Below are 144,179 nucleotides of genomic sequence, written 5' to 3' on the forward strand. Positions count from 1 at the left end.
CTGTTTGTGTTCTAGGTACCGATGTAGCAAACTCAATAATGGAACTGAATGTTAACTACAATGTACATAAAAAGAAACAGTGTTTTTATATCACTGTTTGTGTTCTAGGTACCGATGTGGCAAACTCAATAATGGAACTGAATGTTAACTATAATGTACATAAAGACACAGTGTTTTTATATCACTGTTTGTGTTCTAGGTACCGATGTAGCAAACTCAATAATGGAACTGAATGTTAACTACAATGTACATAAAGAAACAGTGTTTTTATATCACTGTTTGTGTTCTAGGTACCGATGTGGCAAACTCAATAATGGAACTGAATGTTAACTACAATGTACATAAAGAAACAGTGTTTTTATATCACTGTTTGTGTTCTACGTACCGATGTAGCAAACTCAATAACGGAACTGAACGTTAACTACAATGTACATAAATAAACAGTGTTTTTATATCACTGTTTGTGTTCTAGGTACCGATGTGGCAAACTCAATAATGGAATTGAGTGTTAACTACAATGTACATAAAGAAACAGTGTTTTTATATCACTGTTTATGTTCTAGGTACCGATGTGACAAACTCAATAATGGAACTGAATGTTAACTACAATGTACATAAAGAAACAGTGTTTTTATATCACTGTTTGTGTTCTAGGTACCGATGTAGCAAACTCAATAATGGAACTGAATGCTAACTACAATGTACATAAAGAAACAGTGTTTTTATATCACTGTTTATGTTCTAGGTACCGATGTGGCAAACTCAATAATGGAATTGAGTGTTAACTACAATGTACATAAAGAAACAGTGTTTTTATATCACTGTTTGTGTTCTAGGTACCGATGTAGCAAACTCAATAATGGAATTGAGTGTTAACTACAATGTACATAAAGACACAGTGTTTTTATATCACTGTTTATGTTCTAGGTACCGATGTAGCAAACTCAACAATGGAATTGAGTGTTAACTAGAATGTACGTAAAGAAACAGTGTTTTTATATCACTGTTTGTGTTCTACGTACCGATGTAGCAAACTCAATAACGGAACTGAACGTTAACTACAATGTACATAAATAAACAGTGTTTTTATATCACTGTTTGTGTTCTAGGTACCGATGTGGCAAACTCAATAATGGAATTGAGTGTTAACTACAATGTACATAAAGAAACAGTGTTTTTATATCACTGTTTATGTTCTAGGTACCGATGTGACAAACTCAATAATGGAACTGAATGTTAACTACAATGTACATAAAGAAACAGTGTTTTTATATCACTGTTTGTGTTCTAGGTACCGATGTAGCAAACTCAATAATGGAACTGAATGCTAACTACAATGTACATAAAGAAACAGTGTTTTTATATCACTGTTTATGTTCTAGGTACCGATGTGGCAAACTCAATAATGGAATTGAGTGTTAACTACAATGTACATAAAGAAACAGTGTTTTTATATCACTGTTTGTGTTCTAGGTACCGATGTAGCAAACTCAATAATGGAATTGAGTGTTAACTACAATGTACATAAAGACACAGTGTTTTTATATCACTGTTTATGTTCTAGGTACCGATGTAGCAAACTCAACAATGGAATTGAGTGTTAACTAGAATGTACATAAAGAAACAGTGTTTTTATATCACTGTTTGTGTTCTAGGTACCGATGTGGCAAACTCAATAATGGAACTGAATGTTAACTATAATGTACATAAAGAAACAGTGTTTTTATATCACTGTTTGTGTTCTAGAGTACCGATGTGGCAAACTCAATAATGGAACTGAATGTTAACTACAATGTACATAAAGACACAGTGTTTTTTATATCACTGTTTGTGTTCTAGGTACCGATGTGGCAAACTCAATAATGGAACTGAATGTTAACTATAATGTACATAAAGACACAGTGTTTTTATATCACTGTTTGTGTTCTAGGTACCGATGTAGCAAACTCAATAATGGAACTGAATGTTAACTACAATGTACATAAAAGAAACAGTGTTTTTATATCACTGTTTGTGTTCTAGGTACCGATGTGGCAAACTCAATAATGGAACTGAATGTTAACTATAATGTACATAAAGACACAGTGTTTTTATATCACTGTTTGTGTTCTAGGTACCGATGTAGCAAACTCAATAATGGAACTGAATGTTAACTACAATGTACATAAAGAAACAGTGTTTTTATATCAGTGTTTGTGTTCTAGGTACCGATGTAGCAAACTCAATAATGGAATTGAGTGTTAAATACAATGTACATAAAGAAACAGTGTTTTTATATCACTGTTTGTGTTCTAGGTACCGATGTGGCAAACTCAATAATGGAACTGAATGTTAACTATAATGTACATAAAGAAACAGTGTTTTTATATCACTGTTTGTGTTCTAGGTACCGATGTGGCAAACTCAATAATGGAACTGAATGTTAACTACAATGTACATAAAGACACAGTGTTTTTATATCACTGTTTGTGTTCTAGGTACCGATGTGGCAAACTCAATAATGGAACTGAATGTTAACTATAATGTACATAAAGACACAGTGTTTTTATATCACTGTTTGTGTTCTAGGTACCGATGTAGCAAACTCAATAATGGAACTGAATGTTAACTACAATGTACATAAAGAAACAGTGTTTTTATATCACTGTTTGTGTTCTAGGTACCGATGTAGCAAACTCAATAATGGAACTGAATGTTAACTACAATGTACATAAAGAAACAGTGTTTTTATATCACTGTTTGTGTTCTAGGTACCGATGTGGCAAACTCAATAATGGAACTGAATGTTAACTACAATGTACATAAAGAAACAGTGTTTTTATATCACTGTTTGGCACTGAAAAAAACTGAGTCATTTTTTTTCTAAAATAAATGTGAACAATGTAAAAGTTTTTCGTAAAAACTAAATTTGAAACTAAAGCTCATCTATAATAATTATTATTACATAAAATAGAACAAAAACCAATGCTCGTAATCATAGATACCACAAGATAATTACAGATTTTTGTTGTAGCTGACTGAGATAAAAATCTGTTTATCTTACTATTTGCTCACAATCAAACAAAGATGGGAAAACTCGAATTCTTACCAAGTCTTGGTAATGTATCCAATAACCTGAGTCAATCTGTTTATCACATACGTTTATCCCTTCACCCACGGCATCTTGCAAGCTATTACGTGAAAGCGGGTGTCTAGATAAGCTGAAATTATTATTTTATGACTGAATATGATAGTTCAGGGTTACGATTTCAGTCTGTTAGTAAATGTTAAAATTCAAGCCTGTAAGTTACGGCAAATTAAAAGCATTCAAGGAGCTGCTGAGTCCATTTCAACCTTTTAAAGTAGAAATAACATTAAGAAATAAAAGGAAGTACAACAACAAAGAAAAACGAAGTACAATGATATGAGGCAAACGTGGATTTAAAATAAAAACATACTTTAACTCAACCAAGAAGAAAAACGAAAGGCCAGAAGCTTGATAAAACTTAGCAACATGCAGATGGAAACTACGGTTGGAAAATCAATTTGAAAATACGATCACGAACCGCCCAGGAAGTGAATGAGACGTGCACATGGACTAACAGGAAACATTCTTCTGGGAATAATCTTCGAGAAATAAAACCTCCTGGTAGTGATGAAGAATAAAGCTTAGAGAGAAAGCTGGTCTTTAGAACAACATTAACTTGGTTTTAAAGGTCGAGTGGAACTTAGGACTAGAGTCAAGGGAATATAAAACTCACATAGTTGATAACGTACAGAAGGAAAATAATTTGAGATGTTTGAGAAAGCTCATTTTTTTTTTCTGAGTGTTTACTCACGTCTTCTTAAAACTAGTTGTCGCTTTGCACGTTGGCCCTAGTTAGTCTAACTATGCAGCAAATGAGTGTTTGTGAAGCATAGTTCTGATATGTTAATAGGCTGAGTTGTCTGTGAAAAACCAAAGTTCAAATTTCACGTGTTCCTGGCTCTAGATTTTTAATAAGCAAAGCTCTCTATTATCCTGAATTCGATTATCATTATTACAGATGAGTTCGTAATAATTTCAGATAAATGTTTTTTCTCCTAACCGACAACGCTAAAATCAGAGGTTCAATTCCCCTCGGTGAACTCCGCAGACAGCCTGGAGTGGCTTTGCTACAAGAAAACATACATACAAATACATACATTCTTTAAACCGTCGTTTTGTTTACGCTTTTATTTTCAAGGAACTATAAAAGTCACATGTTATAAAATAATATAAAACTACATGTATAACAATATAATGGAACTAGCCGAATGAATTAAAATCAGTTACCTCTTTCTTCCTTTGTGAACCAGGCCTGGCATGGCCAAGCGCGTAAGGCGTGCGACTCGTAATTCGAGGGTCGCGGGTTCGCGCCCGCGTCGCGCTAAACATGCTCGCCCTCCCAGCCGTGGGGGCGTATAATGTGCGGTCAATCCCACTATTCGTTGGTAAAAGAGTAGCCCAAGAGTTGGCGGTGGTTGGTGATGACTAGCTGCCTTCCCTCTAGTCTTACACTGATAAATTAGGGACGGCTAGCACAGATAGCCCTCGAGTAGTTTTGTGCGAAATTCCAAAAAACAAACAAACCTTTGTGAACCTGACGATGACCGATGAAGGTCAAAACGTTGTTCGCTCCTCTATATAAAAAATTTTCTCAACCCAAACGAGCCGTTTTTACATATATATATAAACAATTAAGAAACCCAAAAGAAATATGAAAAAAAAAGATATTTTGAATTCTCACGTTTCGATATGTATCACAAACAACATATACTAATTTTTGGGTTTTCAAGCCTGGGTATAACTTCCAAACAATATAAAATGATTTTTGGTTTCTAATGACTGGTTATCCCTTCAAAACAACATATAATGCTTTTTGATTTCTCATGTCTGGACATACCTTCGAAACAACATATCATAATTTTTGGTTTCTAATGTCTGGATATGCTTCCCAAACAATATATTAAAAATCCTCTCTTGTTTATGTGTGCTAAGCAGCCTTTTTGGCTACATGATGTCATGTAATCCTACACCATAACGTGTTCAGTGGTTAGGGTCAGTTCATTTAATACAGAAAAAAAGTATTTATCTATACGTCATCACAAGGCTAATGCAATGATATTTTAAATGATGTAAGAAATTTTAAAAAATAAATAAAAGGACGGGCCCCACAGGCCAAACAACCAAAATGGTGAATGTGTATAAGAACTGACTGAGACTTTAAAGGTATATGTAATTTTTAAGTGTAAAATTAAAATTTAAATCATGTGTGTTTGAATTTGTAAACTATATTTCACATATAAATATTTAAAATATATGAATTACTGAACATATGGTGCTTTATTCAATACGTCTTTTCCACTGAGCACACAATTTTTAACCTGATTTTTGCAATGATAAGCAATGCCTACTATAATTATTGAAGTATATTTTATACCTTCACAGAACGTTAACATGTTAAATAAAGACAACAAAGTTTGCAGGTGCAAGTAAAAAAAATGATATGATAACTGGAGATTAGCTGTAAAATATGTGACCACCCAGTTTATCCTGTAGATTAGTAGCATGGACAGAAAAAGGTGGCAGTGGCATATGTGTGTGACAGAAGGAATACCACATTGAGGCTTCAATATATGAATATGATTCCCAAACTAAGGAAGTTCATAAAGGCAAAGATAACTGGTAATTGGAGACTCCATCTGCAGACTATTCTAGATGTGTTATCTTTTCAGCAGCTAGCCATAATTTACTTACAAAGTCAGCAGATGCATACTTCATGAACCTGCAAACTCTTGAGCTAACTAACCCTATAATTTATAGAATTTTTGAAGGAAGGTTATCATGTTATTAAAAGGAGTCATTACTTTTGAGGTGGCTTTTCACAGATCTGGTTATAAACTAAAATTGATGAAAAGTCTGAAAACTGTTGATGGATTAACGAGAGATCGTAGGAACTCAAGGAACATTTAGGCTATTGTCTAGACTTACCTGTTTAGAAACGAATAATGCAATGAAGTAGATAAATAGAACTGTGTACGTCACAAGTGAATATAACGAAAATGCCAAGATGGAAGGAGAAAATTCTGTTTCGCAATGAAGTTATTTTCACTTAAACAATAATTATAACCCGAAAGAAACAAAAACTGCTAAGAGTTCTAGCTTTCTAGATCTTAATGTACTACCATAAACATCTAATATTGGAGTAACACAGTTTTAGAGTCCACTTGTATATACAAGGTGAAAGGATAATAATGGAAATGGAAGTTAGAGTTAACTTTTAGATGCAAGAGTGAAAGGATAATAATGGAAATAGAAGTTAGAGTTTACTTGTAGATGCAAGAGTGAAAGGATAATAATGGAAATGGATGTTAGAGTTTACTTGTAGATACAAGAGTGAAAGGATAATAATGGAAATGGAAGAGTAAAGTTGACACACTGAAGTTCTAGAAAACGTATAAACATTATCTGGTGTATAGGATGTAAAACATCAGGTTAAAGTTTCAAGTAAGGAGGTTTATAACATAGTACAACATGCAATACATGACACACTGAAGTTCCAGAAAACTTATAAACATTATCTGGTGTATAAGATGTAGAACATCAGGTTACAGTTTCAAGTAAGGAGATTTATAATATAGTACAACATGCAATATATGACACACTAAAGTTCCAGAAAACTTATAAACATTATCTGGTGTATAGGATGTAAAACATGAGGTTACAGTTTCAAGTAAGGAGATTTATAATATAGTACAACATGCAATATATGACACACTGAAGTTCCAGAAAACTTATAAACATTATCTGGTGTATAGGATGTTCATCCATCCATACATACATACGTGTATGTCAGGTCATTATTACATACATCATACGTCTATGTCAGGTCATTATTACATACATACGTGTATGTCAGGTCATTATTACATACATACATACGTGTATGTCAGGTCATTATTACATACATACATACGTGTATGTCAGGTCATTATTACATACATACCATACGTGTATGCCAGGTCATTATTACATACATACATGCATGTGCATCAGCTAATTGTTGCATATGCTCTTTTAAGAACGAACATTGAAAGTAACTAATGTGTTTACATAACATTACAAGAACTCTATTAAAACTACACATGAAAATTACAGTCCACATAAAGCATTACGTCTGGTAACAATCAATTAGATGTTGACGTGTTTTTGTAATGTTTCATTCGTCATCTATTTCTGGGTACAAAGAATTTTCCCCTTGGCATGTATTGCATGTTGTACTATATTATAAATCTCCTTACTTGAAACTGTAACCTGATGTGTTACATCCTATACACCAGATAATGTTTATAAGTTTTCTGGAACTTCAGTGTGTCATGTATTGCATGTTGTACTATATTATAATCCTCCTTACTTGAAACTGTAACCTGATGTGTTACATCCTATACACCAGATAATGTTTATAAGTTTTGTGGAGCTTCAGTGTGTCATGTATAGCATGTTGTACTATATTATAAACCTTCTTACTTGAAACTGTAACCTCATGTTGTACATCCTATACACCAGATAATGTTTATAAGTCTTGTGGAGCTTCAGTGTGTCATGTATAGCATGTTGTACTATATTATATACCTCCTTACTTGAAACTGCAACCTCATGATCTACATCCTATACACCAGATAATGTTTATAAGTTTTTTGGAACTTCACGTCACGAAAAAGAGGGCAGTACGTGACCTAATATGGACAAAAATCCTATTTGGCAGGCATAGCAAGGGAGGAGCTCTAATATGTTGTTTGAGAGGCGCGTCCAGACAAAAGAAAGAAAAAAATCATTTCTGTTCAAATTTATTTTAAATATTGCGACAAGACGAATCTACTAAACATGAAGTATGCTAAAAGTATTGTCAGTGTCGCCAGGAAGAGAGACTTTCTTGCTTAAAATAGTTTCCTTTTACAAAATCTCTTTGGTATTCCTGCGAGTTTCCAAATAGTATACACATCCACCAACGAGTAGATCTGACATTTAAATGCATGATTTTGTAAACTAATTGTGATTTTTAGAACGAAAAATAAAAATACTACAATAACTGAGTCACAACAGAAGACATTAAATTGGTCGTATTTTTACATATGTCACTTCTGATCTTCTTGAGATTGATTCTACATCAAAGTACCAACTAATCTTTAGTTTGTAAGTTGCGTCCAAGTGAATATAAGCTTTTCTCATAGCTTTTTCTCTACTAAGATGGTATCGATCTATAGATAAAGATCTCGTGTCCAGTCTCCAACGAAGCTTATAGAAACATTCTTACGTCCTTTATACCTATATTAATAAATATAATCAAACATCTACATGCCCTCTACATTCCTACATTCCGACACAATCTCTTTCAAACATGTGGTCAGCTATCGGTCAGTTACCTCTTTCTTTTTTTGTGAACCTGACGATGATCGAAGAAGGTCGAAACGTTGTTCGCTCCTCTACACAGTGCTTTCTCTATCCATACCAGCCGTTTTTACATATGTATTTTTCTCTACAAGTGGATTTTCTTGTCATCACTGATTATTCTAATGTCCTTTTTCTTTGCTGTGATAGTGTCGGTTTGAAGATAGTATAGACATATATTTTTCAACCAATGGATCATCAATGCATTCTCTCATTAAGTATACTGTAACAAATTATTTTTGTGTAAAACTTTGGGTAATTAATCAGTTAATTACCATTAACTTTAGAACATATTCAAGTACACAATTTGCAGAATGTCACACTTTGAATCAGTTTTGCCATTTGCATGTTCGTGGAATCTTCTTTTAATTTATTATTTTATAGAAATTTCAAAAAACGTTTACAATAGGCTATGTATCCCGAGAAAACTCGAGTCTCCATTTGGGAGAGTGAAATAAACAAGATACATTTATAAGTTGAAACTGAACTATGGTCTGAGGAAATATATGTAGAAATGCACACTCGATGACAAGATAAAAGAACAAAAATGCTTAGAATATTATAATTGACCCAACAGAGCTGATTAGGTTATCTTTTACTATTATAATCAGCTCCTAGATAGTTAGGGTCAACTGAACGATACGAAAATCGGTCCAGAGTACATTCTCATCATTTAAAGCCCTTAATCCTCAAGGTGTCATCAGCTATGTCATCAGTGTTTCTGGTATATACGTGGTCTGTAGGATGATAAATGTTAGGTTATTTAACAAATAAGTATGGATAGGTATTGTTCTGACAATCACGCTCCAGGCATTAGTAGAAACGTCTGTCAGTTTAAAGTTACATTTTCAAGAGAAGTTGTATCTGCCGCGAATCTGATGGTTAATATTATGCTTCAGAATAACAGTTATAAAACTGTTGGTGGATATCATAGCAACAATTATAAAACTGTTGGTTGATACTATAATAACAATTATAAAACTGTTGGTGGATATTATAATAACAACTATAAAACTGTTGGTTGATATCATAATAACAATTATAAAACTTTTCGTGGATATCATAATAACAATTGTAAAACTGTTGGTGGATATTATAAAAACAATTATAAAACTGTTGGTGGATATTATAAAAACAATTATAAAACTGTTGGTTGATATCATAATAACAATTATAAAACTGTTGGTGGATATCATAGCAACAATTATAAAACTGTTGGTTGATACTATAATAACAATTATAAAACTGTTGGTGGATATTATAAAAACAATTATAAAACTTTTCGTGGATATCATAATAACAATTATAAAACTGTTGGTGGATATCATAATAACAATTATAAAACTGTTGGTGGATATTATAAAAACAATTATAAAACTGTTGGTGGATATTATAAAAACAATTATAAAACTTTTCGTCGATATCATAATAACAATTGTAAAACTGTTGGTGGATATCATAAAAACAATTATAAAACTGTTGGTGGATATTATAAAAACAATTATAAAACTGTTGGTGGATATTATAAAAACAATTATAAAACTGTTGGTTAATATCATAATACCAACTATAAAACTGTTGGTTGATATCATAATAACAATTATAAAACTTTTCGTGGATATCATAATAACAATCATAAAACTGTTGGTGGATATTATAAAAACAATTATAAAACTGTTGGTGGATATTATAAAAACAATTATAAAACTTTTCGTAGATATCATAATAACAATTATAAAACTGTTGGTGGATATCATAATAACAATTATAAAACTGTTCGTGGATATCATAATAACAATTATAAAACTGTTCGTGGATATCATAATAACAATTATAAAACTGTTGGTTGATATCATAATAACAATTATAAAACTGTTGGTTAATATCATAATAACAATTATAAAACTGTTGGTGGATATCATAATAACAATTATAAAACTGTTGGTTTATATCATAATAACAATTATAAAACTGTTGGTGGATATCATAATAACAATTATAAAACTGTTGGTTGATATCATAATGAAAATTATAAAACTGTTGGTTGATATCATAATAACAACTATAAAACTGTTGGTTGATATCATAATAACTGTTATAAAACTCCTTCGATTTTGTAAGTGTTTTACATCTTCAATTCGACATACTAGAGTGAATATTTTCTCTGCTGATAGGTGTGTTACATTTTAAAGAAGTGGTGTGATACTCGGTTCTATGTAATGAAGACAAAGGTTTTACTGAGGTTGAGTTCGTGGTAATAAAACGATTCCAGAGCCTCAGCTTGTCGTAAGGCTCAGTCATGATGTATCTATAAACTTTGAATCTTGACAATAGTCTTGCAGTGTAATTAATGCTATTTAAGATACCGTCGTTAGGCGATCCTGTCTAAGTCGTACCCCTCTCCCTGTTTGCTTTCCATTAACCATTTAGAATATGAAAATGACAGTTTTCTAGGGTTCATGTCAACCGTCCGATCACACAGAAATCATTGTACAGATGTTTCTTTGTGTACTTCGAAAAGTCCATAAGAAATCCTTGGATGATTTCCCGGTGATCTAATTTGTGAATATTGTATCTGAGTTACCAAATGATTTTTTCCCTAATTTCAATAAATATATTTGTACTATGATACCTGTAATGGAATCCTAACGTGTAACTGATGCTACATTTTTAGCTAATTATTTTACTTAAAGTTTATGAGAATTAGAAATTCTGAAATATTTTAAGATTAGCCGAGATGAGAAAAACACGCAATCTTTTTAGAAGAAAGACTTCACATTTAATTAGAAATAGTAAACATACAAGGGGATATTTTAAAAACAAATAATTAGATGGGAAATTTATGATTATGTAAAGTAAAAACCTAATAGTTTTTGTAGAAGATGACTTACACGGTAACATGGGAACATAACAGAAAATGTAACTTACAGCAGACATTTTGCTAAACGTTCTCATAACCCTTCTTATTTGATGGATGTTATACAGATAATTTTACCATTGTTTTCGCATATAAAACAATAGACTTGATCTATAGCAAGGTTAAACACAGAATTTTAAAATCCGCTCCAACAATATTATGTTTACAGTTTCAGAAACTTTCTACACAACTCACAAGTTATCGAGACCAATGTTTTTTTAATAGAACATATATTTTAACTTATCGGTTAAGCCTAACGATCAGGGAGCTCGGATCGTCATGTCAAATTACATCAGTGACATGGTCGACCTTTCAGCTGTGGAGACGTTAATAATGTGACAGTTAAGTTCCGCTAGTCGTTTTTAAAGAGTAGTCTGAGAGTTGGTGGTGAATGGTGCTAACTGGTTGTCTGAGAGTTGTTGGTGAATGGTGCTGACTGGTTGCCTTTTCCCCAGTCTCACCGAAAGCCCTCGAATAGCTTTGTGAGAATTTCGTTAACCAAACAAACAATTTATCGAGCAACTTCACGACAAAATTGATGTGGTTGGTACAGCATTTTATCATATTCCATCATTGCCAGTAAGTGTTCTGTTTGACCAATAAATTCTTAAAAGATGTAAAGATATTTGGTGTTGCCACATTTATTATACTTCTTGTAAACTTACCTCTGTTGGACGTCAGCAGCAGTTGTTTAAACCAACGCTATCTCTAACATAGTTTCTCATATTTTAGTGTGAAACTAAGTTAAATATTTTAAATAATTGTTCAAACTAAGGCTGTTACTTAAATTACAAATTATGTAAAGACAACACCAGCCTGGCATGGCCAGGTGGGTTAAGGCGTTCGACTCGTAATTCGAGGGTCGCGGGTTCGAATCCTCGTCATACCAAACATGTTCGTCCTTTTAGCTGTGGAGCGTTATAATGTTATGGCCAATCCCACTATTCGTTGGTAAAAGAGTAGCCTAAGAGTTGGCAATGAGTGGTGATGACTAGTTGCCTTTCCTCCAGTCTTGCACTGCTAAATTAGGGACGGCTAGCGCAGATAGGCCTTGAGTAGCTTTGCGCGAAATGAAAAAAAAAACCAAAACAAACCAAGCACTCTAGGTTATTGTTGAAAGTGATTTCTAGTTTCTCACAATTTCATGTAATAGATTGTAACGATGTTTTAATAGCTTTGAAGCACGCTAATGTAAGTGTTATTTCATCATATTATACAAGTAGCCAAAGTATTGGAAATAATTGTGGAAACTGTAAATGGAAATATGAGTCTTCTTTTGTTATATTTTGATAATTTCCACTGCACAAAGTAATGATATATTTTGATAATTTCCACTGTCCAAAGTAATGCTATATTTTGATAATTTCCACTGCACAAAGTAATGTTATATTTTGATAATTTCCACTGTCCAAAGTAATGTTATATTTTGATAATTTCCACTGCACAAAGTAATGTTATATTTTGATAATTTCCACTGTCCAAAGTAATGTTATATTTTGATAATTTCCACTGTCCAAAGTAATGTTATATTTTGATAATTTCCACTGCACAAAGTAATGTTATATTTTGATAATTTCCACTGTCCAAAGTAATGTTATATTTTGATAATTTCCACTGCACAAAGTAATGTTATATTTTGATAATTTCCACTGCACAAAGTAATGTTATATTTTGATAATTTCCACTGTCCAAAGTAATGTTATATTTTGATAATTTCCACTGCAGAAAGTAATGTTATATTTTGATAATTTCCACTGCACAAAGTAATGTTATATTTTGATAATTTCCACTGTCCAAAGTAATGTTATATTTTGATAATTTCTTCTGTCATCAATCAATCATAAAGTACCAGACGAGCATATTATCTGCAATAATTTAGATATTTATCTCTCCTAATATAGAAACGTGTAGAAATCAAAGTTTTGGTTTGGTGGAAGCCGTTCTATGAAACGAATTGTGTTTCAGAAGAAGTCTTGTGGAAACTGGTATCTTTGGTGGTGGAAATGGTTGAGGAGAGAACCAAGACTTTTCAAAAGTGACTTCAGTTATGTCAAGGCATTTTGTGACATAACAATCCAGAAGAGATCTTATCCAGGTATGAATGTTACATTCAGATCACCAAGATACACATTAAAACAAAGTTGATTCAATTGTAGATGTAGTTCTTTTATCCGGATTCAAGTACTTGGAAGTTCTGAAAACTCTGCTCATAAATATGACTTAACAGTGTAGCACAGTTATGTAGAAACAATAACCTAATTTAAAAACAACACCAAAAAGAACAACACGTTAATAAAGGTTTCAACCAGAAGAAGAAATTAAATATTGGTGTTCTTATGAGGGTACCCTGTACAAAATGCTCTGGAAACGTAACAAAATCTAATTTTAAAATACCGAGTAACTAAACAACTATAAGAGTTTGGAATGACATTGAAATTGTCCTGGAGTTTAGTGGGATCAAAGTCTGTCGCTAAAAGTATTGTCTTTTCAGCTGTGAGGGCTTAATGATGTGACGGTAAATCTCATTATTAGTTGGCATAAAAATGTTTGTAGTAGGTATTAGACGGTAAATTGTCTTCCTGTGGTAAAAAGTTTTAATACAGGGACGGCGGCAAATAACCTTAGTAGCTCTAACATGAATCAACACACACACACACAAGCATTCGAGTGTTTAATGTTTTTGAATTTTAAATTTCTCGCAAAGCTACAAGAGAGATATCTACGATAGACGTCTCTATTTTACCAGTGTAAGACTAGAGGAAAGGCATCTAGTCATCACCACCCACCGCCAACTGTTGGACTACACTTTAAAACATTGGTCTGTGTTTATACTGTGATATTCTAGTTGTACGTACAGTAAAATATTGAAATGTGTTCATATTGTGATATTCTAGTTGTATGTACAGTAAAACATTGAAATGTGTTTATATTGTGATATTGTCGTTGTACGTACAGTGAAACATTGAAATGTGTTTATATTGTGATATTGTAGTTGTACGTACAGTAAAACATTGAAATGTGTTTATATTGTGATATTGTAGTTGTACTTACAGTAAAACATTGAAATGTGTTTATATTGTGATATTGTAGTTGTACTTACAGTAAAACATTGAAATGTGTTTATATTGTGATATTGTAGTTGTACGTACAGTAAAACATTGAAATGTGTTTATATTGTGATATTCTAGTTGTATGTACAGTAAAACATTGAAATATGTTCATATTGTGATATTCTAGTTGTATGTACAGTAAAACATTGGTCTGTGTTTATACTGTGATATTCTAGTTGTACGTACAGTAAAATATTGAAATGTGTTTATATTGTGATATTGTAGTTGTACTTACAGTAAAACATTGAAATGTGTTTATATTGTGATATTGTCGTTGTACGTACAATGAAACATTGAAATGTGTTTATATTGTGATATTCTAGTTGTATGTACAGTAAAACATTGAAATGTATTTATATTGTGATATTGTAGTTGTACGTACAGTAAAACAATGAAATGTGTTTATATTGTGATATTGTAGTTGTATGTACAGTAAAACATTGAAATGTGTTTATATTGTGATATTGTAGTTGTACGTACAGTAAAACATTGAAATGTGTTTATATTGTGATATTATAGTTGTACATACAGAAAAAAAAATTGAAATATGTACTAATGTAAACTGTATAGTAAAATGTTTTTATGTAAACTGTATTCTAAGATATTCTTATGTAAACTGTATTGTAAGATGTTTTTATGTAAACTGTATTGTAAGATGTTCCTATGTAAACTGTAATATAAGATGTTCTTGTGTAAACTGTATTGTAAAACGTTCTTATGTAAATTGTATAGTAAGATATTCTTAAGTAAACTGTATTGTAATATATTCTTATGTAAACTGTATTGTAACATATTCTTATGTAAACTGTATTGTAACATATTCTTATGTGAACTGTATTGTAAGATATTCTTGTGTAAACTGTATTGTAACATATTCTTATGTAAACTGTATTGTAAGATGTTCTTGTGTAAACTGTATTGTAACATATTCTTATGTAAACTGTATTGTAAGATATTCTTATGTAAACTGTATTGTAACATATTCTTATGTAAACTGTATTGTAAGATGTTCTTATGTAAACTGTATTGTAAGATGTTCTTATGTAAACTGTATAGTAAGATGTTCTTATGTAAACTGTATTGTAAGATGTTCTTATGTAAACTGTATTGTAACATATTCTTATGTAAACTGTATTGTAAGATATTCTTATGTAAACTGTATTGTAACATATTCTTATGTAAACTGTATTGTAAGATGTTCTTATGTAAACTGTATTGTAAGATGTTCTTATGTAAACTGTATAGTAAGATGTTCTTATGTAAACTGTATAGTAAGATGTTCTTATGTAAACTGTAATGTAAGATGTTCTTATGTAAACTGTATAGTAAGATGTTCTTATGTAAACTGTATAGTAAGATGTTCTTATGTAAACTGTATTGTAAGATGTTCTTATGTAAACTGTATAATAAGATGTTCTTATGTAAACTGTATTGTAAGATGTTCTTATGTAAACTGTATAGTAAGATGTTCTTATGTAAACTGTATTGTAAGATGTTCTTATGTAAACTGTATAGTAAGATGTTCTTATGTAAACTGTATTGTAAGATGTTCTTATGTAAACTGTATTGTAAGGTGTTCTTATGTAAACTGTATTGTAAGATGTTCTTATGTAAACTGTATGGTAAGATGTTCTTATGTAAACTGTATTGTAAGATGTTCTTATGTAAACTGTATAGTAAGATGTTCTTATGTAAACTGTATAGTAAGATGTTCTTATGTAAACTGTATTGTAACATATTCTTATGTAAACTGTATTGTAAGATGTTCTTATGTAAACTGTATAGTAAGATGTTCTTATGTAAACTGTATAGTAAGATGTTCTTATGTAAACTGTATTGTAACATATTCTTATGTAAACTGTATTGTAAGATGTTCTTATGTAAACTGTATAGTAAGATGTTCTTATGTAAACTGTATTGTAAGATGTTCTTATGTAAACTGTATAGTAAGATGTTCTTATGTAAACTGTATAGTAAGATGTTCTTATGTAAACTGTATTGTAAGATGTTCTTATGTAAACTGTATAGTAAGATGTTCTTATGTAAACTGTATTGTAACATATTCTTATGTAAACTGTATAGTAAGATGTTCTTATGTAAACTGTATAGTAAGATGTTCTTATGTAAACTGTATAGTAAGATGTTCTTATGTGAATGTTTCCTGAAGAGATTGTTTCGTTCTACAAGAAACCTAGAGACATGTTTATAAACATGTTTGTTGTTACAAATTATACAATAAAACAGATAATTAGGCATCATTAGAACTAAAATATTTTCTACAATTAAACAATCCCGTATCTTTACTTTGAATATCTGAGAAGTCAGTTGGTAGTCGATTGTTGTCTCCTATTGTTTCGCTACAAGAAAGGAATTTTAAATTCTGAAAGTGGTTCTCGTCTGTTTTTCTGATCATTCAGCACCTGTTGCGGCCTTTGTCCGTTATATTTTGGTATTTTTTATAGTACGTACTGTAGCACTCAGGGCAGTTTTCTGGCTGACCGGAATCTTATCATGGCTATGAGAAGAATAAACCAACACATATCTTATCATGGCTATAAGAAGGATAAACCAACACATATCTTATCATGGCTATGAGAAGAATAAACCAACACATATCTTATCATGGCTATAAGAAGAATAAACCAACACATATCTTATCATGGCTATAAGAAGGATAAACCAACACATATCTTATCATGGCTATAAGAAGGATAAACCAACACATATCTTATCATGGTTATAAGAAGGATAAACCAACACATATCTTATCATGGCTATAAGAAGGATAAACCAACACATATCTTATCATGGCTATAAGAAGGATAAACCAACACATATCTTATCATGGCTATAAGAAGGATAAACCAACACATATCTTATCATGGCTATGAGAAGAATAAATCAACACATATCTTATCATGGCTATAAGAAGGATAAACCAACACATATCTTATCATGGTTATAAGAAGGATAAACCAACACATATCTTATCATGGCTATAAGAAGGATAAACCAACACATATCTTATCATGGCTATAAAAAGGATAAACCAACACATATCTTATCATGGCTATAAGAAGGATAAACCAACACATATCTTATCATGGCTATGAGAAGAATAAACCAACACATATCTTATCATGGCTATAAGAAGAATAAACCAACACATATCTTATCATGGCTATAAGAAGGATAAACCAACACATATCTTATCATGGCTATAAGAAGGATAAACCAACACATATCTTATCATGGTTATAAGAAGGATAAACCAACACATATCTTATCATGGCTATAAGAAGGATAAACCAACACATATCTTATCATGGCTATAAGAAGGATAAACCAACACATATCTTATCATGGCTATAAGAAGGATAAACCAACACATATCTTATTATGGTTATAAGAAGGATAAACCAACACATATCTTATCATGGTTATAAGAAGGATAAACCAACACATATCTTATTATGGTTATAAGAAGGATAAACCAACACATATCTTATTATGGTTATAAGAAGGATAAACCAACTCTTATCTTATCATGGTTATAAGAAGGATAAACCAACACATATCTTATCATGGTTATTAGAAGGATTAACCAACACATATCTTATCATGGTTATAAGAAGGATAAACCAACACATATCTTATCATGGTTATAAGAAGGATAAATCAATACATATCTTATCATGGCTATAAGTAGGATAAACCAACACATATCTTATCATGATTATAAGAAGGATAAACCAACACATATCTTATCATGGCTATCAGAGTTATATCAAGGTTAAACAAACCAACCTAAACCGTATCCGAGTTATATCAAGGTTAAACAAACCTTTTCCCAATTATAGCAATATTAAACCAACATAGACATTATTATGGTTACAGCAAAAGAGACAAAGCAGATTGGTCTAAAACAAATAAGCAACGAAACCTTCTTCAAGTGATTTGGGTAGAAACAATCTCACGAGCCTGTTGGGATCTGTGGTCATTTTTTCAATTCTCGCATTTTGTAACGAGTTTGATTTAAATTGTCCAGAATTTCGACGTCTTTGTCGAAGTTCTATCAGTGGTTTTCTTTAATTTTTCAAAGCAATTTCTGGTTATCAAACATATGGATGTACGTGTAGCTTATATATAAAATATTTTATACAAGCACTTCACATTTGATTTCTGGCTGTTAAATTCACAGTTCTAATAATTAACCATTTTCGTCTTTCGTATATAGTTTCCTATAACAGCTTTGCAAACAAGAAATGAAACACTACACCATCAGTTTATAAGGACTCAGTTGGAGTTACAGTAAAATGGCATTGTTTTGCAGCTACATAAACGCCCCCTTTCTGTGTATAATTCTACTTAATGTCAGCTTTAAAAAAATTGTGTTATTTGAGCCTTTAAACCAGGATGCTATCACTGACCAAAGTAATCTAATTTTATAAGAGTTTTGTAATGGTTTTATTAAGGACACGGAGTTTTACACATATACAGATAATTTCAGTCTTTATATATACACGCTAAAGACAAATAATCTAAAATATTTATTTTTCAAAAATTCGTATAATGTTTGATTTTGTATTTGTAGATAAACTGACCTAACCTTTTAAGAGTTTGGATGAAATAGGTCCTTTAATTCGGTAAGACTTTTGACACCTCTGATTGTCCAATATTTTCAAAAATCATATGTTAATCGCATGCCACGTATTGCATTTGATTTGACTTTATTTTTAAATTGTCACAACCTAAATGTTCATAACACGGACTTTGTGTTTCAAACTGATCCAATTTATTTTGAAATACACCAGCGTCCTAAAAGCTGTGGTACCTTCGTCGGGCCATATAAATGTCGATGACACCTAAACTAATCTGATTTTGGCCAGTAGGTGGTGTTACAATGGAACATAATTAAAGAACCAGTTACCGTAGCTAGAACTTAATTTCACTAATTTGAGGATGGTTAACGTATTTACCTTTCTATTAAGCATCGAAAAGATTGATGAAACTGGTCTTAGGTCTAGACGATAAAACAAACAGATCATGAGGTCCTTATTTTAATGAAACTTTCTAAAACTGCAGATAGCTAAGCCTAGTTTAATACATTATATATTTTTTACTTTTATAAAATTCAGTAAAACATAATAAAACAATCATAAACAGTGGATTGTGATACAAGTAATCCAGTTGAAAAAGTTTTACATCCACATGAGATTGAAGTGACCAATATTCATAAACGTGGACTTCGATGACCAATTAGAATAAATGTTATTTATTAACCAACAGCACCTTGTTTATTCACCTGTCTAATGATAGAAGTGTAAAATATAATCACATTATTAAAGGAACAAAAATCTTTGTTCTCGATATTCAACATAAAAATAACTTGCATCTAGCTTGTGACATGACAGAAGGAAGTAGATACTTTGTTATGTAACACCAACAATGCATGACATGACAGAAGGAAGTAGATACTTTGTTATGTAACACCAACAATGCATGACATGACAGAAGGAAGTAGATACTTTGTTATGTAACACCAACAATGCATGACATGACAGAAAGAAGTAGATACTTTGTTATGTAACACCAACAATGCATGACATGACAGAAGGAAGTAGATACTTTGTTATGTAACACCAACAATGCACTATCGAAAAAAATCTTTGTCTCACCCTATCATATATTTCGTAAAATAGCCGTTTGGAATACTTTTTTTTTAAAATTAACAATGTGTGTGTTTGTGTTTTTTTCTTATAGCAAAGCCACATCTGGCTATCTGCTGAGTTCACCGATGGGAATCGAACCGCTGATTTTAGCGTTGTAAATCTGTGGACTGTACCAGCGAGGGCTGTAGTTAAATGTCATAGATAATAGAGTTTTGTTACATGAATACAACACAAGCCATTTGAACTGAGAAATGCTAGTTTAGTTCATATGACTGCTTCTTTTTTATTTCGTTCCAGATACAAGTGATATAAAACTTTTCGAGACTAATGGTTAAGGAAAAATGTTCATACGATAACTAGTTTGATTAAGCTTATGTATATTTATACAAGAGGAAAAGAGACAGCCTTTGTACAATATATTAGAATAAAGAAGTTTGTATGTCACGTTCAGTTTATTCCAATAGATTCAATTAGATCTCTGTCCTGACTTGTGTATCCACTTTAGTCAATTAGATTAAAACAGAGAGGAAAACGAGTTATGTTACTTACAGCAATGACAGAGGAAAAAAGTTCATATCATCATTTTCTGGTAAAATTAGCGACCAACTTTTACTCCAGTTTCTGTTTTTGCAATCCTTGAGGGCCATCTGTTGTTGTTATAATTCAATAAAAATAATACTATTAATCATGCTGTTGTTTCTGTTTGATAAAAACAGAAACACAACCATGGTATCCATTAGCACTCGTAATATTTCACAATCTAGACACGTCGGAAACTGCGATGCTTAGGATATTAGATTGATAAGTATGTCCAGAATTAAGCAGTGTAACAGTTAAGTAAAATTAACTGTGACTGGCCTTTAGTTACATCAATTCGTTCTAGGGGTCACTGGTGTGTTAGTTCAAAAGTAACGGTGGCTGGGCCTCTAGTGATGTTATTTCGTCCTAGTATCACTGGTGTAGTGGTTTGAAAGTACAACTGGCCATCCATCTAGTTCTGTTGCTTGAGCACTGTCTTGGTCTGTGAGAGATTTCAGGTTCAAATATCTAAGACAAGAAATACGTGACACAAAATACCGAATAGTAAGGATTAAACAGTTTCATATTTAAAACTATTGACAGATATCTTGGTAATAAGAAAGACATTAAAGTATATAGTTTTCGTTTGGTTTTACATGATTGGAGGCGCAGATAGTTACAAAACCATTTGGTTTTACATGAATGGCGGAGTAGATAGTTACCAAACTGTTTGTCTTTTGCATATGTTTGTTTGTAAAGTGTAGATGTCACAAAAACTACAAACGAAAAGACGAGAAGGAACCCTAAATTATAAGTAACTTAACAAGTTTCCTTGAAATTCGACATGTGAATGCTACATGTTGAAATGAGATATCTCATGTAATGTAAACAGTTGTTGGTAATCCATGGCTAACGCCAAAATTAAAAAAAATGAACGATTTGTAATTTATACTACATACTAAACATTTCTTTAAATACATTGTGTAATATTCTGAAGTTAATGTAAGTAACTGATTAATGAGCTATAAAATGATGACGTGTAATATGACTTCTGCAGCTGTCTTAAAAGTAAAAATTATAAAGCGTCTCATTGACGATTGGATCAGAAACTTAATGAAAAAAGATATATGTATAATAAAAGTGACAATCAGTTTTGTTATATATGGATTATTTTTTTAAAATACAAGTAAAGTACGTTAATATATTCAAAATTGTTTACGATGAAAACAATGTGTTGCCATATAGGTGGGGGCCTAGTATACCCCGGTTGTTTAAGGCACTTTACTCGTAATCTGAAGGTCGCGGGTTCAAATCCCCGTCACACCAAACATACTGGTCCTTTCAGCCGTGGAGCGTTACAATTTGATGATCAATCCTACTATTCGTTGGTAGAAGAGTAGCCCAAGAGTTGGCGATGGGTGGTGATGACTAGTTGCCTTCCCTTTAGTCTTACACTGCTAAATTAGGAACGGCTAGCGCAGATAGTCTTCATGTAGCTTTGCGCGAAATTCAAAACAAACAAATCTATAGATGAGCTGTGCAACACAATAAAACATGGTATGAAATATTTCTTAAGACTAATAAGGCTTAGCAGCAGTTTGTTAGCTGTTCAAAGCTGGACTATTATTCCGAATTACGTCATCTCGTTATATGCACTTCTAAGGATGGTAAATACACTTTTATAATACTCGATATTCTAGTATTACTGTCGTCTTTTATCCTCTCGTCTCATTTTTCTGTTCTGGAGCCAAAGTAAGCGCCCACACAACAAACAATAAAACTTCTCTGTTTAGGAATAACCCTATCTTTAAATCTAAATCTGCTGAGGAATAAACATATCTTTAACTCCGAAGTCTCTCGTAAACATTGTTACTCGCTTTGTAGAATGATGTTTGCTTTTATTCATCCAAATAGAATCAACACCACAACCAACGAGAGCTATAAACATCTGTATTTTACGAACGTCGACATTCAGAGCTGTAGGACTTGAAAAGTTGCTTCAGCGATTTCTCGACAGTAAACTTACAATTCATTTTCAACACTGGTTTCAACGTAATCGGTTCTTGTAGAAGAAACTTAGAAGTGTTGTTGTTCCTACGAACTGCAGGACATTTTGTTACATTTTCTTTGAAATGGTGTGATTGAAAAGCGCGAGCGTAGCTTGGTGTACCTATGTTTGTGATAAACTACCACGTCAAACTTTCTTTGCTTGCTATAGGACAAGGTGTCTGGGAAGGGTAACAAAAGTGCTGTGTAGGTGCTCATTGGTATAATTTATGTTAGCATGCTCAAAGTTCACACAGCTCATAAAATACACTAATTATTGTTCAATCATGAAATATTTACTTTTTCTTAGTGAAAAGTTCGTAAAAAAATAGAAAAAAATAATAGAATTCTGTATTCAGGATATCTGGAAGAACATCATAATCAAACCTACAATTTTATAAAAATTTAAAACTGTCTTTCAGGGGTTAGTTCTTAAAATGAATTAATAAACGACTAACAAAATTAATCAATTTATGGTTAAAACACCTTTTATTGGAAATGATAGATATGTGACTGTTTGGTAACCTGTAGATAATGTCACAATGTCGTTACAAGATACTCGAATTAATTCATGTTTAATTTTCATATTCTTTTAAAAACATGTTTGGTATGTTTATTACTAAGCATAAAGCTACTCAATAGGTTGCCCTTAACGAGTATCGAAACCAGTCATAACCTGCAGACGTACCAGTGGCTCTACCTGTGTTTTACTTTATAGTTATCAATACGTTTTTAAACAGAAAAGAAATGCATCAGTTATACTAACCTATTGAGGGAATTTTTTATTTTTTGAATTTCGAGCAAAGCTACTCGAGGTCTATCTGTGCTAGCCGTTCCTAATTTAACAGTGTAAGACTAGAGGGAAGGCAGCTATTCATCACCACCCACCGCCAACTCTTGGGCTACTCTTTTACCAACGAATAGTAGAATTGACCGTCGCGTTATAACGCTCCCACGGCTGAAAGGGCGAGCATGTTTGGTGCGACGGGGATTCGAAACCGCGACCCTTGGTTTACGAGTCCTTAACCCACCTGGTCATGTCGGGCCAACCTATCTAGGGAATTCGAACTTCTGACTATAATTGCTATTTATTGCAATATTATAGTTATTTTTTGTTTCTTAAGATATTATTAAGATTGTAACTAGATGGCGCAGCAGTACGTATTTTACAAAATTGCTCTTGTAGCATTGATTCGGACATTCAACGAAACTTTTGCATAGAGGGCGTGAGGAAGTTTCCCGCCGATAAATGTTGCTCGTGGACGTCACGATGTTTCAGTCTCACCACACAGATGGGTTAGGACGGAACGTTGTTGAACCTTGTACTAGTGCTAAGTCAGTTAAGCCACGAAATTAATTAACAATTGTTTTTTTGACGCTGTTTAACATGGATAAGCTGCACGGCTTGAAAAAAACGTAAACGGATATTTAAAGAGGTAGGCTGAAGATATCTGTTTTTACTAAGCAACCTCTATATTAAGTTGCACTGAGAAGTGAAACTTGAGTTATATTGTGAGTTTGTTTGTTTGTTTGTTTTGGAATTTCGCACAAAGTTACTCGAGGGCTATCTGTGCTAGCCCTCACTAATTTAGCAGTGTAAGACTAGAGGGAAGGCAACTAGTCATCACCACCCACCGCCAACTCTTGAGCTACTCTTTTACCAACGAATAGTGGGATTGACCGTCACATTATACACCCCCACGGCTGGGAGGGCGAGCTTGTTTAGCATGACGCGGGCGCGAACTCGCGACCCTCGCATTACGAGTCGCACACCTTACGCGCTTGGCCATGCAGGGCCTATCTTATTATTTTGTAATCGTGTGTGTGTTTTTCTTGTAGCAAAGCCACATCGGGTTATCTGCTCAGCCCACCGAGGGTAATCGAACCCCTGATTTTAGCGTTGCAAATCGGGAGACATACCGCTGTACTAGCGGGGGCGATATATTGTGAGAAAGAGGAACTTATTTGTCTTTTAGTGGTATTAGTTAATGAATGTTTAAAAGTATGCAACAAATTTTATAAGTTACAACTACATGAAAAACACGCCTCAACGTTTTTCTATCTTATTTTGACATAAATTGTTATAAATAAGTCAAACAATTCTGGTTCATTTGACAGTTTAATTGAAAATTACTCCGGAACTTTATTGAAGTCTTTATTATAAGGAGCATAACGTAACAGCTACATTGAATCAGTTTCAAAATGTTTTACTATTATTTATACAGTGGCAGAGCGGTTTGTATGCGGACTTACAACACAAGAGACCGGGTTTCGATACCTGTGGTGAGCAGAACACAGATAGTCTGATGTGTAACTTTGTACTTGTCTACAAACAAACAAACAACCATTCTGTCCCATGTTTTAATGCCTTACATTAGACTGTTCGCATTGAAACTGAGTGAAGTGTCGCATTTAATAATGAAGAAATACACTGGTCTCTAGAGGAAGTTCTCAAACGATTGAAATTTAAGGCCCTATAGACTTTAGACTCAGTAAGGACCTTGTCTTTTAATTATGTTTTTACTTGATTTTAGTTGTTTGAAGAAACAATTATTTGTTTGTTCATTTTTTAAATTTCGCCCAAAGCTACACGAGGGCTATCTATGCTAGCCATCCGTAATTTAGCAGTGTAAGACTAGAGAGAAGACAACTCGTCATCACCACCCACCGCCAACGCTTGGGCTACTTTTTTTACCAACGAATAATGGGATTGACCGTCACATTATAAAGCCCCCACGGCTGAAATGGCGAGCATGTTTGATGCGACCGGGATTCGAATCCGCGACTCTCTAATTTCGAGTCGAGTACCTTAACCACTTGATCATGCCGGGCAGTAACAATATAATTTTTTAGATAGCTTTAGTTGTTGTAAGTAACAATTACATTGAAGTACTTTACTTTCGTAGTAAGTTGCGCTTTGAGAAAACAAATATCTGAAGTTTTGTGTAGAGATACAATAAAAGTAATTATTGTTTTGGTCACTATCAGAAAAGTTTTAAGGATAGTACTTTTAAACATGTTGAGTCTGCTATCTTTGCGAAAATACTAAAAGTCGTCGAAAATAAGTCGTCACCTGAACAGGAAATATACAGATGTAAAATACATAGACATAAAATATATAGAGATATAAAATATACAAATATAAAATATATAGAGATAAAATATAGAAATACAAAATATAGAGATATAACAGATATAGAGAGATATAAAATATACATATATAAAATATATGCAGATATAAAATGTATAAAGATATAAAATATATGCAGATATAAAATGTATAGAGATATAAAATATATAGGAGATATTAAATATATGCAGATATAAAATATATACAGATATAATAGGCCCGGCATGGCCAAGCGCATTAAGGCGTTCGACTCGAAATGAGAGAGTCGCGGGTTCAAATTCCGGTCGCACCAAACATGCTCGCCCTTTCAGCCGTGGGGGCGATGTAATGTGACGGTCAATCCCACAATTCTTTGGTAAAAGAGTAGCCCAAGAGTTGGCAGTGGGTGGTGATGACTAGCTGCCTTCCCTCTAGTCTTGCACTGCTAAATTAGGGACGGCTAGCGCAGATAGCCCTCGAGTAGCTTTGCGGGAAATTCAAAATAATCAAATAAACAGGTATAATATATATGTAGATATAAAATATACATATAAAAAGTATATAGAGATATAAAATATACAGAGATATTAAATACATAGTTATAAAAATATAGAGATATAAGATATGAAACTATTTTTACTGTGCATACTTTCATTCTGAGCTTAGGTAAGCCTTTCGGTTGGTTGGTGTCGCTTTACTTAGCTGCGTCACGTTCTCTTTACATTTTAAGCAACTAAAAGTCAAAAGAGACTTCAGAAACGCATAATTTATATGTTCGTAAAGGTTTATCTGACCCTTATATATCATTAATTAAAATTTTATTAGTTTATATAACCAAACATTATATATTTTAGAGAAAATTATAGTGTGTCTTAGATAGCTACAATATTCTGTTGTGCGTCGGCTGAAAATCATTTATTATGTACGGCACCGCGTAATTTCCTTATTGCATCTTTATAAACAGTCGAAACACCAGCGAATAAAGACACTTGAGTGGTTTGCGTTAATCATTTATTTTGATTTAACCTAACAATTACGGAATAGTGAGACAAAAACAATCAACTAAAGAAATCACAATTTAGAAACAAAACAACGTCTGCCTTCTGTGGTACAGACCGAAATGTTATATACCAACGTCTGCCTTCTGTGGTACAGACCGAAATGTTATATACCAACGTCTGCCTTCTGTGGTACAGACCGAAATGTTATATACCAACGTCTGCCTTCTGTGGTACAGACCGAAATGTTATATACCACTAAAATCTTTCTTACATTACCATTCAAGGATGATTTCCTACGTCTTGTTTGAATTATTTTAAAGCCCTCTGTTGATTAAAATATTATTCAGTTTCATGTTCAACCTGAAGAATCATATTTTTACTGTAGTATTTAATAAAAAGTCCAGTTAACGATTTGTTTGTTTGTTTGTTTTGAAATTTCGCACAAAGCTACTCGAGGGCTATCTGTGCTAGCCGTCCCTAATTTAGCAGTGTAAGACTAGAGGGAAGGCAGCTAGTCATCACCACCCACCGCCAACTCTTGGGCTACTTTTTTACCAACGAATAGTGGAACTAACCGTAACATTATAACGCCCCCACGGGTGGGAGGGCGAGCATGTTTGGCGCGACGCGGATGCGAACCCGCGACCCTCAGATTACGAGCCGTACGCATCAACGCGCTTGGCCATTCCAGTTAACGAAATAGATAGTATGTACTACTATTACGTAGATTGTTAAACGTGAATTTTACAGAAAAAAGAAAACTTTGCAGTCAAAAGAACTACTCATACTGATTAATTTTGCAGGTTCACATTGTTTATAAAACATATGTGTAATAAATGAAACATAGAACTTAGTGCAGAAAGAGCCCTTCCCGAGCGGCAATCCGAACGTTTTAGTTTTTACGTTTGCCGCTGGGAAAAGTACTGTGACGTAATAGTTGCCAAACAAACCACCAACTCCAGCGTGTTGAATGTAAATAAACATGGCCACTGCATACGGAGAAACAGAGGCGGAGTCTGTTTTGACTTTGTGTTCTGAACAGTGTTGAGTAGCACCATATCAATTCGAACCTACTCTGAACGAACCTAGAACAGTTACTTTTGATACAGATCCGACAAGTTCTAGTGATGAGGACAGTTCCACGGGCGAGAGTAGCGGAACTGTGAGTGATACTGATAACGCCCAGGCCGGTTACGAGTCGGTCATATCTCCAGTGGAAGAATGGTAAGCCTAAGTCATGACAACAAATATGGTCTGTATTATTTCACGTGCAATTTCAAGCATCTCGAAACCTGTCGGGTGTTAATAAATTATTGGTACCACAGACTGGGTTTTATTTGTTTATACTGTGCTGACTATGGTAACTAATACTCGGCCTTTCCACAATCATTGTACAGGGTATTTATGACTCGTAACAAAATGAATTTCAGTTATACGTCATAATTCTGTTTATAAAATCAAACTAGATGTAGCAGTCTGAAGAGTTAATTTATCTTGAAATGTTAAATTTGAAAAATAGAATTCTTCGAACTTTTCCATATTTAAGAATGATACAAAAACATCTACAGAATGATCTACCAGCTTTTAAACTTGGAATATACTCTATTTGGGATAGATTTGTCCACTGTCTTGACTAGGAAATCAAGGTTTCATTGACTTTCAGGTGCCACAAATGCAAAACACGCTCATGAATGTGAAATGTGTATGTCTAGTTACATTCTTCAAAAACTTGTACTTTTTAAATTATTATATTATACTAGTTATTGTTTATCGCTTTATACTGTACACATACCTTTAAGTTTGTTCTTTTCGTGATGACAAGGGATGGCTTCAGAGGGATGAAACCTGTATGCTGCAGGCTGAGATCAGTCCTCAGCTGTACACGAGGAAAGATGGTGGGGACGATCCTGTCTACTGCCGATTGTTTCTCCAGTTTCAACCTGCCTGGCTTAAAACCCACGGATCCAAAACAGTGGGATCCGACACAAAACATGAGCGTTCAAAGTGATCTTGACAAAGCTTTGCATGGTGTGAAGGAGTCCAGCTCTTCCTATTGACCATCCGCACCTACTGTCGCCACCTTGCCGGTTCTTTCTCCTTGCACGGTAACGAAAAGAAGCTTTTCCCCGATGCCAAACCCATTTTACAACCATAAGCAACCCAGTAAACCATGCTATCATAAAGCAAACATAAAGTAGCAATATCAAGACAAAAAATAGTCTCACAAAGTATGTAATCCGAAAAAAGCACCGATAGATTTACATAAAACACCAGCATTGAAAGGAACAAAATGGTGGGCTCGCAACAAAACGTGTTTGGCAACTATTACGTCATATTTGTAAAACGTTACGGAAACAACCGAACGACCGAGAGGAACTTGAGTTCGAGGACCCGTATATTTTGTTTTATTTTTTACTCAAAAACTAAAGTGTTTATAAATATGACAACCACACAGGAATTATACCTAACAAAAGTACAGTTTCTAAGGCAATTATTAAATTTATTGAAAATTCACCTTTAATAGTGCGAAATGAAAGTTTTCATTAAAGTTGGTTAGAATCGTATTTCTGCAAGACACATTACTTTAAAACGTAGAACACGGAAAAATAGAGATAAATCAGTAAAGCTAATACGTTTAACTCCAGAATTAACGATAGAGTCCAGATCCTACCGGATTTAGAAATACATTTGTTTATAGCATTTAATCAGTAAAAAATGACTTTGTCGAGTGTCTCTAATACCACACGAGTCACACAAATACTATCAATATTGTGGTTAATCCTACAAAATATTGCAGGATTTGCTCATAAGTTTTATAAAGAAAATGATCAAAAATATTTTAGGCATTTCCTTATATTGAATGCTGTGGTAGAAACATAGAATGACTCAATGCAATATGTGGGCCCTACTTCACAAGCAGTACTGGAATGACTCAATGCAATATGTGGGCCCCACTTCACAAGCAGTACTGAGAATTAAAACAGTTTCATAATTTGAGGGTCCAATGCTATCCTGTTAAGAATACGAAATTTTTAGTCCTAACTGAAACGATTTGAGATAACAATGAACAAAGTTTGATCTTTACCGTTTAAGTGGTAACTTAGTAAATTAACAAACATAACATTGTTGAAATTCTCATGTGAACCGGTTTCTCTTGACAAGGTAATCTGAGTGTCTGTGTTTTGAATCTCGCGCAAAGCTACACGAGAGCTATCTGTGCTAGCCATTCCTGATTTAGCAGTGTAAGACTAGAGGGAAGGCAGCTAGTCATCACCACCCACCGCCAACTCTTGGGCTACTCTTTTACCATCGAATAGTGAGATTGACCGTCACATAATAACGCCCCCACGGCTGAAAGGGCGAGCATGTTTGATGCGACCGGAATTCGAATCCGCGACCCTCAGATAACGAGTCGAACGCCTTAACCCACCTGGTCATACCGGGCATAAGTCATCTGAAAGACGTTAGAAGAAGTATTGTTGTGTTGATTACAGAAAGTTTACACTTAGTTTTTGAGACTGAGTGAGAAATGAAATGTTGGATGTGTTAATAATGGTACAGCTCGACACATTTCATTAATCGTTTACAATGTATTCGTTGGAAAACATCTAAATTAAGGGCACGAATCGTCAGTGTTTCATATATTAGTTTGTCACTTAGATTTTATATATATATTCATATATTAGTTTGTTATAACCTAAAATCAAACCAAAACAAATATATTTTAATTTAAAAAATAATTAACAAAAAACTCTACACAAGTTAAAAAGATTCCAGCTCTTCTAATTTCTATTTCTATATCTATTGCTTCTCCTTTATGTGAGACTGACGAATGGAGGTTAAGACTGATAGACGGTGTATCTCCACCGCAATGTTGGTCCTTCTTCTTCAGTCACCTCCAAAACCTAAGTTACATTTCATATCCTACATTATAGCTTATAATTTGGGATCTTTTCAACTAATGTAGCGTATTTTGTTTAATCTATATTCTTAGGTTTTTAGGTTATAACAAACTAATATATTTAGTCAAAGGTTTGAATTTGATGTTTTTAAAGCAGTCCTTCTTTTTTATTTTGTTTACTTAACTTTATCAGTAGTAATTTTCCCTAACATATTTTTATTAAAGTTTAGGTCGTATCAGACATAAAAATATGATAGAAGTAAGTTTTTATTTCCATGCAGAGGCAGCTATCCGCTGTTATGTTGATACAACTTTCACGATACAAAAAATGAAAGGCAAATATTAATGTCCCCTCGACTTTTGAAGGTGTAAAAGAAAGATCTTTTGTAAATTACCGGTTTCTCCTCTTTCGCTTGCTCTAAGTTACTCGTCGCTAGCCACCTATCTTTATTAAACAATCACGTAGGCCTAACTCTTTAGAATACCACGGTAATGATAAAAAGAAACGGTATATCGTTAAGTCTTGTATCATAGTGGATTTAGACCAGTATTATGACACAAATGAATGATGCAAAGCTGTCGAGTGTGGATATTTTCATCATCAATAGACGCAGAGTGCTATGACAAAGAAAATATCTTTTAAGTTGGAACAAATAATCCAAATATAGAGTTAAAGCTGTACTGGTACCTAACGCTCTTCTGTCTACACTTCTTAACCACGAAGAAACTCGAGGTGCATTTAATTATGTTTTATTGTGATTTTCGTTTTCAAAATTGAGCCACAACTCGAAAGATAACTTTATCAAAGTTTCTAATCCTCTGAATCGAAAGGCTTGAATTATGTTGTACATAATTGTACATACATGAATTATGCCGTCAAGTATAAACGTAAAATTCTTTCCACTTTATTGAAAAATTAGAAATAAACCTTTAAGTAATACAATCAATCCTTTTTTTACCGCACCTTTTTATTACACCCAACGTGTGTTTCATTATATATTGTGCCTTTTTGTCAATAGACATTAACAAACCACAGCAAGTAGGAAACTGACATTTGATAATAACCAACATTAGTTTTAAGATAACAACCATATTATCTGTAACATACCTGTGCTTCACAGAACCAACCAGATTTAAAAAATATATATGGTGGTAGTTTTCTTCATTAAAAGAGTGTTAATAGCTTTCTTTACAGTAACGCCACGGAATTTAGATTAACAGTTTCTTGTCATCACCAGCTTGCAGTTGGTACAGCCGTATCAAGCATCATTATTTATGCGAATTGCTTAAGCTAATATCACATGACACTAAACACTCTGTAGTTAGGAGGATTTCATAAAATTTACAGATCTGTACTTAAAAGTCGGCAATGAATAATAACTGTCAACCCTTATGATTCATTTGATTACTTCAGCTAGAAACTGATAATCTAGTCTGCTTGGCCTAACCAATACTTGAGTATCTCTACGTCCTTTTGCCTTATAGTTTTATTGCTCTAAATTAGCTGTCCTTAATTTGAATGACAAAAACTAAAAACGGCACAGTTTTACTCATAGGTGAAGCTGTGGTAAAAATGTTAGACCTATATCTCACGTGACTTTTGCGTAGGCATACGCAAACATTTTGGTGAAATTTTAGCAGTTTTTGTCGAATAATTTTGCACATATTGGACCTATTTATAAAAAATGAGATTTCTATTTGTGAGCTGAAATGATGTGTCAGTGTACCAAACTTGAAAATAACACATATATGTTAGTATGTTTTTTTGTTATAAATCAAACATTTCCGTAATTTTGGTGCGAAGAAAAAAGGAAAAACTCAGTCAAGATTGGAGATGTTGTATTTCAGGTATTCATTAATAGATTGCCTTGATATTTGGTATGTGAAGTATGTGTCCAGTGCAGCACATCCTTTGGTGTGAGTGGCCCCAGTTTGAGTTAGAGAAGGTGAAAAATCAATAAACTACCACTTCTGTTAAAACGCACACATAGTGTGTTTTCCACGTTGGTTTTGGCCACAAAACGCACTGCTGTTTGAAACTGAAAATTTATCTGACCAGTACACTGCCAAATCTTGAAAACTGCTGGTTTCCTGTTTTATTCCATGATTTTTTGGTGGATCTTTAAGGTTCTTTATTTCAAGTGAAGCATAAAATAGCTTGTTTGTAAAAATAAAGATTTTGCCTTTGCGACTCTGATTTTTAGCTTAGAATCAAATATAGAAACATCAGTCTTCTTGTGACGTAATACTAACAGTCGACAGATGGCGCTTCTCCAATCAAGGAGATATGCTTATTATGTGAAAAGAGGATGTTTTTGACGAAGATAGCGACTAACACGACACCAAAGGAGCTGACGTAAGTATATCATTGTAAAAAGTGTAAGCGTAGAAGGTAGTACGTTTGAAACAAATACGTTTCTGTTTTCTGTGTTTTGTGATGACTGACTGTTTAGACACAGGTCTTAGTTATAACGACCGAATAATATTAGTTATTGATGACGAGAAACTGACCTGAAATCAAAATGTATCTCAGAACGACTGGTATGGGTATTAACACTTTTACTGATAAGCAGAGAACAACGTTTTGACCTTCCTAGGTCATCTTCAAGTTAAGAAAGATGACTTGGGAAGGTCGAAACGTTGTTCTCTCCTTATCAGTGAAAGTGTTAATACCCATATCAGTCGTTCTGAGATTCGAAGAATATGTGGATTGAAACCTAATAAATCTCTAACACATGAACATAAAAAATTACGTTGATACGTGCAAAGGGGAACCCTCATGTCTATCAATATTTATATACCAATTTGTCGAAATAATGTTACTCCCCAGATATTTTGTCGTCTGTTATTGTTCTGTATTAATATAATCATATAACAATAAACATATATATATATCTGTTTTTAGAGACTGTATAAACATTATCTTTTTGTTTGAATTTTTTTCATAATATACTATTAAAAAGTTATATATATATATATATCACTTGACTGTCCTCAATCCACACGCACATTTAAACTGTTATATACAAATATATATCACTTGACTGTCCTCAATCCACACGCACATATAAACTGTTATATACAAATATATATCACTTGACTGTCCTCAATCCACACGCACATTTAAACTGTTATATACATCTCCAGTTCCTGCCGAGTGTGGAAGTTCCCGTGTTCAAGACACATGGAAGCTAGAAAGACATTTTTCAGTTCCTTGGACTGTTCTTGTTTGGTAGGAACGCCTATGAATAACTAATCGACTAGAATTATTTCTTCATAAGTTAACGTTTATGCTTTATGTTCGCTATCGATTGGTACATTCCAGTGGAACTGAAGAAAAGATTTTTAACCATTAATTTCCACAGATTCGTTACGACCTGGATTATTTTAAAAACCACTTATCATTAATTATAAAAATTAATATAAACTAGACTATCTGGTTCTGAAATTATATTTCCTTAGACCATATAAATATGAGAAAACACTTGTATGGGGGCACTTTATTCTTTACGCCACAGGAATGCTGTCTCATAATCCACATTAATATTGTATGAAAATCTTACGTTTTATGTGATTTAGCAACATAGACACCATTTAGAAGGTGGCCAATCGATATAAGGACTGTATTGTTTAGTTAATGATGAGAGGAATGTTTACTTAGTTATCATCATTCAAGTACAAAGAAAATGAGGAATGTTTACTTAGTTATTGTCATTCAAATACAAAGAAAATGTGGAATGTTTACTTAGTTATTATCATTCAAATACAAAGAAAATGCCGAATGTTTACTTAGTTATTATCATTAAAGTACAAAGAAAATGTGGAATGTTTACTTAGTTATTATCATTCAAATACAAAGAAAATGTGGAATGTTTACTTAGTTATTATCATTCAAGTACAATGAAAATGCCGAATGTTTACTTAGTTATTATCATTAAAGTACAAAGAAAATGTGGAATGTTTACTTAGTTATCATCATTCAAGTACAATGAAAATGTCGAATGTTTACTTAGTTTAAAATCGATACACCGATTGTAATTAATAAAGAACGTAGTCGATGCTAATTGAAATTATTGGTATTAGGTAACTGGAATAAAACGTTTGAAATATAAACCTAGATGAGATCATTCTTGCTAATTAAACCTCAAGTACTCTTGTTATAATGATTAACTAGTCTCACGCTATAAAGGAAAGTGTAGGTTTAATACTGTTATATATTTTATATTGGTTTGTTAAGGAGTTGGTTGGTTGGTGTTTATTGGCGCAGAGCAACTACACCAGCTGGCAGGAGAGACTTTTAATGTGTTTTGTTCGTTGAACAGAGATTACCGCGTGCTGTGGGCGAAACGGAAGGCACGTTCTGTGACGTTAGGGAAAACGATTCTCTTACATTCAACTGCTCCGTCGCGCCAAACATGATGCCCTTTCAACCGTGGGGGCGTTGTAATGTCACGGTCAATTCCACAATTCGTTGGTAAAAGAGTAGTCCAAGAGTTGGCAGTGGGTGGTGACGACTAGCTGCCTTCTCTCTAGTCTTACACTGTTAAATTAGGGACGGCTAGCGCAGATAGCCCTCGTGTAGCTTTGCGCGAAATTCAAAAACAAACCAAATAATACATTCAAGTGTAATTATTCTAGTCCTTCAATGGAGTAGGAAGGATTTGTAAAGTGAGGGTGCTTATACAGACATGCATGCTTTACAATGAAAATGCAAGCTATTGCTAAAAGCAGTTCAGTCTAATGGGTCTGAGTGCACGAACCTCAGAAAATTAACATAATATAATTTACAGATTCTATATAAGTCGTATATGTGAAAATGAACGTGACGACCTAACATCATTGCCTCAAACAAGCCAAATTAAAATACAGTTAACTCCCATGTTAAGATAACATGAGGGGAGACGAAGGGGAACCACAGCGTTCCTGTTGGGGAGATAATTCCTCTGACTTCTCTCTCTATAAACTAAACCCCTGCCAAGGTTTCGTTCGTGAAGGTGATAAAACACCAACGGTTTCGACGCTTCTGATTATGATTACATCCATATTTATGTAAAATTATTTTTCAACTAACTTATTAACTAACTATTTTATTAAACGTAATAAACATATTGGAAACATAATTTTTTATGATGAATACAGTATTCTTTTGTCTTTTAGTTTAAACGGGAGATGGATAACATATTTATAACATTGGTAAACCCATGTACACTAAGTCGAAACTATTACTCAGTGAGACTGTACCAAAGAATGTAAGTCATTTGTATATAAATTAGAGAGTCGTCCCCTCGTGTGCTCATATGCATGTTTACGGACTTACAAGTCCGGGTTCGATTCCTCATGAGGGACAGAGGGTAATGATCCTATTGTTTAGCGATAAGAAAGGAACGCCATACACTATAGCTATTCGTTCTGTTATTAAATCTAAGATTTCAATGGTATTTGATACGTTGTGATAATTTTATTTATATTACTTGTTAGATTTATGGATGTTCTAGTACTTGTCTAAAATTCGGTGAGAATTTGACTTGAGATTTAATACAAAGATGTGATGTGTGTGGCGTGCCATACAACAGCAAGTAAAAACATTATTTAAACACTTTTACTGATATTATGATGTGTGTGGCGTGCCATACAACAACAAGTAAAAACATTATTTAAACGCTTGTAGCTGATATTGGAAGGAAATTTTTATCACGTCATATCTGTTCCAGAAAAGACACTTTCTTTTTACTTTTTGTATCTTTTAGCATTATTTTTATAAAGGTATCAATATCAAATATTTTATCATTATCTGACTTGTCTCACACATAGCCTAATGACTGTAAGGCATGTTCACCACTTCCATTAATATCATTCATATGTATATCGCCATCCGCTCGTACAGCAGTAAGCCTAAGGATTTATAACGCTAAAATCAGGGGTTCGATTCCCCTCGGTGGGCTCAGTAGATAGCGCGATGTGGCTTTCCTATAAGAAAAAACACACACACACATATAAGGATATTGCCTTTACGCCCTCGGGTTGCTTAGCATTTAGCTTTAGGGTTTATAACATTAAACCTCGTGGTTCGATACTCGCTGTAAGAACTGCGCTTTGTGTAGCTTTGCGCTTAAACAAACGACTATTTTAAATCATAACTTTAGTTCAATCTCTTGCTTCACAAAATTGAGCCATCTCTTGGTGTGTTTGGTTAACTAACCAGTTGGTTTTCATCAGTATGTTAATCTGTGAGCGTTATATATGCCATTAAATGTGCGTCTTTTTATTTGAAGACGAAAAAAGGTGGACCTATGTTAAATCTAATTAATAACAAGTGTAATACTTTAGCGAAATTCACAATAACAGATTTACGTGTTTTCGTCAGTTTTATGTCGTGTATGTGTATAGGAATATGTTGTGGAAGAGTATAGAAACACCACATAATAACATTAAATGAGACACGAACATCAAACTACGAGTCACAAAATCATTACATTTCATGGTGTGTGGCTTCAAGAAGTGTCAGTTAGCTTCAAACTCAAAACGTAATCTGTCGTTGGACAAAACATATTCTGACGTGGGTAGGATCCACTTACCTTGAAATAGATCGTCTATTTCCTGTTCTTATTGGGAATTTATGTTGCCTTAATTACACTTCAGTATATTAGGTATTCCTTTTGCTAACATTTTAAAGTAACGTAAATTTAAGGACCTGTTAACTGCACAATTAGAAACAGAGGAATGTGTGTTTTTTCAGCTGCGGCATATCGGCTCATAGAACGGCTCTTCAGTGTTTTTGTTATCAAATAAGTACCTTTAATTTATACCTCCACAAACTCTCGACCAACTTGAGATCTAATTAGAGTTTTGGAATCAGGACGTTAAACTCTTTCGATTGTTATGTATGAACCAGCTCAAGGTCTCGAAACCATTAATATACTTTAATCTAAAAAAATCAGTTTGAGGGTAAACTGGCAAAGACCTTGATAAGTAAAAAAATCAAATTGCTGGAGCACAAAAATATAGATAATATTAGAAACGGCGTAAAAATGTCTTATATTAATTTACTCTAATCTTGCCTAAATAATTTCAAGTGCCGCTGGTAATTGAGGATACCATCTTGTTTATAACTAGCATTACATAACCTACAACATGTTCACCAGTTTTATATTGCTCTAATTGTATTTGTTGTGGAACTATTTGGGTAAGTTTGGTTTGGTTTGTTTTGAATTTGGTCCGGCATGGCCAAGCGTGTTAAGGCGTGCGACTCGTAATCTGAGGGTTGCGGGTTCGCATCCCGGTCGCGCCAAACGTGCTCGCCATTCCAGCCGTTGGGGCGATATAATGTGACGATCAATCCCACTATTCGTTGGTAAAAGAGTAGCCCAAGAGTTGGCGGTGGGTGGTGATGACTAGCTGCCTTCCCTCTAGTCTTACACTGCTAAATTAGGGACGGCTAGCACAGATAGCCCTCGAGTAGCTTTGTGCGAAATTAAAAAAACAAACAAACAAACAAAATGTTTTGAATTTCGCGAAAAGTTACACGAGGGCTATCTGCGCTAACCGTCCCGAATTTAGCAGTGTAAGGCTAGAGGGAAGGCAGCTAGTCATCCCTACCACCGCCAACTCTTAGGCTGCTCTTTTATCAACGAATAGTAAGATTGACTGCGACATTCTAACGCTCCCCAGGCTGAAAGGGTGAGCATGTTTGGTGTGATGGGGATACGACCCTCGGACTACGAGTCGAGCGCCTTAACCACCTGGCCATGCCGGTCTTGTTTTTGGGTAAGAATTACTTAGTTTGAATATGTTTTGAACACGGTATTAAGTGTTTGATTATTATAATACACCGTCAGATGGTGTTCAATTATTATAACGCTAAATATTTAATTTATGTAGAATGGAATTTGAGCGAAAATCATTATTAAACAAAAAAACATTAGATAATTATTAAATATCATAATTTATATTTATTATTAAATATAATAATACTTTTTCGACATTTCATATATACTTATATTTTGTATAATAATATAAATGTAGAGCTAAAGAGAATTTCAAAAATCATCTCCTTTTAAAACGCTTAAATAAAGGAAAACAACATGAGAAGAACAGTGATTCAGATATCTTCAAATGTAACAGTCTCTGTGAAGAATACGTCAATACAGAGAAATATCTGAGGTCAAACATTTCCAATCGTTCACCAACTACAGTGTTTATGAAATATTTACGAACAGGAAAATGAAGTGAAAAGTGAAACACAGTTTAGATGTAGCTAAGTAAATCTGTAGGCGGATTTTGTGTGTCAGTTATTTCGTATTTAGCTGGAAAAAATTACGTTTATCTATAATAATGCACTTTCACCTTTGGTATCAAACTAACCTATTTTGCGTAGTAAATTGTATGCTGAGGGTCTCTTGTGAAACGTGCAGTTTTATTTTGTTTGATACTTTAATTCTAGATTAGCATCTCAAGCTGTAAGACGAACTGTTATTTCGGCGATTAGACAAGTCATACCAAATAATAATCACAACGTCCATCTTAATTTCTTATATGAATAAGAAAAGTCTGTAGGGAACAGGCGTAAAATTAACTTTTATTTATTAGAGTTACAAGCTATGGTTACGGAGAACGTGTAATTGTTTTATATAATAGCATACATAGCCTAGCGGAGAAAGTGTATTCATTTATATAATAACATACATAGCCGAGCGGAGAACGTGTAATTGTTTTGTATAATAACATACATAGCCTAGCGGAGAAAGTGTAATTGTTTTATATAATAACATACATAGCCGAGCGGAGAACGTGTAATTGTTTTATATAATAACATACATAGCCGAGCGGAGAACGTGTAATTGTTTTATATAATAACATACATAGCCGAGCGGAGAACGTGTAATTGTTTTATATAATAACATACATAGCCGAGCGGAGAACGTGTAATTGTTTTCTATAATAACATACATAACATAGTACGGATGCAGCCTGTAATATCCTCTTTGAACAGATGATTTCACAGTAATTTCATTTTTTCTTGAACAATACGTGGTGATTGCGCGTGACCACCGCACACATGGAAAGAAATAGATGTGGAATAATATAGGTAGTTGCAGGAAATACACATTTGACGAGTACCTTCTTGTATGGTAAAACAAAAAGTATTTAATTTTCATTCATCCAGGATCTGTTTTGTCCTTAATTAAAACTCCAGAAAGGAACTATGTAAAGAGAGAGTTGTGAATTTGATTAAAGAAATATCACACCAAAACGTCACACGATTCTGTAAATATTAGCTTTTATTAGAGGGCGTTTGTTACTAAACTTTGAAACTGCTACTAACAGCCTCAATAAGTACCTTGTATGGTGTACGGACAAAATACTTGCTGTTAGTAGCAACAACGGTAGACAAAGCGAGCGGCGAGATTTGTCATTTCATGTACTAATTGTAGGTGAAGAAAGGATTTAATGTTTTCTACTTATAGTAATAACAACAAAGTTATTCAGTGTGGCTCTCTCAGCTTTCTACTTATAGTAATAACAACAAAGTTATTCAGTGTGGCTCTCTCAGCTTTCTACTTATAGTAATAACAACAAAGTTATACAGTGTGGCTCTCTCAGCTTTCTACTTATAGTAATAACAACAAAGTTACACAGTGGGGCTCTCTCAGCTTTCTACTTATAGTAATAACAACAAAGTTACACAGTGGGGCTCTCTCAGCTTTCTACTTATAGTAATAACAACAAAGTTACACAGTGGGGCTCTCTCAGCTTTCTACTTATAGTAATAACAACAAAGTTACACAGTGGGGCTCTCTCAGCTTTCTACTTATAGTAATAACAAAGAAGTTACACAGTGTGGCTCTCTCAGCTTTCTACTTATAGTAATAACAACAAAGTTACACAGTGGGGCTCTCTCAGCTTTCTACTTATAGTAATAACAACAAAGTTACACAGTGGGCTCTCTCAGCTTCTATTTATAGTAATAACAACAAAGTTACACAGTGGGGCTCTCTCAGCTTTCTACTTATAGTAATAACAACGAAGTTACACAGTGTGGCTCTCTCAGCTTTCTACTTATAGTAATAACAACAAAGTTACACAGTGGGGCTCTCTCAGCTTTCTACTTATAGTAATAACAACGAAGTTACACAGTGTGGCTCTCTCAGCTTTCTACTTATAGTAATAACAACAAAGTTACACAGTGGGCTCTCTCAGCTTTCTACTTATAGTAATAACAACAAAGTTACACAGTGGGGCTCTCTCAGCTTTCTACTTATAGTAATAACAACAAAGTTACACAGTGGGGCTCTCTCAGCTTTCTACTTATAGTAATAACAACGAAGTTACACAGTGTGGCTCTCTCAGCTTTCTACTTATAGTAATAACAGCAAAGTTACACAGTGTGGCTCTCTCAGCTTTCTACTTATAGTAATAACAACGAAGTTACACAGTGTGGCTCTCTCAGCTTTCTACTTATAGTAATAACAACAAAGTTACACAGTGGGGCTCTCTCAGCTTTCTACTTATAGTAATAACAACAAAGTTACACAGTGGGGCTCTCTCAGCTTTCTACTTATAGTAATAACAACAAAGTTACACAGTGGGGCTCTCTCAGCTTTCTACTTATAGTAATAACAACGAAGTTACACAGTGTGGCTCTCGCAGCTTTCTACTTATAGTAATAACAGCAAAGTTACACAGTGGGGCTCTCTCAGCTTTCTACTTATAGTAATAACAACGAAGTTACACAGTGGGGCTCTCTCAGCTTCTACTTATAGTAATAACAACGAAGTTACACAGTGGGGCTCTCCAGCTTTCTACTTATAGTAATAACAACGAAGTTACACAGTGTGGCTCTCTCAGCTTTCTACTTATAGTAATAACAACAAAGTTACACAGTGGGGCTCTCTCAGCTTTCTACTTATAGTAATAACAACAAAGTTACACAGTGGGGCTCACTCAGCTTTCTACTTATAGTAATAACAACAGAAGTTACACAGTGGGGCTCCTCTCAGCTTCTCTACTTATAGTAATAACAACAAAGTTACACAGTGGGGCTCTCTCAGCTTTCTACTTATAGTAATAACAACGAAGTTACACAGTGTGGCTCTCTCAGCTTTCTACTTATAGTAATAACAACAAAGTTACACAGTGGGGCTCTCTCAGCTTTCTACTTATAGTAATAACAACAAAGTTATACAGTGTGTGGCTCTCTCAGCTTTCTACTTTATAGTAATAACAACGAAGTTATTCAGTGTGGCTCTCTCAGCTTTCTACTTATAGTAATAACAACAAAGTTATACAGTGTGGCTCTCTCAGCTTTCTACTTATAGTAATAAAAACAAAGTTACACAGTGGGGCTCTCTCAGCTTTCTACTTATAGTAATAACAACAAAGTTATACAGTGTGGCTCTCCCAGCTTTCTACTTATAATAATAACAACGAAGTTACACAGTGGGGCTCTCTCAGCTTTCTACTTATAGTAATAACAACAAAGTTACACAGTGGGGCTCTCTCAGCTTTCTACTTATAGTAATAACAACAAAGTTACACAGTGGGGCTCTCTCAGCTTTCTACTTATAGTAATAACAACAAAGTTATACAGTGTGGCTCTCTCAGCTTTCTACTTATAGTAATAACAACAAAGTTACACAGTGGGGCTCTCTCAGCTTTCTACTTATAGTAATAACAACAAAGTTATACAGTGTGGCTCTCTCAGCTTTCTACTTATAGTGATAACAACAAAGTTATACAGTGGGGCTCTCTCAGCTTTCTACTTATAGTAATAACAACAAAGTTACACAGTGGGGCTCTCTCAGCTTTCTACTTATAGTAATAACAACAAAGTTATACAGTGTGGCTCTCTCAGCTTTCTACTTATAGTAATAACAACAAAGTTATACAGTGGGGCTCTCTCAGCTTTCTACTTATAGTAATAACAACAAAGTTACACAGTGGGGCTCTCTCAGCTTTCTACTTATAGTAATAACAACGAAGTTACACAATGGGGCTCTCTCAGCTTGCTACTTATAGTAATAACAACAAAGTTACACAGTGGAGCTCTCTCAGCTTTCTACTTATAGTAATAACAGCAAAGTTATTCAGTGGGGCTCTCTCAGCTTTCTACTTATAGTAATAACAACAAAGTTACACAGTGGGGCTCTCTCAGCTTTCTACTTATAGTAATAACAGCAAAGTTATTCAGTGGGGCTCTCTCAGCTTTCTACTTATAGTAATAACAACAAAGTTATACAGTGGGGCTCTCTCAGCTTTCTACTTATAGTAATAACAACAAAGTTACACAGTGTGGCTCTCTCAGCTTTCTACTTATAGTAATAACAACAAAGTTACACAGTGGGGCTCTCTCAGCTTTCTACTTATAGTAATAACAACAAAGTTATACAGTGGGGCTCTCTCAGCTTTCTATTTATAGTAATAACAACAAAGTTACACAGTGGGGCTCTCTCAGCTTTCTACTTATAGTAATAACAACAAAGTTACACAGTGGGGCTCTCTCAGCTTTCTACTTATAGTAATAACAACAAAGTTATTCAGTGGGGCTCTCTCAGCTTTCTACTTATAGTAATAACAACGAAGTTACACAGTGTGGCTCTCTCAGCTTTCTACTTATAGTAATAACAACGAAGTTACACAGTGGGGCTCTCTCAGCTTTTTACTTATAGTAATAACAACAAAGTTATTCAGTGGGGCTCTCTCAGCTTTTTATTTATAGTAATAACAACAAAGTTATACAGTGTGGCTCTCTCAGCTTTCTACTTATAGTAATAACAACAAAGTTACACAGTGGGGCTCTCTCAGCTTTCTACTTATAGTAATAACAACAAAGTTACACAGTGGGGCTCTCTCAGCTTTCTACTTGTAGTAATAACAACAAAGTTACACAGTGGGGCTCTCTCAGCTTTCTACTTATAGTAATAACAACAAAGTTACACATAAGGCTCTCTCAGCTTTTCCCATCATGGGTGATCGAACCCAGGATGTTGGCGTCGTAAGTTCGTAAACTTAACATTGACCAGACAGTGGACGCTTAATGTTTCCAATAGCAGTTTGTTACGATTTTTCGGGCCTTTCCGTCGTTTCCAGGTAACTACAATTCTAGCAGGTTCTTATTGATGGCTGGTAGCAAAAAAAAGTGTTTGCTATATTAGTTTGTCAATACGTTTTGTTTAATTTTGAACATTTTATACGCTACTATTACTGCAGTCACCAAAGTCTGGAAGGCTGACCAAATCTCAAATCCTTCTCATGACAATATACACAAGCCCATTAACTATTTTAGAAGCCCCACCCATTCCTCCCAAAAACAAAACAAAAATAAAGTAGTTTAACTGTAAATTAGTGTGGATAAGCTCCACAATTCTGAGTACGATTCCTGCTATGGACAGAGCGCAGCTAGCAGGTTGTAGAGTTTGTTCTTTACAACTAACAAACAAACACTGACGGCTACTAACGAAAACAGGAGCTCTCTCAATAAAGTTGTCTACTCCTTGTTTCAATACACTTTACAGATAGTATTTAACAACCAATCAGTGTTATTCCAGGGTTTGAATCTTGGCTTAAATAACTTGAATTTGCTGTCTTTAAAAATTACTTTTCTTCTGACTTTTAGAGTTTTCGCTAATTCACCAGTGGAAACTCTGGTCTCCCTCTAGGTTCAGTATAACAACATGTACAATGTCTTTGTCGTCTGTCACATTACTGGTTTCCTCATCCAGAGAATCACATAATAGCGTATGTATATAACTCTATATCGATTTCTTTTTGTGAGGTTGGGACGTCTCGTGAACTGAGGTCTACTTGACTACTGCTCTCTTTCATCCAATCCTTCTAGCTTTTCCTCGGTCTTCCTCTCCGCCACTCGCCTTTCACTCTCTTCTCTGACACCGTTTACTCACACTGTTCTCACCCATCTTTGGGAAAGGTTCTTGATACCTTTGCTGGACGTAGCTTTTGTTAATGTATGAGAAGTAATTCATATTTCTAATATACTTCTACTAGTAGTAGCTAATGAAGAAGGCGGTGGGTATTTTACACTAGAGGTTTCTATTATTAACTGTCAATTAATTAATTAATTAATGTTTGTTTGTTTTTTGAATTTCGCACAAAGCTATTCGAGGGCTATCTGTGCTAGCTGTCCCTAATTTAGCAGTGTAAGACTAGAGGGAAGGCAGCTAGTCATCAGCACCCACCGCCAACTCTTGGACTACTGTTTTACCAACGAATAGTTGGATTGACCGTCACATTATAAATTCCCCACGGCTGAAAGGGCGAGCATGTTTGGTGCGAAGGAGATTCGAACCCGCGACCCTCAGATTACGAGTCGCACGCCTTATCACGCTTGACCATGCCAAGCCCTAATTAATGTTAATTAGCTATTTGCTAGTTAATTCAATCGTCTATAACTAACGTGAATAATTTATTTCAAAATATGAGAAAGCTTTCTGTTGATTTCCATATTCGAAGTAAGATTTCTTAAAGCTTTGTCCATTTTGTTGTAACACATTATGCAAAACCTTTCCTCACAAGGAAATTGGTAACTGGAAAACTAGTGGTGATATAAGAACGTTTATAGACTAATTATACATTGTTTTAAAAAACATGTAAGGTTCTGGAAAGTAATTTCACGTGCAGAATATTGATGAGAACAACGGTTGGAAAGAGGGTACAACTACCAATAACTGATTCTAATTAGCATTGCCGTTAAAACGATGAGGTGGAAACTAAAGTGTTATAAACTGTTTCAAAACTAGAATCAAACTAATATCGTGAGTAGGGTTCAGCTGAGTGTCACTCTGATCATGATAACCAGAAGGAGCATTAGTTATTTATTTTACAATTTCTTATCTTCATTAATATATCTATTTCTCCATGAGCATCTGGTGTTATTTTGTTCAAACGTGTAAAGTACGTAGATTTTCAAAAGCCTTTCTCAGGTACACGTTCCCACAAACATTATATTTCTTACGTGTTTTATTCCACGTATTTGACCTTAAAGTCTTCCATACCAAGTGCTTGAACTTAGGTGACCTTTTAAGTCTTCCATACCAAGTGCTTGAACTTAGGTGACCTTTTAAGTCTTCCATAGAAGTGTTTGAACCTATCTGATCTTTAAGTCTTCCATACCAAGTATTTGAACTAAGGTGACCCTTAAACCTTCCATATACATAGAATTTTCAGTATACCTTTTTACGACTCTCGCTTCTACTAGGAAAACCATTTAAAGTACACGTTCGCTTTATTAGACCAAAACTTCAACTGATAGCATTGAAAAAAACAGCTTTGAGAGACTTATCTGTCTTCTTATTGGTTATTCGATGTTTAGATTTAACAAAAGTATAGCATTGCTAAACGTTATTATATTTGTTATCCGGCGTTTATTGTTGAGTTAACAGTGGAAGATAGAAACTGTTAAATGTTATCTTGTTTGTTAGCTGGTGTTTATTGTTGAGTTAACGGTGGAAGATAGAAACTGTTAAATGTTATCTTGTTTGTTAGATTGTGTTTATTGTTGAGTTAACGGTGGTAGATTGAAACTGTTAAATGTTATCTTGTTTGTTAGCTGGTGTTTATTGTAGAGTTAACAGTGGTAGATTGAAACTGTTAAATGTTATCTTGTTTGTTAGATTGTGTTTATTGTTGAGTTAACAGTGGAAGATAGAAACTGTTAAATGTTATCTTGTTTGTTAGCTGGTGTTTATTGTTGAGTTAACGGTGGAAGATAGAAACTGTTAAATGTTATCTTGTTTGTTAGATTGTGTTTATTGTTGAGTTAACGGTGGTAGATTGAAACTGTTAAATGTTATCTTGTTTGTTAGCTGGTGTTTATTGTAGAGTTAACAGTGGTAGATTGAAACTGTTAAATGTTATCTTGTTTGTTAGATTGTGTTTATTGTTGAGTTAACAGTGGAAGATAGAAACTGTTAAATGTTATCTTGTTTGTTAGCTGGTGTTTATTGTTGAGTTAACGGTGGAAGATAGAAACTGTTAAATGTTATCTTGTTTGTTAGATTGTGTTTATTGTTGAGTTAACGGTGGTAGATTGAAACTGTTAAATGTTATCTTGTTTGTTAGCTGGTGTTTATTGTAGAGTTAACAGTGGTAGATTGAAACTGTTAAATGTTATCTTGTTTGTTAGATTGTGTTTATTGTTGAGTTAACAGTGGAAGATAGAAACTGTTAAATGTTATCTTGTTTGTTAGATGGTGTTTATTGTTGAGTTAACAGTGGTAGATAGAAACTGTTAAATGTTGTCTTGTTTGTTAGATGGTGTTTATTGTTGAGTTAACAGTGGTAGATAGAAACTGTTAAATGTTGTCTTGTTTGTTAGATGGTGTTTTTTGTTGAGTTAACAGTGGAAGATAGAAACTGTTAAATGTTATCTTGTTTGTTAGATGGTGTTTATGGTTGATTTGCTGTTTATACATTTCGTACTATATAAAACAGTTACTAATAAAGAAATAGTTATTGCCGAGCTGGGTGTGGCCCAACGGTTAGTGTCTCAGGTTGTAGAGTGACGCTTTTCAAGGTGTGGCTACCGTAGATAATTCTCTGTAATAGATCCAACAAATTAAATTCCCAGATTTGGAATAGTAGACATTTTAAAACATGTAAGGGTGTAAACTCATTTTCATTGTCCAAGGAGTGGTTATACAAATAAAATAAAGCCAAATCGGCCGATGTTAATTTTTTGTAATGTGTAATAATAACATTTTTTCTTATTAGAAAATGTTTTGAGTTTTTCATATCAGCTCTTTTCGTTTTTTAATTTTGGAAAATATTTTAAATCTTATTAAAAACGTTATTATTTGTTTAATGGTTTTACAACCAAGAAAACGCATCATAGTAAGAAATACAATTGTTAATGGTTTAAAATTCATGACATGTAGGTTTTTTTTTTTTTGTAACTATAGTGTCGGTTACTAGCAGCATGTGTTTCGTATACACGTCAGCTATCTGATGATCAGTTTCACAATATCGTGTTGATAGTTACTTGTATCACGTAGATTAGGATGTTTCACTCAAGTGATTCTTAGCTTTCAGTAGATTTGGAATATTTATTTAGGACTAATTCGCTTGACAACAGAATCATATTCGAACTTCATTTTCAAATTTCTTCAGTAAAATTGAACTAACTTATTATAAACGTGGACCTCAACAATCTCTGTGTAATAACAAAACCTATGGTACATATCAGTGAAAATACTAAAACTATTATAGTATATTGTGAAAATACTAATACTATAATAGTATATTGTGAAAATACTAATACTATAATAGTATATTGTGAAAATACTAATACTATAATAGTATATTGTGAAAATACTAAAACTATAATAGTATATTGTGAAAATACTAAAACTATAATAGTATATTGTGAAAATACTAATACTATAATAGTATATTGTGAAAATACTAAAACTATAATAGTATATTGTGAAAATACTAATACTATAATAGTATATTGTGACAATACTAAAACTATAATAGTATATTGTGAAAATACTAATACTATAATAGTATATTGTGAAAATACTAAAACTATAATAGTATATTGTGAAAATACTAATACTATAATAGTATATTGTGAAAATACTAATACTATAATAGTATATTGTGACAATACTAAAACTATAATAGTATATTGTGAAAATACTAAAACTATAATAGTATATTGTGACAATACTAAAACTATAATAGTATATTGTGACAATACTAAAACTATAATAGTATATTGTGAAAATACTAAAACTATAATAGTATATTGTGAAAATACTAATACTATAATAGTATATTGTGAAAATACTAAAACTATAATAGTATATTGTGAAAATACTAAAACTATAATAGTATATTGTGAAAATACTAATACTATAATAGTATATTGTGACAATACTAAAACTATAATAGTATATTGTGAAAATACTAATACTATAATAGTATATTGTGAAAATACTAATACTATAATAGTATATTGTGACAATACTAAAACTATAATAGTATATTGTGAAAATACTAAAACTATAATAGTATATTGTGAAAATACTAATACTATAATAGTATATTGTGAAAATACTAAAACTATAATAGTATATTGTGAAAATACTAATACTATAATAGTATATTGTGACAATACTAAAACTATAATAGTATATTGTGACAATACTAAAACTATAATAGTATATTGTGAAAATACTAATACTATAATAGTATATTGTGAAAATACTAATACTATAATAGTATATTGTGACAATACTAAAACTATAATAGTATATTGTGAAAATACTAATACTATAATAGTATATTGTGACAATACTAAAACTATAATAGTATATTGTGAAAATACTAATACTATAATAGTATATTGTGACAATACTAAAACTATAATAGTATATTGTGAAAATACTAATACTATAATAGTATATTGTGAAAATACTAATACTATAATAGTATATTGTGACAATACTAAAACTATAATAGTATATTGTGAAAATACTAATACTATAATAGTATATTGTGAAAATACTAAAACTATAATAGTATATTGTGAAAATACTAATACTATAATAGTATATTGTGACAATACTAAAACTATAATAGTATATTGTGAAAATACTAAAACTATAATAGTATATTGTGAAAATACTAATACTATAATAGTATATTGTGAAAATACTAATACTATAATAGTATATTGTGACAATACTAAAACTATAATAGTATATTGTGAAAATACTAAAACTATAATAGTATATTGTGAAAATACTAAAACTATAATAGTATATTGTGACAATACTAAAACTATAATAGTATATTGTGAAAATACTAAAACTATAATAGTATATTGTGACAATACTAAAACTATAATAGTATATTGTGAAAATACTAAAACTATAATAGTATATTGTGAAAATACTAAAACTATAATAGTATATTGTTCTTTGCGAATTACCAGTGATCTTGATGTAAGCGAGGTCGTGTTTGGTTTTGTGCACATAAGAAGCTAAACGCCGGGTTATTGACGTCTCAAAAGTAGATCAACCAATTTGTTGCGTCCTTTATTTGCACGACCAATTATCACCGGATAGTGCATTAGTCACACCCACAGATGAAAACCCAGATAGCTGCATGAACACGAACATTACGATACGTTAAGCATGAGGTCAGAGGTCATGTTTGATTTAATTTAAGATATTCGCTCAAAGCTACACAAAGGTTATCAGAATTAAATGTTCACAATTTTGAGTTAATAGAGTTAGTTACCCATTACCCATCGCTACATTTTGTGCTAATAGAGTAGAGTTAGTTACCCGTTACCCATCGCTACATTTTGTGCTAATAGAGTAGAGTTAGTAACCCATTACCAATCGCTACATTTTGCGCTAATAGAGTAGAGTTAGTTATCCATTACCCATCGCTACATTTTGTGCTAATAGAGTAGAGTTAGTTACCCATTACTCATCGCTACATTTTGTGCTAATAGAGTAGAGTTAGTTACCCGTTACCCATCGCTACATTTTGTGCTAATAGAGTAGAGTTAGTTACCCATTACTCATCGCTACATTTTGTGCTAATAGAGTAGAGTTAGTTACCCATTACCCATCGCTACATTTTGTGCTAATAGAGTAGAGTTAGTTACCCATTACTCATCGCTACATTTTGTGCTAATAGAGTAGAGTTAGTTACCCATTACTCATCGCTACATTTTGCGCTAATAGAGTAGAGTTAGTTACCCATTACCCATCGCTACAGTTTGCGCTAATAGAGTAGAGTTAGTTACCCATTACTCATCGCTACATTTTGGGCTAATCTATCAGCGGAATTTGACCAAAGCTTATATTGCACCTACGAACGCAAGATGTGTAGCGAATTTTTTTTTATTTCAGAAACTGAACCCTAACCTTGGACCTTCGGGTACGGATAACATATCTGACTCAAAAACTACTGAGTTACATTCAGGGGTAATAATGATAATAATAATAGACTTTTCAAATACCGACAACATTAATGTAGGTGTATGTTCTAGTTAATGTACTAACACAGTTAATAATACACACATATTAACGTAGATATATGTTCTAGTTAAGGTGCTTACACATTTAATAATACACAGACATTAATGTAGGTATATGTTCTAGTTAAGTCTGTTCACCAATAGAGTTTCGTTTATAAGCGGTTCATTTTCAATTTTTTTATTTTTAAATTATTTTAGATTGTTCTAATTGAAGGTGAATTACTTTCATTCCTTTGATGTAATTATGTGGACCTTAAATTTGATGATCCAATATAACCTACAGAATACTAGGTGATTAAAGGTTAGCGTTGTTGTGGATCCAGTATAACCTACAGATCATTAAGTGAATATCAGATATCAGTCCGCATATTTATGAATCCTGTATAACCTATGGAATATTATGTGGTTAACAGTCTGCATAGTTATGGATCCAGTATAACCTACGGAACATTATGTGGTTAACAGTTCACATAGTATTGGATACAGTATAACCTACGGAACATTATGTGGTTAATTGTTTACATAGTTATGGATCCAATATAACCTACGGAACATTATGTGGTTAATTGTTTACATAGTTATGGATCCAATATAACCTACGGAACATCATGTGGTCAGTAGTTTACATAGTTTTGGATCCAGTATAATCTACGGAACATTATGTGGTTAACAGTTCACATAGTTTTGGATACAGTATAACCTACGGAACATTATGCGGTTAATTGTTTACATAGTTATGGATCCAATATAACCTACGGAACATCATGTGGTTAGTAGTTTACATAGTTTCGGATCCAGTATAACCTACGGAACATCATGTGGTCAGTAGTTTACATAGTTTTGGATCCAGTATAATCTATGGAACATTATGTGGTTAACAGTTTGCAAAACTGTGGATACAATGTAATCATAAGAACACCATGTCGTTAACAATTCGTGTAGTTGTGTTTCATTATAAGGTAGAGGCTACCAGTTGGTTCAGATTTCCCATAACCGTGGATTCAGTACAATTTAAGGAACAGTATACCGTGAACAGTCCGCACAGTTGTGGACCTAATATAACGTATTGGACACTAGTTTGTTTACATTCCTACAAGTAGAGGGCAACTTATAATTATAACAAAAGCAACAAGAAACAAGAATTATATATAAAACAATATCTATTGGTTAACAGGCTTACTCCGTTATTGTATTTTTTGTACTAGACGTTGAAAACCAACGTTTTCCACTAATATAGGTCAAGATACTTTGATGACCCATTTTATATATTTAATATGCTCTTAACAGCTCATGCAAATTAGGTCTGGTACCGGAAATTTAAGTTGGTCGATAAGTTTGGATAACTTATACATATAAAAGCTACATTTCTTATGTTCATCACAATACTACTGGGAATAATATAAAATATTTGTTTTTCTCTCACATTTAAATGACGAATACGTTAATAGACGCATATAAATATAATTGTTTTATATATAATTTTATGAAGTCTTATAAACTGATTCATAAATCTTACAAAACATTAATAAAGCCAAAATTTGTACTTTTTTCCACTAAATAACGTCCCCTGCTGGTCCAGTGGTACGTCTTCGGATTTACAACCCTAAAATCAGAGGCTCGATTCCCCTCGATGGACTTAGCAGATAGCCCAATATGGCTTTGCTATGTGAAAACACACACACACTCAACTGAACAAGTCAATGTTTTTTTTTTAGTTATAAAACGTCCAACTATCAACTAAAGCTGTTTTTAATCTTTCTTTATATGATTGTTATTGTATTGAAAATGCACTATTAGCAAACGTGAATATTTTAACCTATTTCATAGATGTTAAAGAACTATTTTTTTTCAGTATTTTCGAACTCGACGTTTTAAAACTAAACTGCATCTTACCATAGTTAGTTGGCCAGGTGATGTATCTCATCTTGTGGTCGGTTATAGGTATTCATAGTTTTAAAACTATTAACTAGTAACACATGTTATTTGTTCACGTTTCCGAATCCGAATAACGGAATTTGTTGTCCTTTTTGTAAGGTTTCGCTAACACATGAAAGTGATCATTCAGCGGCTTCAAGTCTCAAACTCTAGACCTCCCTTTAAGGAGCCCGAAACATTAACGACTTGGCTATATCTGGTTCAGGTCTTTAGGTAGAACATAATAAACAATTCGTTTGTTAGATCTTGAAACCCTGTGTAAGAAAGTTTTGTTTGGTTTAAATTTCGCACAAAGATACGCGAGGACTGTCTGTGCTAGCCGTTCCTAATTTAGCAGTTTAAGACTACAAGGAAGGAAGTCATCACCACCCATCGCGAACTCCTGTGCTACTCTTTCACCATCGAATAGTGGGATTGACCGTCGTATTATTACCCCCCCACAGTTGAAAGGGCGAGCATGCTTGGTGTGACGGTGATTTGAACCCGCGACCCTCAGATTACGAGTCGAGTGTCTTAACCACCTGGCCATGCCAGGCCTTGTAAGAAAGTAAAGATTTAAGTGTAACTGTTAACTGGTTTCTGAGGAAGAAACATGTGGTTTTGTATCATATTGGAAACCAGCTGGAGTATTCGTCCCCTTGGTGGAAGTCACGTAAATTTATGATTATGAAAGGCTTCTTCCTTTATACGTAATTGTTCAAAACGCCCGTAAAAACTGCAAAACATAAAACATGAAACGGTAGATTTGCGCGTATCTCTCTGCATGGACCTAACAAACCTTCGCGCCAGATTTGGTGAAGATCCATCAATAGGGGAGAGGCAATGGTAAAAAACGTACAAAACGCCCATAAAAACCGAAAAATGTTCCATATAAAATCTAAACTATATAACACAGTTTTTATACGATGTATCCATTATAGAAATCTAAGAAACTGTGATGAATGAAGTGCATTATAAAGAGTTTGAATAAGTTATATTAAAACTTATTACTATGAAACTTGATAATTGTTCTGCAGCGTAGTTTCCATATCAGATTTAAGACTGTCATGGTCAAATCACACCAGTCCTACTTGCATATTTTACATAATCTATTGAGCACATGGTTACGACAAGTTTTCTCTCGTCAGTCAGAGTATACAAACATCCATAGGCACTGCATCCGGTAACTTGACCAGCATGTTTTCATATAATATCAATTTCATTTTCTAGCTGCTTGAGGTATGTAAGAGTTGAACGGATATAACTGTGAACATAACTTTTATGCAGTTTCTTGTGTTACTTTTACAGACGTAAAATCTTCTTAGCTATGTTTTCTACTGTTGTTCGGGTCACATGAACGGCCTTTATTCTTGACCTTCGTGTTACGAAACATAGCACTTATTACACATTATTTTCTCTATGATTCTATTTTCCCAAATATATTCATATTCTTTTGTTTTCTACTGCTGTCAAATACAATGGATATCCCAGTTTTGTAAAAAATCTAAGTTCCAGATCTTTATTATCTGAGCGTATGAATATTTTGTGTTTGAATCGGCTGTTACATATAATTTCAAAAGCTATTTATTTTGATGGCATCACACCATAATGTCGAAATGTACTTCTGATCTCAACTTTCTTCTGCGAATTTACGTCAGCTGTGATACGTGTCATGCTGATTTATATATTCAGAATCGTTTTAATATAACGTACTTAACGTCTCTTTGTATTAGTAACCTACACCTCGGTCCCCCTGGTATTAACTTAGTCAGTTTTAGTAACACGTAAAATTTCAACCATGAACTTTCAGTCTTCGTAATGAACTTAAGAGAAGTTTGATGAAAGAAAAGAGATGAAAACTGTCCAAACTTGTTACTGTTGTTTTGTATCTAAAGACGGCTGGTATGGACATTAAAACTTTATTTAAAATAAATTAGAAAACAATGTTTTGACCTTCTTAGGTCATCTTCAGGTTAACAAAGAGAGCTTTTGGACATAAGTTTGTTTGTTTTCGAATTTTGCACAAAGCTACTCGAGGGCTATCTGTGCTAGCCGTCCCTAATTTAGCAGTGTAAGACTAGAGAGAAGGCAGCTAGTCATCACCACCCACCGCCAACTCTTGGGCTACTATTTTACCAACGAATAATGGGATTGATCGTCACATTATAACGTCCTCACGGCTTGGAGGGCGAGCATGTTTGGCGCGACAGGGATGCGAACCCGCAACCTTCGGATTACGAGTCTCGCGCCTTAACCCACCTGGCCATGCTGGGCCCTGGACATAAAAACAGGTTTCTGGTTTTTGTGTTGTTTTTTTATATCAATGATTTATCCCTAATGTTCGGGACCTTTCTAATTCTAATAAAAATTTAATACTACTCTAATTTCAGTAACCTGGACTATTACTAGTAGTCCATTTCAAGTGAAGGTTTGATTTAAACAACGACAATAATAAAAACAAAATAAATCTCAGTTTATATAAAGTACCTGTCATAGCAACGTGTTATATCTAATGAAATTATGATTAGATTAATTAGGTGTTATTGTAGTAGCAAAACGACTCATTATCTTAGAGTTTTACGTCTGACACAATTAAATATTTTCTGATTAGTTCTCATCCCGCCAGACTTTAGTGAAATTGATGTGTGTAAGGTGGAGATTAGCTTATGTATGGGTATGTCAGCTGACATAAGTGATTTTCGAGTAATAGTTATTTGTTATAGGTGTTTCTTTATCTTGCATATGATTCGTATTAAAAGAGAGTATTTTCCACTTAGTTAATGTGAAAACCATGAACGAAACCAAGCTTAGCGATGAATTGAAGTAACAATGGCTTCTGTAAAAATATCAGATTTAAGAGAAGTCGTAATTTTGCTATTCTACAATTAAACCAAACATTTAAAACTTAAGATATCACACTGTTTTATACAAAAATGAAATTATCAAATACTTTTCTCTGTAAGTAGGCTTGTATAAATATGTATCATACAGTCTATCTAATAAACTTGTATTGATGTAGAGATAATTACAGATATACAGAAACGAGACAAGGCCTGTTATCGCTGAGATATCGAAGGGCCCGGCATGGCCAGGTGGGTTAAGGCGTTCGACTTGTAATCTGAGGGTCACGGGTTCGAATCCCCGTCGTACCAAACATGCTCTCCCTTTCAGCCGTGGGGGCGTTATAATATGACAGTTAATCCCACTATTCGTTGGTAAAAGAGTAGCCCAAGAGTGGGCGGTGGGCGGTGATGACTAGTCTTACACTGCAAAATTAGGGATGGCTAACGAAGATAGCCCTCGTGTAGCTTTGCGCGAAATTCAAAAACAAACAAGCAAACTTATCACAAAGCGATGATTCTTGTGTTCCTGTTTAACTTTTCCAGAGAACTGATAGTCGTAACAATTTAAAAAGGTATTTCTAAAGTACAAAAATTAAAGATATTAATATACAAATATTAGATATTTATTTTGTTTTCAACCACAGTTACATTGTGATGGCGTTCTTCTCTATTCACTTAGTCGATATCTCAGTGTTTGTTTTGAATGTCGCGCAAAGCTCACGAGGGCTATTTGCGCTAGCCGTCCCTAATGTAGCAGTGTAAGACTAGAGGAAAGGCAGCTAGTCGTCACCAACTCTTGGGCTACTCTTTTACCAAGAAATAGTGGGATTGACTATAACATTATAATGTCTTCACAGCTGAAAGGCGAGCATATTTCTGTGACGGGGATTTTGTGATAAGTGTATCAGGTGCATGTATTAAATAAATATGTACTCTCCCAGGCATCACAGTTTCAAGTTAAATAAAAATCATAAGACATTAACGGAAGTATGTACGTATATCGCTGTTAAGAAGATTTTAAATAATATTTTGGGCTTGAAAGCTCCCAGTTTATATTATGGTTCCGTGTGTGTATCTTTGTTAGTAAGTTTTTATACATGTTTAATCTTAAAACTACCCAGGTATTAAACAAGTTTGACTCCACTGTAACATGGAATCTACTCAGTTATTAACCAAATATAATACCGGTTTAAAATGGAAACTACCCGGTATTAACCAAGTTAATAGTGGGTGGGGTCAGTTGGCACCGGAATTTCTTTTTTTACCCCTCAAATAAAAAATAAATAAACAAGCATGACACCATAGAGAAAACTCCGACTACTGGCCGCGCATTGATGACTCTGTCAAACTCACAAGTTGAATTTATCCCGCGATTTTTAATAATACATTCCTTAACTGAAAAACCCCTAGGGCAGATGTCTCCATTTTCTATTCAGAAGGGTTTAGAAGGGCTTGCTGGTTCACCCAAATCGGTAAAAAAATTACGGTCTGAGGACATTTTAGTGGAAACATCTTCATCACAACATTCCAAATTCCTCTTGATGTCAAAGGCCATTGGGGATATTGAGGTTACTCCTTATTCTACTTCCAGAGGAGTTATAGTTGAGAGGGATTTGAAGACCATTCCAGAGTCAGAGATTCTTGCAAGTTTCACCAACCAATGTGTTACAGCCGAGCAACGGATTTTTACTCGTACAGACGGAATTATGTCGCCGACAAATGTTCTGATATTAACATTTATAACATCATGTCCTCCTACCACAATCAAGGCAGAATATCTGAATTGTAAGATACGGACTTATACACCCTCGTGCAAATTAATTAAAACAAATGGTCATTTTACAATATTTTCAGCATGGCGGCTGGTGTAGGCTCATTGGACCCACTGATTTCCTTTAATAGTCATTTTTTTACACAGATGGCGTCATTAGCTGTGTTTTGCAGTACGGTCGATCTATTTTTGGGATATATGACGAAATATTGAGGAATATTACGTCATTCCAAATTGCGTTAGAAGGGCAAGGAGACTAGTCACAAAACAACTTCTTACCAACTCAATGAAGAAAAAACGGTATCAATGTGGTCTGAAATACAAGAACTGGACACAAGAACAATGGAGGAAGGTGTTATTCAGTAATGAGACTCATTTCTTCGTACAGGGTCAAAGAAGTCTGCATGTTCGCAGATCTCCAGGTGAGAAACTTCGAGAATGTCACATCAATCAGTTTGTAAAATAACCCTTGAAGAAGATGTTTTGCGGCTTTTTCAGCTACTATGGTGTCGGAGGCTTACATATCGAAGAAGGCATGATGCGAGGACCACAGTACATCGAAGTTTTGCAGAGAAGAGTCATTCCAGAATTTAAAAAGAGATTTCAAGATGGATCTGTCATTTTTCAGCAAGATCTGGCTCCGTGCCACACATCGAAACTTGTGAAGAATTTTATGACTACAACGCTAATAAAGGTGCTGGACTGGCCTGGAAACTCTCTGGACTTAAATCCTATTGAAAATCTTTGGGCGATTTGTAAAGAAAGACTTCAGGGAAAAGACTGTACTACGAAAGATAAGCTAATTGAGGCCATAATTGAGGTGGGGTACCGCGATCCAAAAATTAGTAAAGATTGCAGTCAACTCGTGGACTCGATGCCAAAGCGGATTAATGATCTTATGAAAAATAAAGGCGGTCATATTATGTATTAATTTGTGAGTAATTTTTTGGATTCTCAGAAATAAAAATAAAAATAGAAAAAAATCGTAATTTTCCTTCTTGTTTCAATTAATTTGCACAAGGGTGTATTCCTAACCCTGTTAGATGATTTCATTGTCAACGATTTGGTCACTCGGAAACATCTTGTCGTGGTTTCTTGACATGTGCCCGTTGTGCTGGTAGAGACCATGATGCTTTTGAATGCTGACTGGAACCGCATTGTGTTAACTGTAATGGTCCACATCCTTCCTGGTTTAATTCTTGCCCTTAATGGGTGGAAGAGACAGAAGTGCAACATCTAAAGACAGTTCATAATATTATTTATTCATAGGTTCTGAAATTACTATTCCCAATTCTATCTCAGACTTTTGCTGCTGTAATCCGTTCCACTACTACAGTAGGAGTCCAGACAGACCTTTCTGTGCCTCCTACAGAATCCTTAACAGTACATCTTAATCTAGTACCTTCCAAAACCAACATCTTCCAGTCATTGCCCAACTTCACCTTGTTCAAGCCCAGGTGTTTCCATGGCGTTTTCCTCTCTTGACACCCCAAAAATTAAACAGACCATTTGTTCACGTCCTCAATCACTGGAACGTATGTCTACAAACTCCAACCTGTCTACATGATCCAGAGCAGTATCACTAGAGAGTGATCGACCCACATCCAGTGAAGAAAATAAGCACAGTCACAAGCAGAAGGTCTCCATGTCACATTCTCCTCCAAAATAAAGAAAAGTGGCCACAGTAATCTAATGGAACTGTCAAATGTGAATGACATCGAGAATTTGTTTGACTTTTATCGTCCAAATGTCTTTCTTTACAGGAAACATTTTTAAAACCTCCTAATACAGTCACAATTCGACAATACTCCCTATACCGAAATAACAGGTCATGTGTAGGACAAGGATATGTGAGAGTAGTACTGCTGATTGCTCAACATGTGCCCACCCGATCCTTGTCATTGAATACGCCCTTGGAGGCTGTAGCCATCTGTATCTCTCTGGGTTGTACATCACTGTTTGTTCTCTGTACCCCTGGAAAAAAATCACTCATCAGATCTTGATGCCCTCATTGAGCAACTGCCAACCCCCTTTTTAATTTTGTGGGATTTTAATGGACATAATCCCCTCTGGGGTGGTTCTAGTATTGATGTGAGGGGCCGTGCCATAGAGCATATGCTCCTGAATCACAAACTGTCTCTCTTCAATACTGGCTCTTACACTTTTCATGCACCCAGTCAGTCCTTTACTGCCATAGGTCTTTCTATCTGCTCCCCTTCACTTTTCACTTGTTTCTCTTGGGGGGTTGATATCAATTCATGGGGTAGTGATCATTTTATTATCATATTAAGAGAGATTAACCGTGGTCAGTGCCACCTGACCCGTGTTCCTCAGTGGAAGTTGGACCACTGCTCTCTTGAAACTTGATTCTTCCATCTTATGTAAATCATCCATAATTACTGCGTAGCAGCAATAACTGACTGTATTGTCCAAGCAGCTGCTCAGTGCATCTCCAAAACTTTGACATCTTTCCCATAACATCCCTTCCCTTGGTGGAATTATGTTTGTTCTGTAACACGAAAAGCTCAGAAACGTGCTTATAATAAATTTCATAGCTATCCCATGCTTTCAAACCACATTGCAGTTCAGCAAGCCTATGCACAAGCTCGGCGAGTTAGACATCAAAGTCAGAAGGAATCTTGGATTAAATTTACCTCCAGCATTTCTTCAACCACCAGTTCAAAAGTCATATGAGACAAGGTCTGGAAGGTGAGTGGACGGTATACTTTTGCCCCCCTCTCTATCTTAATATTGAAGTTGCTGATGCTCTGAGTATTGCCAATACTCTTGGTGAATGTTTCTTTCGTGTATCTAGCTCTTCAAACTCATCACTTCCTTCTTAGCTATTAAAACACGAGTTGAGCATCTGCCTCTTTCCTTTTCGACTGTGATTACAGTCGCCATCTTACACTGGTGAAACTCAAACTTGTTCTTCATCGGTCTTTTAATCAGCTGGACTTGATGATATATATTATGAGATGTTACGCCATTTTTCTCCTGCCTTTCTTACTATTTTCCTGGCTGTCTTTAACCAGATATGGCAGGATAATGTATTTCCTGATACTTGGCGCCAAGTCATTGTACTTCCTATTCTTAAACCTGGGAAGGATCCAAAGAATCTATTGCTTTGACGAGTTGTCTCAGTAAGACCTTAGAGAGGATGAATAATGCTCATCTTGTTTGGTTTCTTGAATCAAACAATCTTCTCTCACCCACTCAGTGTGGGTTCCGAAGACAACGCTCCACGATAGACCACTTAATTCGCCTTGAAACATCAGTTAGATAAGCCTTTTTGAAACGACAACATCTTGTTTCTATTTTTTTGATATAGAGAAAGGTTATAATACAACATGGCGATATGATATCTTGCGAGACCTTCACTCAAATTGCCACTTTTTACTAAGCACTTTTTAATGAACTGCCGATCCCAAGTCCGTGTGGACTCAACACTTTTCCGTTTTTTTTCCCACAGGAACTTGGAGTCCCTTAGGGCTGTGTTCTGAGTGTCACACTTTTCATTATAAAGATTATGTAAAGACTATATAAAGATGAACAGCTCATATCTTACTGCTGCAAATGGTATTTTCGTTGATGACTTTTACATCTCATGTCAGTTATCAAACATGAGATTTATTGAGCGGCAGCTACAAACTACAATTAATCACATACTTAAATGGATCACAGCAAATGGTTTTTAGCTTTCTCTCCCTAAAACTGTTTGTGTACATTTCTGCTGCCAACGGGATATTCATCCAGATCCAGAGCTTTGTATTGATGATGTTGTATTTCCTGTCGTCCCTGAGTCAAAGTTCTCATGTCTTATATTTGACTGTAAATTAAACTTTATTTTCCTTATTAAGGAACTTCATGTCAAATGTATAAGAGCACTGAACATTCTCCATGTCCTCTCTTCCACTACTTGGGGAACGGATCGATACTCCATGCTTAAAATTTATCGTGCCCTTATCTGATCCAAACTTGACTTTGGGTCTATGGTTTATGGTTCTGCCAGAACCTCAGCACTAAAAATGCTGGATTCTATCCACCATCAGGAGCTTCGGTTTTGCACTGCGGCCTTTTGTACTTCTCCAGTCCAAAGTTTGTATGTGGAGTCCCATGAACCCCCTCTGTATATTCGCCGTTTGCAACTGTATCTTATATATACTTCCAAACTTCGCTTTTTACCACAGCATCCTACTTGGGGTTGTGTTTTCCATCCTCAGTTGGCCACACTTTTCTATAATAGAAAATCTGCCATTGTTCCTTTTAGCCTTCGTATTCGGACACAATCAAAAAATTGGATATCTCTTTGAATAGCATAGCAGTATCTACAGTTCGGCCTCTTCCACCATGGCTACTTACTGTCCCTAACTGTGACCTATCTTTGAGTCATCTGAGGAAGGCCAGTACTCCTTATTGGAAATATTACTCTTTATTTGCTGAACATCTTTCAAATGATCCATCCATTGCCATGTATACAAATGGTTCAAAATCAGGTGACTCTGTAGGTTCTGCCATGGTTTGTTACACTTCGGTTGTAGCACACAGAATCCCCTCTACAGTTTTTGTGTTCACTGCCAAATTTTATGCCATTTCTTTTGCCCTGAATCATATTGAAACTATATAATATACAAATTGTACGATCTATATTGATTAACTCGGCTGTCTATTGACCCTGACATCAATCCATGTTATTTACCATCCTATTCTTATCAATATTCAAAACAAACTGGTCTATCTCTATCATCTATTTTTGTCCAGTTCTTTGGATACCAGTTATGTTGGTACCTGTTGGTATTCGTGAGAATGAGCCAGCTGACAAAGCGGCAAAGTCCATCTGTTCTGGCTCTATCACCACTGTCCCTGTTTCATACATGGACTATGGTCCAGTTATCAAAACTTAACTGTACACCAGTTGGCAGTCGACCTGGAGTGAGCAATGAAATAATAAGCTTTTTCAAATCAAGCCTTGTCCAGCTCTTTGGCCATCTTGTTTCTGTAAAGATTGAATGGAGGAAGTTGTTTTGGCTACCCATTGGTCACAGTTTTTAACTCACCACTTCCTTTTATCTGGTACTGATGTGTGGCACTCAGATCACAATTATACACATTTTATTATCATGCCTTCGTTACAAACAAGAATGATGACCCCAATTTTGAACACATTTTAAGGTAAGTTTGCCCTTGACATCAGCCAATGTCATAGGTGATGCTGGCTGCCTCACTTATGTTTATACATTTTTAAGAGCCATTGGTCTTTTTAACTTAAGGTTTTTATTGGACTATACACTATTTTAGCATGATTTCTTTTACACATTTTAATTTTATTTTGACCTGAACCCAGGACTGGAAAGGCCAACTTCACGTGACTGACAGCAAGTTTGAACTTGATGCTTCAGTCTTCCTGACAGGTCTTAATTCTATATATTTCACATATTTTTACCTTAATTTCCATATACCATGAAAGTATACTACATCTTGTTTGGCACAGGTAGCCTAGTAGTTTTGTGCCAATAAACATGAAATACCTACCTACCTACCCGGTGCAACATTGAAACTGCCCAGGTATTAACCTCGTTCAATAGTAGTGCAACATGGAAACTAACCGGGTGTTAACAAAGTTTAATACCAGTGTAACATGGAAACTACCCGGATATTTACGAAGTGTAATACCAGTGTAACATGGAAACTACTCAGATATTTACGAAGTGTAATACCAGTGTAGCAAGTAACATGGAAAGTGAAATTTATTAAACAACTGTTCTAACACGTAATCGTCTCTTAGCTCAGATTTTAAAGTTTTTAATTAATATCAACTGTTCTGACAAAAATAATCTAAACATGAAGTTGTAGAAAGTGATCTCTGAGTTAATTCCATGAACTTACTATTGTTCTTGTGGAACACAGTTTATTCCATGAAGTTACTACTGTTCTTGTGTAACACAGTTTATTCCATGAACTTACTATTGTTCTTGTGTAACACAGTTTATTCCATGAACTTACTATTGTTCATTGTTGATCCCAAACCTGTACTACACAGCCAGCATCTGGGCTGTGGGATGTTCGTTGAAATCTATTGATACTGTTACTTACAAGAGTATCCACCCCAGTATCACGTCTGTAAATTTACAGTCCTTAAAAGCTGGTTTCGATACTGTTACTGGGCAGAGTACAGATAACCCATTGTGAAGCTTTGTGCTTACAAGAAACAACAAATATCTCCTTTCACGAGTAATAATTTTAATAGGTCTTAAGCCTAATGACTTGGATTAAAGCCACATTTGCTTTGAAAGGTTGGCTATAAGGACTATAGAGAAGATATTTGGCAAATAAAATATTTTAAATATTTTCCTTGATCATTCAAAACAATTATTTTTTAATTATTGTTATTTTGTAACTTTGCTGGAATATTTAAATAAATTTACTTGAGCTAAAATCTGAACACTGTATCTAATTTTTAAACATAGCTTTAAAAAAAGCAAAAGTTACACTTTGAATAATTAATGTGCTTCAAAATTTAAAAACGACGATTCCAGAAAGTATTAAAACAATATTATTATTTCATTTGCTGCTCTTGTCTTAGTTAAAAGCTACAAAATATGCTATCTGCATTTCGTACATTGCAGATAATCGAACCTAGAATTTTAGCATTATAAATCTGTAAACTTATTGTTAACCCTTCAGAATAAACAAAAATATCACCTGTATAATACCGCAGTAAATATCACCTGTATTATACCGCAGTGTTTCACAAATTTGTTTTCAGACACCTCTGTCTTCTTAGAAATAGATAGAACTAAACCAACAATATCTTATTAAAACGTGAATGGTACTAAATTAGGAATATGAATATACTGTTAAAATATAAGCGGTGATAAATCAAGTGTTAATTTATATAGAAAGAAATCAGTAATGTCGTATTAAAACGTAGATAGTTTAAAATGTAGGTAGTACTAATCTATGAATATCTTGTTTCGGGAGTTCTATGGATATCATGAATACAAGTGCAAAATATTATTATAATATTCAGTTTTACTGAAAATACGATCGATTTTCATTTCAATGAATCTAAATGATTAAATAAATGTAAATACAGTTTACCTCATTAGACTTTTGAACAACATGTTAAAATATAGTTTAGTAACTTATTGTATAACGTGATAAAATATAGTTTAGTAAACTATTGTATAACATGATAAAATGTAGTTTAGTAAACTATTGTATAACGTGGTGAAATACAGTTTAGTAAACTATTGTACAACGTGATAAAATATAGTTTAGTAAACTATTGTATAGCGTTATAAAATACAGTTTAGTAAACTATTGTACAACGTGGTGAAATATAGTTTAGTAAACTATTGTATAACGTGATGAAATAGATTTTTTTAAACTATTGTAGAACGTGGTAAAATATAGTTTAGTAAACTATTGTATAACGTGATAAAATATAGTTTAGTAAACTATTGTATAACGTTATAAAATACAGTTTAGTAAACTATTGTATAACGTGGTGAAATACAGTTTAGTAAACTATTGTATAACGTGATAAAATACAGTTTAGTAAACTATTGTACAACGTGATAAAATGTAGTTTAGTAAACTTTTGTATAACGTGGTGAAATACAGTTTAGTAAACTATTGTACAACGTGATAAATTGTAGTTTAGTAAACTATTGTATAACGTGGTGAAATACATTTTTTAAAACTATTGTACAACGTGATAAAATATAGTTTAGTAAACTATTGTATAACGTGGTGAAATACAGTTTTGTAAACTATTGTACAACGTAGCAAAATGTAGTTTAGCAGTCTTTTGTACAATATGTTAAAATATAGTTTAGTAACTATTGCACATTATGCGAAAATATAGTTTAGTAAACTATTGTACAACGTGTTAAAATATAGCTTAGTAAACTATTGTACAACGTGTTAAAATATAGTTTAGTAAACTATTGTATAACGTGGTGAAATACAGTTTTGTAAACTATTGTACAACGTAGCAAAATGTAGTTTAGCAGTCTTTTGTACAATATGTTAAAATATAGTTTAGTAACTATTGCACATTATGCGAAAATATAGTTTAGTAAACTATTGTACAACGTGTTAAAATATAGCTTAGTAAACTATTGTACAACGTGTTAAAATATAGCTTAGTAAACTATTGAACAACGTGGTGAAATATATTTTAGTAGACGTTTGTTTAGTGTGTTAAAATATAGTTTAGTAGACTGTTGGACAACATGCTAAAATATAGTTTATCGAATATGGCCTCAAATATGTTAAGCCTAAACCAAAAGTAGGTTTCGGTTGCTGCGATTTAAATTCCTTTTTGTAATTCTGGAAATCGTTTATTTAAAGAATTATTATTGGAATAAAGGTATTCATTTGACCTTAAGTGGTTTTGTTTTGTGGGTCTCTATTAATATTCCATGATATATCAGGGGTAGAAAAAGGAAATTAGAACCTGACCATAAAACATTAATAAGATAAGAAATGAACCTTTGCGCAAGTTAAATACTATAAAAACACATAATATTACCAATTGTAAAATAAGTTATTAAAACGACACTAAGTGGAGCTTTTACGTTATCTTAAAAACATTCATAGAAGAGAAATTGGAACTGTAAAACGTTGTATGAAGTATATAAATTATTAATAGCTATGTGTTATGCTGTTTAAAGATATAATATATATCTCAAGAGATATTCAAAACTCGTTCGTATTAATATTCGGGATAAAGAAAACAAAATATCAGCTGAAATAGGAGAAGATTGGTGGTATCACAAGTAGACGTGTAAGAAATGAAAATGAACCTTTTAATGAGATAGACTTGCCATTGATGGTGTAACGAACTTATGTGGCAACTCAGGAAGAAATAACCAACTATCGGAAGTCCTCGAACTATAGGGTTTCGTGTTTTTTCTTTAATGGATTTTGAATCTAATTATTTTCTAAAATAATGAATTATTCTGGAAATATATTTACCAAAACGAACGAATAAAGGAGATAACTGGGGATAATGTCCACAGTAGAAAGAGAACAACAGAAAATAATGAAGCATTTATCGAAACGAACCTAACGTTCATAGCCGAGTAACTCACTTACTCGGAATAGTTGGAATAGTTAATACTAACACGGTCTGCCTTGAGTATGGTACTTTTGTACTCGGTCTGCCTTGAGTATGGTACTTTAATACCCTTATTCTGCTTAATTTGAATTCCTTGTCCAGAAAACTTGTTTAGATGTTTTATCTATTGAGTCAATTTATAGAGTACAACAAGTTTTATTCACTTGTGGTGTTTTATAGAGGAAGTTTCGAACTTATATCGTATGTATTCTCATCAGATAACTGTAGAAAGGTCTGGATGAAGTAAAATTGTGAATGTAAGTGAACTTGTAAGAAAAGCAGCCGAGTAAGGGAGAATATATGGAAGAATTGTAAGGCTAATGTTTGTTTGTTTCTGAACTGCACGCAAAGCTAATCCATTCCTGGCTGCGCGATCCATCCCTAGTTTTGAAGTGATGGACTAGAGAAAAGGTAGCTAGTCGACGTCGCTACTTGAATTATTTTCCATCAACGAATAAGGGAACTGACTGTTTAAAAGGCGCGCAAACTGGGACACGCGATTTCAATTCTGAACCTTCAGATTATGAGTTAAGTGTCTTAACCATTACACTACTGTAAGTTAAAACAGGATGTGTGTTTTTTATAATTAAGTATAAAGCTACACAATGTGCTATCTGTGTTGTGCCCATCACGGGTTCGAGACCGGGTTTATAGCGGTGTGAGTCTGCAGACATCCCGCTCTGCCACTGGAGGGGGGGCAACAGAATGTGAACGAAACAGAGTCAAAACGTTTCAGAAAGAGAGATTTATGTTGCAGAGCGTTATTTCCTGATAACATTAGCATAATAAGATAATCGATAATTCACTCATCTCAGTTCCTTGGTTTCACAAGATCCATATGAATTATGCAAGGCTTCCTTTCAGTGTTGAGATTTTTTTTCCACAGTGGAGCTCAGATAGGAGTGAAAAAAAGAATTCCAGTCAATACGAAGGTTGGATACATGTTTAGTTTGGGTGAAGGTTGACATGTTTAGTTAGGGTGAAGGTTGGATACATGTTTAGTTAGGGTGAAGGTTGGATACACGTTTAGTTAGGGTTAAGGTTGGATACATGGTTAGTTAGGGTGAAGGTTGGATACGTGTTTAGTTAGGGTGGAGGTTGGATACAGGGTTAGTTAGGGTGAAGGTTGGATACAGGGTGTTATGGTGAAGGTTGGATACATGTTTAGTTATGGTGAAGATTGGATACATGGTTAGTTAGGGTGAAGGTTGGATACATGTTTAGTTATGGTGAAGGCTGGATACATGGTTAGTTAGGGTGAAGGTTGGATACAGGGTTAGTTAGGGTGAATGCTTCAGTTTTTATAAATGTTCGTGACCGACATCATTAAAATTTGCTCTTGCTACTCGAAATGTCTTCTTCAAAATGTGGATCCTATAAGACAATCCACCTGATCCAATGAATATACTTTTAACAATGATAAAAAATATTCATGAAATGGAATAATAGTACATATTGAATTTATTTAGTTGGTAAAGTATTCTGATGTGGTAAATTTTTTTTTTTTATTGTGAAGCACAAAGCTACACAATAGGTTATTTTTTCTGTGCCCACCACGAGTGTCGAAACCCAAGTTCTAGAATTGTAAGTCTGCAGACACACAGCTGTTCCGCTGGGGAAGTTCGCTTAGTAAAGACAGAAAAAAGAGGGCGCTAGAGGTTCTTGTACACAATTTACTAACCTAGGTTACCGTATGATATGCGTTATTCGGTAGAAGTTAATATTAGACTCTGGAAGTAGTTGGGACGCTCTGCTTGTGGGTTTCAATCCCCATCGCTAAACATGTTCGTCATTTCAATCTTGGGGGCGTTATAAGTAACAGTTAATCTCACTAGTCGTTTATTAAAGAGTGGTACAAAGGTCGGTGACTAGTGTTGCTGATTAGTTGCCCTTTATCTAGTTTCTCACTACTCAGTTAAGAATGAATACATGGAGAAAAGATGGACAATACATAGTGAATCTGCCACAGAATCACTGACCATGTTATATCAACATCTACGGTTTCCCGGTTGTCGTCAGCAGCCTGGGGACACAAATACAATATCTTGTTAAGTCTGTATTGAACTGTGAAGCAAGTAGCTGTGAAGTATTTTTTACGTGGAAAGCTCGTTTAGTTGATGGTATATTTAGTATTCACTGAGAATAAATTATTGTGATGTAACTGAATGAACTAGATAAGAAGCCAGTGATGTGAATAACAGTTTTATAAGTGTAAGTGAACAAACGACACAATATTCATAACAGATTTGTAAGTGTAGGTGAAAAACAACACAATATTCATAACAGATTTGTAAGTGTAGGTGAAAAACGACACAATATTCATAAAAATTATAATTGTAAGTCAACAAACGACACAATATTCATAACATTTATAAATGTGAGTGAACGAACGTCACAATATTCATAACATTTATAAATGTGAGTGAACAAACGACACAATATTCATAACATTTATAAATGTGAGTGAACAAACGACACAATATACATAACATTTATAAGTGTAAGTAAACAAACGACACAATATTTATAACAGATTTAAAAGTGTAAGTAAACAAACGACACAATATACATAACATATATAAATGTGAGTGAACGAACGGCACAATATTAATAACATTTATAAATGTGAGTGAACAAACGACACAATATACATAACATTTATAAATGTGAGTGAACGAACGTCACAATATTCATAACATTTATAAATGTGAGTGAACGAACGTCACAATAAACATAACATTTAAAAGTGTAAGTGAACAAACGACACAATATACATAACATTTATAAATGTGAGTGAACAAACGACACAATATACATAATATTTATAAATGTGAGTGAACAAACGACACAATATACATAACATTTATAAGTGTGAGTGAATAAACGACACAATATACATAACATTTATAAGTGTAAGTGAACAAACGACACAATATACATAACATTTATAAGTGTGAGTGAACAAACGACACAATATACATAACATTTATAAATGTGAGTAAACAAACGACACAATATTCATAACATTTATAAGTGTAAGTGAACAAACGACACAATACACATAACATTTATAAGTGTAAGTGAACAAACGACACAATATACATAACATTTATAAGTGTAAGTGAACAAACGACACAATATACATAACATTTATAAGTGTAAGTGAACAAACGACACAATATTCATAACATCTATAAAGATAAGTGAACAAATGACTTAATATTCAGAAACATGTTTCAATGAGACAGTATCAAAGTTATTATTCAAGCCGTGTCTATTTTAAATACACAGAATAAATATCATTACATAAATTTGTAGGTTAACTGAGTGAACAAAATACACCAAACAATGGTATCACTGCCAATGTCCAGGTGAAAGATATGTGATTGGTGAATGTCACAAAAAAGCAACTCAAAAGTTATTCAACAGCTGGACGTTGGTTATTGTGAACTGAAAGAATAATAGAGGCAGCTATTCAACAATACTCACTGCAAACGCTTGGCCTGTTCTTGTCAGATAGACTAGTGGAATCGGACTGTCACTCTTATCACACAACCACGGCTTCTAAATTGCAGGAGGATTTGTGTTTTCTTTAACGGACGCAAATGATAAACTTAGATCCACATTCGTGCACGGTAGCTTTTAAGTCAGGCTCGGCCCAAATTTATTAGTATTTGTTTAATGTTACAATTGTTACTTTGTTTTGTTATTTGTCGTACATCACATTCTATACAGATCTGGAATTGTTGAATAAAGGATCCATACTCCTCAAACAATCTTCAACAGCACTGATTTACACGTGGTCTTCTTTTAAATTACACATTTTATAAATTGTTTGTTATTACTCATTTAATTTTTATATTGTTGTAGGTTTGATTAAATTACTACTTTTGCATCAATGTGTTTTACTTACTTACTAAGGAGTGATCTAATTATTTTATATTGGTTTAGATACTGAACTTGTAATATGTAGAATTCCGAAACGTTTATCTGTGTCTCCACGTGTAATAATACATCATATTGTTTATCTTAAGTACCATGATCACCTTTATAGTTTTTAATTACTAACTAGAGAGTAAGGGTCGTTTTATTTTACTAACTTTATTTCCAAAATGAAATATAGTTTAGTTTGTTTTGGAATTTTGTGCAAAGCTACACGAGGGCTATCTGAGCTAGCCGTTTCTAATTTAGCAGTTTAAGGCTAGAGGAAAGGCAGCTAGTCATCATCACCCACCGCTAACTCTTCTGCTACTCTTTTACTAACGAATAGTGGGATCGAGCGTCATATTATAACGCTCCCACGGCTGAAAGGCCGAGCATGTTTGGTGCGACAGAGATTCGAACTTGCGACTCTCGGATTACGAGTTGAGCACCTTAACCACCTGGCCATGCCGAGCTAATTCAGCTGTGCTAACAAAGGCAGACAGTAGTACTAACCGGGCTGTTTCTTCTATTGTATATGTATATTTTAAAATATTCACTTGACCATACCTTACGTATTATGAAACTTAACAACAGGCGGTGAATGAAAGAAATGTTTCCAAGTCTTCCAATATAATGTTTATTACGGAAGTGTCACCGGTCTTAAAAACGTAATTACGTAAAATGTAATAAAGTAATTGGATAACATCACAATAGTATGTCTGGTTCACACGTAAAGATATACCACAGTTAAACAGAAACTGCAACAGAAAAGTATAAAGATATACCACAGTTAAACAGAAACTGTAACAGACAAGTATAAAGATATACCACAGTTAAACAGAAAGTGCAACAGACAAATATAAAGATGTACCACAGTTAAACAGAAAGTGCAACAGACAGGTATAAAGATATACCACAGTTAAACAGAAACTGCAAAAGACAAGTATAAAGATATACCACAGTTAAACAGAAACTGCAAAAGACAAGTATAAAGATATACCACAGTTAAACAGAAACTGCAACAAACAAGTATAAAGATATACCACAGTTAAACAGAAACTGCAACAGAAATATATACCAGTAGAACGAACGAAAGGCCTAAGGATAAACATTTCGCTCTAAAAGTGTTTAAACTGTGATTTCGAGGTTGTTGTATGGCTCTGTATGCTCGAACGAAGTGTCCAATAAAACCCAATGAAACACCAAGAATTATCTAACTGATATGCTGTAACTCTTGTATGTGTCGGTATTACTTGTGAGATGTGTATTCAATATAAATTTGTTTCCTCAAATATAACCGACGAAAATCATTTGAGACAAATGTGTGTGTGTTTCCCTGTAGCAAAGCCACATCGGGGTATTTGCTGAGTCCACCGAGGACAATTGAACTCCTAATTTTAGCGCTGTAGACTTTCCGCTGTACCAGCAGGGAACATCTACAAAAAGTAGTTCGTTTATTTTAGTGTTTTTCTTCTTGAACAAAATGTAACTCCATTTTTTTCTTCTTCTTTTAATCCGCGCAGAGATTAATAAGGTATAGTGATATATGTAAAACTAACGTAAAATAGCTACTGAGATCCTATATTATGTACGTACAGGTTTCGAAAGGAAACGCTGGAAAACTTTGTTTTAACAGGAAAAGGAAATATGTAATTATTTTCTCCAGTTGTTAAATTTCATCGCAGTTTTTGTTGTACTAATATAAAATATTCACAACTGTTTAACACAATCAAAAGTTAATGTAATTGAATTTCCACAACAAGAAGTTTCGGTGCTAATGCTACATGAAAGTTTCGTTAGCAATCTTCTTATTGTGTGTGTTTGTAAAAGTAAAATAACCTTACTATTAAAACTTAATAGTTTGTTAACATGTTATGTCTCTGTCGCTAGAAAACAAATACAGTACCTCAATTTTCATATTGTGTTTAGTGCGTAGGTTCATGAGACTTCTTAGATATCTCACTTCATATATATATTAACATATAAACCTTGTTTTAACTGATCGAAAATTTTGTATCGATCACACTTCTAGTGTAAGATATGACAGGTGGTATTTTCTTTAAAATAACAAACTGAGTTTGATCCAGATCGTAGGATTTGCTTCTATTCATAGAACATTCTTTTTGAATCTACGTGCACGTGTGATATTAACACACGTATATCTTCAATTCATTTAGTTGCACTACTTTAACGAAACTTACATTTTCCCGTGTATTATGGGATTTATTTTCAAATAGTTTCGGACAGTAAAAGATTAATACAGCTGCTTTTACTCCATTATGAGTGTAATTGATTTGAATGTTTATAGGTTATTCCGAACTTTGCTACATTTGATATGATTATTATTGTTTAAGTACACAAAACCTCTGATTATTTTCTACAATAAGTATTGTTAGCTTATGAAACAACTTCCTGTTTCATAAATACCTTTTACTATTTTTTCTTTAAAATGTATTAAGACCTATACTGTGGTTTGGTTTGAATTTCGCGCAAAGCTACACGAGGGCTATCTGCGCTAGCCGTCCCTAATTTAGTAGTGTAAGACTATAGAGAAGGCAGCTAGTCATCACCACCCACCGCCTTGGGCTACTATTTTACCAACGAATAGTGGGATTGACCGTAATATTATAACGCCCCTACGGCTGAAAGGGCGAGCATGTTTGGTGTGACGGGATTCGAACCCACGACTCTCAGGTTACGAGTGGAGTGCCTTAACCACCTGGCCATGCCGGGCCCCCTACACTGTGTAAATGAACTGTTTGGTTTCATTTTTAAAACATATGCTCATTTTAATTTTAGGACTAATGACTTAATTATTTAGGTATTGACAAGTGTATTGTTAATAACCACAGTATAACTCATTTGTTTTGTTACTCTGTCAAGAACGTTTTCAAGCTCCTTTTTAATAATGCTCAACAATATGGATCGTCGCTTAGCAAAACACTGTCACCTGATCGTTCTTAGGCCACTGTTGTATTTATGTTGACTGTTTAATATTCATATTGTAACGAATTTAAAGTTTTACGTTTATTTCAATACCTACTGGGCTTTCAGTTTGATGTATGTGATGTATATTGTTGGATGTGTACTGCTCAAGTCCTGCCTGTTCTCTAAATTTGCAGAAGATTCTCGAGAGCAGGAAACAACATTTGTTTTATGAAAACGCTAGCGTATTTTCATACACTGTTGAAAGTCTGAGAATCTCGCGTGATTGGTATATAAAACCGACGCGCCCCAAGTCTGTTATTGTTATAGGTTAGCTACAGTCAGTATACAATAAGTCTTGAAAGCTATAATTGTGTTTAACACTTAATATTCGGAAAAGTACAGATTTGACCAGAAACTTTATATATTTTGAACATCGTTCAACTTTTGTGAATTACTTTGGACGTTATTATTTCTACTAGGACATCAAATAACTTCTCCAGGCCCTCCAGTAGCTCAGCAGTATATCTGTGAACTTACAACGCTAAAAACCGGGTTTCGATACCCATGGTGGGCAGAGCACAGGTCGCCCATTGTGTAGCTTTGTGCTTAATTCAAAACAACAACTTCTCCAGAAACAGCTTGTAACCAGTGTGATACCAGCCAAGGAAAGACACTGTCAAACTTTCTTTAAGTTGCAGACAATACTGAGTCTTATTTATATTCGGTGTGTGTTTTTGTGTGTGTTTTTCTTATAGCAAAGCCACAAAGGGCTATCTGCTCAGCCCACCGAGGGGAATCAAACCCCTGATTTTAGCGTTGTAAATCCGGAGACATACTGCTGCACTAGCGTGGGGATTTATATTCGGTCCAGAACTGTTGAATATAAATCATTATTTGTAGCAACTATTTGTAATAACCGTTATCATAAATTCTATTATTTGTATATTGAAATTTATTTGTGTTAAGAAGAAAATTGTGTGTGTATTAATCTTGTTGGTCAATATTATAAATTTGATACTTATTTAGATGAAATAACTTCTTAATTATGACTAAAGTTTCTGGCTATTTAAAATCGTAATACGTAACGTACGCAATTAATATAACAAATCAGACACTCTTCCGAGGTAAAGTATAATACTAACAATATTGAGTTGTTAGAAAATTTTGTATCTTAGATTGTATTGTTTGACAAATATGGTCATATGACAGAAAAATAGTTTAATTCTGAAGATTTGACTTTGAGTTGTAGCCAAAACCAAAATAAAATTTACCAAATAGTGTTTCAGCTAAGCCTTACGTTACGTTTAATTATTAAGCCTAATATTTGAATTAGACTACAAATAGGCCTGCTGCTATTGATGTCATAGGGTCACGGTTTAAAATGTTTTGAGAGTGAATAAATATTAGTAATATTTATTATTTTTGTATTACCTACTATGCCTTGAAACGTAAAGAAAAGTAAGTGTCATATATCTTATATTTGATACATATTGCCAGTTAATTGTCATCTTTAATTGTCCATCTATTTGAAAACGTAACGCGTAACGTATTCTGACGCATATATTACCTACTTTGCCTTATAACATAAAGAAAAATGAATGTTTATTACTATCAAAACATATTTTATTCTTTGTGAAGTCGAGAAAGTTGATGTGTCGGAACGTCCGCACTTTGTTTACCAGATATTGACCAATAATACAGTGAAAACCCTCGTGGTGCAATTTACGTTTTTTCATGGTGCACACGTACCGTTGTTTACGGTAACATTTCATTTTTGTGTGTAGGTTTCACTAAAAGTGTGGTGATTAAAGAATTACTCAGAGACTGATGAAATAAGTGAAGATTGGGTTAATGTTGTTGACTTAGACAAATTGTTTTCAGTTTAATTCTATAATTTTCGTTAATCATTCAACAATGATCTCCTGCCATTTTTTAACGGGCTTTTATACCAGTATTATTGATATAAACTTCCAAATAAATTTACCAAAATAAAAATATTTTCAGACATTTTTTACATTTATTAGTGGGTAGCCAAGAGTACGGTACTTAAAATTTACTGGATATTTTTGGTGACAAATGTGGAAGTAAATTTTAATTTTTTTATTTTTCTCCTAAGTCAAAAATATTCAATAACGTCACACTGTGTAACAGCAATAACATATCCCTTTACAACAAGCCCCTTGGTGGTACAGCGGTAAGCCTACGGATTTACAACGCTAAAATCAGAGGTTTGATTCTTCTCTGTGAACTTAGTAGATAGCTCGATGTGGCTTTGCTAGAAGTAAACATACACCTTCACAACAATGTGTAGCAAAAGACGATACAATGCTCCTTTCGTTTCTCAGTTTGTGTTTGAATTCTGAAAGTCTGGAAATGCCCTTGTGTGACAAGACAGTAAGTTAGTCTAATTAGAGGTTTAGGGTGTACAATAGATAACCTATGACAAAATATTCTGGTATCTCAAATGTGACGGAACTCCTTAATTTATGAATAGTTTTCTTACGTTTGCCATTTTAAAAAAATACATGTGAATAAAATAATTTATAATTTATTGAAAATTAAATAAAATTTAAGCGTGACATTATTTCAACCAAGAATACTGTTTCGAAAAATACAAGAATATATTTACCTAGCCAGAAGTGATGTCATTTTGAAAGTTAGGTTCTAGGTTACCAATAAAGCTGTGTCACTTTTTTATAGTGTATTTTGTGATATATAGCTGGAAGTTGTGACTATTGCAGTCTGTGAAAAAATATGAAACTAGGTGAGACTTATTTTATGAATACAAAAGACATTTCTGATCCTCTGTAGGTACAGTTGGCATTTAGTATGTTGCTTGGACTTAATGTTATTTCTCAATTATCCCACTGCTCTCGACTGGTAGGTTTTGAGATATCGTTTTAGGTTGTTCTGGTAACTCGTGAATTCTTAACCATCCTGCCAAGGACTTTGAGAGTATTCAAACAATGATAGTGGCCTCCAGACGCCACTTGACAGTCAGTATTGTCACATTATTTATATGATCTTTAGATTCAACTTTGTTACCAAATGGTTTGTCTTAGATAAATTTTGAGCTGTTTTGTGTTACTTTTTTCATACAGCTAAGGCTCACTTCTAGGCTGTTGGATTTTTGTCCATATACAGTTTATAAATTTTTTAAAATTATTATTCTGAATTGTTAAAAGCGTAAAATTTTCTTCACCCCATGATACATTTCATGATTTTAAAAATGCCTGAAAATATTGCTGGCGCTGTCAGTTGTGTTTGACTCTGAATTCGTTAGGTGGGACAAAACGTCAGGAACTTGCGTCAGTATGTTCGAACGTTTTCTGCACTAAGATGATGACTCATTTTTGAACGAAGATTTGACTTTCGGCAGTCGATGTTGACGAAACTTTTAGTTTTACAGTGGTGGATATTGTGTATTATGATTTATCTCGAACGAATATCCGATTTATTTTGTTAGATACGTTATGTATTACGATTTAAAATATCCAAAAATTTAAATTTAGAATTTAATTAAATATCAGTATGTATCAAATTTATATTATTTGGTCAACAATATTGATACATGCAGTTTTATTTCTTAACACAACTATATTTTAATATACCAAAGAAAAACAGTACAATTTATAATTTATTACGAATAATTATTTAGATACAGACTCACGAACAATATTGAGTCTTTTATCTGGTCTGGAACTGAATATCTAATCGACGGTCTAGGCCCACGACGAGGTAATTACGCTTATGTTGATACACAGATGAAATTCACTTGAAAGGAATACTTGGCACTCGATTCATAATCCGAGGGTCGCGGGTTCGAATCCCCGTGACACCAAACATGTTCGCCCTTTCAGCCGTAAGGGCGTTATAATGTAACAGTCAATCCCACTATTCGTTGTTAAAAGACTAGCATAAGAGTTGGCGGTGCATTCCCTCTAGTCTTACATTGCTAAATTAGGGATGGCTAGCGCAGATAGCCCTCGTGTAGCTTTGCGCAGAATTCAAGCCAAACCAGTCGTGATGACGGTTAATCTCATTATTAATTGATAAAAGAGTAGTCCAAGAATTAACGGTTATAGTGATAACTACTTTCCTTTACTCTAATCTTACAGTGGTACATTACAAACGATTAGCGAAGATAGTCCTCGTGTAGCTTTGGCACGAAATTGGAAACAAACTCGGTAATGGTTTATTATCTACGGCTGTATATTCAGCGTTTAGTATTTTATTATAGCTAGCTCTATTCTTTACAGTCGAGTTTTTTTTATTCTGTTGAGGTTATGCGATGGCTTTGTAGAAATACTAATGTCGGAAGGTAGTTGAAATGTTCCTAATAATCGAAATATATAAACGTTCCTGGTCAAAATATTTGTAGTTTTCCGATTAATAAGCGTTGTTCACAATTATAGCTTCTGAAATTTATAGTATATTAATTGTAGCGACCAAACAATATTAGTTTTACTGCCTTTTGGCGCGTCTTGCGATAGCTAGCTTTTGTATTATTTAGACGGGATTCTGGAAAGTTTAACATTGTTCGAAGCTATGCTAGTGTTTTCATAAAACTTGTATTGTTGATTCTTATACTCGAGAATCTTCTACAAATTTAGAAAAGAGATAAGACTCTCACAAAACACATTTAACAAAAATACATTACAAACTGAAACAAACACATTTAACAAAAATACATTACAAACTGAAACAAACACATTTAACAAAAATACATTACAAACTGAAACAAACACATTTAACAAAAATACATTACAAACTGAAACAAACACATTTAACAAAAATACATTACAAACTGAAACAAACACATTTAACAAAATACATTACAAACTGAAACAAACACATTTAACAAAATACATTACAAACTGAAACAAACACATTTAACAAAATACATTACAAACTGAAACAAACACATTTAACAATATACATTACAAACTGAAACAAACACATTTAACAATATACATTACAAACTGAAACAAACACATTTAACAATATACATTACAAACTGAAACAATAACACATTTAACAATATACATTACAAACTGAAACAAACACATTTAACAATATACATTACAAACTGAAACAAACACATTTAACAATATACATTACAAACTGAAACAATAACACATTTAACAATATACATTACAAACTGAAACAATAACACATTTAACAAAATACATTACAAACTGAAACAAACACATTTAACAAAATACATGTATCCAACTGAAACAAACACATTTAACAATATATACATTACAAACTGAAACAATAACACATTTAACAATATACATTATCAAACTGAAACAAACACATTTAACAATATATGTTACCTGTATCAAACTGAAACAAACACGTTTAACAATATACATTACATGTATCAAACTCAAACAAACACATTTAACAATATATGTTACATGTATCAAACTGAAACAAACACAGATATCAAATGAAATGTATAACAGTAAATTCGTTACATGAGATATAATAGAACACTAGATTCTTATGAGTTAATTGTTGAAGTAATATGAATATAAAGAAGTTTGAACTAAATATTGTAACAGATTTACTATTACATACATACTTTAATATCGATGCTTGCTTCAGTTGAATATGTATTTACAAATGCGGGTAGCTCGTATTGCTAAATGTGTATTGCGAAATTCCTGCCTACTCACTAAATTTGTAGGAGCTACTTGAGTGTATGAATCAACAATGTACAATGTGCGTAATAGTGATTGTAACTATTATTGCTGCAGCTGAAGTTTCTAGAACATTGCCTAATGATTGTAAAAAGTATCCATCGCAACACGCGGAGAGACAGCATGTGTTTTTGGTTTGCTATAAACCCCGGAAGCTATCTATAACTGTGAAGAACATGAGTCGGGAAACTACAGATATTTGACCAGGAACCTTTATAGATTTCGAACATTACAAATCGTTTAACTTAAGAAAATGAATTTTGGACGTTAGTATTTCTACGAAAATATTGTATAAGTTGGACTGTGAAAAACACAAAGAAGGGCTAGCTAGCTCCCCGTTAAGTGAATTGTACCGATATCAACTCGAAATTAATTCGCTTATCATGAACCGTCAATACATTATTTAGTTTCAGACCAGATAGAAGACTCAGTATTGTTTGTAAGTTTCACAAACTTTTGTATATAAATCGTTATGGTCTCCAGTTATATAACAGAATGTCTGCGGACTCACACCGCTATAAACTGGCTTCGATACCTGTGGTGGGCAGAGCACAGATAACTAATTGTGTACCTTTATGCTTAATTCCCAACAAACAAAAATAAATCATTATTTGCAATAACTTTTTGTAATAACCGTTATTATAAATTGCATTATTGTTTCTATATTAACATATATTTGTGTTAAAAAAGAAAGCGGTGTCTCTCAGTCTTGTTAGCAAATATCACAGTTTGATACATCTCTACATTTATGTAATTCATATCATAGTTTGATACATCTCTACATTTATGTAATTTATATCATAGTTTGATACATCTCTACATTTATGTAATTTATATCATAGTTTGATACATCTCTACATTTATGTAATTTATATTATAGTTTGATACATCTCTACATTTATGTAATTTATATCATAGTTTGATACATCTCTACATTTATGTAATTTATATCATAGTTTGATACATCTCTACATTTATGTAATTTATATCATAGTTTGATACATCTCTACATTTATGTAATTTATATCATAGTTTGATACATCTCTACATTTATGTAATTTATATCATAGTTTGATACATCTCTACATTTATGTAATTTATATCATAGTTTGATACATCTCTACATTTATGTAATTTATATCATAGTTTGATACATCTCTACATTTATGTAATTTATATCATAGTTTGATACATCTCTACATTTATGTAATTTATATCATAGTTTGATACATCTCTACATTTATGTAATTTATATCATAGTTTGTTACATCTCTACATTTATGTAATTTATATCATAGTTTGATACATCTCTACCTTTATGTAATTTATATCATAGTTTGATACATCTCTACATTTATGTAATATATATCATAGTTTGATACATCTCTACATTTATGTAATTTATATCATAGTTTGATACATCTCTACATTTAAGTAATTTATATTATAGTTTGATAAATCTCTACATTTATGTAATTAATAAATTTAAATTACAATTTAACTCACTTTCAGGCTATTTGATATCCCAATACTAAACATAATAAATTGTAAACCCATCGGATATAAAGTATAATACTTAGCAATATATATGTAATTAAATCATAATTATTTAGTTAAATGTGTAAAATAATTTTTGTTTATCTGTTTACATTGTTGTAATATTGTAAAGAAAGGCTGTTTTCCAGGATGTCGTATAGATACAATAACTAAAGATGGGAATAACCAAGTTCTGTTGATGTCGTCTGACTGATTACCAGACTTCAGAGACTGATAAAGTCGATTAATTGGAAGAACACAAATCAAGTGAGTGGAAATATATTTTTATTTTTACACCTTCTCAAAACCAGATTCCTAGTTTCATTTTCACTCTGACGACAATAATTATTTTGTATCGTTTTTATTATATCAATCTACAAATTTTAGGCTCCATGTATGCAGTTTTCACCATTGTGACTTGAGTATGATAAAAAATGTTTTGATGCCATATATATGTTTTAATCTTGCAAGGCAGTTTCTGAAAAGTGAGTAACTCTACAAAAAAACAACAATATAACTTTAAGTATTTTGCTATCTAGATGTGATAAAATGAAATATTTTATCACCACTGTCTTGGTCGTAAGAAAACGTTATTATGTTACTGTTAGTAACAAAATTTATCAGATGTACTGTCAAAAGCATGTATTTACGTAAAAAACAGAATTTTATTAAAGAACATTAAAATCATTGGTAACATGTGAACCAGAAGTAATAACATGCATACATATATGTCTGTAATAATATATTGGCTGTTAAAAAAAACAATCAAAGATAACGAACTGAGAATGAGGTTAGGCATAAGATATGGTTCGTACCACGAATCGTCGTATTGGTTGAGTATACCTGTCAACTTGATTATTCTGTTTCTGTCCTGATTCTAACGTCAATATATTATGCAGCTGCCACTTAGATTGAATCAAGAGAGTTTTCTAGATTGATAACTCCTGCGTGGGGAGAAACACAAAGTCCTCTCTTCTACGTTGTAATGCGATTGTTACGTTTTTGTTTTTGGTTCCACTGTGCTCTACTCAAACGTTAAGTATTATGAACATGCGTCGAGAAATAGTCATTTATCTTAGCTTTACCAATGAACAGTGTAATGAAGAAATCTATACAAGAAAGTTGCGTCTAAACCGATTTCTTTGACAGAAAAGAGCAAAATGAAAGGCTTTATTGCAGGAAGCTGAAAACTGGAAACATATGTTTGTTTTTATTTCAGAGAGAAACTGGTGGTCAACAACTGTAATAATGCATAAAAAAAACTAAAAATTTCAAATCTGGGTTTTTATACTTTAAACCTTTGAGATAAGTTTAACGAAACCTGAAACATAAACAAAGTGAAAAACAATAAACCTGAAAAATAAACAAAGTAAAAAACAAGTAACCTGAAACATAAACAAAGTAAACAACAAGAAACCTGAAACATGAACAAAGTAAAAAACAATAAACCTGAAATATAAACAAAGTAAAAATCAACACACCTGAAACATAAACAAAGGGAAAAACAGTAAACATGAAATATAAATAAGGTAAAAAACAACAAATAACAGTCGAAAGTTCAATTTATAATGTGTACAGTAACCTGTGTTACACAACAGTTGAAAGTTAAATTTATAACGTGTGCAGTAACCCATGTTATATAAGAGTTGAAAGTTAAATTTATGTGTACTGTAACCTGTGTTACACAAGAGTTGAAAGTTAAATTTATGTTCCAGTAACCTGTGTTACACAACAGTTGAAAGTTAAATTTATAATGTTACAGTAACGTGTGTTACACAACAGTTGAAAGTTAAATTTATAATGTGTGCAGTAACCTGTGTTACACAATAGTTGAAAGTTAAGTTTATAATATGTACAGTAACCTGTGTTACACAACAGTTGAAAGTTAAATTTATAATGTGTACAGTAACCTGTGTTACACAATAGTTGAAAGTTAAGTTTATAATATGTACAGTAACCTGTGTTACACAACAGTTGAAAGTTAAATTTATAATGTGTACAGTAACCTGTGTTACACAACAGTTGAAAGTTAAATTTATAATGTGTACAGTAACCTGTGTTACACAACAGTTGAAACTTAAATTTATAATGGGTACAGTAACCTGTGTTACACAACAGTTGAAAGTTAAATTTATAACGTATACAGTAACCTATGTTATATAACCGTTGGTACTTAAATGTATATCGTGAAGAGTAACCTATGTTATATAACCGTTGAAACAAATTTATATCTTGAAGGGTAACCTACGTTATATAACAGTTGAAACTTAAATCTATAACATGAACAGTAACCTACGTTATATAACCGTTGAAAGTAAATTTATAACGTGTACAGTAACCTACGTTATAGAACAGTTGAAAGTTAAGTGTACAACGTTACAGTAACACAATGAGCTATCTGTGTCGTGTCCAACACGGGTACTGAAATGTGATTTATAGCGGTATAAGCTCCGTTGCCTTACCTGTTAGCACCAGAAATCAAAACATTTTGCACATGTGTAGAAGCACGATTGTTAGATGTGAACGGTGGTGTTCTGAACACTATGAACTTGTAAAATCATCACATTTATCTTCTCGTTTAAATCTGGTCTCTACCTAGTACTTTATTGACCTGATAAGGGTACACATATAATTTGTTTTTATGTGTCGACACTTAAGTGAAGCCACCTTTCACGTGTGACTTGTGGATACAATCGTGATCGGTAATTCTCGTTTGTGGAACTGATGCATATTGTATTAATCGTTTTGATTAAACGTAAGTTTTTATTGTATATATATTGCTCTTTATATAGTGTCGTGGAAGATTAGTTACAATTTGTATCGAGCATATCGAGTCATAAAAATAATAGAGAATCCACAAGATTTAGTGTGTCTTAAAACTATTAAATTGATACTGTCAAAAAACATGCTTCTCGATCTCCAATGATTGAAATCGTTTTGGGGTAAGCTAGTAATGTTCTCTAGAGATCAAAGTAAAAAAAACATGCTTCTCGATCTCCAATGATTGAAATCGTTTTGGGGTAAGCTAGTAATGTTCTCTAGAGATCAAAGTAAAAAAAACATGCTTTTCCATCTCCAATGATTGAAATCGTTTTGGGTTAAGCTAGTAATGTTTTCTAGAGATCAAAGTCACCACGTAAATCGTGAAGTTTTTTTTTTTCATAATTAAAAATTGGTTTTATTTCACTGAACTAAAATATTTGTGTTTGAATTAATTAATTAATAAGACACATGCAACAAAGGTATTTGAAACGCCAAAACAGCTCTAAGTCCGTTTCGTTAAATTCATATTTTAATGTTATATGTATCAAAGTTTTGATATAATATTCGCAATTCAGTTCACTTTATAAATTAATGTGCTAATCTTTAGAATCTTGTCTACAAGGTATTTATTTCATATGAAGTTCACGGGTCTGAATAACGATACAAACATACACGTGCACTCTCAGTGGTGTTACTAGGAAACCACTGACCATGACACTGCGAAACGACGTATGCTTTTTCCAGTATACACTGTCCAAATGTAACTAAACATTTTGGTTTCATAAGACAGGTATTCATCAATATATACGTAACGGCGTTAGCGACAATAATATAGAAAGTTTTAAGGCTACAAAAGTATTGAAAAAAAAGAAAGTTAAAACTACAAGAACTGAGTTAGGTCAGATTAAAACACTTCATCCCTACTTTGGCAAATCGCTGTAATTATGTTAGTCCGAGTCAGAGTAGGGTGACAATGTTTCAGCTTTTTTGTTTCAATACTTTTGTAGTATTAAAACTTTCATTATTATTATAGCTGTGTTACGTAGTTATTGATCGATACTTGTCTTTTTGAAATTAAAATTGTTTCATTTCTATTAGCTGTATCTTTGTGTGCACGTGACCTCGATTCGAAGTTATTCCTCATCAATATCTCTACCCCTCCACTCTCAAATCTTTGTTTGGTTGTTTTTTGGAATTTCGCGCAAAGCTACACGAGGGCTATCTGCGCTAGCCGTCCCTACTTTAGCAGTGTAAGATTAGAGGGAAGGCAGTTAGTCATCACCACCTACCGCCAACTCTTGGGCTACTCTTTTATCAATGAATAGTGGAATTGATCGTAACATTATAACGTCCCCACAGCTGAAAGGGCGAGCATGTTTGGTGTGACGGGAATTCGAACCCGCGACCCTCAGATTACACGTCGAGCGCCTTAACCCACCTGGCCATGCCGGACCCTTCAACTCTAATTAATTGCCTAAATCGTATAACCAATCACATTCAAGGATTCTTAAGCAATTCGCTGAAGAACATGTTAGAATATCTTTAAAACACGTCCCTGAACCGACTAGTCTCGAACTTTCGCTCTTCTCCGAAACTATTTCAAACTTCAGTATCTGTCGTGTTAAAAAAAACAACTGAAAACTTAATCCAAATCCTGAATGTTTACACCAAAATTCTAATGCAAGCAGGGAGAAGAGGGATAACATATATCCCTGAACACCCCAGTTGTGAAAGTGGAATACACAAAACTAAATACCTGCCATAGTTGTTTTAAAACACGAAGGGGGTAATACACTGAACATTAACTTCGATCACTAATTTTGGATTTCTTACAGATGCGATTAGGTAGTTTGTTTTTTTGGAAAATGTATCAGATAATTGGAAATAGATGCTATCTATAGGTTGTTAACGTACGTGAGACTTGGTTAAATTAGTATTTATGCAATTAGAAACCTTTAACGTCTGATTCTGATGTCGTGTGATAGCTTTACGTTAATTAAGGAAATTTAAATGTTATCGTGTGCTCGTGATTCTTACGTGTTTCCTTTAACGTGATCTAAGAAAATCCTGTGTTGCGCTAACTGGATCTTTGTAAATTCATGTGCGAAGTTTACGGACAACTTACAGAAACAAATGCTATTAGGAACAGAGTTAACTTACTGAATAAAATAAACCATATACGTTAACCAGAATTATAGCAAAAATTTTCTCAGTGAGAAGATGAGTTTTTGTTTTCATAAACTAGGGGCATTCGTTTAATTCTGAAACTATTTGTCACTACTCAAAATATATTTTGTTCTGTTAAGTTTGTAGTTTGAGCTTTTTGTATATTTAACTTCATCGTTTTAATTTCAACATAATGTTTTTATTTTTGAAATTCTTCGAAACTGGTTTCTCTTCAAGCTTTTATTATTATTGTTTTTGAAATACAGTTTTTGCTTCTGGGATTTTCAACATGATCCACGTGCCCTGAATTATTATTCACTTCTATGCCAAAACAATCAAACATCTTGCAATTCTCACAAGATTCCCACACGTAACCTCAGATTGAGTTCACATATGTTAATTTACCAATGGAGCAATAAGTCTGTGGAATAACAGAGAGCTAACCGCATATCATTTTCGCTTCAGTAATAAGAGATATCACGTTTCAATCGTGTAAACACTTAGTGAAAAACAAGTTAGCCAAAGAGAAAATATTTCATAATTTGCATACAACTGTAGTGGTTTAAATTAATGTAAATGGTACAGAGGAAGGGAATATCGACTATCTTGGAACATATTTCAGTGGATGTTTTTTTGTGTTTCAGACACTATCGTGTTCAGAGAAGGTTCCTTGTTTTTGTACACTTGTGTTCTTTTAGAGAATTGTTGATTTTATATCATTCATTATTTTGTCATTTAGAAGAGTTTTCAATTACATTTACATTACCTGTGTTCCAGTTAAAATAAAACCTAGTATAATAAAACAATTAGTTTTAAAAGAAGATGACAATTATTGTTGAATGTTTGTAGTTTGTCTAGATTATGTTCAACATTAACATATACACTGATTTTATTTAGTTACAGGACTTAGAGGTCGTACTGTGTACCACAGTGATAGTATTACTTAGAGGATATAGAGGTTGCACTGTGTACCACAGTGGTAGTATTAGTTACAGGACATAAAGTCGCACTGTGTACCATAGTGGTAGTATCAGTTACAGGACATAGAGGTCGCACTATGTACCACAGTGATAGTATTAGTTAGAGGACATAGAAGTCGTACTGTGTACCATTGTGATAACATTACTTTAAACTTGATTTCCACTGTTTATACATAATTTAATTGTTAGTGTTAACTTAGCAGTTTTAAACTAAGTTTTAAAATATAATTTATGCTTCATAGTTAGTACAGATGCTGTCTCAAAGTCTACCTTCCATGAGGTACATTTTAAATTATTAACCAATCAATAGCCTCTTTGTTACTGAGTAAAATCATCGAACTTTGGAATTTATGTTATCAATTCGGCCCGGGATGGCCAGTTTAAGGCGTTCGACTCGTAACCTTAGGGTCGCGGGTTCGAATCCCCGTCGTTCCAAACATGCTCGCCCTTTCAGCTGTGGGGGCGTTATAAAGTTACGGTCAATCCCACTATTCGTTGATAAAAGAGTAGCCCAAGAGTTGGCGGTGGGTGGTGATGACTAGCTGCCTTCCTTCTAATCTTACATTGCTAAATTATGGACGGCTAGAGCAGATAGCCCTCAAGTAGCTTTGCGCGAAATTCAAAACAAATAAACAAAAATGTCAGTTCCAGTTTTCTTTATCCCTAGATATTGATTGTATATGATTTTAGATAGTTAAACATTTCAAAAGCATTAGTACCGTTTACATAAAGTTTCAGAACACAGTATTAACATGTTTAGTTATGGGTTTTATTAACATCTTTCATAGTATATAAAAATTAGCTAGAACAATAAGCATGAACATTTTCCACCCGCATCAATGAAAGTGACCTTCTAGAAATAAACATACAACTTTACATTTTGAAGAGATAATTTTTGTACACTGTTCCCATACATTTTGATGAAGAATTAGAAACATTATGTTAAAATTAAAAGCAACAGTTTTGTGTTTCATAATCAGTAACATACTTTTTCTGTGTTTTCTTTCTCACATTTTAGAGAAAACTTTATGGTAAATTAGAGCTATCTGCGCTAGCCGTCCCTAATTTAGCAGTGAAAACTAGAGGCAAGATAGCTAGCTAGCTAGTCATCATCACCCACCGCCAACTCTTCGTCTACTCTTTTAACAACGAATAGTGGGATTGACCATAACATAATAACTACTCCACGGCTGAAAGGGCAAGCATGTTTGGTAGGAACTGGATTCGAACCCGCGACCCTCGGGTTACCAGTCGAGTGCCTTAACCATCTGGCCAGGCCCGGCCATATGTACATGTATATTTGTTGTATAATGAAATACACATCAGGGAAACATTATGTCTCAGATAAAGTAGGTCTGTTGCTCCAATTTCTTTTTGTTTTGATGTTTAGAATAAATTGACTTCAGCAGAATTTCTTCTATTTCCGTGTTTGATGTGCAATAGATCGAAGAGTACATGCAGTTTTAAACAATCTGATGGAAAGGGTATGCATTTTAATAGGATAGATTGAATTGATGTAAAGGGAAAAATTATTTAAAAACCGCTGAGGAATAAAAATGTGAGATCATAATAACAGGTTGTGGCTCGAATAACTAGCAGAGATCAACTGTGAAAAAAACAATGACGTAGGTGTGGCGTTGAAAAGGATTGCATGACTATAATATAAGTTCTCTTCATGTTTCTCTGTATATGACATGACTATGCACTTAACACACGAACCCAAACTATTAAACGTTAATGAAAGCACAAACGTTTCTAACGATGTACTTGCTCTAAGAAACAGAACTGTTTTTCCTTGACATATTATTGGTCAAATATTCCATTCCTACTGTTGGTTCTTCACTGCTATATTCTTACAGTTGATTCTCCACTACTGTATTCTCACAGTTGATATTCCACTACAAAATTCCTACAGTTGGTTCTTCACTGCTATATTCTTACAGTTGATTCTTCACTACTGTATTCTCACAGTTGATATTCCACTACAAAATTCCTACAGTTGCTTCTTCGCTGCTATATTCTCACAGTTGATATTCCACTACAAAATTCTTACAGTTGATTCTTCACTGCTATATTCAGTTCATATCTTATAGTAACTGCTGGTGCAAGAACATACTTTGGACGTAGTTTAAGATTTATTTTATTTCACTGAAGTAATTGTACGTTTTAAACGCATAAAATGGTTGTACAAAAATGTTGCTATTGTAAAAATAAAAGTGAAGTTGTAAAATGTTATTTTACTATTTAATGAGTTTTAAAAGTAACACAAACGTATTGATAATATGTCTTTTAAAAAAGTCAATATATGTTGTTTATGAAAAATTGTAACTTCTTTTGATACAGTGTGAACTTAACACGAAAGTAAGAGTTTTGATCATTATTTATGGAAATTACAAGACGGGATAGGTCTTGTAAATAAAACAACATTTATTTTTATCGAGAATAAGTTTTTATCGTATTTCGATTATTCTAGAACATATAATCAATAGTCAAAAGTTTTGCGTGCTAAAAGCAAATCAAATAGCACGAACTTTGCTCACGTTAGCACCTCATTATTTATAAAATCTATAGGATAGTGTTGTTTTTATATTTTCAAAGTTTGTGCCACATATATTGATGCAGGACAATTTAATGTACAAAAATACAAAAAATAAAATTTTAAGAATTCTAATTTTTGTTTCTTATTAAATATTCATCAGAATAGGCTTACAAAAAATGTGAATTTTATATCAAGCGACTTTCGTGGCAACACTATGATTCAGTAGGCTTACCAAAAATGTAAATATTATATCAAACGATCTTTAGTGGCAACACTATGATTCAGCAGGCTTACCAAAAAATCTATATGTTACATAAAGTGATCTTCAGTGGCAACACTATGATTCAGTAGGCTTACCAAAAATGTAAATATTATATCAAACGATCTTTAGTGGCAACACTATGATTCAGCAGGCTTACCAAAAAATGTATATGTTACATAAAGTGATCTTCAGTGGCAACACTATGATTCAGTAGGCTTACCAAAAATGTAAATATTATATCAAACGATCCTTAGTGGCAACACTATGATTCAGTAGGCTTACCAAAAATGTAAATGTTATATCAAACGATCTTCAGTGGCAACACTATGATTCAGTAGGCTTACCAAAATTGCAAATGTTATATGAAGCGATCAACAGTATGATTCAGCAGTCTCATCAAACAACATTTAGTGGCAATTAATGATATGGTTTCTTGTCATTGTGTTGGATGAGTTTGTTAAATTTCCTCAAATGATGAACAGTCGTGAATTTGAAGTCTATGTTTGAATGTATGATTAACAGTTTGGATACAGAATATTTCAAGCTGCCATTATTAATTGTTTCGTAAAAGAAAGGAAAATATTTATCAACAAATTTGTAGTGTAATTATTACTAACAGATACACAATAATTAATGGAATTGTGTATTTTATCTTTACATTCAGAAGGCAGATATGGTTTTATTTGTACAAATGTGATACATTTATACAACAATAGTTATTTGAACAGTGAAATGACGTACCAGTTACCATTGTACCTCTAATTTGAATAGTGAAATGTGGTACCAGTTACCATCGTATCTCTAATTTGAATAGTGAAATGAGGTACCAGTTGCCATTGTACCTCTAATTTGAATAGTGAAATGAGGTACCAGTTGCCATTGTACCTCTAATTTGAATAGTGAAATGAGGTACCAGTTACCATTGTACCTCTAATTTACTTCTTAAAGGATTTGAAACTCAATTCTTTAGTAACGAGCACCTATTATTATTTAATACATTTTAATGTCTAAGTACTCTATTTTGCTGAATGGTAAGGTTCTCTACCTAATACATATGTATTTATTTGTGGATGCTACATTGATTGCCAGTATTTATGTATCAGTAATAGATTTTCCTCTATGTATGTACAGATGTGGCCATCTCAAGTGCGATCATTCTGTAAAACAAACAGGAAGAGCAAGGAACCCTCAGACTTTCAAGGACCTACTCTTACACGTTTTGATTAATTAAAAATATCTTCGAAGCCAAAACGTTTACTTGCTTGAGCCTGTAGATGGTTCTAGTATAGCAGTAAATAGTTTACAAATATTAAAATAAAAGCTACCTACCCTTCAAGTTCATCACATGGGATAATGTAAGGAAAACATGTCTGCCAGTAGGCAGAAGTATGGAAGCCAACCGTTAGTGTCCGTTTTATGTGTGTGTTTTCTTATAGCAAAGCCACATCGGGCTATCGTGATTTAAACCCCTGAGTTTAGCATTATAAATCCGAAGACTTAACGATGTCCTTCCGGAGACTTTATAAAATAGGAATAAATACCTTATTGTTTCTTAGCTGATGGGTACCTTTAGCTGTCTATATCATTTTGCAATGTTATTTATGGCACACGATATCCAAAAGGAGTAATGATAGAACCTGTTTACGAAGATTTAAATTGTAACATTACTATTTTATGCACGAGAGATCATTGGTGAGTAAGTATGGACTTACAACGGTAAAATCCGGACTCAATTCCCCGTGATGGACACAGTGAGTAGCCCAATGTGGCTTTGCTCTAAACTAAAGCCCTGTCAGCACAATGGTCTATATGTGGACTTTCAACGTTATAAACCGGGTTTCGATACCCGACATAGGCAGAGCACAAATAGCCTATTGTGTAACTTTGTGTTTAATTACAAACAAAGCTCTAAACCAAGTCACAATATACATAACGAGAGACAACTGTTAGTGAACAGCTCATAATTTGTGCTGTATCATAAACGTACAAATATGTAATCAACTGATGACAATCTTTAAATTTACAAGTTCTTTGATTATTGTAACTGATCTGGAAAAACAACAAACTATATACAGTATATTTGTGCTTTGTGCAATTAACTTAATGTTAAATTTGATTTTATATTCTTCAACATAAGCTAACACTAGGTTAATTAACTTTATTTGGAACATCGATTTGTAGGAAACATACAGTGGTAGCTATGTTAAGTTTATTACCTGTATTTTTATCAGTAGCAAACTTGGGAAACTCACTTCTTTAAAGAAAAATCTCGATTCCACTTATTTGTTAGGAAAACAGGATATAAAAGGATTTTTGACTAAGATTCAAATGTAAAATTAGGCTTATGACGAACTGACAAAGCGTGTATACAACTACTTAAAAGTAGGCTTATGATGAACTGACAATGCATGTATACAACAACTTAAAAGTAGACTATATAAAACTATATAGTAGTAGGCTTATGATGAACTGATATAGTATGTATACAATTATGCAAAAGTAGGCTTGCAATGAACTGACGTAGCATGGTTTGGTTTGTTTTAAACTTCGCGCAAAGTTACACTAGGGCTGTCTGCGCTAGCCTTCCCTAATTTAGCAGCGTGAGACTAGAGGGAAGGCATCTAGTCATCACCACCCACCGCCAACTGTTGGGCTACTTTTTTACCAATGAATAGTGTTATTGACCGTCACATTATAAAGCCCCACGGCTTAAAGGGCGAGCAAGTTTGGTGCGACGGGGATTTAAACCCGCGACTAGCGTGTATACAACTGTATAAAATTAGGCTTATGATGAATTCACATATTAAGACTTTTAGCATTATTAAATATACACAGGTACGATTAAGGTATATTTTAAAATTAGTTTCTAGAATCAATTATTTGTTTGAATTTAAGCGAGGGTATGACGAGCGGGAAGTTTTACGGACTTACAAAGGAAAAATCCGAGGTTCGATTCCCCGCCATGGACCACGTGCAGATAGCTCATTGTTGCTGAACAATAAGAAAACAAGAAGCACTATTTGTAAACTTACTGAGCTGTTACAGTAGTGACAGATGTCTTCAAATTAACAATCTATAACAATATACTCAAAGTTTGGAATAGTTATTGTTGTTTATAAATCGTTTTAATGTTTTCTTAAGAATAACGATGGGTTAGAAATACAAATGTCAGACTATAAGTGTGCACTACATCATAAAACAATTAAATAATTATGTAAATTAGACATCTAATGGTCCATTGTGTCACCGTAACGCACGTAATTAATCAATGACACGGTTTTATTACTTGTGATATAATTTGATTTAGTCAGTTAACCTTTTGATTTCACTAATCCAGACTGTTCTTCCTTGAAGCATTCTGATAGTGTAATTATTCGACACATTTAGGATTAAAAATACTTTTTTCTCTCATATATCATCTATCTACTGAGAGGACACTTAAACTCACTATTTGACTGCATATTACTGCTTATTATTTTTCATTAGGCAAAAGAGCAAAAATTAATCCCTACTGTATGTTTCGTAAAATTAATACTTTAATCAGATATAACACCCTAACCAAATATAATAGTGTAACCAGATATAACACCCTAACCCAATATAATAGTGTAACCACATATAACACCCTAACCAAATATAATAGTGTAACAAGATATAACACCCTAACCAAATATAATAGTGTAACCACATATAACACCTTAACCAAATATAAGTGTAACCACATATAACACCCTAACCACATATAATAGTGTAACCACATATAACACCCTAAATCAAATATAATAGTGTAACCAGATATAACACCCTAACCAAATATAATAGTGTAACCAGATATAACACTCTAACCAAATATAATAGTGTAACCAGATATAACACCTAACCAAATATAATAGTGTAACCAGATATAACACCCTAACCAAATATAATAGTGTAACCAGATATAACACCCTAACCAAATATAATAATGTAACCAGATATAACACTCTAATCAAATATAATAGTGTAACCAGATATAACACCCTAATCAAATATAATAGTGATATAACACCTAACCAAATATAATAGTGTAGATATAAACCTAACCAAATATAATAGTGTAACCAGATATAACACCCTAACCAAATATAATAGTGTAACCAGATATAACACCCTAAACAAATATAATAGTGTAACCAGATATAACACCCTAACCAAATATAATAGTGTAACCAGATATAACACCCTAACCAAATATAATAGTGTAACCAGATATAACACTCTAGCCAGATATAATATTATAACCAGATACAATACTTTAATCAGATATAACACCCTAACCAAATATAATAGTGTAACCAGATACAACACTTTAGCCAGATATAATACTATACCTAGATATAACACTCTAGCCAGATATAATATCATAAACACGTAACAGATGCATATGCTAGACTTTCGCATAATTCAAAAATTGTTAATAATTGTGCAAAATATGTGAAATCATTTGCAGAACACTAACTGATGTAGAAAAAGAAGAGTTTCCATTGAATTAGTATTTTCTCTAACTTGTAGTTAAAGACATTGGACTTAACATATATATTTGAGAGAAAATTAATACTTTTAAAGTTAAGTAAACAAAATCAAAAGGAAGGAGGTTTTGGAGGTGACGAGGAAGTAGGACCCACATTGGGGTGGGGATACACTGTCTATCAGTCTTAACTTCTACTCGCCAGATTCAAGACTTGCAAAAAAAATGTTATATTTCCCGTTGATGAGGCTATCTGTAACATTGGTGACAGTTGTAAAAGGGCTTATGCGTTAATGATGATAAAACAAATTAGTGGTACAAAAACATTTAAACTTGTTAACCAATCTAGAGATCAGTAATGAATAATGTCAATAAAACTTATAATAAACTTTATTCTAAAGAAAATTCTTATGAATATTTACCTTTTCTTTATGCTATTCCCAAACTACATAAATATCCAATTAAATTTAGATTCATTTCTAATTCGATAAGAATAATTATCAAACAACTGACTATATTATTAGATAAATTACGCAATATTTTACTTGATAAAATTAAAAATGTAAGCGTTAATAATAAAAAACATACTTTTTGGAAAATAAAAATTAATCAATCTATTTTAAAATATCTAAAAATTGTGAACAAATAAATAATATTCAAACATTTGATTTTACCTCATTGTACACCACAGTTCCATTAAAAGATTTAACCTTTATTTTAAATTCATTAATAGAACAGTTATGTTATCCTTTTATAGAACTGGAAGAAAGAAAACTTAGCTCCAAAAACATAAAAGATGTATTACGTTTGTGCATTTATAATATAATTACATATTTTTCAATAAACAGGTTTTTATACAAGTAATAGAAGTTCCAATGGGAGATAACTATTCTATTTGTATAGCAAATTTATATCTTTACTGTTATGGGAATAAATTTATTGAAAACACTACAAATACAGATATTTTTACCTTAACTTACAGATGTATAGATGATTTAATTAGTATAAATAATCCTGAAATAAATAATATCAACATTATTTATCCAGCATGATTAGAAATTAAATACTTCAATATCTAATACAGAAACACATGATTTAGATTTATAAATTAAATACTTCAATATCTAATACAGAAACACATGATTTAGATTTATAAATTAAATTAATTGATAATGATATCAATGTAAATATTTTATAAAGGAAAATATTTTTCCTTTCAATTTGTGGTTTTAATAGTAATGTACCATACCCTTCTGTTATAAACATTATAACTTTACAGTTGTTCAGATATTGTAAAATTACAATATTTTATTAATAATGTTGAAATACTGATACAAAAATTTATGGTTAATGGATTTAATAAAGAAACTATAAATAAATTATTAAACTATTCTGTAATAAGTATAAGAATGTATTAAATAAATATAAAGAAATAGCAATTAGAGAAATTTTACTTAAATTTTCTAATAATTATATTTAGTTATGAATAAGGTCATTTTAACAACTTGGCACTACTTTATGCAGATGTACACCCTGCTGGATATAAAGGGTTGTTTAGAGCATGATAGTCATATATAGACTTAATAATGGAATTATGGTTGGGACCGATACTAGTTTTTTTTTAGTTAACTGGACGGGACTCTTCGTACTAGTGTAATTCGTCTTCCGTGCTATCAATTAGTGTCTTTCTATCATAAAGGGAGCTGGAATGTTAACTTCAAGAGGTAAGTTGTAACTTACTTACCAACAAATGTTAGTACCTTATTTTTCTTATTTGTATTTTACAATTATTTTTTTCTTACTTTCTCTGGAGAGCAGTCACCTTCCTACAACTGTTTGCAAGCAGTGAAGAGTGAAATAGATGTGGGACGTTGTGGGCTTAAGCACCCACATCTCGCTCTCTTAATTTCTATTTCTATACCTATTGCTACTACTTTTTATTTTATTTCTTTATGTGAGACTAGCGAATGGAGGTTAAGACCGATAGACGGTGTATTCCCACCACAATGTGGGTTCTACTTCTTCAGTCACCTCCAAAACCTAGGATACATTTTATAATCCTACGTCGTAGCTTGTATCCAAGGATCTTTTTAAAAATTTGCAGCATATTATATTTTATATCCCACATTATAGCTTGTACCTTGAGATATTTACAACTAGTGTAGCGTTTTTCATTTAATTTATACTTGTTTTTAAGTTATAACAAACTAAAATAATTAGTCAGAGGTTTGGACTTGCTGTTTTTAACGCAGTCCTTCCTTGTGATTTTGTTTACTTAACTTTATCAAAATATATAATTATCACTAATGTATATATATACACACACACGCATCTTTATATACGCATATATGTATACATATATTTTTTCTATTCACTATAGTTATCAATCCATTCCCTAACAGTGTACTACCTCATAGTCCCTGAAAGTGTTCTGTTGCACGTGTAAAAACAAAACAAAATTAAGAGTAACAAATGTCTTTATGTCTTGATTTTGAAGTTTATATGTCATGCTGTATTGTAGCCTACAGAGCACATACTTATTCTCGTGATTCATGACATACGCATGTTTTATTAAAATCACGATAGGACAAATTGCAACGTTAAGCGTCCCTTATGTAACGTCATTTTAGTATCTACTGACTGATAGGGAACACACTACTCTAGGGTGGTTGAAACATATGACCTTTCCACGTGGTCTTTAATCACTTTTTGGTGAATTCTATTTTTTTCTGTGTTTCTTCAGTTATTAATTTACTGTTCTTGTCGGACTATGTTTCAGTTTGAAGTCCTTCTGTAACTGAACATATTTGTGTGTAAGAGACTTAAAGTTATAAAATGTTGGAATTTTTTTCAACTAATTTAATTAATTTAACACCTTCAACTTAGTTTTGTTAAAGCAAGGACATTTCACAACATTTGTTTTTTAAATCTTGGAACTCATTATGTCGGTAACATAAATAAAATAACATACGAACATTTAATGATTATTATTCCAACATTTACTACTGTGTGTTTATAACAATCCGAACAACCACAAAGTTTTATCCAACATACCAAGCTTGAAGAATAATCAAAATGTGGCTGTTTACAACCTGTAATTAGATACCACATTTGGTCTAAATATAAGACACACGTGTATTCAATAAGAATCGTCCAATTTACTCCTAAGTTTTGTGCGCTCCTACACAAAAAAAGTGACGTAATCTATCAGTCTAACATTTTTTATCACAGCTTTGCCCATGACTAAAGTGGACCGCTTTTACTTTTTGTCATTCAGATTAAAGACGACTGATTTAGAGCAATAAAAATATAAATTGAAAGCATGTGTAAATACCTAAGTATTGGTTAGGCCTAGCAGACTAAAATATCCCTTTCTAAGAAGCTGAAGTGATCAAAAGAACATTCAGGTTGACAGTTATAATTCGTCGTCAACTTTCAAGTACAAATTTTCTAAATTTTATGAAATTCTTCATACTACAGAGTGTTTAGCACCTCGTGATATTTTTGTAAATAATCATGCTTGATACGGTTGTACCGATTGCATGAGGAAGGAGGTTACAATAAACTGTTAATCTATTTTCCATGACGTTACTATAAAGGAAAGTATTAACACTGGTTTAGAGAGTTAAAATTACTATTATATTTTAATTACTGTGGTTAGTTCTGTAAAGTATAGTTCTGTTCCGAGTAATAGGGACGCAGTGTTAGAATTGATGTGGATTATGGAGTGTCATTCTCGTATTTTCTCTGGTTTATTGGTGTGTTTCATAAACAAAATTGCGATATTTAATAAAAAACACCTTAGGTGTAAAAATTAGGTGCGGCCAGAAAAATAGACTAAATATGTAACTCAAAGAAATGAGCTCAAAATAGGCAGCCATACTGGTAGCTACACCTATAGGCCATACTGGTAGCTACACCTATAGTATCGACAATAATTCTAGAACAAATGTTCATTCATCAGTTAGCCAGGCTTCGTGTTTATTTTACCCACCATAATGTGTCAAGTTGAACAAAACACGTGGCCTGGCTAACTAATGAATGAATATTTGTTTTAGAAGTATTATTGATACTATAAGCATGGTTTTCAGTTTGGGAGCCAATTTTGACATATGAAGTGATTTTGATAAGGTTTAACTAGAGAGCTAATAAAATATTGTTTTATCTGAGGTGTAATAAGATAACATTAGTTATTTATACCTATTATTATACAAAATGGTTCACTTGATAAAAGGTAAAATAGTTATAAAATTCAAAAATAAGTTAACCACTTATGATATAATATCCAACAATTACTATAAATACCTATGTATTGTGAGTGCGCAGTACAGTTTTTGGTCTCGCATGCCAGGCAGAAAACAACATGACCACGTATAATAAGTATTGTGTACAGAGCAAATCTAACAGCTAAGTATTGTGTACAGAGCAAATCTAACAGCTAATCGGCTTTTGCGTAGCGATTGATGTATTGTGTTCATTAGTGATTATATGTGAAAGAATACCGATGTTAAACAGCTAACCGTGCTACTTTATGAACGAACAATCCGAACATTGATATATTTGTATAAACATGTTTTTCTAGCAATACCCTGTGCATTAAGTTTTGGAGAATGAATGCGATTGAATGTTATTGTGAATGTATCATGTGTTTTATATGTATTCCGTATTTCTACCGATCATTATTAATCAATGCCAGCCTATTAACCGTACAGTTTTTGTGGTTAAAACAAAATTGGTATACGGACAAAGTATCACCCAAATATTTTTTAGATAGCCTACTTTTTTATCTATTCTTTATTACTTTGTTTTTGAAGACGTCTTGAAAGTTTATTTCAAAGTGAAAATATAATTAGGTAGATAATTTGGTAATTATAGCTTGTATTTTTAAACATGAGATATGGTACATTATTGTAAAATATACGATACATGACGCGGCATGACCACGCGGTTAAGGCACTCGACTCGTAATCTGAAGGTCTCGGGTTCGAACTTCTGTCACACCAAACATGCTCGCCCATTCAGCCATGTGGGCGTTATAATGTGATAGTAAATCTCTCTTTTCGTTAGCAAAAGAATAGGCCAAGAGTTGGCAGTGGGTGGTGATGATTAGCTGCCTTCCCTCTAGTCTTACATTATAAAATTAGGAACAGCTAGTGCAGATAGTCCTCGTGTAGTTTTGTGCGAAATTGAAAAACCAACCTAACCATTCAGTTATATATATTTCACAGTCACTAGTTTAATATTTTCAAGTTGTTTACATTAAGAAAGGAGTCCAATATAATCTAGACTTAGTATAAAGTTTGTACATGTAAGATGGTTTAACTCATAAAGTGCTCTCTATATTATAACCTCTGGAAGGAGTCATTATACGTTGTAACCGTTCACCGGTAGACTTTAATCTCTTTACAGAAATATTGCATGGTGGTACTTGTTAACTGCTGGATATTGGATCCTACTTATTTTAGTGTGAACCCAACTGTATATACCTAGACATAACATTGTGAAGTACTCATTTTTGTGTATGTATTTTGGTTGGTTGGCTGTTTAGTGTTTATTGGCACAAAACAACTGGGATATTTGCGCCAAACAGCCGGTAAAAAGTAAAATCAGTAAATTATGTAAAAAGGAATCATGCTAAAAAGAACATAGTCCAATTTTCAAATTAAAATCTTAAATAGAGATAAAAAGAACAATGGCTCTTAAAATTTAACATACTCGCCCTTTCAGCCATGTGGGCGTTATAATGTGATAGTTAATCTCACTTTTCGTTGGTAAAAGAGTAGCCCAAACGTTGGCAGTGGGTGGTGACGTCTAGCTGCCTTCCCTCTAGTCTTACACTGTTAAATTAGGGAAGGCTAGCGCAGATATTCTTCGTGTTGCTTTGAGAGAAATTTTAACTCTAACGTTCGTAACAACAGGCCTACCTGTAGCCTAGTTTCATCATTAGGTTTAAACCGAGCATGAGGCCTACCAATACTTCGCCACTTGAAATATGCTGGAAGACTCCTGTTCCATTGTATAGCGCCACATTATATTCGAGAAGTTTGGGAAAAAAGTCAGTAATATATGGGGGTGTTTAGATATTCTTAATTATTGACTTAATTTAGAACTGATTTTGATTTAGTGACAATGGAATAGCGAACACTTAATTTATTACTTAATTTCAAGTCTTTAAAATATCACCGTTATATAAATTATATTATATTTTTTAATTCAATCAAAACATTTTTGATTAAAATTACATAACGAAATATTTGATTTAAATAAACGCAAATAACTGCTTCGCGTGAACCATCTGATCTGATGGATTATGACGCTAAAATTGAATGTTGGTTGGAATATTACTGCTATGTTTCTCTACACGTGAATGTTGGTTGGAATATTACTGCTATGTTTCTCTACACTTGAATGTTGGTTAGAATATTACTGCTATGTTTCTCTACACGTGAATGTTGGTTGGAATATTACTGCTATGTTTCTCTACACTTGAATGTTGGTTGGAATATTACTGTTATGTTTCTATACACGTGAATGTTGGTTGGAATATTACTGCTATGTTTCTCTACACGTGAATGTTGGTTGGAATATTACTGCTATGTTTCTCTACACGTGAATGTTGGTTGGAATATTACTGCTATGTTTCTCTACACGTGAATGTTGGTTGGAATATTACTGCTATGTTTCTCTACACGTGAATGTTGGTTGGAATATTACTGCTATGTTTCTACACGTGAATGTTGGTTGGAATATTACTATGTGAATGTTGGTTGGAATATTACTGCTATGTTTCTCTACACGTGAATGTTGGTTGGAATATTACTGCTATGTTTCTCTACACGTGAATGTTGGTTGGAATATTACTGCTATGTTTCTCTACACGTGAATGTTGGTTGGAATATTACTGCTATGTTTCTCTACACGTGAATGTTGGTTGGAATATTACTGCTATGTTTCTCTACACGTGAATGTTGGTTGGAATATTACTGCTATGTTTCTCTACACGTGAATGTTGGTTGGAATATTACTGCTATGTTTCTCTACACGTGAATGTTGGTTGGAATATTACTGCTATGTTTCTCTACACGTGAATGTTGGTTGGAATATTACTGCTATGTTTCTCTACACGTGAATGTTGGTTGGAATATTACTGCTATGTTTCTCTACACGTGAATGTTGGTTGGAATATTACTGCTATGTTTCTCTACACGTGAATGTTGGTTGGAATATTACTGCTATGTTTCTCTACACGTGAATGTTGGTTGGAATATTACTATGTTTCTCTACACGTGAATGTTGGTTGAATATTACTGCTATGTTTCTACACGTGAATGTTGGTTGGAATATTACTGCTATGCTGAATGTTGGTTGAATATTACTCTACTACACGTGAATGTTGGTTGGAATATTACTGCTATGTTTCTCTACACGTGAATGTTGGTTGGAATATTACTGCTATGTTTCTCTACACGTGAATGTTGGTTGGAATATTACTGCTATGTTTCTCTACACGTGAATGTTGGTTGGAATATTACTGCTATGTTTCTCTACACGTGAATGTTGGTTGGAATATTACTGCTATGTTTCTCTACACGTGAATGTTGGTTGGAATATTACTGCTATGTTTCTCTACACGTGAATGTTGGTTGGAATATTACTGCTATGTTTCTCTACACGTGAATGTTGGTTGGAATATTACTGCTATGTTTCTCTACACGTGAATGTTGGTTGGAATATTACTGCTATGTTTCTCTACACGTGAATGTTGGTTGGAATATTACTGCTATGTTTCTCTACACGTGAATGTTGGTTGGAATATTACTGCTATGTTTCTCTACACGTGAATGTTGGTTGGAATATTACTGCTATGTTTCTCTACACGTGAATGTTGGTTGGAATATTACTGCTATGTTTCTCTACACGTGAATGTTGGTTGGAATATTACTGCTATGTTTCTCTACACGTGAATGTTGGTTGGAATATTACTGCTATGTTTCTCTACACGTGAATGTTGGTTGGAATATTACTGCTATGTTTCTCTACACGTGAATGTTGGTTGGAATATTACTGCTATGTTTCTCTACACGTGAATGTTGGTTGGAATATTACTGCTATGTTTCTCTACACGTGAATGTTGGTTGGAATATTACTATGTTTCTCTACACTATGTTTACTCTCTACACGTGAATGTTGGTTGGAATATTACTGCTATGTTTCTCTACACGTGAATGTTGGTTGGAATATTACTGCTATGTTTCTCTACACGTGAATGTTGGTTGGAATATTACTGCTATGTTTCTCTACACGTGAATGTTGGTTGGAATATTACTGCTATGTTTCTCTACACGTGAATGTTGGTTGGAATATTACTGCTATGTTTTCTACACGTGAATGTTGGTTGGAATATTACTGCTATGTTTCTCTACACGTGAATGTTGGTTGGAATATTACTGCTATGTTTCTCTACACGTGAATGTTGGTTGGAATATTACTGCTATGTTTCTCTACACGTGAATGTTGGTTGAATATTACTGCTATGTTTCTCTACACGTGAATGTTGGTTGGAATATTACTGCTATGTTTCTCTACACGTGAATGTTGGTTGGAATATTACTGCTATGTTTCTCTACACGTGAATGTTGGTTGGAATATTACTGCTATGTTTCTCTACACGTGAATGTTGGTTGGAATATTACTGCTATGTTTCTCTACACGTGAATGTTGGTTGAATATTACTGCTATGTTTCTCTACACGTGAATGTTGGTTGGAATATTACTGCTATGTTTCTCTACACGTGAATGTTGGTTCTACACGTGGAATATTACTGCTATGTTTCTCTACACGTGAATGTTGGTTGGAATATTACTGCTATGTTTCTCTACACGTGAATGTTGGTTGGAATATTACTGCTATGTTTCTCTACACGTGAATGTTGGTTGAAATTTCTCTCAAGTCAAAGTAGCTAATTCGTATTCAGCTTATAGAACAAATAGAAGTTTCCTTTAGAAAAATAAAGGCACTGCTGAGGTTTTGCTCTAAATTACCATTGTACGGAGTATATTAGTTTGTCAGATAAAATATTTAATATACTAGATAATCAGACATTGACAATCCTGGACATGCACAGTAACTTACTGTGTATGTTGAATCTTGTTGGAGAGAAAATACACTAGAACAGCAACAACAAAGGTCCACTAACTTTGATGTTTTACTTGTGTAACAACATTAACTATAAGGTCCACTAACTTTGATGTTTTACTTGTGTAACAACATTAACTATAATGCTCACTAACTTTGATGTTTTACTTGTGTAACAACATTAACTCTAAGATCCACTAACTTTGAAGTTTTACTTATGTAGCAACATTAACTATAAAGTCCACTAACTTTGATGTTTTACTTGTGTAACAACATTAACTATAAGGTCCACTAACTTTGATGTTTTACTTGTGTAACAACATTAACTATAAGGCCCACTAACTTTGATGTTTTACTTGTGTAACAACATTTACTATAAGGTCCACTAACTTTGATGTTTTACTTGTGTAACAACATTAACTATAATGCTCACTAACTTTGATGTTTTACTTGTGTAACAACATTAACTATAAAGTCCACTAACTTTGATGTTTTACTTGTGTAACAACATTAACTATAAGGTCCACTAACTTTGATGTTTTACTTGTGTAACAACATTAACTACAAGGTCCACTAACTTTGATGTTTTACTTGTGTAACAACATTAACTATAAGGTCCACTAACTTTGATGTTTTGCATGTGTTGAAGAGACGATCGTTGTTCCTGACATTCTTCAGAAGTTTCACTAGAAATCGTTACCAAAGTAACTTCGTGAGAAACTAGAAACAGAAATTCCTTTGCGTTACCATAATTGTCTTTGTAAGACACGTGTAATCTGATGTTAGTTAGTATTGTTGAATCTGTTGCACAACGAAATATTAGTCTTAAAGAAATTATATTCTTTCGGTTGCTTAATATTTCACGATTTTCATATAAAATACAGTTTTTATACTGAACTAGTACTGATGATAAAACTTTATTAATATTTATTCAAAACAAACCTTTTAAACTTTAGTTTTATTACACCTTACGTTTTTGATTAGAAAGAATAGAGTGTTGATGTATGTTTTCTTCTTGGCTATTATTAAACAAGAGTATTAAAACTTTAAACTGAAGTAAGGAGACTGCTATAAAAATTACAAATCAATCCTTGTTTTGATCAGTGATGACGAGAAACCTACTTGTTGAGAAATTTATATGCAAAAACGGCTCGTTTGGGCTGAGAAAACACTTTACATAGAAGAGCGAACAACGTTTCGACCTTCTTCAGTCATCGTCAGGTTCACAAAGAAAGAGGTAACTGACCGGAAGCTGACCACATGTTTGAAAGGGGTTGTGTAACTGTGTGTCGAAATGTAGAGGGCGGTATTAGATGTTTGAATATATAATTTTATTTATTATATTAATATAGGTATAAAGGCGTTCCTTTATATTGGTTTATTTTGGGTTTAAGTTGTTGTATAAGTAAGGCTTCTTTAATTTTACGTTTGTTTCTTTATTTAGTATTTGAGTGTTTTCTATGGTTATGTTGTGTTTATTTGACTTGCAGTGTTCGAAAACGTGTGAAGGTGACTTTTTATGTTCTTTGAATCTGGTTTCCATTTTTCTACTTGTTTCTCAATATAGAAGTCGTGGCAGTTATCACATTGTATTTTATAAATAATGTTGGTGTGGTGTTTGTCAGTGTAGTTTTACATAGTATAGACCTCAGTTTTGTGCCGGGTTTTGAATAAATTTGGTATTAATTGGAATGTCATATTTTGTTATTAATTTTTGCCAAATGTTGGTTATTTGTTTGCTGATGTCGGGAATATATGGTATACAGCAGTATATGGTTTCGTGGTTTTTTTGATTCGTGAGCTGTATTTACTTTAGTTGGTTGATTTTGCTTTCTGTCTAGGTGTGTGCGTATAATGTTTTCTACGGTTTGTGGAGGAAACTTATTGATGTTGGTGAAGTATTGTTTTAATTTGTCTAATTCATCGTTAATTTTATCTGGTGAGCATAGTTTTATGGCTGTGTTTATTTGGTTTCTTAGTATGTTGAGTTTTTGTTTTGTTTCATGTGCTGAGTCCCAAGGAATGTATAGTCCAGTATGGGTGATTTTTCGGTGGATTTCTGTTTGAAATTGTGTATCAGTTCTTGTAATTTTGAGGTTAAGAAATGATATTTGATTGTTTTCTTCCTGTTCACATGTGAAGTTGATGTTGGGATGTATAGAGTTAATGTGATTGAAAAATTAAGTATGTGTTCTGTAGATTTGAATCCCGCAACCGTGTCATCTACATATCTATACCAGTATAGTGGTGGATGTAATGCTGTGTTAATTGCTTGTGTTTCAACTTGTGTCATAAAAATATTGGCTAGAACTGGTGATACTGGGTTGCCCATGCTTAGGCCGTTTGTTTGTATATAGTTTTGGTTGTTGAACATGAAGTTTGTCTTTATCGTGGTGAATTCTATGAGGGTTGCTAACTGGTTACTGGGAATTTATATAGTTGGGTTAGGGTCTCGGATATAGAGTTCTAAGGCTATCTTGCAGGCTTCAGTGGTTGGAACTTCTGTAAAGAGGGATATAACATCGAAACTGGCCATTAAGGCTTTATGATTAAGTTGATTTAGATTAGACTTGAAATTAAAAGAGTTTTTGATAAATGAGCTGGCTGATGTTACATATTTGGAGAATGCCCATGCTATGTATTTACCAAGGTTGTAATTAAACGATTCATATGTTGACATTATTGGTCGTAATGGACAATCTGGTTTATGAGGTTTGGGGATGCCGTATATTTGCGGTGTGCGTGAGTCGGTTTTACGTAGGTAGGAATAAAGTGTTTGTGAAATTGTGTTGGCTTTTTTCATTTGTAGTAGTAATTTGTTCAGTTGCGTCTCATGTGTCTTTGTTGGACCTGTGTGTATTGGTTTAAATTTGTTCGTGTCTGATAGGATGTTCTTCATTTTTTGTATGTATTCATTCGTCTTCATTATGACTACAGTGTTTTTTCAGAAAACTGAAAAACAACCTTACAAAAAGAGACATTAATTGCATAAAAAAACCTAAAACAAGACAAAAACATAAAAATTCTAAAAGCAGATAAAGGTAACGCTAAATATTTACTTTACCTTCAGAAACTATCGCGTATTTATTCACCGGCAAGTAGAGCCAACGGTTGGTTTTAATTGGGTTAGAAAGATACTGAAGTACATGTACGATATTCCAACTATTTATATTACACATATATATGGATTTGTTTCGGAATACCAAAAGCAGACTACCACAGTCCAGCCAGGTAAGTTGGAGAAATCTTTTAGTGATATTCCGAGTTGTTTAGTCGCTAGCCCCACTGACGTCATCAGATAAGTAAGGAAATAATTGCTGTTTCAGAAATTTTTGAATTGTTAAACCGGAAACGTTATCATCCTTTTTAGCGTGTTATCAGTGTACATGTGTACAATATCTCGTAACCAGTACTTTGAATCGTCGGATTTTCGTTTATGAACCCAATATGATGATTTTGCGCGCGTGAATTATTTAGAGTATTTATCGATTCTACTATCAAGCACTATCCTATTTAAACAGTGATTAAATTCGAGTAGCTAATTAATCCCTAGTTCCAAAGAACGAGTGTCTTGTTGTAGCACAAATGTCGTTAGTTGTTAGAATTGGCGCCTCAAATTGGTTCTATAGGAAATCAGACTTTATTAATATCATCCCGTGTCTACTGTATGTTGATTTTCTAATCACGTGCAAGAACATCGAAAGTAATCGATAATAATATAATAATTTATTATAATCTCCAGAACTCTTAAATTCAATTCACTAGATGATTTTCCATCTAATATGGACTTCATTTGTTAATACGATCCATTAAAAAATATAACCTTCACACACTGATGTGGCTGTGCATTGTTGGAAATATGCACGCGACGTCCAAAACCAAAAACAATTCAAAAGACATTGATATTGTTGTGATTATGTGATCGAGAGGGAAAGCTGGTTATCATGTTTTTGTTTCACATGTTATTTTAGAAAGTTTCGTTCAATACTGTTTTGCTTTCTTCAAACTTCTTGTCTCCATTTTATCACCAAGTTGTTTCATATTACACTTTGTTTTCAAAATTGTTAGAATAAAAAAAAAAAATCATTTTGATATCTTTTTTTTTTTTTTGGGGGGGGTTCACACCTAATAGTTTATTTGCTGAAAGGGCTCATTTCGATATAAAGTTCCGAAATTATCTCAAATTTTCATTTAATTTTAGAAAGAGAAATATTAGCCACTAAGCCTAAAATAGAACACTGAATTACATTCTCGGTTTATGTTCTTCTATTAATATTACTGAAGAAAATATGGCGTCGTCAGACTAATTTCAAAATAACTCGTTTCCTAACAAACGATAAACGATACAAACATTACAGGCGTACATTGAACTCAAGTTCACTTATCGTTTTAATACGCCGACTTAAAAATGAAGTTAATGTAATCCAGTGTAGTTATTTGCAGACCAGAGCGTGGTCCAATTATTGGCGTACTGTAAAATAAATCCGAGAGCTCAAGGTACGCGTTCCATTGCTACTGTATCACAATTCACATTTTGAGGCGTGTTACAAGAGTAACTGTAAAATACTACAATTGCATAAGATTTGGCTTGTTTTGAATTTCGTGCAAAGCTACTCGAGGGCTATATGCGCTAGCCGTCCTTAATTTAGCAGTGTAAGACTAAAGGGAAGGCACCTAGTCATCACCAACCATCGTCAACTCTTGGGCTACTCTTTTACCAACGAATAGTGGGATTGACAGCCACCTTATAATGCCCCTACGATAAAAGGGTGAGCATGTTTGGTATGACGAGAAATCGAACCCGCGATCCTCAGGTTATGAGTCGAGTGCCTTAACCACCTGGCCACGCCGAGCCGTATTGGATAAGAAAGACAGAATGTGTGGTGGATATTATTGATTAGTTACCTATCTCTGAGCTCAAAAGTAGAGTATATCACTAACAGTAGTATCAGTAACTAACAAGCCGAAACTAGAGTACATGTTTTTCTTAAGATTAAAAAAAATTGGCATAAAAACCGCCAACGTTTAATATGAAAATGAGTTTTAGTTACTCATACTTTAAATAACTTTCTTGTTTACTAGGAATATTTTAAATTACTTACTCTTGAATAGAAAGAACTGTGAGAGAAACAAATTCTATTTGCGAAACAGTGTTTGAAAAATGACTGTTTTCTTCAGAAATCAACAGAAGGGAAAACAATTCACAAATGTGGAAGCATAGAAAAGTGATTGATAATGATGTCATTGCGGGCATTAAAGGTCGATGTCAAGGTCACAACTTTCGAATCTTTTAATTAATATGAGTTAATCAGCATCATACACGAAAGATTAGACAGTAAAAGATCAACATAAAATTACTCCACAAAACTAAGGTTACATTTAAGTTTATCATCATAACTGTGTTACGAAATGGAGCGAAACAGTTGATAAAGGTGTTCAGAAATGTGTCCAATTGTGATAGATGTTAATATGGCGGCTTCAGCGTGAATGTCAAATACTGTTGTTGGTCTGCCCCTGCATGGTGTGTCATCCCAAATGACTCTATAGTACGCAGTCGCCGACACATATTTCCTATCACGTGATATCAAGGATTACGTAGATAACGCAATTGTTGAGCGTACACTCTTACCAGCACTGGCCCTCTGGTGGCATTCTTGACATGACGTAACTTGTTCAACTGAATATTGTCTTACTTTTTATATAATCCTTGAGCAGCAGTTTACCTTATGAATGTGTTTTTTATTTTAATAATGTTTAAAGTTTTGCATGTTTTTAAAGGTGCAATGGTCAGTTTGTACAAAGGTTTTTCCTTGTACCTCAAAGATATGTTTGTGTGAAATATTTTGCTATGATCGAACCTGGATCTTCTGTGACATCACATGCTGTTCATAAGGAGCATTTTGAGTAAAAGGTTATTTACGTTGTTCATTTGTTATTGTACATACTTTGACATTGACAGTATTAGTGCATAAAGAAAATTAATAAATTTCCCAACGATATGACCTTATGTGACGTAGATAGGTCCACATTCATACCACGGGCAGTTATTTACCTGAATGTTTCCATTTCTGAATTATCTACTGATCAATGAACTTTATAACCATCTTTAAATACATTAATTTCGATTTTAACTTTGGTGCATTATCAAAGGTTTGGTTTGTTTTGAATTTCTCGCAAAGCAGCACGAGGGCTATCTGCGCTAGCCGTCCTTAATTTAGCAGAGTAAGACTAGAGGGAAGGCAGTTAGTCATCGCCACTCACCGCCAACTCTTGAGCTACTCTTTTACCAACGAATAGCGGAATTGACCGTCACATTATAACGGGTCCGCGGCTGAAAGGGCGAGCATGTTTGGTGTTACGGGGATTCGAACCCGCGAACCTCGGATTACGAGTCGAGTGCCTTAACCACCTGGCCATGCCGGGTCCGCTTTCAAAGGTATAACTCAGGAGCGAAAATATAAAAGAATAAAGTAAAATGGGTGGTGTTAAAACATATTAACTGTCACAACAGGATACTTAAACCCATGATGACTGTCGGTAAACAATATATGGTATTTGTAACATTAGAATTAGTTTAGGTTCAACATTCTGAAATCAGTAATCCTATCTATGGTATTTATAACATTAGAATTAGTTTAGGTTCAACATTCTGAAATCAGTAATCCTATCTATGGTATTTATAACATTAGAATTAGTTTAGGCTCAACATTCTGAAATCAGTAATCCTCATGGTTGTTCCGTACATCATACATAAATTAGAATATAAAATCCGAGGAGTAAATTCTAAGAATCAGTTCTGAGGTAAAAATGGGTGATACGTGGACTCTTGATTGAATAAATAAGTTATGAGACAGTCGCATCTTCCAAAATGATGGTATGTAGAGATAGTGAGAACTTGACAGTAATTTCTGGATAAGAAAAATAAACTTATAAAACAGGCACTCCTTCATTTCTTCAAAGGTTTCCAGAATGGTACCAAAGGTAATAAAAAATTCAAGTCACACATGACGAAGAAGTTCGTCAGCCGTTGCCGTCGGGCTTCTTACAGCTGTTACACTGTTATTAGTCACAGACGATGCTTTTGTGTTGAAGATGTTTTATTTCACAAGTACTTGACTGTTTTTGCATGAAGATAAAAAATTTCAGGCCACGACTGAGTTCTAGATGTGACATTGTACCGTTAATTCAGGTGACATTAGAGATAAAATCTATTTTTGATCTACGACGATAAAGAAATACACAGTTTGTTTTGTTTTAATTTCGCGCAAAGCTAAACGAGGGCTATCTGCGCTAGCCGTTCCTAATTTAGCAGTGTAAGACTAGAGGGAAGGCAGCTAGTCATCACCACCCACCGCCAACTCTTGGGCTACTCTTTTACCAACGAATAATGCGATTGACCGTCACATTATAAAGTCCCCGCAGCTGAAAGGGCCTGCATGTTTGGTGTGACAGGGATTCGAACCCGCGACCCTCGGATTATGAGTCGAGGGTCTTATCCACCTGGCCATGTCGGACCGAAATATAGAGTAAAAGATAACGGAACTAAGGTTAATCATGCGTGTTGTGTAAAAGAAATTATTATTTCTGACATTCAGGTGTGAAGATATAAATAGAATATTCGGTGTAAATATTCATCTAATTCTGGTCGTTTCTGTATCATCCAAGGAAAGATACGTAATATGTTACGAAACTTTCTGTTGTTACACGTCGTGAGTGTGTCAGCACGTGCATAACTTTATCACTACTGGAGATTATACTTAATACGAACATCGAGTTTACTTATGGCCAGGCAGTTTTAATATAACATAAGTTGGCGTTGTCTACAATAATGTATTCTGTAAGATCATACTTACCGAACAATAACAGTTGTAATAGAACAAAGAATTGTTCTAATATGTATGTAAAAACGGATCGTTTGGGTTGAGAAAAAGTATTACGTAGAGGAGCGAACCTTCTTCGGTCACAAAGAATGAAAGAGATAACTGACCGGAAGCATGTTCGAAGGGGTTGTGTAATTGAGTGTTGGAATGTAGAGGGCGTGCTTCGATGTTTGAATATATAATTTTATATTATTTACTTTATTATTATTATTATTTATTATATTATTTTTGATATAGATATAAAGGTGTTCCTTTGTATTAGTTTATTTTGGGCTTAAGTTGTTGTATAGGTAAGGCTTCTTTAATTTTCGTTTGTTTGTTTATTTTTGTATCTTTATTTAGTATTTGAGTGTTTTCTATGGTTATGTTGTGTTTATTTGACTTGCAGTGTTCAAAGATGATTTGTCCTGTCTAAAATAATGTATTACGTAACATCAGATTTACCGAACAGTACCAATTTTAATATAACGTAGGTTGGTGTTTTTTATAATAAAGTACTGAACAATGCCATTTTTAATATAACATGTTTTAATGTTGTCTAAAATAATGTCTTGTGTAAAATTACTGTCACGGAATAGTACCAGTTTTAATATATTATAGGTTGGTACTGTTTAAGTAATGTATTATTTGATATGACAGTTGCCGAACAGTACCAGTTTTAATATATTATAGGCTGGTACTGATTAAGTAATGTATTATTTGATATGACAGTTACGGAATAGTACCAGTTTTAATATATTATAGGATCTTGCTGTTTAAGTAATGAATTCTTTGATATGACAGTTACGTAATAGTACCAGTTTTAATATATAATAGGTTGGTACTGTTTAAGTAATGTATTATTTGATATGACAGTTACGGAATAGTACCAGTTTTAATATATTATAGGTTCTTGCTGTTTACGTAATGTATTATTTGATATGACAGTTACGGAATAGTACCAATTTTTATATATTATAGGATCTTGCTGTTTAAGTAATGAATTCTTTGATATGACAGTTACGGAATAGTACCAGTTTTAATACATTATAGGATCTTGCTGTTTAAGTAATGTATTATCTGATATGACGGTTACCGAACAGTACCAGTTTTAATATATTATAGGTTGGTACTGTTTAAGTAATGTATTATTTGATATGACAGTTACGGAATAGTACCAGTTTTAATATATTATAGGATTTGCTGTTTAAGTAATGTATTATATGATATGACAGTTACGGAATACTACCGGTTTTAATATATTATAGGTTCTTGCTGTTTACGTAATGTATTATTTGATATGACAGTTACGGAATAGCACTAGTTTTAATATATTATAGGATCTTGCTGTTTACGTAATGAATTTTTTGATATGACAGTTACGGAATAGTACCAGTTTTAATATATTATAGGTTGGTACTGTTTAAGTAATGTATTATTTGATATGACAGTTACGGAATAGTACCAGTTTTAATGTATTATAGGATCTTGCTGTTTAAGTAATGTATTATCTGATATGACAGTTATCGAACAGTACCAGTTTTAATATATTATAGGATCTTGCTGTTTAAGTAATGAATTCTTTGATATGACGGTTACCGAACAGTGCCAGTTTCGTTAATACACTGTTCGGTTCTGTCTAAAATGAGTAAATATCGATTGGTGGTTTTTGTCTGTTGAGTAGGGACAAACGATGGTATAAGAGGATGTGTAATATTAACTTTTGACTTTTTAATAGCATTTTAGCAGGATTTTAGCCGAGAGCCGCTTCGGTTTTTTTCCAGCTGTGAACAACAGATAAAGTATAATTGAAATTCTATTGTTATTACAGGCAACCCTCAAAGTGATAACAGGGAGTGGTGATGTTGAAATATAATTCAGCATTATCATGATTTATTATCTCATTAATTGGCAGCTAACGGAATACGCCCTCTAGATTAGCCGTCTTGCTTCCTGTAAAATATAACAGTAACTTCCAAGTATAGAATTAAATCATGACGTATCACAGTGGAAATAAAACTACCACCTGCCTCAGTTTCAGAAACAAATAAAAGAATTATTTTTGATCTACAAATACTAAAAATAATATAATTCTCAAAATGAAGAAATGTAATATTAGATTAATTAAATCTAAGAAACTTACGAATTTGTATAGACAAAGATAAATCTGGAGACATAAATTTAACCTTGTTAAAATTTGAGATTTGATATTTGATATTCCCGAATAACTTTAGCCATACGTTTATGGAATTACAGTGTTAAATCCGAAATGGTTGGCGACAGAGTAATGTTAGACGTTGTACGTTTTCGTTAAAAAACAAAACAACCGAAAAATTAAACAAATATTTACGTTATGAACGTACTTACTTTTTAACTACGACACTGTGGTAGCAATAAATATGAACGACACAATTACGTGACATCAGTACTGAGGTAAAAATAAAAATTAGTGCAGTCATTAACGCTGAACGTAGATCAGTGGTTAGCATGGTGAACTGTTGTCTTGGGTGTTCATGGTTCGCGACCTGCTTCCAATAAAGGGAATTCTGGCAGTGAGCGAGTTATGGTAGTTTCAGTTAAAAAGTGATTGTTCTGTTGGAGTATTCCAAGAGTAAGGTATGGCTACAGAGTACTAGCTAACTTCTATATACTTTATCATGAGTTAGGGATAGCTACAGTGTACTAGCTACCTTCTCTATAGTTTATTATGAGTTAGCGATGGCTACAGTGTACTGGCTAACTTCTCCATAGTTTATCAAGAGTTAGGGATGGCTACAGTGTATTAGCTAACTTCTCTATAGTTTATCAAGACTTAGCGATAGCTACAGTGTACTGGCTACCTTCTCTATAGTTTATCATGAGTTAGCGATGGCTACAGTGTACTGGCTAATTTCTCCATAGTTTATCAAGAGTTAGGGATGGCTACAGTGTACTAGCTAACTTCTATATACTTTATCATGAGTTAGGGATGGCTACAGTGTACTGGCTATCTTCTCTGTAGTTTATCATGAGTTAGGTATGGCTACAGTGTGCTGGCTAACTTCTCTATAATTTATCAAGAGTTAGGGATGGCTACAGTCTACTAGCTAACTTCTATATACTTTATCATGAGTTAGCGATGGCTACAGTGTACTGGCAAACTTCTCTATAATTTATCAAGAGTTGGGATGGCTACAGTGAACTGGCAAATTTCTATATAGTTTATCAAGAGTTAGGTATGGCTACAGTGTATTGGCTAACTTTTGAATAGTTGATCAAGAGTTAGGTATGGCTACAGTGTACTGGCTAACTTCTATATAGTTTATCAAGAGTTAGGGATGGCTACAGTGTACTGGCGAACTTATCTGTAGTTTATCATGAGTTAGCGATGGCTACAGTGTATTAGCTAACTTCTCAATAGTTTATCATGATTTAGGGATGGCTACAGTGTACCAGCTAACTTTTCTATTGCTTATCATGTGTTGGGGATGGCTACAGCATACTAGCTAACTTCTCTATAGTTTATGAAGAGTTAGCGATGGCTACAGTGTACTGGCAAACTTCCATACAGTTTATCAAGAGTTAGGGATGGCTACAGTGTACTGGCTAACTTCTCTATAGTTTATCATGAGTTAGCGATGGCTATAGTGTACTAGCTAACTTCACTATAGTTTATCAAGAGTTAGGGATGGCTTCAGTGTACTAGTTAAGTTCTTTATAGTTTATCATGAGTTAGCGGTGGCTACAGTGTACTGGTTAACTTCGCTATAGTTCATCAAGAGTTAGGTATGGCTACAGTGTACCAGCTAACTTCTCTATAGTTTATCATGAGTTAGCGATGGCTATAATGTACTGACTAACTTATCTATAGTTTAACATAAGTTAGGGATGGCTACAGTGTACTAGCTAATTTCTCTATAGTCTGTCAAGAGTTTGGGATGGCTACAGTGTACTGGCTATCTTCTCTGTAGTTTAACATAAGTTAGGGATGGCTAGAGTGTACTAACTAACTTCTCTATAATTTATCTTGAGTTAGCGATGGCTACAAAGTACTGGCTGACTTCTCTGTAGTTTATCATGAGTTAGGTATGGCTACAGTGTACTAGCTAACCTCTCTATAGTTTATTATGAGCTAGGAATGGCTACAGTGTACTGGCTAACTTCTCTATAGTTTATCATGAGTTAATTATGGTTACAGTGTACTGGCTATCTTCACTATAGTTTATCATGAGTTAGCGATGGCTACAGTGTACTGGCTGTCTTCACTATAGTTTATCATGAGTTAGCGATGGCTACAGTGTACTAGCTAACTTCTCTATAGTTTATCATGAGTTTGGTATGGCTACAGTGTACTAGCTAACTTCTCTATACTTTATCATGAGTTAAAGATTGCTACAGTGTACTGGCTAACTTCTCTATAGTTTATCAAGAGTTAGGTATGGCTACACTGTACTAGCTAAATTCTCTATAGTTTATCATGAGTTAGGATGGCTACAGTGTACTGGCTATCTTCACTATAGTTTGGTCATGAGTTAGCGATGGGTACAGTGTACTGGCTAACTTCTCTATAGTTTATCATGAGTTAGGTATGGCTACAGTGTACTGGCTAAGTTCTCTATAGTTTATCATGAGTTAGGGATGGCTACAGTGTACTGGCTAACTTCTCTATAGTTTATCAAGAGTTAGGTATGGCTACAGTGTACTAGCTAACTTCTCTATAGTTTATCAAGAGTTAGGTATGGCTACAGTGTACTGGCTAACTACTCTATAGTTTATCATGAGTTAGGGATGGCTACAGTGTACTGGCTAACTTCTCTATAGTTTATCAAGAGTTAGGTATGGCTACAGTGAACTAGCTAAATTCTCTATAGTTTATCATGAGTTAGCGATGGCTACAGTGTATTAGCTAATTCACTATAGTTTATCATGAGTTAGGTATGGCTACAGTGTACTGGCTAAGTACTCTATAGTTTATCATGAGTTAAAGATGGCTACAGTGCACTATCTAACTTCTATATATATTTCTTCAAGAGTTAGCGATGGCTACAGTGTACTAGCTAACTTCTCTATAGTTTATCATGAGTTAGCGATGGCTATAGTGTACTGACTAACTTATCTATAGTTTAACATAAGTTAGGGATGGCTACAGTGTACTAGCTAACTTCTCTATAGTTTATCATGAGTTAGCGATGGCTATAGTGTACTGACTAACTTATCTATAGTTTAACATAAGTTAGGGACGGCTACAGTGTACTAGCTAATTTCTCTATAGTCTGTCAGTGTAAGCTAACTTCTCTATAGTGAGTTAGGTATGGCTACAGTGTACTGGCTATCTTCTCTGTAGTTTATCAAGAGTTAGGATGGCTACAGTGTACTAACTAATTTCTCTATAGTTTATCTTGAGTTAGCGATGGCTACAGTGTACTGGCTGTCTTCTCTGTAGTTTATCATGAGTTAGGGATGGCTACAGTGTACTGGCTAACTTCTCTGTAGTTTATCATGAGTTAGGTATGGCTACAGTGTACTAGCTAACCTCTCTATAGTTTTTCATGAGTTAATTATGGCTACAGTGTAGTGGCTAACTTCTCTATAGTTTATGAAGAGTTCGGTATGGCTGCAGTGTACTAGCTAACTTCTCTATAGTTTATCATGAGTTAGGGATGGCTACAGTGTACTAGCTAACTTCTCTATAGTTTATCAAGAGTTAGGTATGGCTACAGTGTACTGGCTAACTTCTCTATAGTTTTTCATGAGTTAATTATGGCTACAGTGTACTGGCTAAGTACTCTATAGTTTATCATGAGTTTGGGATGGCTACAGTGTACTGGCTATCTTCTCTGTAGTTTAACATGAGTTAGGGATGGCTACAGTGTACTAACTAACTTCTCTATAATTTATCTTGAGTTAGCGATGGCTACAAAGTACTGGCTGACTTCTCTGTAGTTTATCATGAGTTAGGTATGGCTACAGTGTACTAGCTAACCTCTCTATAGTTTATTATGAGCTAGGAATGGCTACAGTGTACTGGCTAACTTCTCTATAGTTTTTCATGAGTTAATTATGGTTACAGTGTACTGGCTATCTTCACTATAGTTGGTCATGAGTTAGCGATGGCTACAGTGTACTGGCTGTCTTCACTATAGTTGGTCATGAGTTAGCGATGGCTACAGTGTACTAGCTAACTTCTCTATAGTTTATCATGAGTTTGGTATGGCTACAGTGTACTAGCTAACTTCTCTATACTTTATCATGAGTTAAAGATTGCTACAGTGTACTGGCTAACTTCTCTATAGTTTATCAAGAGTTAGGTATGGCTACACTGTACTAGCTAAATTCTCTATAGTTTATCATGAGTTAGGATGGTTACAGTGTACTGGCTATCTTCACTATAGTTGGTCATGAGTTAGCGATGGGTACAGTGTACTGGCTAACTTCTCTATAGTTTATCATGAGTTAGGTATGGCTACAGTGTACTGGCTAAGTTCTCTATAGTTTATCATGAGTTAGGGATTGCTACAGTGTACTGGCTAACTTCTCTATAGTTTATCAAGAGTTAGGTATGGCTACAGTGTACTAGCTAACTTCTCTATACTTTATGAAGAGTTAGGTATGGCTACAGTGTACTGGCTAAGTACTCTATAGTTTATCATGAGTTAGGGATGGCTACAGTGTACTGGCTAACTTCTCTATAGTTTATCAAGAGTTAGGTATGGCTACACTGAACTAGCTAAATTCTCTATAGTTTATCATGAGTTAGCGATGGCTACAGTGTATTAGCTAATTGCACTATAGTTTATCATGAGTTAGGTATGGCTACAGTGTACTGGCTAAGTACTCTATAGTTTATCATGAGTTAGGGATGGCTACAGTGCACTATCTAACTTCTATATATATTTCTTCAAGAGTTAGCGATGGCTACAGTGTACTAGCTAACTTCTCTATAGTTTATCATGAGTTAGCGATGGCTATAGTGTACTGACTAACTTATCTATAGTTTAACATAAGTTAGGGATGGCTACAGTGTACTAGCTAACTTCTCTATAGTTTATCATGAGTTAGCGATGGCTATAGTGTACTGACTAACTTATCTATAGTTTAACATAAGTTAGGGACGGCTACAGTGTACTAGCTAATTTCTCTATAGTCTGTCAAGAGTTTGGTATGGCTACAGTGTACTGGCTATCTTCTCTGTAGTTTATCAAGAGTTAGGATGGCTACAGTGTACTAACTAATTTCTCTATAATTTATCTTGAGTTAGCGATGGCTACAGTGTACTGGCTGTCTTCTCTGTAGTTTATCATGAGTTAGGGATGGCTACAGTGTACTGGCTAACTTCTCTGTAGTTTATCATGAGTTAGGTATGGTACTAGCTAACTCTCTATAGTTTACTAGGGATGGCTACAGTGTACTAGCTAACCTCTCTATAGTTTTTCATGAGTTAATTATGGCTACAGTGTAGTGGCTAACTTCTCTATAGTTTATGAAGAGTTCGGTATGGCTGCAGTGTACTAGCTAACTTCTCTATAGTTTATCAAGAGTTATCAGTGTACTGGCTAACTTCTCTATAGTTTATCAAGAGTTAGGTATGGCTACAGTGTACTAGCTAACTTCTCTATAGTTTATGAAGAGTTCGGTATGGCTACAAGTGTATAGCTAACTTCTCTATAGTTTATCATGAGTTAGGTATGGCTACAGTGTACTGGCTAATATCTCTATAGTTTATCATGAGTTAGATATGGCTACAGTGTACTGGCTAACTTCTCTGTAGTTTATCATGAGTTAGGTATGGCTACAGTGTACTAGCTAACTTCTCTATAGTTTATCATGAGTTAGGGATGGCTACAGTGTACTGGCTAACTTCTCTATAGTTTATCATGAGTTAGGGATGGCTACAGTGTACTAGCTAACTCTCTATAGTTTATCATGAGTTAGGTATGGCTACAGTGTACTGGCTAACTTCTCTATAGTTTATCAAGAGTTAGGAATGGCTATAGTGTACTAGCTAACTTCACTGTAGTTTATCATGAGTTAGGGATGGCTACAGTGTACTGGCTAACTTGTATATATATTTTTTCAAGAGTTAGCGATGGCTACAGTGTACTGGCTAACTTCTATATTGTTTATGAAGAGTAAGATTTGGCTACAGTGTACTAGCTAAGTTTTCTATAGTTTATCAAGAGTTAGATATGGTTACAGTGTACTGGGTAACTTCACTATAGTTGATCATGAGTTATCGATGGCTACAGTGTACTAGCTAACTCTATATAGTTTATCAAGAGTTAGCGATGGCTACAGTGTACTGGCTAACTTCTCTATAGTTTATGAAGAGTTCGGTATGGCTACAGTGTACTAGCTAACTTCTCTGTAGTTTATCATGAGTGAGGTATGGCTGGAGTGTACTGGCTAACTTCTCTTTAGTTTATCATGAGATAGGGATGGCTCCAGTGTACTGGCTAAATTGTCTATAGTTTATGATGAGTTAGGGATGGCTCCAGTGTACTGGCTAAATTGTCTATAGTTTATGATGAGTTAGGGATGGCTATAGTGTACTGTCTAACTTCTCTGTAGTTTATCATCAGTGAGGTATGGCTGGAGTGTACTGGGTAACTTCTCTGTAGTATATCATGAGTTAGGTATGGCTACAGTGTACTAGCTAACTTCTCTATACTTTATCATGAGTTAGGTATGGCTACAGTGTACTGGCTAACTTCTCTATAGTTTATCAAGAGTTAGGAATGGCTATAGTGTACTAGCTAACTTCACTGTAGTTTATCATGAGTTAGGGATGGCTACACTGTACTAGCTAAATTCTCTATAGTTTATCATGAGTTAGCGATGGCTACAGTGTATTAGCTAACTTCTGTATTGTTTATGAAGAGTTAGATTTGGCTACAGTGTACTAGCTAAGTTTTCTATAGTTTATCAAGAGTTAGATATGGTTACAGTGTACTGTGTAACTTCACTATAGTTGATCATGAGTTATCGATGGCTACAGTGTACTAGCTAACTTCTATATAGTTTATCAAGAGTTAGCGATGGGTACAGTGTACTGGCTAACTTCTCTATAGTTTATGAAGAGTTCGGTATGGCTACAGTGTACTAGCTAACTTCTCTATAGTTTATCAAGAGTTCGGTATGGCTACAATCTTCTAGCTAACTTCAGTATAGTTTATCATGAGTTAGGTATGGCTACAGTGTACTGGCTAATATCTCTGTAGTTTATCATGAGTTAGATATGGCTACAGTGTACTGGCTAACTTCTCTGTAGTTTATCATGAGTTAGGTATGGCTACAGTGTACTAGCAAACTTCTCTATAGTTTATCATGAGTTAGGTATGGCTACAGTGTACTGGCTAACTTCTATATAGTTTATCAAGAGTTAGGGATGGCTACAGTGTACTGGCTATCTTCTCCATACTTTATCAAGAGTTAGAAATGGCTACAGTGTACTGGCGAACTTCTCTGTAGTTTATCATGAGTTAGCGATGGCTACAGTGTATTAGCTAACTTCTCAATAGTTTATCATGATTTAGGGATGGCTACAGTGTACCAGCTAACTTTTCTATTGCTTATCATGTGTTGGGGATGGCTACAGCATACTAGCTAACTTCTCTATAGTTTATCAAGAGTTAGCGATGGCTACAGTGTACTGGCAAACTTCCATGCAGTTTATCAAGAGTTAGGGATGGCTACAGTGTACTGGATAACTTCTATATAGTTTATCATGAGTTAGCGATGGCTACAGTGTACTGGATAACTTCTATATAGTTTATCATGAGTTAGCGATGGCTACAGTGTACTGGCTAACTTCTATATAGTTTATCATTAGTTAGCGATGGCTACAATGTATTAGCTAACTTCTCTATAGTTTATCATGAGTTAGGGATGGCTACAGTGTACTGGCTAACTTCTCTATAGTTTATCATGAGTTAGCGATGGCTATAGTGTACTAGCTAACTTTACTATAGTTTATCAAGAGTTAGGGATGGCTTCAGTGTACTAGTTAAGTTCTTTATAGTTTATCATGAGTTAGCGGTGGCTACAGTGTACTGGTTAACTTCGCTATAGTTCATCAAGAGTTAGCGATGGCTATAGTGTACTGACTAACTTATTTATAGTTTAACATAAGTTAGGGATGGCTACAGTGTACTAGCTAATTTCTCTATAGTCTGTCAAGAGTTTGGGATGGCTACAGTGTACTGGCTATCTTCTCTATAATTTATCTTGAGTTAGCGATGGCTACAAAGTACTTGCTGACTTCTCTGTAGTTTATCATGAGTTAGGTATGGCTACAGTGTACTAGCTAACCTCTCTATAGTTTATCATGAGTTAGGAATGGCTACAGTGTACTGGCTAACTTTCTATAGTTTTTCATGAGTTAATTATGGTTACAGTGTACTGGCTATCTTCACTATAGTTTATCATGAGTTAGCGATGGCTACAGTGTACTGGCTGTCTTCACTATAGTTTATCATGAGTTAGCGATGGCTACAGTGTACTAGCTAACTTCTCTATAGTTTATCATGAGTTTGGTATGGCTACAGTGTACTAGCTAACTTCTCTATAGTTTATCATGAGTTAAAGATGGCTACAGTGTACTGGCTAACTTCTCTATAGTTTATCAAGAGTTAGGTATGGCTACAGTGTACTAGCTAAATTCTCTATAGTTTATCATGAGTTAGGATGGCTACAGTGTACTGGCTATCTTCACTATAGTTTATCATGAGTTAGCGATGGCTACAGTGTACTGGCTAACTTCTCTATAGTTTATCATGAGTTAGGTATGGCTACAGTGTACTGGCTAAGTTCTCTATAGTTTATCATGAGTTAGGGATGGCTACAGTGTACTGGCTAACTTCTATAGTTTATCAAGAGTTAGGTATGGCTACAGTGTACTAGCTAACTTCTCTATAGTTTATCAAGAGTTAGGTATGGCTACAGTGTACTGGCTAACTTCTCTATAGTTTATCATGAGTTAGGGATGGCTACAGTGTACTGGCTAACTTCTCTATAGTTTATCAAGAGTTAGGTATGGCTACAGTGTACTAGCTAAATTCTCTATAGTTTATCATGAGTTAGGATGGCTACAGTGTATTAGCTAATTGCACTATAGTTTATCATGAGTTAGGGATGGCTACAGTGTACTATCTAACTTCTATATATATTTATCAAGAGTTAGGGATGGCTACAGTGTACTAGCTAACTTCTCTATAGTTTATCATGAGTTAGCGATGGCTACAGTGTACTGGACTAACTTATCTATAGTTTATCATAAGTTAGGGATGGCTACAGTGTACTAGCTAACTTCTCTATAGTTTATCATGAGTTAGCGATGGCTACAGTGTACTGACTAACTTATCTATAGTTTATCATAAGTTAGGGATGGCTACAGTGTACTAGCTAATTCTCTATAGTCTGTCAAGAGTTTGGTATGGCTACAGTGTACTGGCTATCTTCTCTGTAGTTTATCAAGAGTTAGGATGGCTACAGTGTACTAACTAATTTCTCTATAATTTATCTTGAGTTAGGATGGCTACAGTGTACTGGCTGTCTTCTCTGTAGTTTATCATGAGTTAGGGATGGCTACAGTGTACTGGCTAACTTCTCTATAGTTTATCATGAGTTAGGTATGGCTACAGTGTACTAGCTAACTTCTCTATAGTTTATTATGAGCTAGGGATGGCTACAGTGTACTGGCTAACTTCTCTATAGTTTATCATGAGTTAGGTATGGCTACAGTGTAGTGGCTAACTACACTGTAGTTTATCATGAGTTAGCGATGGCTACAGTGTACTAGCTAACTTCTATATAGTTTATCAAGAGTTAGCGATGGCTACAGTGTACTGGCTAACTTCTCTATAGTTTATCAAGAGTTAGGTATGGCTACAGTGTACTAGCTAACTTCTCTATAGTTTATCAAGAGTTAGGTATGGCTACAGTGTACTAGCTAACTTTCTATAGTTTATCATGAGTTAGGTATGGCTACAGTGTACTGGCTAAATTCTCTATAGTTTATCATGAGTTAGATATGGCTACAGTGTACTGGCTAACTTCTCTATAGTTTATCATGAGTTAGGTATGGCTACAGTGTACTAGCAAACTTCTCTATAGTTTATCATGAGTTAGGGATGGCTACAGTGTAGTGGCTAACTTCTCTATAGTTTATCATGAGTTAGGGATGGCTACAGTGTACTAGCTAACTTCTCTATACTTTATCATGAGTAAGGTATGGCTACAGTGTACTGGCTAACTTCTCTATAGTTTATCAAGAGTTAGGAATGGCTATAGTGTACTAGCTAACTTCACTGTAGTTTATCATGAGTTAGGGATGGCTACAGTGTACTGGCTAACTTGTATATATATTTTTTCAAGAGTTAGCGATGGCTACAGTGTACTGGCTAACTTCTATATTGTTTATGAAGAGTTAGATTTGGCTACAGTGTACTAGCTAAGTTTTCTATAGTTTATCAAGAGTTAGATATGGTTACAGTGTACTGGGTAACTTCACTATAGTTGATCATGAGTTATCGATGGCTACAGTGTACTAGCTAACTTCTATATAGTTTATCAAGAGTTAGCGATGGGTACAGTGTACTGGCTAACTTCTCTATAGTTTATGAAGAGTTCGGTATGGCTACAGTGTACTAGCTAACTTCTCTGTAGTTTATCATGAGTGAGGTATGGCTGGAGTGTACTGGCTAACTTCTCTTTAGTTTATCATGAGTTAGGGATGGCTCCAGTGTACTGGCTAAATTGTCTATAGTTTATGATGAGTTAGGGATGGCTACAGTGTACTGGCTAAATTGTCTATAGTTTATGATGAGTTAGGGATGGCTATAGTGTACTGTCTAACTTCTCTGTAGTTTATCATCAGTGAGGTATGGCTGGAGTGTACTGGGTAACTTCTCTGTAGTATATCATGAGTTAGGTATGGCTACAGTTTACTAGCTAACCTCTCTATACTTTATCATGAGTTAGGTATGGCTACAGTGTACTGGCTAACTTCTCTATAGTTTATCAAGAGTTAGGAATGGCTATAGTGTACTAGCTAACTTCACTGTAGTTTATCATGAGTTAGGGATGGCTACAGTGTACTAGCTAACTTCTCTATAGTTTATCATGAGTTAGCGATGGCTACAGTGTATTAGCTAACTTCTCTATAGTTTATCAAGAGTTAGGATTTGGCTACAGTGTACTAGCTAACTTTTCTATAGTTTATCAAGAGTTAGATATGGTTACAGTGTACTGGCTAACTTCACTATAGTTTATCATGAGTTATCGATGGCTACAGTGTACTAGCTAACTTCTATATAGTTTATCATGAGTTAGCGATGGCTACAGTGTACTGGCTAACTTCTCTATAGTTTATCAAGAGTTAGGTATGGCTACAGTGTACTAGCTAACTTCTCTATAGTTTATCAAGAGTTAGGTATGGCTACAGTGTCTAGCTAATTCTCTATAGTTTATCATGAGTTAGGTATGGCTACAGTGTACTGGCTAATTCTCTATAGTTTATCATGAGTTAGATATGGCTACAGTGTACTGGCTAACTTCTCTATAGTTTATCATGAGTTAGGTATGGCTACAGTGTACTAGCAAACTTCTCTATAGTTTATCATGAGTTAGGTATGGCTACAGTGTACTGGCTAACTTCTATATAGTTTATCAAGAGTTAGGGATGGCTACAGTGTACTGGCTATCTTCTCCATACTTTATCAAGAGTTAGAAATGGCTACAGTGTACTGGCGAACTTCTCTGTAGTTTATCATGAGTTAGCGATGGCTACAGTGTATTAGCTAACTTCTCTATAGTTTATCATGAGTTAGGGATGGCTACAGTGTACCAGCTAACTTCTCTATAGTTTATCATGAGTTAGGGATGGCTACAGTGTACTAGCTAACTTCTCTATAGTTTATGAAGAGTTAGCGATGGCTACAGTGTACTGGCAAACTTCCATGCAGTTTATCAAGAGTTAGGGATGGCTACAGTGTACTGGATAACTTCTATATAGTTTATCATGAGTTAGCGATGGCTACAGTGTACTGGCTAACTTCTATATAGTTTATCATGAGTTAGCGATGGCTACAGTGTACTAGCTAACTTCTCTATAGTTTATCATGAGTTAGGGATGGCTACAGTGTACTGGCTAACTTCTCTATAGTTTATCATGAGTTAGCGATGGCTATAGTGTACTAGCTAACTTCACTATAGTTTATCAAGAGTTAGGGATGGCTTCAGTGTACTAGTTAAGTTCTTTATAGTTTATCATGAGTTAGCGGTGGCTACAGTGTACTGGTTAACTTCGCTATAGTTCATCAAGAGTTAGCGATGGCTATAGTGTACTGACTAACTTATCTATAGTTTATCATATGAGTTAGGGATGGCTACAGTGTACTAGCTAATTTCTCTATAGTTTATCAAGAGTTTGGGATGGCTACAGTGTACTGGCTAACTTCTCTATAGTTTATCATGAGTTAGGGATGGCTACAGTGTACTTGCTAACTTCTCTGTAGTTTATCATGAGTTAGGTATGGCTACAGTGTACTAGCTAACTTCTCTATAGTTTATCATGAGTTAGGAATGGCTACAGTGTACTGGCTAACTTCTCTATAGTTTATCATGAGTTAGTATGGCTACAGTGTACTGGCTAACTTCTCTATAGTTTATCATGAGTTAGCGATGGCTACAGTGTACTGGCTAACTTCACTATAGTTTATCATGAGTTAGCGATGGCTACAGTGTACTAGCTAACTTCTCTATAGTTTATCATGAGTTAGGTATGGCTACAGTGTACTAGCTAACTTCTCTATAGTTTATCATGAGTTAGATTGCTACAGTGTACTGGCTAACTTCTCTATAGTTTATCAAGAGTTAGGTATGGCTACAGTGTACTAGCTAACTTCTCTATAGTTTATCATGAGTTAGGGATGGCTACAGTGTACTGGCTAACTTCACTATAGTTTATCATGAGTTAGGGATGGCTACAGTGTACTGGCTAACTTCTCTATAGTTTATCATGAGTTAGGTATGGCTACAGTGTACTGGCTAACTTCTCTATAGTTTATCATGAGTTAGGGATGGCTACAGTGTACTGGCTAACTTCTCTATAGTTTATCAAGAGTTAGGTATGGCTACAGTGTACTAGCTAACTTCTCTATAGTTTATCAAGAGTTAGGTATGGCTACAGTGTACTGGCTAACTTCTCTATAGTTTATCATGAGTTAGGGATGGCTACAGTGTACTGGCTAACTTCTCTATAGTTTATCAAGAGTTAGGTATGGCTACAGTGTACTAGCTAAATTCTCTATAGTTTATCATGAGTTAGCGATGGCTACAGTGTATTAGCTAATTCACTATAGTTTATCATGAGTTAGGTATGGCTACAGTGTACTGGCTAAGTACTCTCTATAGTTTATCATGAGTTAGGGATGGCTACATAGCTAACTTCTATATATATTTAGTTCAAGAGTTAGGGATGGCTACAGTGTACTGGCTAACTTCTCTATAGTTTATCATGAGTTAGCGATGGCTACAGTGTACTGACTAACTTCTCTATAGTTTATCAAGAGTTAGGATGGCTACAGTGTACTAGCTAATTTCTCTATAGTTTGTCAAGAGTTAGGTATGGCTACAGTGTACTGGCTAACTTCTCTCTAGTTTATCATGAGTTATGGCTACAGTGGCTAATTTCTCTATAATTTATCTTGAGTTAGGACTACAGGCTGGTCTTCTCTGTAGTTTATCATGAGTTAGGGATGGCTACAGTGTACTGGCTAACTTCTCTATAGTTTATCATGAGTTAGGTATGGCTACAGTGTACTGGCTAACTCTCTATAGTTTATCATGAGTTAGGGATGGCTACAGTGTACTAGCTAACTCTCTATAGTTTATCATGAGTTAGGTATGGCTACAGTGTACTGGCTAACTTCTCTATAGTTTATCAAGAGTTAGAATGGCTATAGTGTACTAGCTAACTTCACTGTAGTTTATCATGAGTTAGGGATGGCTACAGTGTACTGGCTAACTTCTATATATATTTTTTCAAGAGTTAGCGATGGCTACAGTGTACTGGCTAACTTCTATATTGTTTATGAAGAGTTAGATTTGGCTACAGTGTACTAGCTAACTTTTCTATAGTTTATCAAGAGTTAGATATGGTTACAGTGTACTGGGTAACTTCACTATAGTTGATCATGAGTTATCGATGGCTACAGTGTACTAGCTAACTTCTATATAGTTTATCAAGAGTTAGCGATGGCTACAGTGTACTGGCTAACTTCTCTATAGTTTATGAAGAGTTAGGTATGGCTACAGTGTACTAGCTAACTTCTCTATAGTTTATCATGAGTGAGGTATGGCTACAGTGTACTGGCTAACTTCTCTATAGTTTATCATGAGTTAGGGATGGCTACAGTGTACTGGCTAAATTGTCTATAGTTTATCATGAGTTAGGGATGGCTACAGTGTACTGGCTAACTTCTCTATAGTTTATCATGAGTTAGGTATGGCTACAGTGTACTGGCTAACTTCTCTATAGTTTATCATGAGTTAGGGATGGCTACAGTGTACTAGCTAACTTCTCTATAGTTTATCATGAGTTAGGTATGGCTACAGTGTACTGGCTAACTTCTCTATAGTTTATCATGAGTTAGGGATGGCTACAGTGTACTGGCTAACTTCTCTATAGTTTATCATGAGTTAGGTATGGCTACAGTGTACTAGCTAACTTCTCTATAGTTTATCATGAGTTAGGGATGGCTACAGTGTACTAGCTAATTGCACTATAGTTTATCAAGAGTTAGGTATGGCTACAGTGTACTAGCTAACTTCTGGCAAACTTCTATAGTTTATCATGAGTTAGGATGGCTACAGTGTACTAGCTAACTTCTATAGTTTATCATGAGTTAGGTATGGCTACAGTGTACTAGCTAACTTCTCTATAGTTTATCATGAGTTAGGTATGGCTACAGTGTACTAGCTAATTTCTCTATAGTTTATCATGAGTTAAATATGGCTACAGTGTACTGGCTAACTTCTCTATAGTTTATCATGAGTTAGCGATGGCTACAGTGTACTAGCTAACTTCTCTATAGTTTATCATGAGTTAGGGATGGCTACAGTGTACTGGCTAACTTCTCTATAGTTTATCATGAGTTAGCGATGGCTACAGTGTACTAGCTAACTTCTCTATAGTTTATCAAGAGTTAGGGATGGCTACAGTGTACTAGCTAACTTCTCTATAGTTTATCATGAGTTAGGGATGGCTACAGTGTACTGGTTAACTTCTCTATAGTTTATCAAGAGTTAGCGATGGCTACAGTGTACTGGCTAACTTCTCTATAGTTTATCAGAGTTAGGGATGGCTACAGTGTACTAGCTAATTTCTCTATAGTTTGTCAAGAGTTAGGGATGGCTACAGTGTACTGGCTAACTTCTCTATAGTTTATCATGAGTTAGCGATGGCTACAAAGTACTGGCTAACTCTCTGTAGTTTATCATGAGTTAGGTATGGCTACAGTGTACTAGCTAACCTCTCTATAGTTTATCATGAGTTAGGAATGGCTACAGTGTACTGGCTAACTTCTCTATAGTTTATCATGAGTTAATTATGGTTACAGTGTACTGGCTATCTTCACTATAGTTTATCATGAGTTAGCGATGGCTACAGTGTACTGGCTGTCTCACTATAGTTTATCATGAGTTAGCGATGGCTACAGTGTACTAGCTAACTTCTCTATAGTTTATCATGAGTTAGGTATGGCTACAGTGTACTAGCTAACTTCTCTATAGTTTATCATGAGTTAGGGATGGCTACAGTGTACTGGCTAACTTCTCTATAGTTTATCAAGAGTTAGGTATGGCTACAGTGTACTAGCTAAATTCTCTATAGTTTATCATGAGTTAGGATGGCTACAGTGTATTGGCTAACTTCACTATAGTTTATCATGAGTTAGCGATGGCTACAGTGTACTGGCTAACTTCTCTATAGTTTATCATGAGTTAGGTATGGCTACAGTGTACTGGCTAACTTCTCTATAGTTTATCATGAGTTAGGGATGGCTACAGTGTACTGGCTAACTTCTCTATAGTTTATCAAGAGTTAGGTATGGCTACAGTGTACTAGCTAACTTCTCTATAGTTTATCAAGAGTTAGGTATGGCTACAGTGTACTGGCTAACTTCTCTATAGTTTATCATGAGTTAGGGATGGCTACAGTGTACTGGCTAACTTCTCTATAGTTTATCAAGAGTTAGGTATGGCTACAGTGTACTAGCTAAATTCTCTATAGTTTATCATGAGTTAGGATGGCTACAGTGTATTAGCTAATTGCACTATAGTTTATCATGAGTTAGGTATGGCTACAGTGTACTGGCTAACTTCTCTATAGTTTATCATGAGTTAGGGATGGCTACAGTGTACTGGCTAACTTCTATAGTTTATCAAGAGTTAGCGATGGCTACAGTGTACTAGCTAACTTCTCTATAGTTTATCATGAGTTAGGATGGCTACAGTGTACTGGCTAACTTCTCTATAGTTTATCATGAGTTAGGGATGGCTACAGTGTACTAGCTAACTTCTCTATAGTTTATCATGAGTTAGCGATGGCTACAGTGTACTGGCTAACTTTCTATAGTTTATCAAGAGTTAGGGATGGCTACAGTGTACTAGCTAATTTCTCTATAGTTTATCAAGAGTTAGGTATGGCTACAGTGTACTGGCTAACTTCTCTATAGTTTATCATGAGTTAGGATGGCTACAGTGTACTAACTAATTCTCTATAGTTTATCTTGAGTTAGCGATGGCTACAGTGTACTGGCTAACTTCTCTATAGTTTATCATGAGTTAGGGATGGCTACAGTGTACTGGCTAACTTCTCTGTAGTTTATCATGAGTTAGGTATGGCTACAGTGTACTGGCTAACTTCTCTATAGTTTATCATGAGTTAGGGATGGCTACAGTGTACTAGCTAACTTCTCTATAGTTTATCATGAGTTAGGGATGGCTACAGTGTACTGGCTAACTTCTCTATAGTTTATGATGAGTTAGGGATGGCTATAGTGTACTAGCTAATTTCACTGTAGTTTATCATGAGTTAGGGATGGCTACAGTGTACTGGCTAAGTGTACTAGCTAATATATAGTTTATCAAGAGTTAGCGATGGCTACAGTGTACTGGCTAACTACTCTATAGTTTATGAAGAGTTAGGTATGGCTACAGTGTACTAGCTAACTTCTCTATAGTTTATCATGAGTTAGGTATGGCTACAGTGTACTGGCTAACTTCACTATAGTTTATCATGAGTTTCGATGGCTACAGTGTACTAGCTAACTTCTATAGTTTATCAAGAGTTAGGATGGCTACAGTGTACTAGCTAACTTCTCTATAGTTTATCATGAGTTAGGTATGGCTACAGTGTACTAGCTAACTTCTCTATAGTTTATCATGAGTTAGGTATGGCTACAGTGTACTGGCTAACTTCTCTATAGTTTATCATGAGTTAGGGATGGCTACAGTGTACTGGCTAAACTTCTCTATAGTTTATCATGAGTTAGGGATGGCTACAGTGTACTGTCTAACTTCTCTATAGTTTATCATGAGTTAGGTATGGCTACAGTGTACTGGCTAACTTCTCTATAGTTTATCAAGAGTTAGGGATGGCTACAGTGTACTGGCTAACTTCTATATAGTTTATCAAGAGTTAGGGATGGCTACAGTGTACTGGCTAACTTCTCCATAGTTTATCAAGAGTTAGAAATGGCTACAGTGTACTGGCGAACTTCTCTGTAGTTTATCATGAGTTAGTGATGGCTACAGTGTACTAGCTAACTTCTCTATAGTTTATCATGAGTTAGGGATGGCTACAGTGTACTAGCTAACTTTTCTATAGTTTATCATGAGTTAGGGATGGCTACAGTGTACTAGCTAACTTCTCTATAGTTTATGAAGAGTTAGCGATGGCTACAGTGTACTGGCAAACTTCCATACAGTTTATCAAGAGTTAGGGATGGCTACAGTGTACTGGATAACTTCTATATAGTTTATCATGAGTTAGCGATGGCTACAGTGTACTGGCTAACTTCTATATAGTTTATCATTAGTTAGCGATGGCTACAATGTATTAGCTAACTTCTCTATAGTTTATCATGAGTTAGGGATGGCTACAGTGTACTGGCTAACTTCTCTATAGTTTATCATGAGTTAGCGATGGCTATAGTGTACTAGCTAACTTCTATAGTTTATCAAGAGTTAGGGATGGCTTCAGTGTACTAGTTAAGTTCCTTATAGTTTATCATGAGTTAGCGGTGGCTACAGTGTACTGGTTAACTTCGCTATAGTTCATCAAGAGTTAGGTATGGCTACAGTGTACCGGCTAACTTCTCTATAGTTTATCATGAGTTAGCGATGGCTATAGTGTACTGACTAACTTATCTATAGTTTAACATAAGTTAGGGATGGCTACAGTGTACTAGCTAATTTCTCTATAGTCTGTCAAGAGTTTGGGATGGCTACAGTGTACTGGCTATCTTCTCTGTAGTTTGTCAAGAGTTAGGGATGGCTACAGTGTACTAACTAACTTCTCTATAATTTATCTTGAGTTAGCGATGGCTACAAAGTACTGGCTGACTTCTCTGTAGTTTATCATGAGTTAGGTATGGCTACAGTGTACTAGCTAACCTCTCTATAGTTTATTATGAGCTAGGAATGGCTACAGTGTACTGGCTAACTTCTCTATAGTTTTTCATGAGTTAATTATGGTTACAGTGTACTGGCTATCTTCACTATAGTTGGTCATGAGTTAGCGATGGCTACAGTGTACTGGCTGTCTTCACTATAGTTGGTCATGGATTAGCGATGGCTACAGTGTACTAGCTAACTTCTCTATACTTTATCATGAGTTAGGTATGGCTACAGTGTACTGGCTAAGTTCTCTATAGTTTATCATGAGTTAGGGATTGCTACAGTGTACTGGCTAACTTGTCTATAGTTTATCAAGAGTTAGGTATGGCTACACTGTACTAGCTAAATTCTCTATAGTTTATCATGAGTTAGCGATGGCTACAGTGTATTAGCTAATTGCACTATAGTTTATCATGAGTTAGGTATGGCTACAGGGTACTGGCTAAGTTCTCTATAGTTTATCATGAGTTAGGATGGTTACAGTGTACTGGCTATCTTCACTATAGTTGGTCATGAGTTAGGTATGGCTACAGTATACTGGCTAAGTACTCTATAGTTTATCATGAGTTAGGGATGGCTACAGTGCACTATCTAACTTCTATATATATTTTTTCAAGAGTTAGCGATGGCTACAGTGTACTAGCTAACTTCTCTATAGTTTATCATGAGTTAGCGATTGCTATAGTGTACTGACTAACTTATCTATAGTTTAACATAAGTTAGGGACGGCTACAGTGTACTAGCTAATTTCTCTATCGTCTGTCAAGAGTTTGGTATGGCTACAGTGTACTGGCTATCTTCTCTGTAGTTTATCAAGAGTTAGGATGGCTACAGTGTACTAACTAATTTCTCTATAATTTATCTTGAGTTAGCGATGGCTACAGTGTACTGGCTGTCTTCTCTGTAGTTTATCATGAGTTAGGGATGGCTACAGTGTACTGGCTAACTTCTCTGTAGTTTATCATGAGTTAGGTATGGCTACAGTGTACTAGCTAACCTCTCTATAGTTTATTATGAGCTAGGGATGGCTATAGTGTACTAGCTAACTTCACTGTAGTTTATCATGAGTTAGGGATGGCTACAGTGTACTGGCTAACTTGTATATATATTTTTTCAAGAGTTAGCGATGGCTACAGTGTACTGGCTAACTTCTATATTGTTTATGAAGAGTTAGATTTGGCTACAGTGTACTAGCTAACTTTTCTATAGTTTATCAAGAGTTAGATATGGTTACAGTGTACTGGGTAACTTCACTATAGTTGATCATGAGTTATCGATGGCTACAGTGTACTAACTAACTTCTATATAGTTTATCAACAGTTAGCGATGGGTACAGTGTACTGGCTAACTTCTCTATAGTTTATGAAGAGTTCGGTATGGCTACAGTGTACTAGCTAACTTCTCTGTAGTTTATCATGAGTGAGGTATGGCTGGAGTGTACTGGCTAACTTCTCTTTAGTTTATCATGAGTTAGGGATGGCTCCAGTGTACTGGCTAAATTGTCTATAGTTTATGATGAGTTAGGGATGGCTCCAGTGTACTGGCTAAATTGTCTATAGTTTATGATGAGTTAGGGATGGCTATAGTGTACTGTCTAACTTCTCTGTAGTTTATCATCAGTGAGGTATGGCTGGAGTGTACTGGCTAACTTCTCTGTAGTTTATCATGAGTTAGGTATGGCTACAGTGTACTAGCTAACTTCTCTATAGTTTATCATGAGTTAGGTATGGCTACAGTGTACTGGCTAAGTTCTCTATAGTTTATCATGAGTTAGCGATGGCTACAGTGTATTAGCTAATTGCACTATAGTTTATCATGAGTTAGGTATGGCTACAGTGTACTAGCTAACTTCTCTATAGTTTATCATGAGTTAGCGATGGCTACAGTGTACTAGCTAATTGCACTATAGTTTATCATGAGTTAGGTATGGCTACAGTGTACTAGCTAACTTCTCTATAGTTTATCAAGAGTTATGAATATGGCTACAGTGTACTAGCTAACTTCTCTATAGTTTATCATGAGTTAGGATGGCTACAGTGTACTGGCTAACTTCTCTATAGTTTATCAAGAGTTAGGGATGGCTACAGTGTACTGGCAAACTTCTATATAGTTTATCAAGAGTTAGGGATGGCTACAGTGTACTGGCAAACTTCTCTATAATTTATCAAGAGTTAGGGATGGCTACAGTGTACTGGCAAACTTCTATATAGTTTATCAAGAGTTAGGTATGGCTACAGTGTATGGCTAACTTTTGATATAGTTTATCAAGAGTTAGGTATGGCTACAGTGTACTGGCTAACTTCTATATAGTTTATCAAGAGTTAGGGATGGCTACAGTGTACTGGCTATCTTCTCCATAGTTTATCAAGAGTTAGAAATGGCTACAGTGTACTGGCGAACTTCTCTGTAGTTTATCATGAGTTAGCGATGGCTACAGTGTACTGGCTAACTTCTCTATAGTTTATCATGAGTTAGGGATGGCTACAGTGTACTAGCTAACTTTTCTATTGTTTATCATGAGTTAGGGATGGCTACAGTGTACTAGCTAACTTCTCTATAGTTTATGAAGAGTTAGCGATGGCTACAGTGTACTGGCAAACTTCCATACAGTTTATCAAGAGTTAGGGATGGCTACAGTGTACTGGATAACTTCTATATAGTTTATCATGAGTTAGCGATGGCTACAGTGTACTGGCTAACTTCTATATAGTTTATCATTAGTTAGCGATGGCTACAATGTATTAGCTAACTTCTCTATAGTTTATCATGAGTTAGGGATGGCTACAGTGTACTGGCTAACTTCTCTATAGTTTATCATGAGTTAGCGATGGCTATAGTGTACTAGCTAACTTCACTATAGTTTATCAAGAGTTAGGGATGGCTTCAGTGTACTAGCTAAGTTCTTATAGTTTATCATGAGTTAGCGATGGCTACAGTGTACTGGCTTATCTTCGCTATAGTTCATCAAGAGTTAGGGTATGGCTACAGTGTACCGGCTAACTTCTCTATAGTTTATCATGAGTTAGCGATGGCTACAGTGTACTGACTAACTTATCTATAGTTTATCATAAGTTAGGGATGGCTACAGTGTACTAGCTAATTTCTCTATAGTCTGTCAAGAGTTTGGGATGGCTACAGTGTACTGGCTATCTTCTCTGTAGTTTGTCAAGAGTTAGGGATGGCTACAGTGTACTAACTAACTTCTCTATAATTTATCTTGAGTTAGCGATGGCTACAAAGTACTGGCTGACTTCTCTGTAGTTTATCATGAGTTAGGTATGGCTACAGTGTACTAGCTAACCTCTCTATAGTTTATTATGAGCTAGGAATGGCTACAGTGTACTGGCTAACTTCTCTAGTTTTCATGAGTTTATAGTTACAGTGTACTGGCTATCTTCACTATAGTTGGTCATGAGTTAGCGATGGCTACAGTGTACTGGCTGTCTTCACTATAGTTGGTCATGGAGTTAGGATGGCTACAGTGTACTAGCTAACTTCTCTATAGTTTATCATGAGTTAGGTATGGCTACAGTGTACTGGCTAAGTTCTCTATAGTTTATCATGAGTTAGGGATTGCTACAGTGTACTGGCTAACTTGTCTATAGTTTATCAAGAGTTAGGTATGGCTACAGTGTACTGCTAAATTCTCTATAGTTTATCATGAGTTAGCGATGGCTACAGTGTATTAGCTAATTCACTATAGTTTATCATGAGTTAGGTATGGCTACAGTGTACTGGCTAAGTTCTCTATAGTTTATCATGAGTTAGGATGGCTACAGTGTACTGGCTATAGTTTATCATGAGTTAGGTATGGCTACAGTATACTGGCTAAGTTCTCTATAGTTTATCATGAGTTAGGGATGGCTACAGTGTTATAGTTTTTTTCAAGAGTTAGCGAGTGGCTACAGTGTACTAGCTAACTTCTCTATAGTTTATCATGAGTTAGCGATGGCTATAGTGTACTGGCTAACTTCTCTATAGTTTATCATGAGTTAGGGACGGCTACAGTGTACTAGCTAATTTCTCTATCGTCTGTCAAGAGTTTGGTATGGCTACAGTGTACTGGCTATCTTCTCTGTAGTTTATCAAGAGTTAGGATGGCTACAGTGTACTAACTAATTTCTCTATAATTTATCTTGAGTTAGCGATGGCTACAGTGTACTGGCTGTCTTCTCTGTAGTTTATCATGAGTTAGGGATGGCTACAGTGTACTGGCTAACTTCTCTATAGTTTATCATGAGTTAGGTATGGCTACAGTGTACTAGCTAACCTCTCTATAGTTTATTATGAGTTAGGGATGGCTATAGTGTACTAGCTAACTTCACTGTAGTTTATCATGAGTTAGGGATGGCTACAGTGTACTGGCTAACTTGTATATATATTTTTTCAAGAGTTAGCGATGGCTACAGTGTACTGGCTAACTTCTATATTGTTTATGAAGAGTTAGATTTGGCTACAGTGTACTAGCTAACTTTTCTATAGTTTATCAAGAGTTAGATATGGTTACAGTGTACTGGGTAACTTCACTATAGTTGATCATGAGTTATCGATGGCTACAGTGTACTTACTAACTTCTATATAGTTTATCAACAGTTAGCGATGGGTACAGTGTACTGGCTAACTTCTCTATAGTTTATCATGAGTGAGGTATGGCTGGAGTGTACTGGCTAACTTCTCTGTAGTTTATCATGAGTTAGGTATGGCTACAGTGTACTGGCTAACTTCTCTATAGTTTATCATGAGTTAGGGATGGCTCCAGTGTACTGGCTAAATTGTCTATAGTTTATGATGAGTTAGGGATGGCTACAGTGTACTGGCTAAATTCTCTCTATAGTTTATCATGAGTTAGGTATGGCTACAGTGTACTGGCTAACTTCTCTATAGTTTATCATGAGTTAGGTATGGCTACAGTGTACTGGCTAACTTCTATATAGTTTATCATGAGTTAGGGATGGCTACAGTGTACTAGCTATCTTCTCTATACTTTATCATGAGTTAGGTATGGCTACAGTGTACTGGCTAACTTCTCTATAGTTTATCATGAGTTAGCGATGGCTACAGTGTATTAGCTAACTTCTCAATAGTTTATCATGAGTTAGGGATGGCTACAGTGTACCAGCTAACTTCTCTATAGTTTATCATGAGTTAGGGGATGGCTACAGCATACTAGCTAACTTCTCTATAGTTTATCAAGAGTTAGCGATGGCTACAGTGTACTGGCAAACTTCCATATAGTTTATCAAGAGTTAGGGATGGCTACAGTGTACTGGATAACTTCTCTATAGTTTATCATGAGTTAGCGATGGCTACAGTGTACAGCTAACTTCTATATAGTTTATCATTAGTTAGCGATGGCTACAATGTTAGCTAACTTCTCTATAGTTTATCATGAGTTAGGGATGGCTACAGTGTACTGGCTAACTTCTCTATAGTTTATCATGAGTTAGGATGGCTACAGTGTACTAGCTAACTTCACTATAGTTTATCATGAGTTAGGGATGGCTACAGTGTACTAGCTAACTTCTCTATATAGTTTATCATGAGTTAGCGGTGGCTACAGTGTACTGGCTAACTTCTCTATAGTTTATCAAGAGTTAAATATGGCTACAGTGTACTGGCTAACTTCTCTATAGTTTATCATGAGTTAGGGATGGCTACAGTGTACTGACTAACTTCTCTATAGTTTATCATAGAGTTAGGGATGGCTACAGTGTACTGGCTAACTTCTATATAGTTTATCAAGAGTTTGGGATGGCTACAGTGTACTGGCTAACTTCTCTATAGTTTATCAAGAGTTGGGATGGCTACAGTGTACTGGCTAACTTCTCTATAGTTTATCATGAGTTAGCGTATGGCTACAAAGTACTGGCTGACTTCTCTGTAGTTTATCATGAGTTAGGTATGGCTACAGTGTACTAGCTAACTTCTCTATAGTTTATCATGAGTTAGGAATGGCTACAGTGTACTGGCTAACTTCTCTATAGTTTATCAATGAGTTAATTATGGCTACAGTGTACTGGCTAACTTCTCTATAGTTTATCATGAGTTAGCGATGGCTACAGTGTACTGGCTAACTTCTCTATAGTTTATCATGGAGTTAGCGATGGCTACAGTGTACTAGCTAACTTCTCTATAGTTTATCATGAGTTAGGTATGGCTACAGTGTACTGGCTAAATTCTCTATAGTTTATCATGAGTTAGATGGCTACAGTGTACTTCTTGTCTATAGTTTATCAAGAGTTAGGTATGGCTACAGTGTACTAGCTAACTTCTCTATAGTTTATCATGAGTTAGGGATGGCTACAGTGTACTGGCTAATTCACTATAGTTTATCATGAGTTAGGTATGGCTACAGTGTACTGGCTAACTTCTCTATAGTTTATCATGAGTTAGGATGGCTACAGTGTACTGGCTTCACTATAGTTTATCATGAGTTGGGTATGGCTACAGTGTACTGGCTCTATAGTTTATCATGAGTTAGGGATGGCTACAGTGTACTGGCTAACTTCTATATATATTTTTCAAGAGTTAGGGATGGCTACAGTGTACTAGCTAACTTCTCTATAGTTTATCATGAGTTAGGGATGGCTACAGTGTACTGACTAACTTCTCTATAGTTTATCATGAGTTAGGGATGGCTACAGTGTACTAGCTAATTTCTCTATAGTCTGTCAAGAGTTTGGTATGGCTACAGTGTACTGGCTATCTTCTCTATAGTTTATCAAGAGTTAGGATGGCTACAGTGTACTAACTAATTTCTCTATAGTTTATCATGAGTTAGCGATGGCTACAGTGTACTGGCTGTCTTCTCTGTAGTTTATCATGAGTTAGGATGGCTACAGTGTACTGGCTAACTTCTCTATAGTTTATCATGAGTTAGGTATGGCTACAGTGTACTAGCTAACTTCTCTATAGTTTATCATGAGTTAGGGATGGCTACAGTGTACTAGCTAACTTCACTATAGTTTATCATGAGTTAGGGATGGCTACAGTGTACTGGCTAACTTTCTATATATTTTTTTCAAGAGTTAGCGATGGCTACAGTGTACTGGCTAACTTCTATATAGTTTATGAAGAGTTAGATTTGGCTACAGTGTACTAGCTAACTTCTCTATAGTTTATCAAGAGTTAGGGATGGCTACAGTGTACTGGCTAACTTCATATAGTTTATCATGAGTTATCGATGGCTACAGTGTACTTACTAACTTCTATATAGTTTATCAACAGTTAGCATTATGGTACAGTGTACTGGCTAACTTCTCTATAGTTTATGAAGAGTTCGGTATGGCTACAGTGTACTAGCTGACTTCTCTGTAGTTTATCATGAGTGAGGTATGGCTGGAGTGTACTGGCTAACTTCTCTTTAGTTTATCATGAGTTAGGGATGGCTCCAGTGTACTGGCTAAATTGTCTATAGTTTATGATGAGTTAGGGATGGCTCCAGTGTACTGGCTAAATTGTCTATAGTTTATGATGAGTTAGGGATGGCTATAGTGTACTGTCTAATTTCTCTGTAGTTTATCATCAGTGAGGTATGGCTGGAGTGTACTGGGTAACTTCTCTGTAGTATATCATGAGTTAGGGATGGCTACAGTGTACTGGCTAACTTCTATATAGTTTATCAAGAGTTAGGGATGGCTACAGTGTACTGGCTATCTTCTCCATACTTTATCAAGAGTTAGAAATGGCTACAGTGTACTGGCGAACTTCTCTGTAGTTTATCATGAGTTAGTGATGGCTACAGTGTATTAGCTAACTTCTCAATAGTTTATCATGATTTAGGGATGGCTACAGTGTACCAGCTAACTTTTCTATTGCTTATCATGTGTTGGGGATGGCTACAGCATACTAGCTAACTTCTCTATAGTTTATGAAGAGTTAGCGATGGCTACAGTGTACTGGCAAACTTCCATACAGTTTATCAAGAGTTAGGGATGGCTACAGTGTACTGGATAACTTCTATATAGTTTATCATGAGTTGCGATGGCTACAGTGTACTGGCTAACTTCTATATAGTTTATCATTAGTTGATGCATTAGCTACAATGTATTAGCTAACTTCTCTATAGTTTATCATGAGTTAGGGATGGCTACAGTGTACTGGCTAACTTCTCTATAGTTTATCATGAGTTAGCGATGGCTATAGTGTACTAGCTAACTTCACTATAGTTTATCAAGAGTTAGGGATGGCTTCAGTGTACTAGTTAAGTTCCTTATAGTTTATCATGAGTTAGCGGTGGCTACAGTGTACTGGTTAACTTCTCTATAGTTTATCAAGAGTTAGGTATGGCTACAGTGTACTGGCTAACTTCTCTATAGTTTATCATGAGTTAGCGATGGCTTACAGTGTACTGACTTGCATATAGTTTAACATAAGTTAGGGATGGCTACAGTGTACTAGCTAATTTCTCTATAGTCTGTCAAGAGTTTGGGATGGCTACAGTGTACTGGCTATCTTCTCTGTAGTTTGTCAAGAGTTAGGGATGGCTACAGTGTACTAACTAACTTCTCTATAATTTATCTTGAGTTGCTAGATGGCTACAAAGTACTGGCTGACTTCTCTGTAGTTTATCATGAGTTAGGTATGGTGGCTACAGTGTACTATTAACTCTCTCTATAGTTTATTATGAGCTAGGAATGGCTACAGTGTACTGGCTAACTTCTCTATAGTTTTCATGAGTTAATTATGGCTACAGTGTACTGGCTATCTTCACTATAGTTGGTCATGAGTTAGCGATGGCTACAGTGTACTGGCTGTCTTCACTATAGTTGGTCATGGAGTTAGCGATTGATAGCAGTGTACTGGCTAACTTCTCTATAGTTTATCATAGAGTTAGGTATGGCTACAGTGTACTGGCTAAGTTCTCTATAGTTTATCATGAGTTAGGGATTGCTACAGTGTACTGGCTAACTTCTGTATAGTTTATCAAGAGTTAGGTATGGCTACAGTGTACTAGCTAAGTTCTCTATAGTTTATCATGAGTTAGCGATGGCTACAGTGTACTAGCTAATTCTCTATAGTTTATCATGAGTTAGGTATGGCTACAGTGTACTGGCTAACTTCTCTATAGTTTATCATGAGTTAGGATGGCTACAGTGTACTAGCTAACTTCACTATAGTTTATCATGAGTTGGGTATGGCACAGTGTACTGGCTAAGTACTCTATAGTTTATCATGAGTTAGGGATGGCTACAGGTGCATATCTAAACTTCTCTATATTTTTTTTCAAGAGTTAGCGATGGCTACAGTGTACTAGCTAACTTCTCTATAGTTTATCATGAGTTAGCGATTGATATAGTGTACTGACTAACTTATCTATAGTTTAACATAAGTTAGGGACGGCTACAGTGTACTAGCTAATTTCTCTATCGTCTGTCAAGAGTTTGGTATGGCTACAGTGTACTGGCTATCTCTCCTCAATAGTTTATCAAAGTTAGGGATGTACAGTGTACTAACTAATTCTCTGTATTTATCTTGAGTTAGCGATGGCTACAGTGTACTGGCTTACTTCTCTGTAGTTTATCATGAGTTAGGGATGGCTACAGTGTACTGGCTAACTTCTCTGTAGTTTATCATGAGTTAGGTATGGCTACAGTGTACTAGCTAACCTCTCTATAGTTTATTATGAGCTAGGGATGGCTATAGTGTACTAGCTAACTTCACTGTAGTTTATCATGAGTTAGGGATGGCTACAGTGTACTGGCTAACTTGTCATATATATTTTTCAAGAGTTAGCGATGGCTACAGTGTACTGGCTAACTTCTATATTGTTTATGAAGAGTTAGATTTGGCTACAGTGTACTAGCTAACTTTCCTATAGTTTATCAAGAGTTAGATATGGTTACAGTGTACTGGGTAACTTCACTATAGTTGATCATGAGTTATCGATGGCTACAGTGGCACTAACTAGCTTCTATATAGTTTATCAACAGTTAGCGATGGGTGCAGTGTACTGGCTAACTTCTCTATAGTTTATGAAGAGTTCGGTATGGCTACAGTGTACTAGCTGACTTCTCTGTAGTTTATCATGAGTGAGGTATGGCTGGAGTGTACTGGCTAACTTCTCTTTAGTTTATCATGAGTTAGGGATGGCTCCAGTGTACTGGCTAAATTGTCTATAGTTTATGGTGAGTTAGGGGATGGCTCCAGTGTACTGAGCTTCAAATTGTCTATAGTTTATCATGAAATTAGGGATGGCTATAGTGTACTGTCTAACTTCTCTGTAGTTTATCATCAGTGAGGTATGGCTGGAGTGTACTGGCTAACTTCTCTGTAGTATATCATGAGTTAGGTATGGCTACAGTGTACTAGCTAACTTCTCTATACTTTATCATGAGTTAGGTATGGCTACAATGTACTGGCTAACTACTCTATAGTTTATCATGAGTTAGCGATGGCTTACAGTGTATTAGCTAATTGCACTATAGTTTATCATGAGTTAGGGTATGGCTACAGTGTACTAGCTAAACTTCTCTATAGTTTATCATGAGTTAGCGATGGCTACAGTGTATTAGCTAATTGCACTATAGTTTATCATGAGTTAGGTATGACTACAGTGTACTAGCTAATTTCTCTATAGTCTGTCAAGAGTTAAATATGGCTACACAGTGTGCTAGCTAACTTCTCTATAGTTTATCATGAGTTAGGGATGGCTACAGTGTACTGGCTAACTTCTATATAGTTTATCAAGAGTTAGGGATGGATTTACAGTGTACTGGCAAACTTCCTTATAGTTTATCATGAGTTAGGGATGGCTACAGTGTACTGGCTAACTTTCTCTATAATTTATCAAGAGTTGGGATGGCTACAGTTGAACTTGCTAAACTTCTATATAGTTTATCAAGAGTTGGGATGGCTACAGTGTATTGGCTAACTTTTGAATAGTTGATCAAGAGTTAGGTATGGCTACAGTGTACTGGCTAACTTCTATATAGTTTATCAAGAGTTTAGGGATGGCTACAGTGTAACTGGCTATCTTCTCCATACTTTATCAAGAGTTAGAAATGGCTACAGTGTACGGGACTTCTATGTAGTTTATCATGAGTTAGTGATGGCTAGCAGTGTATTAGCTAACTTCTCAATAGTTTATCATGATTTAGGGATGGCTACAGTGTACCAGCTAACTGTACTATACTTCATGTATGTTGGGGATGGCTACAGCATACTAGCTAACTTCTCTATAGTTTATGAAGAGTTAGCGATGGCTACAGTGTACTGGCAAACTTCCATACAGTTTATCAAGAGTTAGGGATGGCTACAGTGTACTGGATAACTTCTATATAGTTTATCATGAGTTAGCGATGGCTACAGTGTACTGGCTAACTTCTATATAGTTTATCATTAGTTAGCATTGGCTACAATGTACTAGCTAACTTCTCTATAGTTTATCATGAGTTAGGGATGGCTACAGTGTACTGGCTAGCTAACTTCTCTATAGTTTATCATGAGTTAGCGATGGCTATAGTGTACTAGCTAACTTCACTATAGTTTATCAAGAGTTAGGGATGGCTTCAGTGTACTGGTTAAGTTCCTTATAGTTTATCATGAGTTAGCGGTGGCTACAGTGTACTGGTTAACGCTATAGTTCATCAAAGAGTTAGGTATGGCTACAGTGTACCGGCTAACTTCTCTATAGTTTATCATGAGTTAGCGATGGCTATAGTGTACTGACTAACTTATCTATAGTTTAACATAAGTTAGGGATGGCTACAGTGTACTAGCTAATTTCTCTATAGTCTGTCAAGAGTTTGGGATGGCTACAGTGTACTGGCTATCTTCTCTGTAGTTTGTCAAGAGTTAGGGATGGCTACAGTGTACTAACTAACTTCTCTATAATTTATCTTGAGTTAGCGATGGCTACAAAGTACTGGCTGACTTCTCTGTAGTTTATCATGAGTTAGGTATGGCTACAGGTGTACTAGCTAACCTCTCTATAGTTTATTATGAGCTAGGAATGGCTACAGTGTACTGCTGCTAACTTCTCTATAGTTTTTCATGAGTTAATTATAGTTACAGTGTACTGGCTATCTTCACATATAGTTGGTCATGAGTTAGCTTAAGAATGCTACTAGTGTACTGGCTGTCTTCACTATAGTTGGTCTTGGATTAGCTTGATGGCTACAGTGTACTAGCTAACTTCTCTATAGTTTATCATAGGTTGGGTATGGCTACAGTGTACTGGCTAAGTTCTCTATAGTTTTATCATGGAGTTAGAGATTGCTACAGTGTACTGGCTAACTTGTCTATAGTTTATCAAGAGTTAGGTATGGCTACACTGTACTAGCTAAATTCTCTATAGTTTATCATGAGTTAGCGATGGCTACAGTGTATTAGCTAATTGCACTATAGTTTATCATGAGTTAGGTATGGCTACAGGTGTACTGGCTAATTCTCTATAGTTTATCATGAGTTAGGATGGTTTGGTGTGCACGGCTAACTTCACTATAGTTGGTCATGAGTTAGGTATGGCTAGCAGTGTACTGGCTAAGACCTCTATAGTTTATCATGAGTTAGGGATGGCTACAGTGTACTATCTAACTTCTATATATATTTATCAAGGGTTGGCGATTTCTGGTAACTGTACTGCTTAACTTCTCTATAGTTTATCATGAGTTAGCGATTGCTACTGGTATACTGACTAACTTATCTATAGTTTAATAGCAGTTAGGGATGGCTACAGGATGTGCTAGCTAATTTCTCTATCGTCTGTCAAGTTTGGTATGGCTACAGTGTACTGGCTATCTTCTCTGTAGTTTATCAAGAGTTAGGATGGCTACAGTGTACTAACTAATTTCTCTATATATTTATCTTGAGTTAG

At 34.3% G+C, this 144,179-nt stretch overlaps 1 long non-coding RNA gene across 1 annotated transcript; it reads left to right on the plus strand.

Annotated features, from left to right (window-relative positions):
* The first annotated feature begins 23,987 nt into the window (after nucleotides 1–23,987).
* LOC143248409 (uncharacterized) lies at nucleotides 23,988–88,774 on the plus strand. The gene is made up of 3 exons (XR_013026972.1): nucleotides 23,988–24,149; nucleotides 80,642–80,759; nucleotides 87,420–88,774. It is a non-coding gene; the product is annotated as an uncharacterized LOC143248409 (long non-coding RNA).
* The last annotated feature ends 55,405 nt before the right edge of the window (nucleotides 88,775–144,179 follow it).

This window comes from Tachypleus tridentatus, chromosome 4 (assembly GCF_004210375.1).
Source record: "Tachypleus tridentatus isolate NWPU-2018 chromosome 4, ASM421037v1, whole genome shotgun sequence".
Classification (NCBI taxonomy): domain Eukaryota; kingdom Metazoa; phylum Arthropoda; class Merostomata; order Xiphosura; family Limulidae; genus Tachypleus; species Tachypleus tridentatus.